This window comes from Pelobates fuscus, chromosome 11 (assembly GCF_036172605.1).
Source record: "Pelobates fuscus isolate aPelFus1 chromosome 11, aPelFus1.pri, whole genome shotgun sequence".
Lineage (NCBI taxonomy): Eukaryota > Metazoa > Chordata > Amphibia > Anura > Pelobatidae > Pelobates > Pelobates fuscus.
Genome location: NC_086327.1, coordinates 53,165,971 through 53,310,149, shown reverse-complemented (window position 1 = coordinate 53,310,149; position 144,179 = coordinate 53,165,971). Strand labels below are relative to the sequence as shown.

Here is a 144,179-nt window from a genome sequence, read left to right as displayed (position 1 = left end):
GGATGTAGCGAGTGTGTGCATACGGGTTGTAGTGTGTGTGTATAGGTGACGTAGTGTGTGTAGGGGTTGTAGAGAGGGTGTGTTTAGAGAATGTTCTATGTGTTTGCTGACAAGGAATGTAGTGTGTGTAGGTGGTGCAGTGTGTGTGTGTAGGAGATCTACTGTGTATAGGACCCAGAGTGTGTATAGGAGATTGTGTGTGTGTGTAGAGGATAACGAGTGCATATAGGGTAAGGGATCTAGCGTGTATCTGGAGCGTAATGTGTGTAGTGGTGCAGTGTGAGGGGTGCTGTAGTGTGTGTGTGTGTGTATATATAATATATATATATTTGGACGTATTGTATGTCTGAGGGGCGCAGTGTGTGTATGTATGTAAGAGGGGTGCTGTGTGTGAGGGTGTTTTTATGTGCCGTCACATTCAAGGTTTCTAATTTTCTTTGTTAACTCACTGAGGGTTATTTTATATATATATATATATATATATATATATATATATATATATATATATATATATATATATATATGTATGTATGTGTGGGAGTGTGCTGTATATGTGTGAGCGAGGGTGCTGTGTGTGTGTCTGAGGTTGCTGTGTGTGTGTCTGAGGATGCTGTGTCTGAGGGTGCTGTGTATGTCTGAGGGTGCTGTGTGTGTCTGAGGGTGCTGTGTGTGTCTGGGTGCTGTGTGTGTCTGGGTGCTGTGTGTGTCTGGGGGTGCTGTGTGTGTCTGGGGGTGCTGTGTGTGTCTGGGTGCTGTGTGTGTTTGGGTGCTGTGTGTGTGTCTGGGTGCTGTGTGTGTCTGGGTGCTGTGTGTGTTTGGGGGTGCTGTGTGTGTCTGGGGGTGCTGTGTGTGTATGGGGGTGCTGTGTGTGTTTTGGTTCTGTGTGTGTCTGGGGGTGCTGTGTGTGTGAGTGTGAATGTATATTTTATTTAAATTGAAATATATTTTTTTATTAATAATAAAAAAAAGTTATATCCCCCTCCTCCCTTCTTACCTTTAGCCTGGAAGGAGGGGGGGGTCCGTTCTGCCTGGGGGAGGGGGGATCCGTTCTGCCTGGGGGGTGTGGGGGTGCCGTGCTGCCATTCTTCCCTGGTGGTCCAGTGGTGAGAGTGAACTTTAGCCTGAAGGCTAGAGTTCACTCTCGCGAGATCTGAGCGTTGCCGCGGTAACGCTCATACCTCGCAAGAGGACCCGGCGGAGCTGCTGGATAGTGCTCCGCCGGTCCTCTCTCCTGCCTCCCTCCCTCACACACTCTGCTGCCGGCGGCCGCCTGTAACTGCCTCTGGGCCGGTGAGGGAGATCTTTGATCTCCCCACCGGCCCATGGAGGCACTATGCAGGGCCAGCGATCGGGTAGCGCGCTGGCCCTACAGGGGCTGGCAGGGGAGATCCTGTGATCTCCCCTGCCGACCTCGGCCCCACAGCCATCGCGGCCCACCGGGCATTTGCCCGGTATGCCCGATGGCCAGTCCGGGCCTGTTTCAGGCCATAGTTTCGTAATTTTTGGATGTTTCTATGCTTTAGCTGCATGCTTCTAGTTTCGGGGTATGTGGGGACAACCAGTGTCTACTAATCATTTGTAGTGCTGCTGTCAAAATGTGGTATTTCAGATATTTTGTGGTGTTGGTTGTGTATGTCGCCATTAGTTGTAGCAAGTAGTGTTCAGGGTCGAGGGGAATGTTTAGTTTAGTAGTGTCTGATATTAGCTTCTTGATTTGCGCCCAAAAGGGTGTAATCTTTGGGCATGTCCACCAAATGTGATAAACTGTGCCTGGTTATTATATGAAGAAAATTAAAAAAATTAACCTAGGGCCAAAATTTAGATATCACAAGGTAGAGAGCACAAAAAAGGGGGGTAACCCCTAAATGGTGAATATCATAGAGAATAAACAAAATAAGAAAAAAATGCAATTCTACCTGTGTATGATTTGCTGAGAAGATTATAGGCTTATAAAGTAACTTGTAATACATAAATCTAGAATAAAAATATAGAAAAGAAAAATAATATGAACAGCAGGAGTGAATGGAGACTATACTGCGAGTAAAACTCTGTGACTACTTATAAAAGCTGTAAAAGTGTATACATAATAACACTAATGCTGAAGCAATGCTGTTTTGCTACAATATAACATCAGTGTATTCCCAAGTAATAGAAGTGATACTGTATTAAATATCACTAATAGCTGTAACAAGAGGGGGGAGATAAGACGACTGCTAAACCAGTGCTGTCAATAGTTAAAAGATTTATGGATAAGTAAATTCCTACATGATAGTACAACTAACGACATGGGTTAACTCCACATACAACAATTGATAATGTTCTATGGTGCTTAACCTCAGAAAGATCAAAGATAATGGTTCAGCTGAGAGATTTCTGACAGACGGCAATTAGCCAGTTAAATATCACATACGCTGCCAGCGTATGGATAATAAATTAAAGGTTGCTGTCAAGCAGCAAAGTGTAAAATAAGGGGTTGCTGAACTGGCTCAGTTTTTTCTGCAAGATACCTAGCAGTATATTCTAGTGTAACAAGAGCTGCCTGCATTGAATGATGTTATCATATTCTTGACCACAGCGGAACACAAAGTAGTAGCTCAGCTGTGAAGGACTGCTGACAGGCAGCAGTTAACCGGTTACAAGTCACACAAGTTGCCTAAGTGCTAGCTGCATCTAAATAATAGGTCAAAGTATAAAGAGAGGGTTTACAAACAGTTGTTGAACAGGTTGCCTAGGTAGTAGAAAATATACAGACAGTGACAGAGGAAGGCGTATAGAATAAAGATTCCCCTTAATAAAATGCCTGGTCTTATCAAACTCCCCCCATAAATGCAATACAGGAAAAAGAAAGAGAAATAAAGTATGTACAGAGTACACAAAATTAGTATTAAGAGTCTCCAATATGCACTTCAAAGATGCTGGACATGAATGAACTTGATGTCGGTAATTTAGCAATTGATAAGCACAGAGTTAGGTGCCGACACCAATAATGTGTCAGTATGTGTCCATAGCCCCTGACGTGCACGTTTCGCCAGTGAAGCTCATCAGAGGGGAGTTGTGCCTGGTTGTTCCATGCATCTCCAACAGTTTCCTGATGTATGGGGGTTAATGTATTTCAATCTAGTCGGGACTAGGTGCCAGCGATATAGCACCTTCCTAGTTGTTTCGACGTGTGTTGTACAAAGCGTTAAGTGTTTGTTGGCTGAGAATATGCTTGATCACTGTTGATCTTCTAGCTGCTTGTGGAAGTCTGATTCCCAAGCCAATACGAAATTGGGTTTCATTATGTTATGCTTTTGTATGATTTCGTGGTACAGTTGCGACATGAGTCTAGTTGGTGGATTTGTTTGTAGGCATAGTTTTTCGATAAAGGCCATTTGCCACTCCTGTTTTGGTGATGTGTTTGGGGGGGGGGGGGTAATGTTTATTGAACCAAGACTGTATTTGCAGGTACTTAAACTTTAGGGCGGAGGGGATTTTATATTTTTTCTATATATGTTCAAAAGAGTCGAGTTTGGTGGTGTTTACCATGTGACTTAGGGAGGTGATATTATGGTTAGCCCATTCTTTAGCAGTGAAATTAGGAATAAGTATTGTTAGTGCTTTGAGTTTCAAGGCTGGTGACGGATATGGTGTAGGCCATGTTTTGGTTTTGTATTTATCCCACATAGGGTCAGTTTAGTGGTTGGCAGCATGTTTTTATATTTGGGTCTCCAGGCTAGTGTGGGTATATCACATTCTTCCGTGTATGTAGCTTCCATTTGTAGCCATGTTGGCGGCAGGTCTTGATGAAACACCTTAATGAAGGGGCCAAGAATTGAGGCTGAGTAGTATGTTTCAATGTGTGGGACTCCCAGACCTCCTTTTTTAAAAGGTCTATATAGGGTAGATGCTGCTACTCTTGGTATCTTGTTTTGCCATATGAAGGTGTTAAGTATGTTTTTCAGGAATGTTTTAGGGAGTTTAATAGGAAGGTTGCGGAACAGATATTGCAACTTGGGGAGTAATATCATTTTTGTTGCTGCTATGCGACCCAACCAGGAGACATATTTGCCATCCCATGATTAGATTTTTTAGTTTATTAAGTAGTTTAGTGTAATTAGCATGTAGTAACGCTTGTGAGATGGCCGTGAAGTCCACTCCAAGAGAGGTCAGGTGGTCTGAGCGCCGTTCATATTTATATGTTTTCTTTAGAGTTTGTAGAGTATGAGACTTTATGTGCATGCTCAATGCTTGTGTTTTCATTATGTTTAATTTGTAATAGGAACAGGCACTGTATTTGGCTAGTATTTCGTGTAAGTGTGGGAGAGTCGTGTCTGGGTTTTCTAATGAGAGCATGATGCCATCAGCAAACATCGTAATTTTATGTTCAGTGCCTCCTATCTGTATCCCCTTAACATTCTCATTCTGACATATATGTTGTGCCAGGTTCTAGTATCAGGATGTATAATAGCGGTGACAACGGGCACCCCTGTCGTGAACCATTCGTAATTTTAAAAGCTGATGAGGTAAACCCACTGTTTGCCACTCGGGCAGACGGAGTTGAGTACAGCGCTGATATTATAGATATGAAGTTTGATGGGAGGCCAAGACTCCGCAGTGCTTCCCAGAGGAAACCCCAGTGCACCCTGTCGAACGCTTTCTCTGCGTCTAGCGAGAGGAATACACTAGGTTTCCCCGATGCCCGCGCCACTCTCATCAGATTCATCAGCTTTCTAGTTCCGTCTGATCCCTGTTGTCCCCTTACAAGTCCCACTTGGTCTCTATGTACCACTGATGGGATTATGTCTGAGAGTCTATTCACATACATTTTTGCTAGTAGTTTTGTATCTGTATTCAATAATGAGATAGGTCTGAGGTTTTAGGGTTTGTTAGGTGGCTTCCCCGGTTTGGGTAAGGTTACGATGTGTGCCTCCAACATCTCTGATGGTATATGGCCAGTAGCTATGATTTTGTTGAAGGTTTCTTCTATGTGGGGTATCAGTACTTGTCTGAAGCATTTGTAGTAGCTATTTGTAAAGCCGTCTGGACCTGGTGATTTACCTTGCGGTAGGGAGTGTATGGCTTTCTCTATTTCTAGGCGCGAGATTGGGTTTTGAAGTATTTCTTGCTGTGTTGGGTTGAGCTTTGGTAAGTTGGCCTGTGTCAGAAATTCTTGTATTTCGTGATCCGTAGGTTGGTGAGTATTGTCGTCTGTCGCCAAATTGTAGAGTTTAGTGTAAAACTTCGCCATATTGTCATTTATGTGTTGTGGCTTTATTATTTTGGTGCCATTAGGGGAGAGTATGTGGTGTATTTTAGATTGTGCTTGGGTTTGTCTGAGTAGGGAAGCTAAAGCTTTCCCGGCTCTGTTGCCTTGAGAATATTGTTTCATTTTTAATTTTGTTAGTATATATGCAGTCTTTTGTAGTTGTAAATCGTTTAGTTCCTTTGTAGTATTGTAAATTTGTGTTTGTCTTTTAGCTGTTGGTGAAGAAAGCTGGGCTGTTGTCTGGTCCCTAAGTGTCTTAAGTAAGCCAGTGTATTTTTGTTGTGCCAATTTCTGTATGTATGCCGCTTGGCTAATGAGTAGTCCTCTTATTACTGCTTTGTGAGCAAGCCATGTATTATATAATTGTGTCGGGGTTGAGCTATTTGTTTCAAAGTCATTTTTGATTTCACTCTCCAATTTTTCTTTGAAAGTCGCGTCATGCAAAATTGTGTCATTAAGTTTCCAGGGTGCAGTTCCCCTGAATTGGAATTTGTCTTGAAGTGTGAGAGTTATGGGCGCGTGATCTGACCATATACAACCATTGCGTGGGGTATTCATGTTGTGCAAATTTGGGAATCTTGTTGTGTACTAAGTGTGTACGCACAGTACATCAATTTTTTCCTTCCTAGCTGTGTCTATTAGAATGCGTCTTTTGTGCGGGGTGTTTAAGCCACGAGCGTTAATGGTTTGTATCTTCAGTTTGTGTTAGTGGAATATGTGCTGGGTTGATAGTTTTTTGTGATTTATAATGTGGTTGATGGTGCCTTGACCGGGGAGAATAAAACTTGGAGAGGGTTGGAGTGAGATAGGTGGTGTGGGGATATGTACAAGTTCCCTGTATGAGGGAGGTGGTGCGGTTATTACGCACCGTGGGGTTTGGAAACATGTTGCCTCCAGTGGTGTGGCGTGTGAGACGATCCCCTGTGAAACCGGATTCAGATTTTGACAGAACTTTTTTTTTTTTTTTTTTATAATTTGACTCTTTAACTGAGAGTCTAACTGATTGCTAACACGTTGTTAACTTTTGAGGTTGCCCCTCACTGGCAATTTCTACTTTTAGATTTACATGTGGTAACACGCATAATTTGTGTAGAAGACTTGCTGTTTTTCCTGGTTTTTCTTAGCACTCCAGAAGGTAAAATTTATGTGTTCCCCTATTTTTGTTTATTTATTTGTTATTAATTTTTATTTATTTATTTATTTTTACCCTTGGGATGCATTTTGGCAGAGTCATGTGACAGGCCAGTGAGGGGGGGGGAAGCGGGAGCCAGGGCACCCGCTCGGGGGGCCAACACAGCGAGAACATGCGCATCTCAGTACCACACGCATCACCCTTTTCTATTACTTTGGTGTTATGTATCCCCTGGTATGCTTTGGGGGAGCTTATGTGTCAGTCATAGGTTAATTTTTAAGTACATTCTGGTTACTATCTTGCTTTATGGCTATGCTAGCTGCATTTACTTCCTCCATTGCTGAACAAAGTTCCTGTTCACAGCCCCAACCCACCGGCACAGTTTATGTCTCCCACTCTGAGCTCCGCTGAGGGCCGTAAGAGCCCACAGCGCGTCCTCCCGGCTATCCCCCCAAGAGTTGGGAACGGCCAGGAGAAGGCGCCCGGGCCCAAGTTGCCCATCCCAAAACCCCTAAGCTCAAGCCCGCACCCACCACCCCCCACGACCCCAGCACCTCTCCTGCGGCACATCATGCCAGCACACCACTCGCCAAGAGAAAAAATAAAATTGACAAATAAAAAGAAAAACAGTTCGAGCTGTTACACAGGCCCCGATGTGGCCAGGGCTCAGTTCACGCCCGTTGTTAGACTGCTGCCCCGCTATGAGTCTGTAGCATGAACCGTCACCCTGGGCCATTGTCTCTTTAAAAAACTGGCAATGTGTTTAACATAGTGAGGACGTAAAAGGACTCTATAGTCTACATATAAAAGCAAGAAAGACAGGTCCGCCAGCCTTCCTTCTTGCTTTTATATGAACTTTCAGCAAATAAAAATAATTTTCGAGGCTTTTTTATATTAAAAACTTACCTCCGTTGCAGCGCTGAGCTCCCAGCCATGCCGCGACCCTTTTTTCGTCAAAATGACGAAATCGCGGGGCTTAGACGCTTCTCTGAGAGTAGCGTCATCGTGATGTGGTGCGCATGCGCGGTTTCGCGCTGCATCAATCGCATTCTTCATAGAGCGGCATTGAATGGGACCCTATGAAGACACTCAGCGCCTCGACCGCGCATGTGCGCGGAATGTGCGTTCGCGAGCTGAGCTGTCTGACTGACAGCTCAGCTCGCTTTCTATGCCCGCCCCCCTCCTCAGCCAAAATGTGTTTGCATAGAAACTCTATATATAGTGTTTCTATGCAAACACACACGTAGTAAAAATTAAAGACATACACACACTCTCTCTCTCCATCCACTCCCATCATCCATATCCACCCACTCCCATCATCCATATCCATCCACTCCCATCATCCATGTCCATCCCCAAATCCATCCACTCCAATCATCCATCCACTCCCATCATCCAAATCCATCCACTCCCATCATCCATATCCATCCACTCCCATCATCCATATACATCCCCAAATCCATCCACTCCCATCATCCATATCCATCCACTCCCATCATCCATATCCATCCACTCCCATCATCAAAATCCATCCACCCCATCATCCATCCACTCCCATCATCCATATCCATCCCCAAATCCATCCACTCCCATCATCCATCCCTAAATCCATCCACATCCACTCACCCTCAGTCACCTACCCACACTTACTAAATAAGTTTACTTACAGTTTGAATCCTCCCCTCCTCGGTCTTCAGCCTGTCAGACCTGTCAGCTCAAGCCCCTCCCACGCAGTGCTGACACAGGATACAAAGCGCGTTCACAGTCTGAAGTATTCACCCATGTGTGAATACGTCAGACGTGAATGAAGCCTTTTTAGGGCTTCTGAACTCATTAGTTCCTCTGCTGGCCGTCTGACTGCAACTGGAGGTGTCCCAAGCTTCCAATGTAAACACTGTATTTTCTATGAAAATACAGTGCTTACAAGAAAAAGGGTGCAGGGAGCTGTAGCACTCACCTGAACAACCTCATTAACCCCTTAAGGACACAACTTCAGAAGCTTGTCTTACGCTTAATGACACAAGCTATTTTTGCATTTTCTTGCTGTATGCGGTCAACTGCAATTTGCATCTCTCTCGTTTATTGCACCGACACATATTATATACTGTTTTTTAAAGGATAGAAAGGGCTTTAATTTGATGTGACATTATATATATATATATACCGTATATACTCGAGTATAAGCCGAGTTTTTCAGCACGTTTTTTGTGCTGAAAAACCCCAACTCGGCTTATACTCGAGTCAATTGTCTGTATTATGGCAATTTGCATTGCCATAATACAGACAGGGGCTGTGGGGGCTGCAGAGAGATGTTACTTACCTTTCCTGCAGCTCCTGTCAGCTCTCTCCTCCTCCGCCGGTCCGTTCAGCTCTTCTGTCAGCTCCCAGTGTAAATCTCGCGAGAGCCGCGGCTCTCGCGAGATTTACACTGGGAGCTGACCGAGGTGCTGAACGGACCGGCAGAGGAGGAGAGAGCTGACAGGAGCTGCAGGAAAGGTAAGTAACATCTCTCTGCAGCCCCCACAGCCCCCTCCTACACAGTGCCCATCCACTGGACCACCAGGGAAGGAGAGCCCCCCTCCCTGGCCAGCTAGCAAGCAGGGAGGGGGGACAAAAAAATGTATATATCTTAATAATAATAATAAAAAAAATACAAATAATAAAATAATAATAAAATAAAAAATAATAATAAAATAAAAAAATAATAATAATAAAACATGTAATGAAACAAAAAAAATATTAAAATAATAATTAAAAAATAAAAATGCCCACCCCCCACCAAGGCTCTGCATCACACTCTGCATTACACACACACATACACACACTGCATTCATACACACACACTGCATTCATGCACACACACTGCACTCATACACACACACTGCACTCATACACACACACTGCACTCATACACACACACTGCACTCATACACACACACTGCACTCATACACACACACTGCACTCATACACACAGCATTCTCATACACACACACTGCACTCATACACACAGCATTCATACACACACTGCATTCATACACACACACTGTACTCATACACACACACTGCATTCATACACACACACTGCACTCACGCACACACACTGCATTCATGCACGCACACTGCATTCATACACACAGCATTCATACACACACACAGCATTCATACACACACACAGCATTCATACACACACACTGCACTCATACACACACACTGCACTCATACACACAGCATTTTCATACACACACACTGCATTCATATACACACACTGCATTCTCATACACACACACTGCATTCATTATATACACACACTGTAAATAAATATTCAATTAATATAATTTTTTAAGGATCTAATTTTATTTAGAAATTTACCAGCAGCTGCTGCATTTCCCACCCTAGTCTTATACTCGAGTCAATAAGTTTTCCCAGTTTTTTTGGGTAAAATTAGGGGCCTCGGCTTATATTCGGGTCGGCTTATACTCGAGTATATACGGTATATATATATATATATATATATATATATATATATATATATATATATATATATATATATATAAATAAATGCTTTTTTATTTAAAAAAAATACAGAAAAATTCAAAAAAAAAAGGAAACATTTTGTGTTTTTTGTACAGGTTTTGCAATAATAATGTGTGCCTAATTAGTGCAGGTTAAAGAAGGTAATTAAAAATAAATTCATTTAGTTCTGATTTACAGAATACATAATGTGTCTGGGATTAAGTTTTTTTTGGTAGTTACAGGTCACAAAGCACAAGGAGTAAAATAAACTTTTAATGTGGAGCAATTTTAGAATTTGGTATGTTTGTCTTGTAAGCTTAATAGCCATAAAAGAAAACAAAATTGCCGCACAAAAGTATATATTTATATAAAGTAGACATCACAGGCTATTGTCCTAAGGTTGTTTTGACACTTTCTAAGTACAAATTTCACCGCCAATCTCTGCTAAATATTGGAGTAAAATTTAGTTTTGGGGGTTTTTTGGCACACAAACTTTTAACAAAGAACTTCTCATGTGTATTTTGTAAAGTTGGTGTGTGCTATTCCTTTACAAAGTTTTATTATATGTTCAGTTACTTCTGCTGAGTACAACGGTACCCCCATTGTATGTCTTTGGCACTATTTCGTGAAGCTACAGTGCCATATAGGAGACCTGTCCGTTTCAACATTTACAGTAGAATTTTGAGAGGCAGATTTAATGGGCCTATGCTTCAATTTGGGGTATTATAGCCAGGGCCGGTGCAAGGATTTTTGCCGCCCTAGGCAAAAAACAATTTGCCGCCCCCCCATATGTCCTGCCCACCATGTGACATCACAATGCCTCGCCCATATGCTCTGCCATATGGGCCAACGCCAGTCTTCACAAAGTGTATTTTATCTGAAGACAGTGTGTTTACATTAAAAAACCTACAGGCACAGGCTATAGACACCAGAACCACTACATTATGCTGTAGTGCTTCTGGTGACTATAGTATCCATTTAATGTGAGATTAGTGCCACTAATAATATATTGGATTGCCTACTTACCAGCAGATGAGGACAAGAGGCTGATGATGGGCTCAGTCTGGCTCCACAGGTCTGGTGTAGAAGAGGCTCTCTGGAGACTGTTTTTAACAGTGCTCACAACAATTAACGAACAGGAAGCAGCTCCATTTTTTAGGGCCCCTTACACAGCTCAAGGTCTGGGCCCCCGGGGCTTGACCGTGAGTATGCCTACAATGCCCACCCATAAAAACCTACATGGCCCACCCATGAGTTCTCTCACAGGAAGTGGAGTGTATGTGTGTAGGGGATGTTTTATGTGTTATTGTAGAGGATGCAATGTGTGTGTGTTCTTATAGAATGTAGTGTATAGGGATACCAATTTGTGTAAGGCATGTAGTGTGTTTATAGGGGATGCAGTGTGTGTTTGGGTGTAAGGAATGCATTGTATGTTTCTGTGTGTGAGTGTGTGTGTAAGGGGTGCAAGGTGTGTTTCTGTGTATGTAATTGAATGCAGTGTGTGTCCCTCCTGTCCCTCCGTGTTCTCCCCTTCTGTCCCTTAGTGCTCTCTCTTGGCCCTCTGTCCTTCTGCAGTCCCCCCTTGGTGGTCTTCTCACTCCCCCTAGTGGTCCTCCATTCCTCCCCTTAGTGGTCCTCCCTCTTCCAAACCCTTTAGTGGTCCTCCCTCTCCCAAACCCCTTAGTAGACCTTCCCCTCCTCCCCCCACCCCCTTAGTGGCAATCTCCCCCCTCAGTGGTCATTACCCTCTCCCCCCCCCTTAGTGGTCCTCCCTCTCCCAAACCTCTTAGTGGTCCTTACCCACCCCCTCCCCTAATGGACTTTACACCCCCCCTCCCCTAATGGTCCTTAATGGACTTAACACCCCCCTCCCCTAAGGGTCCTTACCCCCCCCCCCCTCATGGTCCTTACCCCCCTCCCCTCCCCTCCCCTAAGGGTCCTTACCCCCCCTCCCCTAATGGTCCTTAACCCCCCTCCCCTGCCCTAATGGACTTTACACCCCCCTTCCCCTCCCCTCATGGACTTTACACCCCCCTTCCCTCCCCTCCCCTCCCCTCATGGACTTTACACCCGCCTTCCCCTAAGGGTCCTTACCCTCCCCTCCCCTAATGGACTTTACACACCACTTCCCCTCCCCTCCCCTCCCCTAATGGTCTTTACACCCCCTTTCCCCTCCCCTCATGGACTTTACACCCCCCCTCCCCTCCCCTCCCCTCCTCTCCCCTAATGGACTTTACACCCCCCTTCCCCTCCCCTCCCCTAATGGACTTTACACCCCCCTTCCCCTCCCCTCCCCTAATGGACTTTACACCCCCCTTCCCCTCCCCTCATGGACTTTACACCCCCCTTCCCCTCCCCTCATAGACTTTACACCCCCCTTCCCCTAATAAACTGTGCACCCCCTTCCCCTCCCCTCATGGACTTTACACCCCCCTTCCCCTAATAAACTGTGCACCCCCTTCCACTCATGGACTTTACACCCCCACCTCCCCCTCCCCTAATGGTTCACCCCCTCCTCTTCCTCCTCCTTCCTGCCTATGTAGCGTGGCCGGGCGGCGCGGAATGCGGGACAGGAACCTCTGTTTCCTGTACCCGGCCGCCGGCGGACTGAAGGGAAGTGCTCACTGAGTGAGCACTTCCTGTCAGTCCGCCGGTGGCCGGGTACAGGAAACAAAGGTTCCTGTCCCGCGTTCCGCGCCGCCCGGCCACGCTACATTGAGAGAAAAGGTGGGAGGGGAACAGCGCTACAGTACTGATCACAAGGGGGAAAAAAAAGCTGCACACCTGAAAGGAAGGGCTACCCTCAAACCCTTCAGAAAATGGAGAAAACAAAAAACAACAAATACAGGGTGCGCTGGATAAAATAAACGAAAACGATAACACAAAAAGGAAAGTCTCTATAGGTACAGTGTAGACCTTGAGTAAATGTTCTTCTGTTCTCGCTTTGGAATCGCAGTGGTTGGATATGAAACACAAAAGCAGAGAAGGGGGGGACCAATAGTGCAAAACCGTATGGTAGAGAGGATCACGAACAACACAGACGTAGAGAAATGCCAACTTACAATTTTTAGAGCTAAGCCCAGCTCTAGGTAAAACAGCTTACAGTGGTATTTGATACTCCCCACATGTAGGATATAACTGGGCAATTGGAGTCTCCACACGATTCTTTAAAACTTCTGAGACAGACGTCAGCATATAAAATATATAAAAGAAAAAAACCCAATGGTGCAATAACTTAGGTAGTACTGCAACAACAGACAACACAGAGGTCCTAAGAGTGCCAACTTACAATTTAGAGAGCTATAACCAGCTCTGAGTAAAACAGCATACAGTGGTATTTAAACTCCCCACGTGTAGGATATTCCTCTAGTGATGCTTGTAGTGCCGGTCTTATGAAAAATAAAATCACAAGAGAGGGCCCATAGTGTTTTCCTTATGTAAAAATGACAAAGTGATAAAAAGAAACGTACTTACAGTGTTCAGAGCAGCCACACTGCTCTATGAACCAAGCGTAGGTGGAATAATCCCCACCAGGGATTTCTTTTGCAGTACTGGATCTTGTTAAAAATGATGATAAAAAGATCAGCCAGGATAAAACAGCAGCATATAAAGTAAATGAACTAACCCAAAGTAAAAGGTAGTAACAAAATACTTTAATATAAAACAGAGTAAAAATACACAACGCGTTTCGCCAAACAGTAGGCTTTTTCCTACTGTTTGGCGAAACGCGTTGTGTATTTTTACTCTGTTTTATATTAAAGTATTTTGTTACTACCTTTTACTTTGGGTTAGTTCATTTACTTTATATGCTGCTGTTTTATCCTGGCTGATCTTTTTATCATCATTTTTAACAAGATCCAGTACTGCAAAAGAAATCCCTGGTGGGGATTATTCCACCTACGCTTGGTTCATAGAGCAGTGTGGCTGCTCTGAACACTGTAAGTACGTTTCTTTTTATCACTTTGTCATTTTTACATAAGGAAAACACTATGGGCCCTCTCTTGTGATTTTATTTTTCATAAGACCGGCACTACAAGCATCACTATAGGAATATCCTACACGTGGGGAGTTTAAATACCACTGTATGCTGTTTTACTCAGAGCTGGTTATAGCTCTCTAAATTGTAAGTTGGCACTCTTAGGACCTCTGTGTTGTCTGTTGTTGCAGTACTACCTAAGTTATTGCACCATTGGGTTTTTTTCTTTTATATATTTTATATGCTGACGTCTGTCTCAGAAGTTTTAAAGAATCGTGTGGAGACTCCAATTGCCCAGTTATATCCTACATGTGGGGAGTATCAAATACCACTGTAAGCTGTTTTACCTAGAGCTGGGCTTAGCTCTAAAAATTGTAAGTTGGCATTTCTCTACGTCTGTGTTGTTCGTGATCCTCTCTACCATACGGTTTTGCACTATTGGTCCCCCCCTTCTCTGCTTTTGTGTTTCATATCCAACCACTGCGATTCCAAAGCGAGAACAGAAGAACATTTACTCAAGGTCTACACTGTACCTATAGAGACTTTCCTTTTTGTGTTATCGTTTTCGTTTATTTTATCCAGCGCACCCTGTATTTGTTGTTTTTTGTACGCTACATTGAGAGACCGGCAGGAGGGAGCGCTCTGCGTCTCCCTCCTGCCGGTCACTCAAACCCGGCCGCCCTCCACACAGCAGTGCTGCGCCGCCTGGGGCTTGCTGAAGCGCTCAGGCGGCGCAGCATGAGGAGCCGCAGCGGGAACTCCGGGTGCAGGGATCCGGCGCCCCCTGCCCTAAGGGGCGCCGGCCCTGATTATAGCAGTTTGACTGTTCAAAAAAACCCACAAAGGCCTATCATTTGTAAAAGTAGACACTCCAGGGTATCTCATATGGTGCATATTTGTGCTTTAACATGCCCCCATTTTTTCACCAATATATGCCAAAGTAAAAAATAATTTTGGCCATTTTTTACATACGGATTACATTTTTGCTGGGCATTTTGTACATTTCATATGTGCCACTAAGTTCAAACCCCAAAAATTATGCTCAGCTAAGTCTTCTGAGTAAAACAATATGCCCAATGTATGACCTAGACACTATTTTGTGAAGTTACTGTGCTGTAAAAGAGACATAACAAGTTAAGTTTTTTAAGTGTGAATTTTCATGGAGGGTTTTGATGCGTCCGTGTCCCACTTTGGAGCACTTGAGCAGGCTACATATTACAACTACACTATAAAGGCATACCATTTCTTAAAGAACACATCCTAGGGTATTTCAAAAGGCATATTTTGAACCTTAGCGTGGGATTATTTTTACGCTAGCTTGTACCAAGTGTAGTGGTAATAAGCATTTTTTCTGCCTTTTTGACACACAAAGTGAATTTGCGCAGTATATCTTGCAAACCTTATGTGTACTACGACTGTAAACTACTTCATATGTTGCTCAGCTATGTCGTCTGAGTACAGCAATACCCCCGTATGTACCTTTGCCAGGTATATGTGGACATTGAAGGGGCACATTTGAGACACAGCCATTCCAGTTTTTTTCAAACTTTGAATTTTTACGCTGTGTCCATGTCTCATTTTAGAGTATTTTACAAGGCTATATAATCCAATTACACCATAAAGGCATACCATTTCTTAAAGAAGACATCCCAGGGTAATTCAAAAAGCATATTTTGAACCTTAGCGTGGGATCATTTTTCCGCTAGCTTGTACCAAGTGTAGTGGTAATGAGCTTTTTTAATGTATTTTTTTACATTGTAAAACCCGTTTTTAAACTTTTTATTTTTTTTTACTTATTAAATGTTTTACACTTTCTTAACTTTTTTTACACTTTTAATTTTTTTTTCTAAACTTTTCTTTTACCGTTAACCCCTAACTATCAGTAAGCAGCACTAACAGTAAATTCCCCATTTTCCCATAACTTCCACCCACCCCAGCTAGCAAAATATATAATTATAAAATATTAAATGAATTACATAAATTGAACTGAGGGTTAAAAAAATAAATAAAAGTTAATCCCCAGGGGTTAAAAAAAATTAGATCACAGTATAATACTGTGATCTGTATTTTGATCACTGTAGGCAGTGATCAACTGGCAGGGAAGGGGTTAATTTTTATTTAGACTGGGTAAAGGAGGGTGGTATTTTTTTTTTACTTAAACGTTACTAAAAAAATGTTTTCATTTTTTTTACCTTTTAAAGCTTATTTTAAAACTTTTTTTAACGTTAACCCCTAGTTAGTCTAACACCAAATTCCCCAATTCCCCACTAACTTCCACCCATCCCAGCTAGCTAAATATATAATTTTTAAATATTGAAATTAATTAATAAAATAAATTTAACCCCTGAGGGGTTAAAAAATAATCAGATAACATTAAAATGTATACCCTGCCAATTGATCACTGTAGTCCGTGATCAATTGGCAGGGAAGGGGTTAATTTTATTAAAGCAGGGGAAAGGGGGGTTGGGATTTAACTTTACTTTTTTTTTTCTTTTTTTTACACAGGGAGAAGATCAGCAGCACTGATCCGTCTCCCTGCACTTCACACAGAACCCGGAAGTGCAGGGAGGTGGAAGGTAAGTATATACAGCACATGTGCTCGCTCTGACAGCCTGTCAGAGCGAGCACCGGTGCTGGGCAGCCTGATCGGGTGCTCCCAGTCTGCCTGTAATACAGAAGCAGACCAAGGCACACTTAACCCCGCGATCGCCGCAATCTGGGGTTAACTTTAATAAATGACAGAAATTTTCCGTCAACGGTCCTTAACTGAAGGACAAGGTTGACGAAAATTTTTTGCCCACGGTCGGGAAGGGGTTAAGCTCAAGTTGTTCAGGTGACTATAGTGTCCCTTTAATATTTGTCAATCAGTCACGTAGGGGAATAATTTCAGGGAGTGTAATGTAATACAGGCCTTCCAGTTCCAATGTGCCTACTACTGTGCAGAGTGTGGTGTAATACTTGCGTGACCATCTTTGCGCTGTCTTTCATCATTTAATGGCCTCCAGGAACCTTGTGCCAGTCTATTCGGATTCTACCGTTAGATGATGTTTGCACAGGCTCCGTCTGGGGATTCAAGCCCCATGCTTGCAACTTTCGGGCTCTATCTTCCGGGGAGAGGATGACTTTGAGCGCTCCGTCTCTGGATACGAGCAATTTTGTGCCCCACCGGTATCTCATATAGTTGTTTCTGAGTGCAGTTATAATGGAGTAATGGAGAGTTGCCGCCGACAGGTCAGGGAATATCTTTATTGCTGCATATTCTTCTGGCGGTGAGGTGCTGTTCCTGCTTGCAGTGATGATGTGTTCTTTAATATGATAATAATTGGCATGCAGCAGGATATCCCTTGGTGAGGAGTCGGGGAGATGGCGTGGACGCTGTACCCGGTGCACTCTGTCTAGCAACAGCATATCTGCCGGGACATCTGGTGCATAGGCCTTGAGCAGGCCCCTCACATACTCCTGCAGGTCCGCTGTGGCTACTGATTCCGGCACTCCCCGCAGTCTTACATTGTTGCAGCGTGCCCTGTCCTCCATATCTGCTATCTTGGCTTCGGTAAGTTGAAGTTTCTCCTCCAGATTTTCCACATGATCAGCCAGATTGTTATGCGCCCCCGCCACTTCCTCCATTTTGGATTCTATGTGTGATGTTCGTTTTCCAAATTGTTGGACATCTTTGCGGAGGGAGTCCATAGAATGTTGCCAGGAACCTATTAATTTTTTAGACATGGCTTCTAGTTCCTGTGTCAGGTAGCTTTTTGTTATTGCCTCTCTTGGTTCCATTTGATGTTGTGATGCGCTATCTTCCCCGGAGCTTTCGTCACCATCTTGTTGTGTAGCTTGTGGGCCCGAGTTCGATTTTTGCGCTTTCTGTTGGAAGAAATTTAATTTATCAGCTTTCGTCGTATTCCTCTTACCTTTTTGTTGAGACATAGCTTGCAGTTAGGTATGGATGTCGTTCTGTGTGCATGGATAAGAGTGGATTTTCGGCTCATGTGCCGGAGCTAGGAATTAAGCTTCCATCTTATCCGGCGGTCAGCCACACCCCCACAGCAGATGACATTTAATGGAGATAAATGCAAAGTAATGCTATTTGGGGTAATGGATGCACAAGCAAATTATACCCTAAACAGCAATTAAGTAGGGATAGCAACACATGAGAAGGATTTGGGAATTATTATAGACAACAAACTAGGCAGCAATTTGCAACATCAATCAGTAGTTGCCTAGACCAATAAGGTATTGTCATGCATAAAAAGGGGCATTAGTTCTCAAAATGAAAATATAATTTTGCCTCTTTATGAATCAATGGTAAGATGACACCTTAACAATGCTGTGCAATTTTTTGCACCTGTTCTAAAAAAGGATATTATGGCACTAGAAAAAGTGCAGAGGTGGGCTACATAATTAATAAAAGCAATTGAACATTTTAGTCATGAAGAAAGGTTAACAAATTGAAATCTGTTTATTTTAAAAATTGGTGCCTCAGAGGGGATATGATATCATTATACAAATATATTATGGGCCAATACAAAACATTGCCTGGAAATGTATCCATAAACAGGACTATACATAGGACTTCAGGTCACACATTTAAACTGGAAGAGATTTAGACTAAAGCAAAGGAAATGTTTTTTTTTTTTTTAACAGTAAGAACAATAAAGGATGTGGAATTCTATGCCTGAAGAGGTGGTAATATCAGAGTCTGTACATTTATTTAAATATCAACTGGATAAATACTTGCAAAATAATAATATTCAAGGATATAATTTTTAATTATAGGGTAACAGCTTCTTGCAAAGTTGGAAAGCGCCTCAAACTGGGCTTTTTTGGGATCGATAGCAAAAACAGATGTAAAAAAATGCTAAAGTTGATGGATACACGTCTCGTTTCAGCCTACGTAAGTATGTATTTAATATGTTCCCTTTGTGATCCTTGTCTGCAGGTACCACGGTCCTCTTGGGCACAAAATGCACAGTCTTTTTAAGGCAACTTAATTCCAGGCACTTTATTGTTAAACCCCACCACAGATACAGCAACAAATAGGAAAAAAACAGTAACACAAATCCCTATAAACAAAAACCTAGCTTGGTCTGAGCACTTACTAACATCAAGTTCCCTATCTCTCAAGGGTTTAAACTATAACAGAACAATAATTGGTTTCACCAACCTAGTGCCTTTGTCAGATCTCTGCACTCCACCCTTCTAGAAAGAAACAAAATTATCTCTCCTTTCTGCACTACAGTGCTCTCAGCTAGCCTGCTGCTTTCCTTTCTGTGCTCCCAGTGCTCCAAGTCAGCCTTAACTGCTTTCCTTCTGCACACCCAGTGCTCCAAGCCAGCCTTAACTACTTTCCTTCTGCACTGCACCAGTGCTCAGTCTCCTTGACTCTCTCACAGCGTCTCTCCTTCCTGCTTCCAGAGAGGAAGCCAGCAATCCCCCTTTACCTGCCTAGCAGGGAAGGGTTTAATCCCACTGCTGCAGCTGATTATCTGCAGCTGAGCAGTGGGTTGGAGACAGATCAAAACTCTGGCCTGGAACTTATTTCTCCCAGTTGTATACAAACTGCGGAGTGGAGCATTGGCCCACCCTGCTCACCAAATGCTCCACCCCAGGGGCCCATAACTAAACTTTAGTTTGTGTTGTCTACAACACATACTACACATACTCCCCCTGGGGTTAAATGATATAGGCCTATCTGCCTTCACTTTATCACATATCCTCCCCCCCAGCTCAGACCCATCGGGGCGAGCGGCCTTCAAACACAAACCGTGAACATTCCTATCACCTAGGGCTGTACCAGCCCTGACTAGCTTCTCAGTTACAGGAAGCGGCCTATTGTAGATGGCGGCTCCCTTGCTCCCTTGTAGTTTAAGGAGCCCCCACCCAATAGGATAACCCAAATAGTTAGCCTCCTCTAATTCTAGATAACACTTAGCAGTGTTAGCGGTCAGACCGGCAGCCCATACATTATTCAAAACTAACTGGACCTTCATCAGGTGTCCTTCCCAGTCCACCCTGTGAATCACCGCATCATCAAGGTAGGCAGCTGCATATTCTCTATGAGGCCAAAGTATTCTATTCATCATATGCTGAAAGGGGGCCAGTGCACTATGCAACCTGAATGGCAGTACTTTATGTTGCCATAACCCCTTGGGAGTAGAAAACGCTGTCCTTCCCTTTGCTTTTTCTGTCAGGGGAACCTGCCAATACCCTATGACCAGGTCCAAGGTACTCAGATACCTGGCCTTACTTATTTGCTCTTGCGTTTGAGCTACATGTACTATAGGGCATTTAACATTTACAACCTCTGTAACAAACTCTACCTCTGCTGTGAGGTATGTGCGGGTGTCACCATGTGTACACACAATATTAATCATTTGTCTTGTATCACATATCTCTGGCTGGAGCAGAACACTTTTCATCAAAGTAACCTCACTCCCTGAACCAATTAGTGCTTGTACACAATTCCCTTCCACCATCACCACCTTTAACTGTGCTGTAACACCACCACTAGTCACCACACAAATCTTTAAGCAAGTCAATACAATCCTATGCAGAGCCCTTATTACTATGTCACATTATATTGTCTTTTCTCTCTCAGGACAGTTATACGTAATATGTCCTTGCATGTGGCAGTTGAAGCATCTGAGTTGTTTTGCAGTCTGGTCTCTAAGCCGTAATGGGACTTTTGGGTACGTTCTACCATCATAGTTAGTGTCCCAGGCTCAGTATCAGGTTTTGTCCTTTCTTTCCAGTTTCCCCACTTATCTGGTTGCTAAAGGATCTAGTCTGAGGATCAATACGGTGTGGCTCTTTAGCAGCCAAGTTCCTATCAATCATCATCATCTGCTTCCACATCCGCAGCTTCTGATTTGATAATCTCTCAATGTCTGAGTAACTTTCAAACGCAAACTTTACAAAGGCTTGGCGTGTAACTAGCCTTTTTATATCAGCTATACGTCCAATTCCTTCATGAGCTGAATTTTACAGGTGCTCAACCTCTTCAAGATCTGGTTCTGTCACCAGCTCATCCTCCACTGGAACAAGTCCCTTCGTGAAGGACTCCACAACATCCTCCATCTGTTCTGCGAATCCCTGAGAACCTTCCTTGCTCCCTACGGGTAATGCTACAGGTCTCATCTCTATAACCTCAGGGGGTTTGCCAGAGAGGCTGTCTAGAGCAACCTCCTCCTGCATGAATGCAAACTTTGATCCCAGCTCCATCCCATCATGCTCGGCCTGGCCTGGTATGGAGCGCAGTTCTTCTGCAGAAGGCTCAGACTCCCTGGTTAGCTCATCTTTCCTTTGCCTGGTGTCCTCCCAATGGATATCCTCTGCTTGCTCGGCCTTGAGTGGCCACCTCTGAGCTGTCTGGCGATCTCCCTGCTCCCTCGGAGGTGTCCAGAGATGCAGTCATGCCCTCTCGCTGGGTCCTAACAGCCCCGGTATCAAACAGCCGGTCAGGCAGTCCGAGTCCCGTCTTTAATTCCATCACTGTGTTCCCAGAATCTGGCAGCTGTTCCAGGTAGTCAGTGCGCCCAGGCATTGTAGAGGTAGTCTTTGCCAGCAGATCCAGTTCTACGGCTCCCGGACAGTCATTCAAAGTCTTTGTAGCAATACCAGGTGTCTCTGAAATATTTAATTCTGTTACGCCAATGTCACCTACTTTGTCACTTTCGCCTTGGTCGGGCTTAGGTGCGGACGTGCCTATCTTATCACCACAGCTTGGTTCTGTAACTGTCGCTCTCTCTTGGTTTAGATCAAAGCGGCTACTTTGCCTTTCTTATTTTGACTTCGTTTTAGCTTTACTTACACTTTCTGGGTGGTTTTTGCTTACCACCAACACTCGGCCTTGCATACATTTTTTTCCTCATCTTTGCAGTTTTCTTTAGGATGTTTCTGCATGCTTATCACCTTTACACGGTATATTTTTACTTGTCTCATTCTTTCTAGCACAAACCGACTTCACACCTTTACACAGTATATTTTTACTTGTCTCATTCTTTCTAGCACAAACCGACTTGACACTGCTGGCCTCAGTCATTCTTTCCCTTTTTTTTGCCTGTTTTCTAATGTCTTTCCAACATTGTCTTGAAACAAGGCCCTGGGGAGTCAGCACAGCTAAACGGACAAGGGCACATGTATGAGTGTGGGGATGGTGCTAGTAATTGACTATATGTGTTTAGGGGAGTGGTTATGGGTTTGTAGTGGGGCAGGGATCATCTTACCTCAGTGCCTTTTGGGATTCTGGCCAGCAAACATCTTCCCTCCCACCCACCCTAATTTTCTGTTTTTGTTCCGTCACAGCTAGCAGGGAGCGTGTCCTTGCCAACAGGGTTGGGGACCAGATGGAATGTCAGGAGATGGACAAGGTGGGTCTCAACCTCCCCTGCTCTGTAAGGTAAACTTTTAAGTTACCGAATAGGACGTGCCTACCGAGCAAAAAGCCGGCTGGTGGTAGAGCATTTAAGATGATGGGAATTTTTGGTTTGGACGAGGGGGAGGCGAGACACCAGTGGGTAAAGTTTTGGTGCATAGGCACCTGGTTTCGTTCGTTGGCAAGGACGGTTATTTAATTTGGAGGCTGTAGGGCAATAAGTGTAATTTATATGTTAATTATGGTATGTATATGTATATATTTATATGTTTATTTATATTTGAATTAAAGAAAAAGAATAAAGTTCGGATGAGTCCTACAGTTGTAAGTTTAATAAATGCTGTGGCCTGTTTCATCCAATATTCGTTGTTTGTCATTATTGGGGGGAGAATTGGGGTAGTCTCCTTACTCTTAGTCACACCACATTCCCCGCTACGTACATACATGCAAGATTCAGTTTCTGAGCGTGAAAATATTTTTGTTTCTGACTCTTTTTCTGAGACCTCTTTATCTGTTGTGATGCCACTTAGAGCAAGTTTGAGGCTTTCACGTGAAGCTGCAATGTGTTGATTCTCAAATAAACCCTTGTCAACTTCGGTAATCAGTTTGTTTCGTTCTCCCTTCTGATTCTTCTGACCTTTCTTACTTTGGTGCATGTCATCAATGTCACCATCACCAGGGCCGGCCTTAGGCATTTAGACGCCCTGTGCGAAAAATCTTCACAGCGCCCCCCCCCCCGTCAACCATGTATGCTCTAATGTTTGTGTTGTCTGTGTATGTGATAGTAGGTGTGATGACTGTGTGTGATATGTATGCTATGTGTGATATTTGTAATGGGTGTATTAACAGTGTGTGATATGCGTGTATTGGTTGTATGTGACACACACACACACACACACACACAGAGTCAGACAGCCATACACACACACACACAGGAAGACATCCACACACACACACACAGGCAGACAGTCATACACACACACACAGACACACAAAGGCAGACAGTCTCACAAACACACACAGACACACACAGGCAGACAGTCAGTCATACACACAGACACAGACAGTAATACACACACACACAGAGGCAGACAGCCATACACACAGAAGCAGTCATACACACAGAAGCAGTCATACACACAATCACACACACAGAGGCAGACAGTAATACACACAGACACACAGTGGCAGACAGTCATACACACACACAGACACACACATGCAGATAGTCATACACACAGAGGCAGACAGTCATACACACAGAGGCAGACAGTCATACACACAGAGGCAGACAGTAATACACACAGTGGCAGTCATATACACACACACACAGACACACACAGGCAGACAGCCAGTCATACACACAGACACAGACAGTAATACACACAGAGGCAGACAGTAATACACACAGACACACACAGTCATACACACACACACACACAGATGCAGTAATACACACACATAGGCAGCCAGTCATACACACAGACACACAGAGGCAGTAATACACACAGGCAGACAGTCATACACACAGACACACAGAGGCAGACAGTCATACACACACACACAGTCAGTAATACACACACACAGGCAGACAGTCATACACACACACACAGACAGTAATACACACACACAGGCAGACAGTCATACACACAGACACACAGAGGCAGACAGTCATACACACAGACACACAGAGGCAGACAGTCATACACACAGTCAGTAATACACACAGGCAGAGAGTCATACACACACACACAGAGACAGTAATACACACAGACACACAGAGGCAGACAGTCATACACACACACACACAGACAATAATACACACAGGCAGAGAGTCACACTCACTTGACAATCCCACAGTTACCTGTGGAGTTCATTGGGGAGGCAGTGCAGCTCCTGGTGACTGTTTGGTGGGGAAGCAGGGACTCCTTCCTGCTTCCCCTGCAGCAGTTTTCCGGCGATTTTAGCTCCGCCCCCGCCGCACGGTAAGCTCCGCCCCCGCTGCAAATTTTTATTTATTTTTTTTAAATCCCTGTGCGGCCGCACGGCGCCCCCTGCTCCATGGCGCCCTGTGCGGCCGCACAGCTCGCACACCCCTAAGGCCGGCCCTGACCATCACTACCTCTTGACAATTCCGCTTTTTCCTTTAGTTTTGCTGGTCTCATTACTACCTTTTTTTCCTTTTGCTTTTTGTTCCTTGTAGGATCCAGCTGGCTTTTCACCCTCTTCCATTTTATCACTATTTTTAGGCTCAATGTCATCCTTCTTGCCTTCTAATTCCTGTTCTCTCTCTTCTGCGTGTTTCTCAACATCACGCTTTGCTGCCTCCATGCTTTTCAGCTTGCTAAAGACTTCTTCTACTGCCATTGTTATCTTATGCAGGATGTCAGTAGCTTGGTTACAGGGTTCCTTGTCCCCATGCTCCCAGCAGGGGGCAATCTGCAAAACCTCAGTAAGGGCAGCTCTATGCTCCTGCTGAGCGTCCCTCAGGTTCTTAACCTGTACAGCCAGGAAATGGTTGGTGTCTTGTTGTACAGCAGTTGCCTGTACTAGAGCCTTCAGCAGGTACTCCATTATAGCACCAAGCAGGTAACATGTCAGGATTACACAAAGATCCAGCACAAAGAATTGTGTAACACAGAGGACTGATAGGTAACGTATACCGGACCTTAGAATGGCCGGACTAACGCACCAAAGAATAGTTAGGAATAGCCGAGGTCAAGGGAAACAGAAAGAGACACAACAATAAGGAAAAGCCAGGAGTCAGGGATGCCAGAAAACAGGGAAGTCAAAAACAATGCCAAAGTCAAATAACCAGAATCAATTACGCACTCTCGGACAACCACAAGAGAAACCACGACAGGGCACTGAGCAGGATGAGAACTGGGCCTAAATACGATGGAGCCAAGCAGCAGAGAGGACAATGAAAGGATAGTGGAAGCAATGAAACATTCCAGGGGAATGATATGGGACTTTTCTTACTCTTGTATAGACTCCGTATCAAACTGTCTGGATAAGGCGTCAGCTTTGACATTTTTAGAACCAGGTCTATAAGTAATAAGAAAATAAAAGCGAGAAAGGAACAGAGACCACCTAGCTTGTCTAGAAGACAATTGTTTAGCATCTCCTATGTAAGCCAGGTTTTTGTGATAAGTAATGATCAAAAGGGGGTCCTTGGAACCCTCTAAAATATGTTACCACTCCTTGAGAGCTAGAATAATGGCCAACAATTCCCTATTGCCAATATCATAATTGCACTTGGCAGGAGACAACTTTTTAGAGAAGTAACCACAAGGATGCAATGGAGTATCCTGGCTCTCCCACTGGGAGAGAACTGCCCCTACCCCTGTCTCTGATGCATCAACTTCCAGTATGAAAGGTTTACTGGTGTCAGGATGTATCAATATGTTGGCGGAGGCAAACCGCTGTTTGAGAGTTTCAAAGGCTTCTATAGCCTCCTTAGACCATATCGTACTGCTAACCCCCTTGTGTGTCATATTGGTGATGGGAGCTATTACTGAAGAAAATCCCTTTATAAACCTTCTGTAATGATTTGCAAAACCAATGAACCTTTGAATGGCTTTCAACCCAGTGGGTAAAGGCCATTGTAGAACAGATTCCAGCTTTTTAGGATCTATCTGAAACCCCGAGGGAGAGATATTATATCCCAAAAACTGTACTTCAGATTGGTCAAAGATGCATTTTTCTAATTTACAATAAAGTTGATTCTTTAACAAGGTCTGCAGAACTTGTCTAACGTGATCGTGGGAAGTCTGAATGTCAGGAGAATAAATAAGGATATCATCCAGATAGACCAAGACAAACGAGTAAATGTAATCCCCGAGTACATCATTTATGAAATCTTGGAAAACCACTGGAGCATTGCACAACCCGAATGGCATCACATAGTGTCCACTTCTGGTATTAAATGCAGTCTTCCACTCGTGGTTTTCCTTGATTCTCACTAAATTGTAAGCACTTCTAAGATCAAGCTTAGTAAATACTTTAGCGCCTTGGAGTCTATCAAATAATCCAGCAATAAGAGGAATGGGGTAGGTGTTTTTAATGGTGATTTTGTTCAATGCCCTGTAATCGATACATAGGCGCAACTCACCGTCCTTTTTAGATACAAAAAAGAATCCTGCCCCAGCAGGCGAGGATGATTTTCGTATGTGGCCTTTACTCAATGAATCCTTAATATATTCCTCCATTACTCTACTCTCCTGAGGTGACAGAGCATAGACTGCACCCTTAGGTGGCATAGCGCCAGGTAGTAAATTAATGGAACAGTCATAAGGTCTGTGAGGAGGTAGAGTATTTGACTGAGTTTTGCTGAATACTTCTTTAATGTCTGGGTACTGTAGAGGGATTTCTGGGTTTTGAGGTGTACGAGTGGGTAATCCAATAGTGCCCACTCTTTTCAACATTCAATATACACCTTTCATAGCAATCCTTACCCCATTCTAATATTTCCCCATTAGCCCAGTCAATATGAGGGTTATGCTTGTTAAGCCATGGAAAGCCTAATATGATTAGACAGGAAGGGGATGCAATAACCTGAAATGTAATCTCTTCCTTATGTAAGGCAACAATGGACAAATTAATGGGTAAGGTTCCGTGAGTAATCAATGGTTGTGAGAGTGGTCTCCCATCAATAGCTTCAACAGCTAGGGGTGATAGTCTCTCCTTGATAGGTGTAACGGAACCGCTGCACCCTGACCGGGTACCTTCCGCTGACGGATGCTCCTAGTGCTTTCCAAGGACTCCAAGCACTTCACCAGACACCATAACCACTGTAGACTCCCACGAACCGCCGCAGCTTGGTTGGGGTCTCGCCACGCTACCCACTCTGGACCCAAGACCAGGGTCCAGCTTCCAGTAGGTGGACCTCTCCGAATTCCAGAGAACAGGAACAGGAACAAGCTCTTAGCAGAGCTCAGTGATTATACCCTGGGGAGTATAGTGATTATAGCAATCCCCAGAGTGTAGTTCTCCAATCCCCCAAACATGAGCCGAAACTTCATGAAGGTACAAGATGATCTGAGGTGCTAGCACACCCAGTCTGCTTTTATTTCCATCTTACACATAAAAGACCGCCTACAGGGGCGGGGTAAAACAGCCAATAGCATAACGGTTGCAACCCACAAGTTCCCTCCCCTCAGATAACCAGTTAACATAATTATTACAGCCAGGGAAAATACAGTTTTTATACATGTGCTATAACTTTAAAACCATACATCCAATCTTCATAAAAATCACATATCCAGACTCAGCATACTTCAAACATAAACACTTCCAAAAATCAGCCAAATCCCCCCAGTGGATCAAAAGTTAGCTGGAGAGCCCTTTATGACCGACCGCAAGCACAATTTCCTGCCCAAAACAGTTCCATAGATTTGGGCTGTGCGGCCGGTCAATTTCATGCCGAAAAAACGACCATTTCAAACGGGACTTAGTCTCTGGAGCTGAAAAACGAAGTGTAGGAGAAGGTAAGGGTCAGCGGTGTTCGGTAAAATGTGTAGCCGATTTCAGTTCCATGAATTTGGCTACACATACCGCTGACCTCGTTCGAATGAACAAAGATGGCCGCCGCCACGTGTTCGTTTGTCGAATGGCGGCCACTTCGAATACTTCGGCACTTCGGCTGCATCCGAAGTGCCCATTTAAAGCTGCAGCACTGTTCCAAATTATTTAAAGGGACAGTCTTATAAAATCCAATCTGCTAAAAGAGTCTTTAACAGGTAATACCTTCCAGGGGCCATAGTCTTAAAGGGTATTGTTACCCAAAGTCTCAATACGTCCCCCGACAGTTCTTAAAGGGCCAGCAGTCGCACAATAAAGTACAATATGCCCAAATGATGCACCTGAAGGGCCAAATCTCCCAGGGACCATAATCACTGGGCAGGAGGCTAGCAACCAGGCTTCTCCAGTTCTCAGTGGCGAGGTTGGTTTCGTCACAATAGGTATAGTATTACCTTTAACAAACTGAACGTCGATGAAGTTTCCAGCGGCACCTGAATCCATCAGGGCTTTGCATGAAAAGTTCTTCTTTTCAAAGGCAATAGAAATATCAAGGAGAAACCTATTTTTATCCATTCCAGAGGACGTTTCCATTACACAAGATCTGTCCCCTTAAGGTGCGGTAGTTTTCCGGACGTATGGGACAATTGTTTCTCATATGTCCTTTTCTACCGCAGTATAGACATAGGCCTTCTTTTCTCCTATATTGTCTTTCTGCTTCCGACAGTCTAGTGACCCCCAACTGCATGGGTTCGGGTTCGGACTGTACAGGAAATTCAGGGACAATAGGTTTGGAGAAGTGGGATGCTAAAGGCATATTCATGTGTCTGGTCTTGTTTCTAGTAGCTTCTCTGGTTCTCAATCTATTATCAATTTGCATGACAAAAGTGATAAATTCATTAAGCTTTTTGGGCAATCTCATCTAGCATGGTTTCAGATAGTCCCTTTTTAAATGCAGAGATTAACCCACTATTAGTCCAGTCTACCTTGGAAGCTAGGGTACGATATTCTATGGCATACTCCGAGATAGACCGGTTCCCTTGTCTGATATGCATCAGGGCAGTAGAGGCGTCTTCCTCCCTGCCTAATGGTTCAAACGTAAGTTTAAATTCCGTAATAAACTCCTGGTAATTGTCTGCCACACTCCTATTACTCTCCCATAATGGATTGGCCCAAGCTAAAGCTTTACCTATTAATTGATTCATCAGGTAACCAATTTTAGCTCTGTCTGTGGGAAAAGATCCCGGTGAGGCCTCAAAATGATACTCTATTTGGTTAAGGAATCCCCGGCATTCTTAGAAATTACCATCAAAATGCAGAGGAGGAGATAGAGAGATAGTTGGTGCCTTGTATACTATAGGCAGAGGTACACAAGGCAGAGGTGAGACAGTAGGAGCAGTCGCAGGTTGCAGATGCGCTGTACGAGTAAGAAGCATACTGAAAGCCTGGGCAAATTGATCCAAGCGGTGATCATTCTCCTCTAGTTTCCTTTTACAAGCAGCTATGTGCCTACACATTCTACAGGATCTATGGCCATGTCGTAATGTCAGGATTACAGAATGATCCAGCACGTAGAATTGTGTAACATAGAGGACTGATAGGTAACATATACCGGACCTTAGAATGGCCGAACTAGCGTACCAAAGAATAGTCAGGAATAGCCGAGGTCAAGGGAAACAGAAAGAGACACAACGATAAGGAAAAGCCAGGAGTCAGGGATGCCAGAAAACAGGGAAGTCAAAAACAATGCCAAAGTCAAATAACCAGAATCCATAACGCGCTCTCGGACAACCACAAGGGAAACCACGACAGGGCACTGTGCAGGATAAGAACTGGGCCTAAATACCCCTCCTCTGCCCCAAAGGCAGTTACCAGGTTTCCATTTGCATAATTGCTGCTCAGCATTAACCCTTCTGTGGATTTGGTTGCTGCTCGGCACAAATTTTCCTGTGTGGACAGTAAATGTCATTAACCACATTTTTATAAGTGGATGAATACGTGACATAACAGTCTTAAAGGTACAGTGCTACTTGTTGCAGGTGTGCCAAAATAAAAGTCCTCAAGCAGATTACCAGATGACTGGCACACCCACAGACCCTCAATGTGCTACTGTTCCCGCACCCTCCACCATTTTGTGATCCTTGTCTGCAGGTAGCACGGTCCTCTTGGGCACAAACATGCACAGTCTTTTAAGGCAACTTAATTCCAGCCACTTTATTGTTAAACTACACCAAAGATACAGCAGCAAATGGAAAAAAACAGTAACAAATCCCTATAAACAAAAACCTAGCTCGATCTGAGCACTTACTAACATCAAGTTCCCTATCTCTCAAGGGTTTAAACTATAACAGAACAATAATTGGTTTCACCAACCTAGTGCCTTTGTCAGATCTCGGCACTCCACCCTCAGTTAGCATGTGGCTTCCATTCCTTCTAAAAAGAAACAAAAGTCCCTCTCCTTTCTGCACTCCAGTGCTCTCACCTAGCCTGCTGCTTTCCTTTCTGTACTCCCAGTGCTCCAAGCCAGCCTTAACTGCTTTCCTTCTGCACACCCAGTGCTCCAAGCCAGCCTTAACTGCTTTCTTTCTGCACTCCCAGTGCTCAGTCTCCTTGACTCTCTCACAGCGTCTCTCCTTCCTGCTTCCAGGGAGGAAGCCAGCAATCCCCCTTTACCTGCCTAGCAGGGAGGGGTTTATTCCCACATCTGCAGCTGATTATCTGCAGCTGTGCAGTGGGTTGTTGACAGATCAAATCTCTGATTTGAGGGTCAAATCGAACTGGCTTTAATGGCACACAGACATCTCTTTTTATGCAAAACTCCAGGCCCCCTCTGGACCTTATGGGATACAGGGACAATATAAACAGTTGACCAATGGCATTATAGTGTATCGTTTGAAATGGTCACCGCCCAGCTTAGAGATAATGACTCTAACGGTTATGGCAATTTAATTATCTCCAAGCGCCCAAAATCCCAAGTGTTATTATAACAGGTAAAACAGCATAAAAATACATAATTGTTACATTTCAGTAGACAACTTTTACATTCTACCATTCGTTGGATAGCCCAGATTTGAGCGCAGCAGATAGACGAATAGCGCTCAGATCTCACGAACGGTATAGCCAGTCCTTTTATACAAAAGTCCTTTTGTGTCTTTTTGTCCCGAACACGAGATGGCAGCCATGTTTTCTGTTGGTTGATTAGCGAGCGGTACCTGGCCCTAAAACCCATGGAGCGAGTAACGGTTAAACAGTTGCGCGAATACTGCTCCGTGGATGGTTGTCCCAGCCCTTCGTGAGTCGAACAAAGACCGCCCTGAAGGGGGTACTTAGCCTGCGGTTAACCGCAGCCTCAATGTTCTAATTGGGGCCACACGCCTGAGTGTAGGTGGTCCTCGTTCGGGAGTTTACGTTCGGTGAATTATTATCCGAACGAGGCCACCCTGAGGCAGTCAATTAGGCTTGTAGTTAACCGCAGACCGCAGCTTTCCAGTGGTCGTCCGTTCAGTTGTTTCAAAGGTGAAAGGGGTTAAGTGGCGGCACACGCCAAGGGCCGGGTGGTCTTTGTTCATATGCACGAAAACATAGTCCTGGCGGTTTGTGTAATGTGTCTATACAGCAATACTACCGAAAAAGGGTATACGGTAACATAAAACAAGGTAATCCAGTAATGATCTGTAGAGCGCCCGTAACAGTTATATTATCATGTTGGTTTTTGGTATGTGCTACTATCAGTAGGACTTGACAAAAGTCACATTGCATTGCTGAAATGTCATAATGTGTCTTCAGTTGGATGACAGCTGAGTACCTGAACCCATGTCCCAAGTTTACCATCCCTACAGCCTTGAGCCCCTTCTCTTTAAGACTGAACAACCTCTGTGATGAAACAAAATGTTTTAGCCAGGGTGCAGTCCCTGGTTTTGTATATGTATAGAAAGTATATACCTGTGCAGCTGTGTGTGTATCTGTGTGCGGCACTGTGTGTCTGTGTGTGGCAATGCATATGCTAACAGAGTGCTGCAGTATATATACACCCTCTCATGCAAAACACCAACACTACATTCAAATGTGAACACTGTACAAAAATACACTCTGCTTTTAACACCAACACTACACATAAACACTTGCATCCAAATGCCAACACTACACATAACCACTCCTTTGCATTCACAGACATACTCTGTGCATGCCTACATCCAAATACAGACACTACACATTAATATAACCCTGCATTCAAATACAAACACTCCTTGCATTAAAACATCAGCAATATATTCAGATACACTTCATGCACTCATGTCAACACTCCGTGAAAAGTACCCTTGTATTCAAACATAAATACTACACACAAAAAAATACCTCTGCATTCACGCAACAGATACTCCATACAAAAACACGCTTACTTTCAAACACATAGACATTGCACACAAATGCAACCATGAAAGAATGTGCAAATTGTTGACTCCCATATGGAAGAGCAGTGCTGATGTTGTAAGACAGTTGAAAAACAACATTTTTCTCCACCTCTGTTCTATCTTCTTCTGGAAAATAACTTATTGATTGCTGGTTTGGAAAAGTCTGCTCTTCAGAATTGACATAATTAAAATTAACCTTTATCTTCTCCTGGGTAACTATCCATTGGTTGCTGACTTGAATACTTTCTCTGTTTTTGACCTAAAAATAAACCTTAACATATATAAAATAATGTGATATTTCTTAATTCTAGAATACATCATTGTAAAAATTTATCATTTACACCAAGCATGTCAAATTCAAAGGCTAACAGGGGCCAAATAAATAAGGTTTAGGTTTATGTTGGCTGCAAAAAAAAACAAAAAAACTTTAGTTTTTATAGAAATGTAGGTTTACTTTGAAAAGTACAGTATAAAAAGTCACCTGACACTGGCCATCCTCATGCTCGTAGGTCTTCAAAGTTAACATAAGAGCAAATTTATTTTAAGGAGACGTGCATTTGCATATAACCAAAGTTTCCGTCCAACTACCTTGACATATTAAGAAAACTTTGGTAATGAGAAATACATTCACCATTTCAGTCCCATTACCAAAGGTTTCTTAATATGTCAAGGTAGTTGGACGGAAACTTTGGTTATGTGCCACGCGCTACAGCAGAAAGGCAGCGGGAGATTAGAGAGGCCAGGGCGTGTCTTGGTGCAGGAAAGAGGGTTTTGGGTTTTTAGAGCACTTAATTACCCAAACATAAATTGGGATAGAGTGACTAGTACTTTGGCAAGGGGAATCAGGTTTGTGACTGTGTTAAATGACACCTTTATGTCACAACTGGTACAAGCACCAACTAGAAAGGATGCTTGTCTGGATCTCGTTATAACAAACAATGTTGATCTTTTGACCAACATTCAAGTAGGGGAGCATTTGGGAAATAGTTATCACAGTATGGTAATTTTTTTAATAAACTCAAAAAAGCAAAAGCACGTGGAGTATACACAAACGTATAACTTTTACAAAGCCAATTTCAATAAGATTAGGGCAGCTCTACAACATATTGACTGGCATAAACGCCTTAGTTAAAAAAACAATGAGGATAAATGGAAACTATTCAAATACATATCAGAAAGGTACATTATCTGGAAATCTATTCATAATCAGGGCAATACATAGGACATGAGGTCACACATTTAGGCTGGAAGAAAGGAGATTTCATCTAAGCCAAAGAAAAGTAATAAGTAATAAGGATATGTAATTCTCTGCCTGAAGAGGTGGTTTTATCAGAGTCCATACAGATGTTTAACCCCTTGAGGACACATGACATGTGTGACATGTCATGATTCCCTTTTATTCCAGAAGTTTGGTCCTTAAGGGGTTAAACTGCAATTGGATAAATACTTGCAAAAACATAACATACAGAGATATAATTTCTAAATAGTGGGGTAATAGCTGCTTGATCCAAGGAGACATCTGACTGCCATTTTGGGGTCAAGAAGGATTTTTTTCCTAGTTTGTTGCAAAATTGGAAGCGCTTCAGACTAGGTATTTTTTGCCTTCTTTTGCATCAACAGCAAAAACATATGTGAGGAAGGCTGAACTTGATGGACACAAGTTTTTTTTCCAGCTATGTAACTATGTACAGCTGACCTCCCCCTAATTTAACACACTGTCTAATACACTCTAATACACTGCCCCACTCCCTTCCCCAAATCAATACACTGACCCTCCCTTCCCCAATTTAATTCACTGCCACCCACTTCCCAATTTAACACACTACACAGGAAAGTCCCCCTACGTTTAGATGAGCTGCCAGTCCTCCAGTTCCAGCCCTGCTCTTCTCTGTTTAAGCAGTCCAGACGCTCCTCTGGCATAGCGAGCAGGAGGGAAGGGGGGAGTGGCTGTCCTGCTCTGCAGACAGACAGCCACTCTGCGCACTGCAGGGCCGCCGAGCAGCCGCAGGATATGACTTCACATGCTGTATGCCCATATTCGGCAGCCGGTGTGGACTAATGCTTATTGCTCTTGCGGCCACCGGAGCACACAATTGGCCGTGACAGGGCAGACAGGAAAGATCTTTCTTGTCTTGCAGCTGGTTGTAGACACAGCACAAAGCAGCAGGACAGGTGGGCCACAAAGATATTCATTGTGGGCCGCAAGTTTGACATGCTTGATCTACACCATACAATCCTTATATTTAATCACTATCAATAAATATAGTATTTAATCAATGAATAGGACAGACGGTGTATTTTAAGTAATGTATAAGGAAAACAACACAGCACAATTGTTTAATTTTCTCACCTCTTTGCTGTAATGAAAATGTGAATAATAAATTGTTATTATCTTATATTGGCATAATAAAAACAGAAAAAAAGAGCTTGTACACATATTTTAATCAGCAATGGAGTAATAAGTAAAAACCATTATATTCATTTTAATTAACTGTATAAAAGCAATAAAAATTTGTTTTTGTATTCGTAGACATTAGAGCAAAATTATTCTGAATATGCTGAATATATTTATTTTTGTTTGAAAACAATGTTTAATGGATAGTGAATCAAAAGAGGTGCTAGAGAGATAAAGACAGACCTAAGAGATTGACGGGAGCCAGAGGAATAAAATGATAGCACTGAGGGTAAGGAATATAGGACTGCGGATGTTAAAGAATGATATTGGGTATTGGCTCTGGAAGCACCCTTAACGGGGTAGTTATCGGGGTTTGATAAGGGATAAAACTCACAGAGACAGTAATTGTAAATTAATTAGGAATTCATGTAGGAACAGACATAGGAACAGGAACTGAGTAAACTTTCAAATGGAAACTTCCCACCCACTACTCAATATTTGTATCATGTACTTCAAAACACATGATGTTACAGAAACCTATTTTCATGGCATCACAGATTATAATCTAGTTTATTTAAAATTGAGGTAGGAGCATCATCACAGAGTGCTCTGCTGCCCTATACAATACAATGGGCTCTTACAATAAAAATAAGTAGACTAACTGCATTTTTGAATGTTTGGATATTACATCAACACAAAAAAACAACAACTATATTTGTTTCTTTCATTAACTATAATACTAGTAAATATGGCACTCATTTATCTTGAAGGTATTATAGTTAACATGCAGTAGATAAATTACTTTAAACATGATGCAAAAATATCCAGAAATACTAAATACATTTAGTTTCACACATATTTTAAGCACAAAATTATTCCCTGTGTATGTCAGTTAATATAATAAATCTCATAAAACTTCAGCAATGTAATCACGGTTAAAGTAAAATTCAAATAAACTTTTCGTAAACTATTATAAGTAATTTATTGATCACATTTTACACATTATTGAACAAATGTACACTTTTTGAGCATTATTTCAGTTGCCAGTGTGAATATACAATATAATGTTTCTTCCACGTGGTCTTGTCTTTCAGCATGCTCAATGGTAAAATGAAGAAGACATCCATGGTGAATATGGTTTTGTTAATCCTTTTTAAAAATATAAACATCTCAGTAAAAACAAAAACTCTGAAATAAAATCTCATGTAAACGTCAGGTGGATGCGGGCATCTTTGTTATAACAGCACAAAGAGCTCACTGATATTCACATATACCACCCAGAATTTTAAAATATCTGAGTTATTTGCTGATGAGGTTTTGATAAAAAATATAATATTAAAACTATCTTGACTAAGAAAAACAATGTTGCTTAAAGCTAAAAATAAAATATCAACAGAATACTTTAGAAGTAACGAGGTCTTATATGTCTTGATGGACTAACCCATTGTCTGGGCACAGCAGTAGCATTCATGTTATGTACCAATTGTCCTTGTAGTCTTACAGGTGAGATGACTGCAGATGGTTTAAAGCCTGAGGCAACAGAGTTTACTGGTTCACGGACTCTGGAATCTTCATTCGGATAAGCCCTCTGTCGCATCAGTAACATTGCAGGAGTATCTTTGGACATCCACCTAGATTTGTTCTGTGTAAGTAAGTGAATAGAAAAAGTAATACTTTTAACAGAGGCCACACTACACATTGAATAGATAATACGAACATGCTGTCCAAGTTATACATTATGATTATTATAAACCTAATTTACATACACTCTGAGTTTGATATACATGCTGCATATGCACACATCAAGATATCAGACAATATTAGTGTATATTCATTATTACTCATTTATTAGTCATTAATATGATTACTAAATCATCTAGGTCACCAACATGCTCCACACCATGGCAGGGCTATGGCGATTAGTCAGTAAACAACATTTGCAACCCTAAAAAAACCTTACTTTCATCCAGTTTGGTGCAGTTGTCTATAACTATAAATCATGAGCTTTACTAATTGCTGAATTACAAAATGTTAAATAGCTGGATGGGCTGAAAAAAGAATGAACACGACTCCTCAGAATTCCCTAGCAAAGGGAGGCTCACCTCTAAGGTTTTTTCCCTATTTCATGGGTGCCTACTTTCAAGTTGAGAACTCAATACTAAGTAAACTGAACAGGTATATTGTATAAGCAGAGCAGATTGCATTAGAAAGATATGACACCCAGGCAGTAAGGATGTCACTTCATGTCTGTCATTCATTTCTCTCACTGTCAGCAGTTTAGATGCATAGTTATAAATACACTTTATTGCATATTATGTATTAATTATATTATAAACCAAGTGGCCTGGATTAGAATATACCCAGGTAGATACACACTAGACAGACATTAGTGTTATACTTATTCTTTGACTGTGTGCAGCTTGAGACTGGACTGAAGCAGCTTTATTGGGTATTACAAGTGAGTGGAGTGTGACAAACTGCCATTTGCCACTGGGCATTGGAGAGGACTGATCGCTAGCATCCTGCCCTGCGACTATGGGCCTGGGATGTATTGCCCTTTAAGAACTGCATTTGGGCATAATGGATTTTTGTAAACTGTTTCTGGCCCTTTAACTGTGTGGTACAAAGAAAGGGTTTGTACTTTTAAATTGGCACTTCGGATGTAGTCGAAGTGCCGAAGTCGTTGAAGTGCCGAAGTCGTCGAAGTGGCCGTCATTCGACAAACGAACACGTGGCGGCGGCCATTTTAACTTATTCGAATGCGGTCAGCGGTGTGTGCAGCCAAATCTATGGAACTGTTTGCGGCTACCCAATTGCACGAACACCGCTGACCCGTACCTTCTTCGACACCGCGGCTGGAGACTAAGCCCTGTTCGAAGATTCGAACGCTCGTTCGAATGGGACTTAGTCATTTTCTCGGTCAAAAGAGACTTTTTAATATTTCTGGAACCACTGAACGGATTTTCACGAATTTTGAATATGTTGTTCCACAAGTTGTGTTGTTCATAAAAAGTAAGTTTTATTCATGTACGATGTAAAATGAGAAAGTTATAAAATTGTTTAAAAATGTATAAGTTTTAGCTTGGAGATAATTGAGGAGATACAGTAAGAAACTAAATTATCTCCCAAGCAGAGGGGAGGGAATCTGTGGGATGTAACCGATATCTGATTGGTTAATGTCTAATTGCCTGTGGGCGTCTCCCTTGCAGGGGAGCACTGCATAAAAGCAGAGTACCTTGTCTCGTTATTGGAGGGAACTGCTATATCACACTGGGGATTGCTATGCTCTGCATACTCCCTTGAGCTTTACTCACTTAGCCCTTGTTCCTGATACGCTCTCCTGGAGTAGAGGACTTCCCCACACGGTCCTGGAGGACAGAGGCTGATTCCAGGGTGGACGGAAGACGGCGCGGCTCTAGTTAAGCTACGGCGGTTGTGGAGTCTGCGGTGGTTGTGGTGTCCAGTGCGGTGCTTGTGGTCCTCGGCGCAAGCTAGGAAGCGTCCATTAATGGAAGGTGTCCGTTACATGGAGGAAAGCAGACATATGGACTAAACATTGTATCCCGGGGTTTACAAGGTGAAGGTAGCGCATAGTGGGAAGAAACCGTAGGGTTACTACTGTTTGCACTGCTCATTGTAGGAGCATCCTGAGCACAGCTAAACCTGGTACTGTATGTACTAGCTGCATAAAGTCACATGTGAAAAATAAATATCTAAAAAAGAATTAGAATATTTGTATATCAAGTTATACATGTTTTTGAATCCTGGGATCTCCTCCCTTACTGTGCTCCACGCAGGTAACCATGCATAGGACTTACTTTCTCACCCATGTGGCTATTTTCCTCTGCTCACATGTAATATGCTGAACCGTGTACCTTTTTATGGAATGGGGAGCATAGCTTAGGAGGTAGGTGAAACTACAAAGATTTCAGCATGCAAAAAAATTAAATAAAACTATCTATATATTTATAGACAGATATTGTTTTATAAATATAGATATACAAATCAAATGCATCAAATGTATGTTGATGAAAGAGAGTCCCTTTAAAAGTAGCTAAACATAGTCTTAAAGGACCACTCTAGGCACCCAGACCACTCCACCTTAATGAAGTGGTCTGGGTGCCAGGTCCTTCTAGGGTTAACCCATTTTTTCATAAACATAGCAGTTTCAGAGAAACTGCTATGTTTGTGAATGGGTTAAGCCTTCCCCTATTTCCTCTTGTGGCTGTCTCATTGACAGCCGCTAGAGGCGCTTGCGTGATTCTCACTGTGAAAATCACAGTGAGAGCACGCAAGCGTCCATAGGAAAGCATTATGAATGCTTTCCTTTGTGACCGGCTGAATGCGCGCGCAGCTCTTGCCGCGCGTGCGCATTCAGCCGACGGGGAGGAGAAGAGGAGGATCGGAGGAGGAGAGCTCCCCGACCACCGCTGGAAAAAGGTACGTTTTAAACACTTTCCCCTTTCCAGAGCCGGGCGGGAGGGGGTCCCTGAGGGTGGGGGCACCCTCAGGGCACTCTAGTGCCAGGAAAACGAGTATGTTTTCCTGGCACTAGAGTGGTCCTTTAAGTTAGAGGGGCAAATTTTTAAAAATAATATCAGGAAGTATTACTTTACTGAGAGGGTAGTGGATGCATGGAATAACCTTCCAGCTGAAGTGGTAGAGGTTAACACAGTAAAGAAAGTGTGGGATAGGCATAAGTCTATCCAAGACATAAGATAAGGCCAGGGACTAATGAAAGTATCTAGAAAATCGGGCAGACTAGATGGGCCGAATATCTACTGTCACATTCTATGTTTCTAGATTACTAGAGTTTCACACTGTATGCAAAACTAAAGATTACGGGCAGATTCTTTTGAAAGAAAATGAAAGGGATCCTATAGTGTCAGGAATACAAACCCTGCTCAATGAGCTTACATGCTAGAGGGAGTGGAGTAAAGTGACACAAAAGGTAAGGATAGTATTAGACTAATGACAGTTGCAAGAGAGGAATCAGTCGGGAGCTATTAACAGTTTAATTGATACGATTTTATGAAGAAGTGGGTTTTTAATGATTTTTTTGAAGGAGTGGAGACTAAGTGAGCATCTAACAGAGGAGGGTAGTGAGTTGCACAGGAACAGTGTAGCCCTCGAAAAGTATTGAAGGCGAGCATCAGAGGTTGGAGTACGGACAGAAGATAGACTTAAGTCTTCAGCAGAGTGTAAGGGCCTAGACGGAACATACTTGTGTATTAGGGAGGATAGATAGGTGGGAGCAGCATTATGTAGAGATTTGAAAGCAAGAACTAGAATTTTAAATTGAGCCCTATATCTTACAGGAAGTCAATGAATGAATCCAGCTTCTTACTTGAATCCAGCGTCAATGTCCCTCGGTGCTTGGTCAGGCTCCGCCCACGCTCCACCCCCGCCAACGTCAGTCGATGAAGAAGACCTAATGCGCATGAGTGGCAATGGCCACGGGTGCATTAGACCTCCCCATAGGAAAGCATTTTTCAATGCTTTCCTATGGGGAAAATCTGACACCGAAGGTCTGTGAGGACATCCAGCATCAGATAATGGACCAAAAGTAGGTTTGGTTTCCGGAAACCCCTCAAGTGGCTGTCTGATAGACAGCCACTGAGGGCAGACTTAGAGCTGCAATGTAAACATTGCCGTTCTCTGGAACGGCAATGTTTTACATTGCAGCACTAAGTGCAATAGGGACACTGCACTGAGACCAGTTCAATTAGTTGAAGTGGTCTGGGTGCCTACAGTGTCTCTTTAAGTTAAATTCTTCCTCTGCTTACTGAATAGCGGTTCTTCAATTTTAGTAAGCAGAGTAAATCCAACCCTTTGAGTATAAATTAATACGAATAGTTATTGTGCTTATAACCCAATTAACAGTAGAATAATGAGGAATTCAAAGATACAGTAGTTTATATTTTAGCAAACTGCACCAGTTAAACCCATCTGTAAGTTATAAAAGTATGCTTACAAATTACCTGGACACAAAGAGCAAATATTGAAATAAGGCGGAGGAAATATTAGACAAGGGAGGAAACTGCACAGTATAGTGTATCTTGAAAGGGTGACTGTTGCTCAGTATTTTAGTCTACAATCAAAAATAGTTTCTAATATTCTTGAGTAGTAACTACATTGTTTCAATATATATCTGCTCACTTATTTTTCTAGCATTGTATTTACTATTTAAATTAGAGATACTTACAGCAAGGAACCGGTCTGTGAATTTAAGCTTGAAAATAACATTACGCTTGGATATGAAAAGCAATTATGCAAAAAGGGACACCCACTACCAACTGACATGCGGAAAACAAAACACAATAACGTGAAACTCACATGTATATTTTAAAAAGATACTCCAAGAACCATAATGTATATTCATTGCATAGTTAATAGTGCCAGGGGTTCTTTGTTTCTGTCTACTGTTTATAAAGGGAGGTATAATGCTTGTGAAAAATGGGACTGAAGTGATATAAGATGTGGAAATTAATTATTGAGAAGGGAAATGTAAAAGGTAGATATCAGCCACCCTTACCATTTGCAGGGCACTGGTCAAGAATAATTAGTGAGGCCTTGCATATACCGCACAGTCATGCACACAAAAGCATATATGTAAATATACACACATACATATATATCCGCACACAACTAGCCACTAGACCACATGCATAATTTGCCAAATGCTCCAACCTAAGTAGCAACATGCTCCTACAGAGACCTGCGTACAGGGACTAATATTAACCCCTTCAGGATGGAGTCAATAGTACACGTTCTGATCAAAACAAAATGTAAACAAAAACTGGAGTTTGCGCTATATGTCTGTTCAACCGTAATTCACCTCTTTCATATTAGGTGCACCCACACATATTATATATTATTTTGTTCAGGAGAAACATTTAATTTCCCATGAACTATTCATATATGAAACATAATTTATTTTGAATAAAATAAAAAAAGTGAGAAATTAAGATTTTTAAAATAATTTGTAGTTCCGCCTGACATTTTAGCTGTACATATCATAATCCTGTTAGCTTTTACTGCAATAAAATGCACATATTTGTATTCAGCAATGTCTCACAAGTACAACAGTACTCCCCATTAACAGGTTTTACAGTGCTTTGGAAAGTTACAGGGTAAAATATAGCACTTTTCATTTTTCAGTTTCTTCACATCGAAATTTGCCAGATTAGTAATGTTACCTTTGAGACCGTATGGTAGCCCAGGAATGAGAATTACCCCCATGATGGCATACCATTTGCAAAAGTAGACAACCCAAGGTATTGCAAGTGGAGTATGTCCAGTTTTTTTTTAGTAGCCACTTAGTCACAAACACTGGCCAAAGTTAGCGTTCATATTTGTATTTGTGTGAAAAAAGCAAAAAACTAATATTTGGCCAGTGTTTGTGACTAAGTGGCTACTAAAAAATATTGGAGATACCCAGTTGCAGTACCTTGGGTTGTCTACTTTTGCAAATGGTATGCCATCATGGGGGTAATTCTCATTGCTGGGCTACCATACGGTCTCAAAGGTAACATTACCAAACTGGCAAATGTGAAAAGAATAAAATGCAAGCCTTATATATGACTCTAACTTTCCAAAACACCATAAGACCTGTACATGGGAGGTACTGTTATACTTGGGAGACTTCACTGAACACAAACATTAGTGTTTCAAAACAGTAAAACGCATTACAACAATAATATCGTCAGTGAAAGTGCCGTTTGTGTGTGAAAAATGCAAAAAACTTAACTTTTACTAAAAATATAATCTTTGTCATACAATTTACCATTTATTTGTGTTGAGCGAAGTCTCCAGAGTAAAGCAGTATGCCCCATGTACAGGTGTTTTGGAAAGTTACAGGGTTAAATATAGTGCTTGCGAATTAAAATCTCTGCACTTTATGCCTGGGTTGTCAGGCACGTCAATCAAATTTTAATTAATAAAATCACATAACTATGTTAAAAGATTACTTAAATTACTTAAATATACACATAGAATTTTAATATATATACATACTATTTATCGGCCCCCATGTCCTCCTCGTCTCTTCCTTAACCATTTTGCTGCCTGGTATCCTTACTTCCTCTCAAGCAATATCCCATCCCTAATTCTAAGGGATTTCAACATTTCCATTAACCCACCCTTGTCCTCAGTAGCCTCAAAACTTATTTCAATCAATTCCTCCTTTGGGCTAACCTAAAATCCCGCAACTCTGGAGGAATCTGAATTCTCTTGACCACCAGCAACTCTTTGGCTGATCTCCATTCCAAACTCTCATCCATCCCATCCTTCTCCTGTCCCTCTCTGGCTATCTCCTCATATAATGCTACCCTCACCTCTACCCTAGACGCTGCAGTCCCGCTACAAGCACACTCCTCAAGGAGGGCGCACATCCAGCTGTGGTCTGCAGAGATGCTCCCATTCAGCTGGTGGAGGAAGTCTCCCACCTTGTCAGACTTTCTACACTACAAATTTGCCTTGCGCTCATACAGTGCAGCCCTCACCCTTGCTAAACAGTCCTACTTTTCTTTTCTCATTAGTTCATGCTCCCGCAATCCTAGGCATCTCTTTAATACGTTTAACTCTCTTCCTTGCCCTGCTGTGGCCACCCCTCAAACTAATCGTTCAGGTGATAGTTTTGCATGTTACTTTACTGACAAGATTAAACCGTTAAGGAATGAATTCTCATCTCTCTATCGCAACCTCACTTGGAGCATACCACCCCTACCCTCCAATACTTCCCTCCAGCTACTTGTCACGACTAGTAATGTGGTCCAGCACGCAGAAACTATGTAAACATATACATAGGTAAGAAAAGGAAAATAACAGGATAGAGCGTAAACCGGACCTTAGAATGGCCGGACTAATACGCTAGAGACAGAGAATGGTCAAAGGGAAAGCCGAGGTCAAGGAAGCCAGAAAATACTCAATACCGATAAAACAAGCCAAGTCAGGGAAACCAGAGATCAGAATAACCAGGGAAACGCCAAGGATCAGGATACCAGGAAATCAGAATCACGGAAATAGCACTCTCAGGAAATCAGGAAACTGAAACCACGACATGGCAAAGTAATGGGAAAAGCTAGGGGTTTAAATACCCCTCTCTAGGCTATGATTGGTCAGAGGGCGACCTCTGACCCCAAAACGTGCGTGTGCGTTGACGTCGTGACATCACGCACACGTTGGTATGATTTTCGGGGGCGGAGCTACTCTTAGGCGCGACCACGTGGTCGGCGCCATGTTTGATTCGGGCGTGATGCCCGGAAGAACGGAAGGAGCGGTTCCCGGCTCGCCGACGAGCAGGTAAGCTCGTGTTGTCGGCGTGGCCGTGCCGGTCGGGCACGGCCGTGAGGCTCGGCGGGCCGGTGACCGCAACAGTACCCCCCACTCGAAGACCGCGCACCGGGCGGGAAGGACCCGGCTTAAGAGGAAAGCGGTTGTGAAATGACCGGATAAGACGGGGCGCATGGACCCGGTCAGTAGGAACCCAACAACGTTCCTCGGGACCATAACCCTTCCAGTCAACGAGATAGGACAAGACACCTCTGGATAATTTGGAGTCCATGATAGAATGGACTTCGTATTCTTCTTGATCACCCACTACCAAGGGCGGAGGAGGAGTGGATAACCTGGTGTAGCGATTGCAAGTAAGGGGCTTGAGCAGAGACACATGGAAAGTATTTGCAATTCTCATATGAGCCGGAAGTGCCAAAGAATAGGTCACTGGATTAATACGTTGGGTAACTCGAAAGGGACCTATGTACCGAGGGGCAAATTTCATGGACGGGACCTTAAGCTTGATATGTTTTGTGGAGAGCCACACCCTGTCACCTGGAAGATATACAGGATTAGCGCCCCGTTTTTTGTCAGCTTGGGCCTTTGCTCGTAATGAAGCTTTCTGCAGAGCTGAATGGACGGAATCCCAGGTATCATGAATTGATTCCAAACGGGTGTTCAAGGCAGGAATTTCCGTGTCTGAGAATTCAGAAGGAAAAACAGCGGGGTGATAACCCTGATTTACAAAGAATGGACTATGATTAGAAGATTCATGAGTGGCGTTGTTCCTGGCGAACTCAGCCATGGGTAAGAGCTCACACCAGTTAGACTGATTGGCATTTATAAAGCAACGTAAATAGGCTTCTAGAGACTGATTCGCCCTCTCTGCTGCTCCATTAGTTTGAGGGTGATACGCCGACGAAAAGGAGAGTTCAATGCCTAATTGCTTACAAAAGGAACGCCAAAACCTAGAAACAAACTGGGTACCTCTGTCAGATACTATGCTTTTAGGTACACCGTGCAACCGAAAGATCTCTCTCAAGAATATTTGAACTAGATCTTGAGCAGATGGTAATTTTTTAAGGGGGGCAAAATGTGCCATCTTTGTGAACCTATCGATAACCATAAGGACTGTATTAAACCTGTTTGAACTGGGTAGATCCACAATGAAATCCATGGCTAAGTGGGTCCAAGGAGCACTGGGTATGGGCAGTGGTTGTAAGAGTCCAGGAGGCGATCTAGGAGGAACTTTAGAAACGGCACATATTTGACATGCCCCAACATATTCTTTGATATCGTTTCTAAGAGCAGGCCACCAAAACCTCCGGGAGATGGCAGAGAGGGTTTTATGGACTCCAGGATGGCCTGCTGCGAGGTTGTCATGGAACAAATCTAGTACCTTCTTTCGAAACTGAGGTGACACATACAGTTTGTCCGGAGGTTTTCCCACAGGTGCCTGAGTTTGATCTGCTATTATGGCACAGAAGAGTGGAGAAGACACTTCGGTAACTGTAGTGGCAATGAGGCATTCAGGAGGTATAATAGGATATATCACCTGTTCCGGAGCTTCATCTGTCTCAAACTGCCTAGAAAGTGCATCTGCCTTGGTGTTTTTAGTACCAGGCCTGTACGTAATTATGAAATTGAATCGGGAGAGGAACAATGACCATCTAGCCTGACGAGAGGACAGTCTCATAGCGTCCCCATTATAAGCCAAATTCTTATGATCAGTAAAGATCAAAAGTGGCTCTTTGGAACCTTCCAAGAGATGCCTCCATTCCTTAAGGGCAAGTACAATGGCCAAAAGTTCCCTATTCCCTATGTCATAATTCTTCTCTGCAGGTGTGAATTTGCGAGAGTAAAATCCACAAGGATGTAAAGGTGTATCAGGACTTTCTCTTTGAGACAGAATGGCTCCAACTCCTGTCTCTGATGCATCCACCTCTAGGATAAATGGTTTGGTTGGATCAGGATGGGTCAGGACAGGTGCTGAGGAAAATAAAGATTTTAACAGTTCAAATGCCTCTCTTGCTTCTTTGGGCCAAGATGTACAATTTGCTCCTTTTTTGGTTAAATTGGTTATAGGGGAAATCACGGAGGAAAAACCCTTCATGAATTTGCAGTAGTAATTCGCAAAACCTATAAAGCGTTGAGTGGCTTTAAGGCCCTTGGGTAATGGCCACTGTAAGACTGCCTCCAGTTTACGGGGATCCATCTGGAAACCAGACGGAGATATAACGTATCCAAGGAATTGTATCTCCGTTTGGTCAAACTGGCATTTCTCCAGTTTACAGTAAAGGCCGTTCTGTAACAGGGTTTTCAGTACAATTCTCACATGTTCGTGATGTGTCTCTAGGTCTGGGGAATAGATGAGAATGTCGTCCAAGTACACTAGAACGAACATGTGAAGGTACTCTCTTAGGACATCGTTAATAAAATCCTGGAATACCGCTGGAGCGTTACATAATCCAAACGGCATAACCAGGTATTCGTAATGTCCCATTCTGGTGTTAAATGCGGTCATCCATTCGTGACCGTCCTTAATCCTGACTAGATTGTATGCGCTTCGGAGATCGAGCTTGGTAAAGACTCGAGCTCCCCTCAATCTGTCAAACAGCTCTGATATAAGGGGAATAGGGTAGGCATTTTTTATGGTAATCCTATTCAAACCCCTATAATCGATACAAGGGCGTAGGTCTCCTTCTTTTTTAGAGACAAAGAAGAATCCAGCCCCGGCTGGTGAGGAGGACCTACGGATATGACCCTTTCTGAGAGCATCTTTAATATACTCCTCCAAACAAAGATTTTCCTGGGGGGACAAGGCATAGACTCCTCCCTTGGGAGGCATAGTCCCTGGTAATAAGTTTATGGTACAGTCATAAGGTCTATGAGGAGGTAACCCTTCTGACTGGACCTTGTTAAATACCTCTTTCAAATCCATATACTGCGGTGGAATTTGTGTGGTCAAGGGAGGTGCAACAGGAACATTAATGGTACCAATAGGTTGTGGGATTTGCTTAACCCCTTAAGGACCAAACTTCTGGAATAAAATGGAATAATGACGTGTCACACATGTCATGTGTCCTTAAGGGGTTAAAGCAAACACCTTTGCATCTCTCACCCCAACTCACAATCTCTCCTTCAATCCAATCCAAACGTGGATTGTGTTTCAGGAGCCAAGGGAAACCGAGTATTATCGGAACTGTAGGTGAAGATATGATTTGAAAGGTAATTTCTTCAGAGTGGAGAATACCCACTGAAACAGTGATTGGCAGAGTTTCGTGTGTGATGAAAGGCTGGGTAAGAGGCCTTCCATCAATGGCCTCGACTGCTATCGGTTTCTCTTTATGTCTTAAGGGCAGGAGATGTTTTGCAGAGAATTCTTTGTCTAGGAAATTCTCCGCTGCCCCAGAGTCAATCATAGCCTCACACTGAACAGTAGTGTTCTTGAAAGATAAGGTTACTTTGACAAGGAAACGGTTCTTAGTCAATTTAGGGGACATATACATCACACCTAAGGTCGGTCCCCGTACGTGCCTTAGGTGTGCAAGTTTTCCGGCCGAACCGGGCATGACGATCTTAGATGTCCCTTCTTGCCACAATACATACATAACCCCTCGTTACGTCTGTGTTGTCTCTCTGCCTCAGTGAGTTTAGCGCTACCCAATTGCATGGGTTCAGGTTCTGGAAGAGGCGTTTGGCTACTCACCACTGGGTTAGAGAAACGAGGAGCTATGGACAAATTAGAACGTCTGTTACATTGTTTGTTTTTCTCTCTCTCTCTGAGCCGGTTATCAATGTCTATCATGTAGGCAATAAACTCATTAAGATTAACCGGAAGGTCTCTAGCTGCAGTCTCATCTTGTATACTCTCAGCTAGACCTTCAGAGAAAGCAGCCACCAGACCACTATTGGTCCAATCAACCTCAGACACTAATGTCCTGAACTCTATTGCATAATCGGCTACAGAACGACTGCCTTGCTTGATTCTCATAAGGGCTTTGGCAGCGTTCTTCTCCCTGCCTTTAGGTTCAAACGTAGCCTTAAAGGCCGTAAGAAAAGTACTGTAATCACGGGCTACTGCGTCACCACTTTCCCATAAGGGGTTAGCCCAGGTCAAGGCTTTTCCAGTTAATTGGTTCATCAGATGGCCTATTTTTGATCTATCTGTTGGGAATGAACCTGGGGAGGCCTCAAAGTGGTATTCAATTTGGTTTAAAAAACCTCTGAATTCCTTAGAATCACCTCCATAGCGAGGGGGCGGTGACAAGGTTATGGACGGTGGTTTATGTGGTACGGGAACCACTACAGGTGGCGGAACCACAGGTGGTACCGGAGGGACCTCTAAATAGGCAGTCCTCTGGAGCAAGGTCTGAAATGCCTGGGCAAATTGGTCTAACCTGTGGTCCATATCCTCCACCCTACTCTCACAGGCGATCATATGCTTGCATAGTTCTGCAGGATCCATGGCCATGTCGTATTGTCACGACTAGTAATGTGGTCCAGCACGCAGAAACTATGTAAACATATACATAGGTAAGAAAAGGAAAATAACAGGATAGAGCATAAACCGGACCTTAGTATGGCCGGACTAATACGCTAGAGACAGAGAATGGTCAAAGGGAAAGCCGAGGTCAAGGAAGCCAGAAAATACTCAATACCGATAAAACAAGCCAAGTCAGGGAAACCAGAGATCAGAATAACCAGGGAAACGCCAAGGATCAGGATACCAGGAAATCAGAATCACGGAAATAGCACTCTCAGGAAATCAGGAAACTGAAACCACGACATGGCAAAGTAATGGGAAAAGCTAGGGGTTTAAATACCCCTCTCTAGGCTATGATTGGTCAGAGGGCGACCTCTGACCCCAAAACGTGCGTGTGCGTTGACGTCGTGACGTCACGCACACGTTGGTATAATTTTCGGGGGCGGAGCTACTCTTAGGCGCGACCACGTGGTCGGCGCCATGTTTGATTCGGGCGTGATGCCCGGAAGAACGGAAGGAGCGGTTCCCGGCTCGCCGACGAGCAGGTAAGCTCGTGTTGTCGGCGTGGCCGTGCCGGTCGGGCACGGCCGTGAGGCTCGGCGGGCCGGTGACCGCAACACTACTAAACCTGAGGTGGCTGCCCGTTTCCTCTTCTCACCGTTCATCCTGCCACCTGTTCAGTTGATCCAGTACCTTCCCACCTCATCAGAGCTCTCACTCCTTGTCTTGTACCCTCCTTAACACACATCCTAAACTGCTCTCTTTCATCTGGTGTTGTTCCTGCTCTCCTTAAGCATGCTGCTGTTGTACCAATCCTAAAAAAGCCATCCCTAGACCCGTCTTCCACTTCCAACTATTGTCCCATATCCCTGCTTCCTTTTTCCTCAAAGCTTTTAGAAAGACTTGTCTTTACTTGTATGACTGACTTCCTAAATTCCAACTCCATCCTCGATCTTCTTCAATCTGGCTTTCGCCCCCTCCACTCTACTGAGACTGCTCTTATTAAAGTTACAAATGACCTAATCACAGCCAAATCCAAAGACCACTACTCCATACTAATTCTTCTTAACCTCTCTGCTGCCTTTGACACAGTTGATCATGGCCATCTTCTCCTAACTCTACAATCTCTTGGTCTCTGTGACACAGCCCTCTCGTGGTTCTCCTCCTATCTCTCCCAACGCTCCTTCAGTGTCTCTTTTTCCAACAGCACCTCCTCTCCTCATCCTGTCTCAGAGTCCTTCAAGGTTCAGCTCTTGGTCCCAATTTGTTCTCTCTCTGTACTGCCTCTCTTGGCAAACTCATTAATTCATTTGGATTCCACTACCACCTGTACACTGATGACACCCAGAAATATCTCTCCTCCCCTGACCTCTCCCCTGCTGTCCTAGCAGTGTCCCCAATTGCCTTTCCTCTACCTCTGATTGGTTGTCCTCCCACTTTCTGAAGCTAAACCTCATGTCCAGGCTGTTGTTAAAACCTGTCAATACCAACTTAAAAACATTGCCCACATACGCCCCTTTCTTACGCAAGATGCTGCCATGGAGCTTGTTCACGCTCTAATAATCTCTTGCATCGATTACTGTAATTATCTCCTAATTGGTCTCCCCAGAAGCCATACTGACCCCCTTACAATCTGTGGTGAAAGCTGCTGCCAGGCTGAACTTTCTCTCCTGTCGTTCCTCTCACACCTCACCCTCTGTCGATCCTTACACTGGCTTCCTGTCCTCTACAGGTGTCAATTTAAAATACTAATACTTACCTATACAGCTCTACCCAACTCTAGCCCCTCTTACATTTCTTCACTGATTCATGGTTATGCCCCCTCTCAGTCTCTCCGCTCTGGTGACCTTCTCCTGTCTGCTGCTCGCACCTTTACTGCAAATTGACGCCTGCAAGACTTCTCACGGGCGTTTCCTTTCCTATGGAACAGCATGCCTACCCCTGTCAGACTCTCCCCTAGTCTTCAATCCTTTAAGAAGTCCCTCAAAACCCTTTTTTTAGGCATGCTTATGGCCACCAAGAATAACTTCTATCTCTCAAACCTTCCTCTCGCTCTCTCCAATAGGGCCACACTCCAATCTCACCTCCAGTTCTGCTACCTTCCCACCGTGTCCATTTGCTGTCTCTCTCAATACCCTTCCTATTGTGTTTTATACCCCACCTCCTCTAGACTGTAAGCTCGTTTGTGCAGGGTCCTCAACTACCAATAGTTGCTGTTACATTTTGTTATAGTCTCATTTAGCAAATTACCCTTTTATTGTATAGCGCTGCGGAATAGGCTGGCGCTATATAAATACCAATAATAATAATAAAAAAAACATGACTGAAGAAACAATTGTATAAAACACTTGGAAAAATGTTACTATATTGCATAGCTTCTCCAGATGCCATTTATCAAATAATTTCCATAAAAGGTATAACAATGCAAAATGGAATCGTTAGGGAACTAGATCAGGCTAGAGGGCATGGCGATTTAGAAACTGACCAACTGATGATTCTTGATTCCCAGTCTGAATAGAAATGATTTTCCAATACAGGAAACCTTTACCAATGGACTGATAACTATAAACAATTCATCCCATGTCTCTGCACTAAATTCACCCTGTATTCCAGTCCCCATTAGGATTAATTAGCTACCTAGTGAGCAACAAAATGTAGATCTTTTTTGGGGCCAAAAAATGAAATGGACTCCAATGTGGCTATTAAATGGAGAGGAACAGATATGAGGAAAAATACAAGTAGCAAAGGATGGAAAGGTGAATGGAGAGTGAAGGGAAGTGCTGCCTTCAGAAACGTTGGGGCACCAGGTCAAAATCAGGGCCCACAGGCCCCACCACCATGTGTATATAATGCATGCAAATAACAGAGAAGAGGTCCAGGCACTCCAATAGCTTTAGTCACATTTATTAGAACCCAGGGAACACTGCAACGTTTCAACCCAGAATTGTGTCTTTGTCCAGCTCCCTCTGTCTCGGCTGCAATGGCACGTGGAGGGAGATATATAGATATTCACTATACATATGTACATATATATTTATATATATATATTTGCCATATGGGGTCTGGGCCCCCTGGGTGGCTCGGGCCACTTACAGGTCTACTTCCTGTACCTACGTGATGGCAGCCTAATGAAGGGTATAGAAGAAAAGGAAAGAAAGTGAATTGTTACTTTACTAACTGATATAGAATTAAAGAAAGATTAGAATAGGATTCTTGATAAGTGACTGAAATATGCCCACAAACTGACTATTAATTATTTTATTTAGTGCAACTAAATAAAAAGAGCTGAAAATAGATTCACTTATCAGTCCTGATTGTGAAATTCCTTATATGGTAAGGACCTAAATTAATTTATGGTAGTTAACATTAACCCTCTACCAATCTCCCCTTAAAGCTATAACAACCATACCTCTAACCTTACACTTTCATTAACTTTAACCATTTAACCCTGTTCACACCAAAATATTAGGATATTTCATGCTGTGTGAATGGTGTTAAAGCGCACTATTTCAATTACAACATGGATATTAGGAGAAAGACTAATTCTATAAAGAGTGGAATGTATGGTACTAATTCGTAGGTATTTAATATATTTTATATTTCTATTTTTACAAGTTTAGTATAGAAAAAGTTCAGCCAAAGGGAGAACCAAATTACAATAGTGTCTGCCAGGTGTCAATAGGCATGTCACACAAATAAGTCCCTCAAAAAAATATATGAAAAAAATAATACATCTTTAATAGGGTAACAATAGAAACAATATGGTAAGGGGACTTGTAACAAAAATCACACACCACACAGTTAAAGTGAGTATTAGAGAGGAACTGAAATGTAGGAAATTGTACAAGTAATTATATACAATGTACAACAGCTTGATTGTCTCCTAGTCAGTGTTTACTATTACCAAGACTCCGCTGCAAACTGAATAAGTAAGAAAAAAAAATAGAATTATAAGGAAGGAGCAATTCACTAGAGTCCCCTCTAGGTTTCCCCAAAGACCAAGAAGAGTTAAATAAATGTCTCTGTGTATATCCTGATGTGAATTGGAAAACAAAAATAGCTGCTTGTGCCAGGAGCACAAGCATATTCTAAACTCCCTACTGGGATTGTCTCTAAAACAAGTCGTTGAGGAGCCAACTCGTAAAGAGGCCATACTAGATTTAGTGTTAACAAATGGAGATTTGGTATCCGATATCACTGTAGGTGAAAGTTTAGGATCCAGTGATCATCAATCAGTGTGGTTTAATATAAGAACAGTGACTGAGTCACACCACACAAAAACAAAAGGTTTAGACTTTAGAAAAAACAGACTTTTCTAAAATTAGAATATGTGTAAAGGAGTCATTATCAGACTGGAGCAATTTAAATGGCGTCCAAGAGAAATAGGATTATTTAAAAGTTGCACTACTGAAGGCAACAGAAAATTGCATTAGGCTTGTCAGTAAAAGCAAAAAAATCAAGAAACCACTGTGGTACTCCGCAGATGTGGCCAAAATAGTAAAAAACAAAAAGTTAGCATTTAGTAATTATAAAAAACCCAGAGTGAGAAAGACAGAATGATCTATAAGATTAGGCAGAAAGAGGCTAAGCAAGTTATAAGAGCTTCCAAATCACACACAGAAGAGAAAATAGCACAGTCAGTAAAAAAGGGGGACAAAACTTTTTTTAGATACATAAATGAGAAAAGAAAAGTAAAACAAGCATTAGTTAGATTAAAAACAAAAGAAGGAAGGTATGTAGAAGAGGATAAAGGTCTAGCTGACTGCCTCAATGAATATTTTTGTTCGGTATTTACAGATGAAAATGAAGGAGAGGGACCTCAGTTTAGAAAAAGGATAAATTAGTTATTTATTACACGTGAGTTTACAGAGGAAGAGGTTCTATTTCAACTGTCAAAAGTAAAGACAAATAAGTCAATGGGACCTGATGGAATACACCCAAAGCTATTAAAATAGCTTAGTGGTGTACTAGCAAAACCATTAGCAGATTTATTTAACCAATCATTGATAACAGGAGTAGTCCCAGAAGATTGGAAGTTGGCAAATGTTGTGCCCATTCACAAGAAAGGTAATAGGGAGGAGTCGGGCAACTATAGGCCAGTAAGCCTTACTTCAGTAGTGGGGAAAGTGATGGAAACCATGTTAAAGGATAGTATTGTTGAACATCTAAAAACACATGGATTTCAATATCAGAGACAACATGGGTTTACTTCAGGGAGATCATGCCAAACTAATCTTATTGATTTTTTTGATTGGGTAACTAAAATTATAGATCAGGGTGGTGCAGTAGACATTGCTTACCTAGATTTCAGTAAGGCTTTTGACACTGTTGCACATAGAAGGCTTATCAATAAACTGCAATCTTTAAGTTTGGATTCCAATATTGTTGAATGGGTGAGGCAGTGGCTCTGTGACAGGCAACAGAGGGTTGTAGTCAATGGAGTATATTCAAAGCTTGGGCTTGTCACCAGTGGGGTACCTCAGTGATCTGTACTTGGAATCATTCTCTTTAATATTTTTATTAGTGATATTGCAGAAGGTCTTGATGGTAAGGTATGTCTTTTTGCTGATGATACTAAGATATGTAACAGGGTTGATGTTCCAGGAGGGATAAGCCAAATGGCTAATGATTTAGGTAAACTAGAAAAATGGTCAGAGTTGTGGCAACTAACATTTAATGTGGATAAGTGCAAGATAATGCATCTTGGACGTAAAAACACAAGGGCAGAGTACAGAATATTTGATAGAGTCCTAACCTCAACATCTGAGGAAAGGGATTTAGGGGTGATTATTTCTGATGACTTAAAGGTAGGCAGATAATGTAATAGAGCAGCAGGAAATGCTAGCAGAATGCTTGGTTGTATAGGGAGAGGTATTAGCAGTAGAAAGAGGGAAGTGCTCATGCCATTGTACAGAACACTGGTGAGACCTCACTTGGTGTATTGTACGCAGTACTGGAGACCGTATCTTCAGAAGGATATTGATACCTTAGAGAGAGTTCAGAGAAGGGCTACTAAACTGGTTCATGGATTGCAGGATAAAACTTACCAGGAAAGGTTAAAGGATCTTAACATGTATAGCTTGGAGGTAAGACGAGACAGGGGGGATATGATAGAAACATTTAAATACATAAAGGGAATCAACACAGTAAAGGAGGAGACTATATTTAAAAGAAGAAAAACTACCACAACAAGAGGCCATAGTCTTAAATTAGAGGGACAAATGTTTAAAAATAATATCAGGAAGTATTACTTTACTGAGAGGGTAGTGGATGCATGGAATAGTCTTCCAGCTGAAGTGGTAGAGGTTAACACAGTAAAGGAGTTTAAGCATGCGTGGGATAGGCATAAGGCTAGCCTAACTATAAGATAAGGCCAGAGACTAATGAAAGTATTTAGAAAATTGGGCAGACTAGATTGGCCGAATGGTTCTTATCTGCCATCACATTCTATGTTTCTATGTTTCTATATGTTAAATCAATTAGAGCTAGTACTAAGAGACTGCCCTTCTACCAATATCCACACAGTAATGTAGGTAAACGCTCAGATCAGACAAAGTAGCTGAATAGTTGAAAAGGCACAATCAGATGTAGGCAATTAGTCAGTAATGCCACTAATAATCAAAGGATTAAGAAATCCACTGTGACCTTATGTAGCAGTATCCATAAATGAGATTCACAAATTTCACATGTATAATTAAAGTAACCATACACTGGCAGTCAGAAGGTTAAACAACCAACTCCTATATCGCTAAAGAAGTGTCCAGTTATAAAGATTCTCTGACTGAATGGTTAAAGGGACACTATAGTCACCAGAACAACTACAGCTTATTGCATTTGTTCTGGTGAGTATAACCATTCCCTTCAGGCTTTTTGCTGTTAACACTGCCTTTTCAGAGAAAATGGAGTGTTTACATTAATCCTACGGCTATGCACTGTGATTGGCTCAGACCACCACTTCTGATGATGTCAGCAGACGGGCAGAGCCAGCAGCTGCAGACTTGCATACAAGTAAGATTTTACTATATTTAGGGAGGCAAAGGGGGGGGGGGGGTGGCAGTGGGGCTAGATGGTGGTTTTAACACTATAGTGTCACAAATACAGGTTTGTGTTCCTGACCCTAAAGTGTTACTTTAAGTGCCCAAAAAGAGGCCCACGCCCTTGTAATGACCCCTGGTCCTCTCACAACCTAGCTAAAATCAGCAATGGTAAATCAAATTATAATGTACTCAAAAGAACAGTGAATAACCACAAATAATGAACTGTCCAGGGCCCCAAACAAGGCGCATCCTTCCCGTTGAAACATTATTTTTCCATAAATCCATAAATGTTTACTTAATCCCCAGCAGATCAGTTGTAAGTGGAAATGGTTCCCCCACACGTTGCTTCCAAAGTTACGTATGTGCTAGTGTTTCACATTCACTAAACTCAGAATTTTGTAGAATTAAGTTGAAATGGCAAATCGTAGACTATCTTAGACGAGTTATGACTATAGCTATGGCTTGGAGAATTTTTCTAAATCAGCTATTTGCCTCAGTTTTTCTATTCAGATTTAATTTGTAAAGATTTGGAGTTTAATGAACAGCCCTGTATATGTTATTTATTGAATAATTAAACTACTTCTATGGAAAGCAATTATTTCTGCATGTCTATGAAATTTGAATTGGATGATATTAATAGAGATTTGTAGATAAAGTGTGATGTAATAACGAAATAGAATATTTAAGGTCATAAAGAGGTTTCACAATACATGTGTAATACTTAATATAAAGTAGAAAAAATAAAAGGTTGCTACGGGTTTAGCTTAGCAGTTCTCGTAATACATAATACACAACTAAACACATTATTGTAATAAAAGCATATTGTTTTGCACATTCCACAAAATATGTTTGTATAGATGTTTTCCAAATAATGAAATTTAAGAGCTGTACTTAACAGGGGCAAATTTCACAAGAAAATAAAAAGGAACTTCGAGTGTTGCATAAGAAAACATTTAGTGTAAAGTGGTGCTTGAAAAGTTATTTAGCTTGCTGAAGTATTTTATGAGTGAAGAGTGTGTATCTTTTTTTTTTTTTAAACAAAAGTGCAGATTTCAATAGAAATAGGCACTTTGATAAATAAACCTTGTTACACCCCCTGAATGTCAATCAGACAACTTGTCCTGTTGATTCCTGTTTGTGGAACTAAACTCAAGAAGCAGGTTTTTGCCCAGGGCACCTACCTTGCAAAAACATCTCACTGAGCTACATTGGGAATTCTTTAATTGTCAGCCACCTAAAGTCCAGGCTGTGGTAGAAGGGGAGAGAACTGCAGCTTTTAAATCGCCACTGAAAACCCATCTCTACAGAATAGCCTATGGCCTCGCAGAGTAATTTATATTTCTCAAACCTGTCTATCGCTTTCTCTCAGAGTGGGACTTGTTGTAACAGAGTGGGACTTGTTGAATGGAACACTACCAACTACCAGAGTAAGTATTTTCTATAGTTCCTATATTTCCTTGTGTTAAGGGGGTTACATGACACTCGTTTTAAAGTATACAAAGCATATACACAATAACTTAGTAACTTAGATTACTGCTATCCAGTTATCGCTAGACATAAGAGAAAATAAATTATTTTAAATAAAAACCTCAGCTCCTGAGAGCCACTGTCATGCATTAGTTTAAAAAATATATTCTTATACGTTCCCACCCATGATTGCTATCCCCCATATGGCCATTCCTATTGTGTTTTTATACCCTTCCTCAGGGCCGGCCCAAGACATTAGGCTGCCTGGATCCAAGTATGAAATGCTGCCCCTTCCCCCCCAAAAACCCAACAACATATATACTTCTGCAATGGTAGTGTCTCTATGTGGGTGTGCTGGGGGTAAAGTGTGTGTCTGTGTGTCTGCATGTGTGCTGGGGATATAGTGTGTCTGTGTGTATGCTGGGGATGAAGTGTGTGCCTGTGTGCTGTGGATGTAGTATATGTCTGTGTGTGCTGGGGATGTAGCCAGGGCCGGACTGGGGATACAAAGCAGCCCTGGAAAAAAAAAATCTATGCCCGCCCCGCAGCATGCTGTGGGGAAAAAAAAGGTGAGTAAAAACACAATTTTAAACACACACAGACACACACATACACCTTGACAGACACAGACACACACATATACCATGACAGACACACACACACCCCATGACAGATACACACCATGACATACACACACCTTGACAGACACACCATGACACAGACAGACACACACACATCATGACAGACAGACACACACACAAACACACCATGACACACACACCAAGACAGACACACACACACCATGACAGACACAAACACACCATGACACAGACACACACACCCATACACTCACACTGACACATAATATAGCTATCTGTGGGCGACCGGCCAGGTTGTCGTGCAGGGCAGACAGCTGGGTGTCCTGGCGGCCGCTGGCTGTTTTGGTGGCCGCAGGTCTCATATTCCGGCCCCGGTCTCAATAAGTAGCGCGCAAGGGCGGGGGAGCAGAGCCAGCACAGCCAGCTCCCCCTGCGGCCGCTAGAACAGCCAGGAGCCAGCTCCCCCCCTGCGGCCGCCAGCACACCCAGCTCCCCCCTGCAGCCGCCAGCACAGACAGCTGTCTCTCCGGCCCCAGGTGCTGATGGCCCATCGGGAAATTTCCTGGTATCCCGGTGGGCCAGTCCGGCCGTGGATGTAGCTTGTGTCTGTGCGTGCACTGCTGCCAATACACTTACCTATACACTGTGTCTGTGTATATGCATGTGTGTCAGTGTTTGTATCTGTATGTGTGTCAGTGATTGTATCTGTTTGTCTATGAATCTGCATGTGTGGCAGTGTTTGTGTGTATATATATATCTACATGTGTATCAGTGTGTCTGTGCAACTGTATGTGTGTCAGTATGTGTATTAAAAACTGACACGCATGCAGATTCTGACACACATACAGATGTACAGACATACTGATACACCTGCAGATACACCGACATACACACAGACACATGCAGATACACAGGCATACAGATACACACACTACACACACATATACATAAACTACACATTACACACATACAGACACACACACACACACTACACATACACACAAACACACACTACACATACAAACACACACTACAAACAGTACACACATACTACACACCCAGATACCCACACTACATACAGATACACACACTACACAGATACACATACTACACACATATACACACTATACATACACATATACACACATTACACTCATACAAACAGATACACACACTACACATACAAACACACACACACAGATACACACTACACACATACAAACACACATATATTCACACTACATACAGATCCACACACTGCATAAACACACATACAAACACACAGATACACAATCACACAGATACCCACACTACATACAGAGACACACATTAAACATCCATACATACAAACACACAGATACACACACACACAAACAAACACATAGATACCCACACTACATACAGATACACACACATTACACACATACATAAAAAAGTAAGCCATCCAGCAGGTTCTTACCTTCTGCTGGCTGTGGCTGGTGGGAGTTGAGGGCCTGCTCTCCCTATCTGTCCCCATCCTCGTGGCTTCCTCCTCCTCCCGCGCGGCTGTGTGAGTGAGCTGGCAGGAAGTGATACGCTGTCACTTCCTCCCAGCTCTCTGTGCACGATCGAAGGGGCTCGGTCGTGCTGTTAAAGTGGCGCAGCGCACGACTGGGCCCCTCATTGCATATGTCCATCGGGTGGAACTAAGGGGATGGGCCATCCGATGGACCCTCACACAGGTTCCCAACCCATGTGGTACTGCTGCACTGCTGCCAAGGGTTGGGAAATTCTGTTTTAGATTATAACAGGAACGTCAAAATGCCGCCCCTGACAGAGTGAAGTGGGATTTTTAAATATGTTTTCATCTAAATCTATACATTTGGTAGCAATTCTGCTAGCACATGGTTCATCTGAATATGGTTCGATAAATATTTGGGATAGTGATTCGGACTAACAAATATAACTGAAAAAAGTTAGCAATAGAGGGAAAAAGAGGAAAAGTGGTAAAACATTTTTATTTAAATACAATATATATTAACTATATAATATTCAAATATTTATGGTGCAGAAAAATATATTTTTTTGTTAGGGGTCCTGAGAAAAGTCCCGGACGGGATCTGAAACGTCGACCTGGACTAATTTTACCACAAAAGTAATGTGAAGATCCATATGGGATAATAAAGAACTGTTTTTAACTTTTAAAGACCGTGAGTGCTACTATAATTTCCATTCTCTAAATATATATTATCTATATTTTATTCAAATATTTATGGTACATAAAAAATATTTAGGAAAACGATTAGAATAAACAAAGTTCAACTGAGAAAAAGTAACCAACAAAGGGAAAAAGAGGAGGAGCAGGTAAAAAAAAAAATCTAAATGTATTTATATATAAATTATATATACAGTATATCTAATATTGCTTCATGCCTGAAGAAGAGAGGAAAACTCTATAAAACTTAGCTTTGAAATATGTTAGTCCAATAAAAAAGGTATCCCTGCATGCTGCAATTCAGTATATCTAAATATATGTCTAGGTTATTTTTACTGCTCTTCTTTTTTTCACTTGATCTGTGAAAAAATATACATGTAGTTGCTGTCTCACATTCATGAATCAACTCTATTTTGACACTATGAGTGGAACTCTGAATCATTAATCAAACAAATATGCTTGTCCATTGTGGTAGTAGTTTGCTTGGTTATATATTCATATGGCGCATAGTAGATACGGACAAATTGCAATTCAGCCAAAACCAAATGCACACGTCTTAAAGATGGTATATACATATATATATATATATATATATATATATATATATGTAATACGCTCAGAATCTTGATACATAACATCTATGTAATAAGGGGCCCAGTCTTGTTGCTAGTTGCACACTCCAGCCTGATAATATTGTATATCCATAGTGAAAATGTGCACTCATAATACTTCAAAATAAACAAAACAACTTCAGTTCCATTACCAAAGATTTCGTAATATGTCCAGGTAACATTGCTGAAACATTAACTAAAAAGTAATGCCCGGTAATGCTCACCTTACTGAAATTGTCTGGGTGCATTGTCCCTGTCCCTTTAGCACTGCAACTGCAAATATTGTGGTTTCGAGAAACTGCAATGTCTACATTGCAGGATTAAGACAGCTTCTAGTGGCTGTCTCCCAGACGCTAGAGGTGCTTTCTGGCCTTCACAGAGTTTGACTACGTGAAACGATGCTGGACGTCCTCAACTTTGCAGCGCCTTTTAAAACCCTATAGGAAAGCAACAAGCCAATTCTTTCCGATAAGGAAGGCATAATGTGCACGCGGCACTCGCCAGCGGCTTATGTCGGCGCTGGAATCAGGTAAGTGAAAAAAATGGTAATTTAACACTTTACTTGCCATGGGGGGCAGTGGGCACAAAAGGAGGGGCACAAGAGGAAGGGCACATAGGTGTGTGTGGGGGGGGGGGGGGGGCACAAGAGGGAGCAGAAGGTTTTCCTAATACTGAGGTTTTCTTTTAACATAAAGCAGTTAATTTGTTTATTTTGAATCCTTCACAACACAAAATTATTTAGAATTTTAAGTTATCTTTTCCACCTGTATATTTGAACATTATGCTGGCATAATGCATTGTAGGGCTGGTACATATCTACCCATTTGGAGAGACAGTCCTTATTTTTGGCCCAAGTCCCTCTGTCCTAATTTTTGTGTATGTCTATCTGGGCACTACAACTACAACAAATGCACGCATAAATCAGGTTGTGTATATAAGACAGATTGTACTAATTTACATTTTAGCAACATACATTTATCTTAGTAAGTCACCTATTTCTCAGACCACACCCTTAAAATTAAAGTATCCCTCTTTGCCCATATGAAATATAGGCAGAGAGGCGGCGCCTAACTACTGAGGAGAACGGTCGCATGCCGGCTGGGCTCCGAGCTACCAAACGGGAAAAACCCACAATCACCCCAGGGTGACCACAACACCAACACAAGCCCAATGGGGAGAAAAAAAATAAAAAACTCAAGCCCGAAAAGCCCACGATGGGCATGAACATCGACGAGATGTGGCGACAGGCCCAAGGCGCCTCAAGCTCAAATATGGCGTCCTTGCACGGCGGATGCTCTGATTTCTATGCCGAGACGTCGGATGAAGACGGAGGGGAACTCACCCTGGCAAGGCATAACTCACCACCAGCCCGATCACAACACCTGCCTCCAGCCGCGGCCCCCACGCCTGTGAGCATGGAGGCCATCAGAGAACTTATGGCGGAACACCATAACAAAATCTCGGCGGATGTTGCCTCGATTAGGGACACACTACGGGGCCTAACTGGGCGACTAGGAGCCGTAGAAGACACCTCAAGCACCCACACCAGCCAAATCCAAAAGCTACAACAAGAGGTGCAGGAGCTGAAACAGCAATCTATTCAAAACAACCTAAAATTTGCGAGCTTGAAGACAAACGCCACCTAAAACACCTCAAGGTTAGGGGCATCAATGAAAACATACCTGATGCTGAGCTACCGCATGTCACTCAGCGGCTCCTCACGGCCCTACTAACTCCTAAGATAGCCAAGGCGGTAGTACTCGACGGCATATTCCGTATCCCTAAGCCCACCGAGGACCCAACCGTAGCCACAAGAGACGTCTGGAATTGCAATAAATTCTCAATTCTCTTTAGTGCAATTCCAGACTAAAGGTCTGGAATTGCACTAAAATTCTCAATCTCTCTCTCTCCTCTGGCATATTTCCATCGCTCTTCAAACATGCAACTGTAACCCCAATTCTAAAGAAACCCAACCGTGACCCTAACTCCCCGTCCAACTACCATCCTATCTCGGTACTGTCTTTTGCATCCATGATCCTTGAAAGAGTTGTGTATGCGAGATTGACAGACTTTCTCGAGTCCAATTCTCTGCTAGACCCGCTTCAGTCTTGATTCTGCGCTAATCACTCTGTTGAAACAGCTGTGACCAAAGTATCCAATGATCTACATGCTGCAAAATCTTGTGGTCACTACTCTATCCTAATTCTCCTTGACCTTTCTGCGGCTTTTGACACTGTTGATCATCAACCGCTTCTTCTCATCCTCCGCAATATTAGTCTACAAGATATTGCTCTCTATGTATGAAAAAGAAAAAAGAAAAAATACACAAAAAAATATATACACAAGTACACCTAACCAACTCAATGGTAGGAATATGCAGAGGTACTTAACTGCGTATAAGATGGATACAGCTTCCCAAGAGGTTTCCCCCAAACGAACCTCAAATACAGATATGGGTATAGACAAAAATGGGATACAGCTGAATAACTAGAAAAAAAAGAATACATAGCACATAGTGAAGTACATTAACAATAATTGGATTTAACCCACAAAGATTGCACTCACGAGATGGTGTAGGGTAATGCGCCTTTAAGCCCACAATGGGCTGAAATGGTATTTGCCTTCCACGGATAGGTTACTCTGTCTTTCACAGGAAATGGAAGAATGCCAATTGAAATGTAAAAAATTGTTTTCTTTATTCAAAAGGCAGTAAATAGCCTTGAAGAATTCAATCGGTAAAATTTAAAAATAACTGCAATCTAACGCGTTTCGTCCATACAACTTGGACTTCATCAGAGAAAATTCTGCAGTTTAAACAATCACATAAAATACAAAGCATGCATAATGCGCATGCTTTGTATTTTATGTGATTGTTTAAACTGCAGAATTTTCTCTGATGAAGTCCTAACTGCAATCTAACGCGTTTCGTCCATACAACTTGGACTTCATCAGAGAAAATTCTGCAGTTTAAACAATCACATAAAATACAAAGCATGCGCATTATGCATGCTTTGTATTTTATGTGATTGTTTAAACTGCAGAATTTTCTCTGATGAAGTCCAAGTTGTATGGACGAAACGCGTTAGATTGCAGTTATTTTTAAATTTTACCGATTGAATTCTTCAAGGCTATTTACTGCCTTTTGAATAAAGAAAACAATTTTTTACATTTCAATTGGCATTCTTCCATTTCCTGTGAAAGACAGAGTAACCTATCCGTGGAAGGCAAATACCATTTCAGCCCATTGTGGGCTTAAAGGCGCATTACCCTACACCATCTCGTGAGTGCAATCTTTGTGGGTTAAATCCAATTATTGTTAATGTACTTCACTATGTGCTATGTATTCTTTTTTTTCTAGTTATTCAGCTGTATCCCATTTTTGTCTATACCCAAGATATTGCTCTCTCCTGGTGCTCCTCCTACCTCTCCAAGCGCTCTTTCAGTGTTTCTTTCTCTGGCTCTGCCTCTTCTCCCCAACTCCTCTCTGTTGGTGTCCCCCAAGGTTCAGTCCTTGGTCCCCTACTGTTCTCTATCTATACTATCTCCCTTGGTAAACTCATTAGCTCATTTGGCTTCCAGTATCATTTCTATGTGGATGACATGCAAATCTATCTGTCCTCTCCTGATCTCTCCCTGTCCCTCTTGACGAGTGTCTCTGACTGCCTCTCTGCTATTTCTAACTGGATGGCTGCCCACTTCCTTAACCCCTTAAGGACCAAACTTCTGGAATAAAAGGGAATCATGACATGTCACACATGTCATGTGTCCTTAAGGGGTTAAACTCCTTCAAATGTTGCTACTCCTGTGTCAGTCTCCCTCCAAGTCAACAAGATGGCTCGTTGCATAGGTGACCTCTCCTTCACGCCTCATGTTCTGTCTATTGCCAAATCCTGACGCTTTCATCTCAAAAGCATTGCGCGCATCTGACCCTACTTAACGCCAGATGCGACTAAGGTGCTGGTCCATTCCACTGTCCTTTCTCGCCTTGACTACTGTAATCCACTTCTCAGTGGTTTTACATGCGCCGGTACAGTCGTTAATGAATGCGGCGGCGAGGTTTATCTTCCTGTCCGCCCGCACCTCCCACGCCTCACCCTTCTGTCAGCCTACACTGGCTTCATTTAAGATATAGGGCTCAATTTAAAATTACGGTTCTTGCTTTCAAATCTCTACATAATGCTGCTCCCACCTATCTATCCGCCCTAATACACAAGTATGACCCGTCTAGGCCCTTACACTCTGCTGAAGACTTACGTCTATCTTATGTCTGTACTCCCACATCTGATGCTCGCCTTCAAGAATTTTCGAGGGCTGCACCGTTCCTGTGGAACTCACTTCCCTCCTCCGTTAGATGCTCACCCAGTCTCCACTCCTTTAAAAAATCATTAAAAACCCTCATAAAAGTGTATCAATTAAACTGTTAATAGCTCCCGACTGACTCCTCTCTTGAAACTGTCTAATACTATCCTTACCTTTTGTGTCACTTTATCCCACTCCCTCTAGCATGTAAGCTCATTGAGTAGGGCCTTCAACCCCTCTGTTCCTGTGTGTCCAACTTGTCTGGTTACAACTACATGTTTGTTTGTCCACACTGCTGTAAAGTGCTGCGAAATTTGTTGGCGCTATATAAATAATAACATCATGATAATAATGGTGCATGAAATGTTTTTGTTTTTTTTAAAGCAGCACACCGAACTAAGTTCTCCAAGTGTATTTGTTAAAGTGAATCCATGAAGGTGAAAAACAAAGATACTGATATTACTTTTTACTGAAGTACTGTAATTATCTAACATCTGTAACCTTGAAGATTTCTTAGTCATATCAATCTCACTCACCTTGTTCTCATCCCCAGGTTCCAGTGGGTTTTGCCTTAAATTTTGGTCCCCACTGCAACCAGACAATTGGGATAGGCGACTAAGATCCCATAGGGACTTGCTGGGTCTTCCCCCTGTTGTTTTGGCAACAGACAGCCTGGAGCGCTGGACATTCTTAAGAATATCACTTAGAGCACTATGTGACTCTTGTCCACCTCGTAAGTTTGCTGTAGAGCCTTCAAAATTGCGACACGCAGCTAGGCGGTGCCGAATAGAGTAGTCAGGTACATTCACAGTTTCTTTGGCCATGCGTAAAGAATCAGGGACACCTAATATATGATTGAACCCTGGGTTTCTTCCAATATTCTTTTCCATTGCTGGGACTACAGAACGACGTTCTGCTATCTTATTAACACTCTTAGATAATGGAACCCCAATTAATGGACTGATGATTGGGGCTGGCATTTCTGCTGGTTGCATCATCCCACTTGTATTAAATTTTTCTGGGGATGAAAATCCATTTATTTCTTTAATACGTTCTTCAGGTTGGCAAATGTGATTGACAAATTCAGGCTCTTTTGGTACTGATATTGCTAGTGAAGGAATTGGTGTTCTGCTATTAATATCTTTGTGGAAATCTTTGGCAAAATCATATCTTTGCAGAGGACGGGAAGCAGCAAATAATGTTCGAAATTCATTATCAAATGAGTCAGTAATTTCTCCAGTTAAAAGTGTGATAATGTTTCTCTCCAGGCGTGAGTCACTCCATGTAAAACTAAGAGTAAAAAAAAAAGAAAAAGGTGTATTGTTAGCTTATTCTTTCTATCCTGTGTAACAATAGATATAAATACAATTTATACATGAAGTTAAATGCCATCATTATCAGTTTCCCTACAATGAATATTTCAGTCAATCTATATGGATTGTATGTGTTTTAATTTACAGGTGTTCTATGTATTTTAGCATCTCTAGTCAACTAGAAAGGATTAAAGAAACACTCAACACATCATAATATCTTGCTGTAGTGCTTATGTTGACAGGAATGCCTTGTGCTCCACCATTGTCAGTAGTTTAACCTTTTTATAATAGATTCACTTTTTACCTGGGCCCGGTACCTTCTCCCCACTTCCCCTTTTTCCTATGACGAGTCTTGGCTGAGGGCATATTCTGATCTCTCAAACCATAACCAGGCCATGCATTGCAGAGCTTTGTTCATATAGAGAGCTTCCAGCTTTCCATCGTCAGTAAAAGAGGTGGGGAGCAGTCCCTAATGGGCCCCAAGTCATAAATTAAGCCTTTGTAAAATGGTTTCACTACATACAATTGGGGAAGGACACCAGGGCTCTCCTCACACTCTTAACCACTACAGCATGTTGTATTGGTTATGGTGTTTGAATTGTTCCTTTAACCCCTTAAGGACGGCAGACGGCCTTTTTGGGGTGGCTCTAAACGCCGGGGTCGGCATAGAACATCCCTGCCGTCCTTTGTACTCACCGGGTCCCCGCCGTTCCCACGACCCCATCTGCCTGAGCTCCTTGGCAGACCCCAGGATCGCGGCCGCCATCGTGGGAACGGCAGGGACCCGGTGAGTACAAAGGACGGCAAGGACGTTCTATGCCGACCCCAGGATTTAGAGCCACCCCAAAAAGGCCGTCCGCCGTCCTTAAGGGGTTAAAGGAACAATTCAAACACCATAACCAATACAACATGCTGTAGTGGATAAGAGTGTGTTTTCAAAGTTAAAATAAAGTTTTAAAACACTTTATAAATGTAATAAAAGTACTTAGATCATATATATAAATATATATATATATATATATATATATATATATATATGTTATTATTAAAATACACTTAGTGTATGTGTATGTATGTTTAAGTGTATGTATATATACTTAGATCATATATATAATATATATATATATATAAATATGATCTAAGTATATATTATTTATTTTCAAACTGTTTTTAAACTTTATTAAACGTTTTTTTACAGGCAGCAGGGGGACTACCTGTCATCCCAGGCACTCCCCCTGCTGGCACTGTTATGGACGGCTATTCTGTCCATGTGATCGTGAGGTCCTTGCAAGGACCTTGCGATCCCATGGCCCAGGAGTGCTGGATCAGTAGCAGCGGGACTCCCTGGGATGCCTGGTAAGTCCCCCCCATCGCCATCGGGGGATCGCCAGCGAGTAGGTAAATCCACTGGACGGCATGGACGTGCTATGCCGCCCGCTGGCATTTACAGCAGAGTCCCGGTCTATGAGGAAAGTTCAGTGTCTGCATGCAGAGGGAAGAGATACTGAATGTTGTGATTCAAACTAGGCAAGACTGAAATGGGAAGCAGCTCTAGCAGCCATCTAAGGAGTGGCCAGTGAAGCTATCACTAGGGGATAGGCAACCTTCGGCTCTGCAGATGTTTTGGACTACACCTCCCATGATGCTTTGCCAGCATTATGTGTGTAAGAGCATTATGGGGGATGTAGTCCACAACATCTGGAGAGACGAAGGTTGCCTATCTCTGCACTAGGCTATAATGTAAACTGCATTTTCTCTGAAAAGAAAGTGTTTACAGCAAAAAGCCTGAAGTGAATGATTCTACTCACAAGAATAAATGCAATAAGCTGTAGTTGTTCTTGTGACTATAGTGTCCCTTTAATGGGTTAAACATTCTTCCAAAAGGATTAGATACAAATTATAGCAACATAAGGAAGTGCATTTAGCAAATGCTACAATTTTCTGGGGAATATGTTAATATTTGTATACCTTTCCATTTGTGCATTAATAATAAAAGGCAACAAGGAGTAATATAATCATCAAGAAAGTCCAACTAATGGATAAACAAGAATAATGCACGATAATGACAATGCACATAACAGAAACAAATTACCAGATCACACCTTCTCACTGCGTGTGTTGAAAACTATGTGAAGATTTGAATAATTAGCTTTATAAGGTGGGTACAACTTTAATTCAACAAAGTAACAGTTAATTATAATTTTATATGTATTAAGGCCGTTTGGCCTGTATTTGTGGGAGGGGCTTAAATTAATTCACTCCCCTATATAAGGGACACTCCTTACCTGACTCATATCGCTTGAGGTCAGCATCAGAATGATTTCCACTACTTTCCCCTTTTTTCCACACTTCCAACATGATGATCAGAGGATGTCCCTAGACACCTCAGCAACAGCAGACCTGCACATGGGGGGGAATTTCTTAACCACTTGGCATGGTAAAAGCATGTTCCTTCCAGGATTGTCTGACACTTCTCCAACCAGATGGTCAGACGCGGCGTCTACCACGGGTTTGGCAGCGATCTACCGGGAACGATTGCTTTGGAGCTGTTGGCCATGGCATCCAGGTTTGGAAATTTTTCCACAACCTCAGCCCCTTTGGGAGATCTACCCCATTGTAGCAGCTGCTGTGGCATAGGGTAAATCATGGTCAGGGTCATCAATCCGTTGTTACTCTGACAACTAGGCACATGTCATATCATCAACAATCGCCACTACTCATCCATAAGGTCATGATATTTTTGGGGAACTCACTATATATATGTATACATCCCTGCTGATAATTGTCTCATTTATATTCCAGGCATGTTCATCACACGCTTCCTACAGCCGCCCATACAGTCACGGCCACGCTTTCGTTCCAGAGACAAAATCATGGATTAGACATACTCATGCAGCATAGCATGCACTATCCCACCTAGCACTTTCGTCCCATACTTGTAGAACACATAACACAGCTTTTCACCTGGCTTAAAGAAGCTCATTGGAACACGACATAGCTCAACCTGTGTCATAACATTTCTCCTAGGGTTTGCTTCTTTTTGCCACCTTAAACTTAAACTATCTCACACACCATTAATTATATAGTTTACAGGCATTCAACAACACAGGATAACCTATGGCCAAAACTACCATAACTTCATGCTATCATACCAGACAAGAATATACTCAGAGGTTTTCAGGAATCCATTCTCCCACGTTCCTCTCAGAGATTACCAATAGCCATCCAACTTTTCATCCTTATCGGACCTATTAGATCTACAACCATTCAATTATACTACCAAGTCGGCCATTACCAGCCATGCACATTGCCTTTTATGCCTTTCTCAGGCCAGATAATTCACTACCATCACCACCACTCAGACAGATCATTGTCTTCAACGATCCCACGTACGTAAACACATATTTCATTACCTATTGGCTCTACCACATTCCGAAACGAGTCAACACGGACCAACAGTAGAGATAACATACTATCCTACCACAACAAATGGTGTTCACTTTCGGTCCTAGATTCCTACCTTCAAAATTCTTCCAGGAATTAAATACTGTAATGCATTTAAGGAAATGTCTGGTTAATTTGTATATATTTGTTGACTGTATTAAATCTTTGATTATTCATTTTTGCCCTCTTTATTTACAGGCCTACCGTATCGTCGGTCTCGGCACACCACAACCGACTTGCTCACTTTATACTATCCTACGCTTATGCTGGATCCTTACTCCATATACGGCTATTGCCCCTTACACAAGTATTAAGGCCGTTTGGCCTGTATTTGTGGGAGGGGCTTAAATTAATTCACTCCCCTATATAAGGGACACTCCTTACCTGACACATATTGCTTGAGGTCAGCATCAGAATGACCCTCCCACCCACTCCTCATTTCAACACTTTCTCTTTTCTTTCCATTTACTTTAATTTCTTACTCCTTGGTGGGCCCTCTTTATTTACAGGCCTACCGTATCGTCGGTCTCGGCACACCACAACCGACTTGCTCACTTTATACTATCCTACGCTTATGCTGGATCCTTACTCCATATACGGCTATTGCCCCTTACACAAATATATATATATATATATATAAATAGATCTATATATATATTTAACGGCATTGTAAGTGTATATATAATTAGGATGTTTAGGTGAGTGCAGCCAGTCCCTTGTTTTCCCATGTATATTTAGGAGTCTAGCCAGCTCCTTGGTTTTGCACCGCCCCCTGTCACAGGTGTCTCATCTCAGGACCCTATTTAAGCCTTGTACTGCAGAGAACTCGAGATGGAAGGATTTCCCCAAGTGAGTAGCTCATTTAGTAGACAGTTGGCAGTGAGAGTAGGACCTGCCAAAGATGGGGTACATTGACGTTTGTGGCAGGCTTATGCAATGTATGATCATATAGTGTAAATAAACCCCCATTATTTTTTGCCCAGATTAGGTGTTTTTAATAAAACTAGTCAAATCTGTCAGCATCAAAGTAGCTGTTTAGTTGATACGTGAGTGCGCTGGATTTCTATTTTTAATATATATATATATATATATATATATATATATATATATACACACACATTGTACAGCGCTACGGAATTTGTTGGCGCTATATAAATAATACAATAATAATAATATATATATATTAAAATAAACTTAGAATAATAGTTTGTGTGTGTGTATGTGCATATAAAAGTACTTAGATCATATACAAATACATATATATGATATAAGTACTTTAATTTACTTTGTTAAACTTTTTTTAACTTTACTTATTTTTAAAACTTTTTCTTACAGGCAGCAGCAGGACAGTCTGAGAGCTCAGGCAGTCCCCCTGCTGGCAATACATGAGCCGGCTATTCCGGCCATGTGATCGCAAGGACCCCGCAATCACAAGGCCTTGGAGGGCCGGATTGTGTAGAAGGGGGCTGCCTGAGCCCCCAGGCAGCCCTCCAGATCGCACCGCCGTAAGTCCCGTGGATGGTGGGGACGTTCTATGCCACCCTCCAGCGTTTAGGAACGCCCAAAAAATTACGGCATAGAAAACCCGCCATCCTTAAGGGGTTAAAAATGGTTTGAATCTACAAATCTGGTCAGTATATTTATGTATACGTCTTAGTATCTCCCATATATGCTCTGTTTGCGATTGAGCATTTGATTTAGATTATTATTTGAGGCTTATGTTGATTTTTATTGCTGATTTTTACATACAGATAATCTAAATTTAGATTTTTTGAAGGGGACATTGTGGGCACCGTAACTGCTTCACTTCTTTGAAGTGGTTATAGTGTTTAGAATGCCTTGGTGCTGCAATTAGATTCAGAATTAAACAGTTTTTAATGTTTTGAAGCTTAACAAGATTCCACAGCAGCCCATCTCAGCAACCTTCATTCAGTGGTACACGGCTCGGAAATAGTTTAACACTGAATGGAGGGACAATTCCAGGGGACTCCAGGCACTATAACTATAGTGTCCCTTTAACAATATTGCACCTATTTTGGCTAGCTGCTATATATTTTTCATAATACCTATTTTTCTCCAATTTTATATTTTATATATATATATATCCATACTTTGTATCATTAATATTGTACCATAAGCACAGAAAACATTTATATTTGTAATTTTTATCTGCAAATTCAGAATTTACAATTGTGGCAGATTGATTTACTGTATCCATGTTAATTTTAGGGCAAAATATGAGCCCAAACTAGAAGTTAGTGACACCCTGACATATCATATGCAAAATAATGCCATCTGTACTATTTCATATGGGGTGTTTTAAGTATGTTTTCATTGTCATGTCATCATCCATTTCTACCGAAATCTGCAGTGATATTTTCGTTAAATATTTTTTTCAAATACATGATGCCTTCCTGTGTAAAATCCATAGGTCTCTTGAGTCCTCCCACTTTACATATCCTAAATCTGGATACTATTGGATCCCCTGAGTATATCAACACCCCCAATCTATTCATATACCTAGATTTGTGGGAAGAAATTTGATGGGCTGATTTGCTAGGTTCATTCGGGTGAAATACTAGGTTTGAACAAAACAAAATCAACCCCCCCCCCATAATGACATATGAGGCAGCCAGCCAGTCATGTAACGGTTAATCTAATTATGCCTTCCAGCTGCAATATACTCAGAAAGTGTATTATAGCGAGTGTAGGACCACAAAGACTGCCTTCTTGGCACTGCCAACTGGATTACACCTGAGCACCCAGTGATCAGTTGTTGTTTTTTTTGTTTTTTGTTTTTTTAAATAAGCTTTATGAAAAATCTATATTAACATAAACACCACATTTTCCTTTCTTACAGCTATAACATAAACCAATAAGATGGCGGGTAACTGTTAAAATCAGATTTTTGTTTTATTTTGTTAGTTCTAGCACTTAGTACTAAATCAAAAGTATTCTCTGTTTGTTGTAATTGCAGATCTTGAAATGTGTTCACAGTGCTCATCCTTGGTCTTTTTTTGTATCTCTCCTACTGCAAGAGCAAGAGAAAGAGCAGAGTAGATGATAACATTGTCAGCAACACAATGTGGCAATTTTGTTGACGTTCTGAACCATTGCAGTAAGTTGTATGGCAGCAAGTAAAACCAAATGAGTAGTCTGACCCATAATGACTTTGCATTTCATTAGTGCCACATCTGTCTATATCAAGGCAACCTTTAACTGTGAGCAGGGCGATTCCCATTGATGATCCTATGCCAGAATAGCAAGCTTCACCTTCGTAACACATGATCTTGTTAGTGTGGCAAGTGAGGGAACTTGTTGTTTCGCATTGAAAGCAATCCAATGCCCCCACATAGCAGATAGAGCAAGCCATGAGGCCTAGTCCCAGAAGGAAAACAAACGGTTTCATTATCTTGAGGGTAATACCAGGAGGGTGAGATTGTAGTGCCTCTGCATGTGCTAGTGTCCCACAAACACTGAGAAATAACGCATATTGAACATACTGCACTTCTGTTCAGGTGTGAGTCAGTGATATTGTGACATCACGATAGAGCAATATGTCATAAAACTAATGAGTCTATGCAGTTTTTGGTATTCCTATGGTACAGAAAGAGTGATTTATTAGACAATGCTCAATATCATCAAATAGTAAATTTAAGTAGGATTTGTAAATGTTGGCACAGCGTGGATTAAATCTACAGCTGCAAAATGAAATGTGATCTCTTAATAAACATGAAACTTTAAAACAAGGGACCAAGATATGTTTTACTGACAAATTGTTTAATCTAAATCAGGAAGGCCCAAAGTATTTAATATTTCAGACATCCTTCACTGTATATATTTATTTGCATAAAATAGGAAAAATCCTTTTCTAAATGAAAAAAGAATATACATGAAATATAATGTTACCTTTACACATACAAATATAATAACACTGTTAAGCTTAGAAACTGGCAAATTATCAGAAATATATAATATTAGTGACATAAAAATATGTTCCCCAGGTGGCTGGAAGAAATGAGATTTAATCGAAGGCAAATAAAAAGGTTTTTACAGTGAGAACGTTAAGGATATGGAATTCTCTGCCTGAAGAGATGGTTTTATCATCAGAGTCCATACAGATGTTTATACAGCAATTGGATAAATACTTCCAAAAACATAACATACAGGGATATAATTTCAAATTAGTGGGGTAATAGCTGCTTGATCTAAGGAGACATCTGACTGCTATTTTGGGGTCAAGAAGGATTTTTTTCCTAGTTTGTTTCAAAATTGGAAGCACTTCATACTGGGTTTTTTGCCTTCGTTTGGATCAACACAACTGCAAAAATGTGTAAGGAATATGTAAGAAAGGTTGAACTTGATGGACCAAGTCTCTTTTCAGTTATCGAACTATGTAACCTGTTAGTCTCACTCACTCTTAGCTTACAGTACACTCGTATATAATATATCTTATGTTATATATTTGTTATGAGACCTGCGAATCTTGTCTTCAAATCTTGTTTTTCTTTTATGCTTAATATACTCTCACTTCAAAATTAAAATGTACATAAAAAATATAGATGAGAAATCGGTACTTCACATGTGCCCATAGTGTCCCAAAGCCCAAATCACTATGGTATCAAGTCCACTTCAACCCTAACTTGCTTCACAAAACTTCTTTGTATTTCACAGGGTCAGACTAAAATAAAGTGCAACCTGCCCAGTTTGTTCCTTGGAGATGGCATTCCTGAAAGTCAACTAAAAGGCACTACCAGCAAACTTTGCAATTCTAATTTGATGTGTCTGTTATGCTAGAGAGACATTGTCAGTGACTTCTTGTTGTCTTTTTGTTTGTCCCCTCTATGTATGGGTAAATAGGTAACCCAACCACTTCCCAGGCTTCTTGTTATTAATGCCCTGCCCTACCCTACATAATTCTCACCCTTTTCCATGTAAAGACAGACTGAGCATCATGGGAAATGTGCTCATTAACATCTGAGAGATTTAGCAACAGAAAATATAATGATGGTTAACTCTAGATTTTTGTACATAACATTTCTCATTAAACTGAACATTGTGGAAAAGGTAGCTTGCCAAGATAAATAAATAATTATCCCTCAAACAAAAGCTTACCTTTAAATGAAATGTGCTTGTGGATTAAAGTTACAATGAAGCTCATTGAGCCTTAAAAACAAAATTTTAGGTTGGCTGAATATCATGAGAAATGCAAATGGAGAAATCTATCTGTATCCCATACCTCCCTCTCTCCTCAATCATCAGACCCCTAATAAGGCTATAAACCAGGTTTTTAAATAATGTTATACCAGCCCTACATTCACACCTTTCACTGAACAGTTATTATCTGACATATATAATAATTAAATAAGGTTGTGAAATAAAAGGGCATTTATTCAGAAACTCTATTTCCCTTTAGATCAGGGGTGGGGAACGTCCAGCCCTTTCAGATGTTTTGGACTAAATCTCCCTTGATGCTTTGCTAACATTATGGCTGTAAGAACATTATGGGAGGTTTAGTCCAAAACATCTAGAGGGCCAAAGGTTTCCCACCTCTGCTTTAGATGTTAGCACAGATATTCATAAATATTTACACAGTTAAACAGACACATTCATCCAAACAAATATACACAGGGCAGGTGCAAGGATTTCTGCCGCCCTAGGCACTCAGACACTCACTGACAGACATACACTCATTCACTTTTAGTAGTGTGTGTGGAACTGCACTCACTCCCATAAATCTGAGCCAGGGTGCTTGCTGAACCTGAATCAAACACCAGATTTCCAAAAATGTAATAGAGTAATAGAGGTCCAGGCACTCCTTGGTTCAAGCCAGTTACTTTATTAGGAACCACAAGAGCAATGTTCCGACCCCAAAAGGTCTTTGTCATACACTCATTCACTGACACACACACACACACACTTACTGACAGACATACACACACACACAGAAACACACTCAATGACAGACATACACTCACTCAATGACACACACACACATTCACTGACACACACACACACACTCACTGACAGACATACTGTCAAGGGTGGTGGTCCTGTGACCGGGACTCAGTATGCCTGATCTTGATAGTAGGAGTCACTGTGTGGAAATGGATTATCAGGGCCTGGTGCAGGGTAACTGCACGCCCCCTGGTGTTGAGCACCAGCATTTGTGTGGCCACATACCAGGGCCCTGATGACGCTTCTGCGTATCCCACGTGCCAGATGACAATATGCAGACCTCCCAGGAACTGGATAGGGAGGCTCTGCAGCAGACATGTATCCAGTACAGAAACAAGGTAAGACTAGAATAGACACCAAACAAGAAAACAAGACAAAACAAGGAGAACCCAGAACCCAGTACATGAACTGGGAATACATGACAAAATAAAACAAGATAAGAGATACAAGGCAAAACAAGAGGACACATAACTAAGTACTATATATGTAAAACATTGGAGATTTAGACATACATAAATGGCCAAGATGTAAGCAGCCCACCACTGCGTCAAAGTACTCAAATTAAGGTAGGTTCCTATCTGCCTAGATATGCATGACTAAATAAAAAATAGTAAAACACACACAGCACTTACCTGCAAGAAAGGGGTAGAGGACTTGGAACAACTGCCTGCAGGAACCAACTGAAACAAAAGGATTAATGGAAAAGGAAAGGTTTTTGCAACATATAACAAACATATAAAGGAATTCAGGAGACTGGGAATTCCAGGAACGGAATCAAGGAATGAAGCCAGAAAACACAGCAAAAAAAGAAAACCAGACATGGAATAGAAAACCAGAAAAAAAAGAAAAACTAAACAAGAATTGTAAAAAGAGTACTGGATACCAGAAGCCAAGGTCAGACATCTCCGCAGAACATAGCAGGATGTGACACATACACTCACTGACAGACACACACAGGCAGACACTCACTGACATAAATACACTCACACACTCACTGACAGTCAAACACTCACCTCCATGGGGTCCAGTGTGGGGCAGTGGGGCCGGAATGCTGTCATATCCAGGCTCCCAGCATCACAGAGGGCGCGCAAGGGAGGAGTGAGAGGCTGCAAGAAGAGCATCTCTCGCTGCCTGCATTCCGCTCCAGGCACCGGCATGTGATGGCAGAGCAGGCACCTGTCATCAAGGTAAAAAGGTGCCTGCTCTGCCATACTGTAGCAGGGCTCCTCTGGGCGCCCCCACCTTCAGGCGTCTGGAGGAGCGTCCAGGCACTGAGGGGGGCGACTCTAGAGCTGCTCGCCCAGCACTGCAGGCTAAGACATGGAGCCCACCAGGAAATATTCCGGTGGGCACCCCCAGCATGCCGGCACCCTAGGCGAATATATACAGCAAAACAAAGACATTTATGACAAAAATAGCCAAGCTGGAATACTGCAGCTATGCTTCCAGTTCTGCTAAACTGGCCCTTTACAACAGTTCTCACTTACGGTAAGTGAAAAACCCTGTTAGAATCATGCACCCAAGACATTAACACTTACAAATACATACACTTATACTATGACATATTTAAAAATGGTTCAAAAGCTCAATCTAGAAACTACAGAACTGTGAACTTAACATCTGTGGCTGGGAAATAATGTGAAGGGATGTTATGGGACAATATCCAATAAATAATTTTGAACAACAATATCGTTAGTAGGAATCAACAGTTTTTTCAGAGAGGCAGGTCATGCAAAGCTAACCTAATTGTATTGTATGAAGAAGTTAGTAGGAATATAGATGGAAATGTCCCAGTGGATGTGACCTACTTGTATTTTATTTTTAAAGTATTTTATACAGTTCCGCACAAAAGTTTATGATTAAATCAGTAGGTTTATATGACAAATCATGTTCTTGGATAGAACTTTATCTTTAAAATAGAGTGCAGAGCATAGTAGTAAATAGAATATTTTCCAATTGGACAAAAGTGGTAAGTGGAGTGACCCAAGTTTTTGCAGAGTCCACTTTTCTTTCATTTGTTTATAAATGATTTTGCAGTAGACACTGAAAGTCATGTGTCCGTGTTTGCAGATGACACAATAATAGGTAAGAAAATACAGTATTATACCTTTTCTAGAAAATGATTTGGATACAGTGGAAAGCAGGGCAGGAGGGTAGCAGATGAGATTCAAAGTCGTGCATATTAAAAAAAGAAATCAACAAGTAACGCATATATTAAATTGGGTTGAGTAAGGGATAAAAAAATATATAAATTACTTGGGAACAATTACATATAAAAAACTAAGCAACAATATGCAATGCCAGTCTGTCATTGCAAACACTTTTATGGTGCTGGCATATATTAAAAGTGGTATTGAGTCACATGATGAAAATATAGTTTTGCCTCTTTATAAATGAATGGTAAACCCCCACCTTAAATCTGTGTTCTTTAGAACAACAACATACAAGATGTCAGCCATTGAGACTAGTACAGATGCATTTTTGCTTAAAGCAGAGGAAAAGCAGACATCCCAAGTCTCCCGGTAGTTCCGGGAGACTCCCTCGTTTTGCATGCGGCTCCCTGACACCCTCATACCATGTATAATATCCCGGAAATCACACACACACAATCTGACTTACAATGTATATCAGATTGAGTGTTGCTTACCAGGATATTATACATGATTTGTGCCCCCATCCCAGTATGCTAACAGGAGTGTAGCTGAGGGTCTGTGTCAGTGTATCTGAGTGTTTGTGTCAGTGTGTGCGTATCTGCATGTCAGTGTGTATCTGTGTTTGTGTCAGTGTGTATCTGTGTGTCAATGTGTGTATCTTTATGTATCTGAGTATATGTGTCAGTGTGTATATCTGAATATATGTGTCAGTGTGTGTATCTGAGTGTATGTATCAGTGTGCATATCTGAGTGTGTGTTTCAATGTGTGTATCTGTGTGTCAGTGTGTATCTGAGTATGTATGTGCCAGTGCGTGTATCTGTGTGTCAAGGTGTTCATACATGTTTGCGGGATGTGTGTGTCTGTGTGGGGGGAGGGTGTGTTCACGTGTGGCTTTAGACAATGAGATGGTAACTGTCATATACATGTTGTGGTTTTAATGTATGGGTGCCTGAGAGAACACTTGCTAAGATTAATCTCAAGAAAAACCCACCTGGGGTGAAAAGCTAACAGAGGTGCTTAATTCACATTAAAATTGTTCATGATCACTTTTGTATAAATATCTGCAAGGTACTGTCCCTCAAAGAAGAATTCTGTGTTGAATTTGTTGATCAGGGTTTTATTTAATGCATTAAAGGGACACTATAGTCAGCAAAACAAATGTAGCTTAATGAAGCAGTTTTAGTGTATAGATCATGCCCCTGCAGTCTCACTGCTCAATTATCTGCCATTTAGGAGTTAAATCACTTTGTTTATGCAGCCCTAGTCACACCTCCCTGCATGTGATTTACACAGCCTTCCTAAACACTTCCTGTAAAGAGAGATCTAATGTTTACATTTACTTTATTGCAAATTTGGTTTAATTTAGAATTTTGTATCTCCTGCTCTGTTAATAGCTTGACAGATCCTGCAGGACCCTCCTGTATGTAATTAAAGATCAATTTATAGAGTAGGAGATACAAGCTTTTAACCCCTTAAGGACACATGACATGTGTGACACGTCATTATCCCCTTTTATTCCAGAAGTTTGGTCCTTAAGGGGTTAAAGTAAGTTACATCTGATTAAAAATTAAACAATTTTCTTTTTCATGCAGTTGGTGTCAGTCACACCTAGGTGAGGTGTGGCTAAGGCTGCATGAACAAAAGCAAAAGTGATTTAACTCCTAAATGACAGAGAATTGAACAGTGAAACTGCAGGAGCATGATCTATACACCAAAACTGCTTCATTAAGTTACAGTTGTTTTGGTGACTATAGTGTCCCTTTAAGATCAATAGACACATTTTTGAAACGCTTTCTCTGATCTGACTTTGTAGCTTACCAGAAGTTAAAGTAAGCTAACTGAAGTAACCTTTTTTAATCAGATATAAACATACGCAGATTATTTCCCTAAAAAAAATAAAGAATGTGAAAGTAATTAAGTCAGTTGAAGACTTGCCAAAAATAAGGTATTTTTGATGACAGATTAAACATGATATGGTCACATTATGTTTCCACTTTTCTTCTAGAATAGGTATTCTTATGTACCTTAAATCACAAGATTGTTTTACTGAAGTGCCCTGATAACGGATACTGTGTACCTTTTATATCCATATATTAATTCCTAACATAACATAACATAACATACTTAATTTTACTTATAGAGCTATAATTATATACTTGCCTATATGTCCCTGTTATTACAGATTCACCATCCACCAGAAGAAATTTCTCTTTTAGAATTCCAGTTACTTGCTTTAAGTGTCGGGTGTTGAAGGTACATCCTGAAAGTATTCTTATGCGCATGTTCTATAAAACAAAAAATAATGGACCGACTATATAAATGTATCAGATTATTTTGCAAAAATGTATTTAAACATTCATAAATAATAAGAAATAATAATTTAATATCAAGTTTGAAAGACATTATGAAAAGAACATTTACATGTTTTTCATTAGTTTGTTCACTGGATCAATATGAATGCCCATGAAAACAGACTTTCATGAAAGTTAGACTGTTTAATAATATAACATCAAATATATGACAGTATCCTACATTCATATGTATGTACCTTGGGTCAGACAGTGTTTTAAAATCATCACTTAATCTCTATGGTCTTCTCGGCTTCACTCCCTGCCTAGTGCAGTGACACCATAAGACAGAAGTTGGTCTGACCCAAGGTGCATGTTTATGGCTGGAGGATCTTGTCATAGACTATAGGTAGGGATGAGTCCACTTTTTTTTTTTACATATACTTACTTTAAAAAAATCTATTTCCTTTCAATACTTGCTGAAAATGTTATATTAAAAATTGTTTAAGTGACAGTTGTCCTATAAGTTGTAGATATTTTACAGATGTGACTGCATATCTGCTTATCTATTTTTTGGAATTTAAGGCGCAGAGGAATATAAGATGCACCCATTTCAACTAAAAATGTTGATGGAAAATACAAAACAACCAGTTGAAAGTATTACCACCCTCTAGTCACAGAGGTAGGCAACCTTCAACACTCCAGATGTTGTGGACTACATCACCCATAATGCTCTTACAGCCGTAATGCTGGCAAAGCATCAAGGAAGATGTAGTCCAAAACATCTGAAATGTCAAAGGTTGCCTATCCTTGGAAGTGTATCTCATCCGCCCTTTAGTATCTCTTTGTGATACTAAAGAAACACAAGGTATCACCTTGTGTTTCTTATAGACATGTGCAATTCGTTTCGGTCCGAATATGAATTCAAATGAATTTCGGGCAATTCGGACATTTGGGTACTTCCGAATGTCCGAATTGCTGAAGTTCCGAAGTGCCGAAGTTCCGAAGATGCCGAATTTCCGAAGTGTCGAACTGCCGAAGTTCCGAAGTGCCGAAGTTGCCGAAGTCCCAAATTGCGAAAATTCAGAATTTCGGAATGCCGAACCGAACCGAAAATTTTCCCCATGCACATGCCTAGTTTCTTATACCCAGGTTGTGTTTCTATTCCCCGCATTTTATTCACCCCCACTTGTGCCTCTTAACCCTCCTTGAAACTTGCTTTCCCGCCTGTCCTTTTGTGCCTCTTTGTGCCTCCTGTTGTAGATTGGCCTTGTGCACTATGATAGAGGATCATCTTTATCCTCTTCCCAGACTGACAATACGATACTCGCTGCTCCCAGTGAGAAGCTTCCTGTCAGACTGGGTAGAGGATTAATACGATCTTCTACTGCAGTCTGTGATGCCACGCTACATATTGTGACTGCCACCCCACCAGTCACCTGGAGATACTGGCCTTGAAATATAGGATGAAGGCATTTTTGTATTTTGTAGACTTTTGGGGCAAAAAACTGTCCTGTATTCCACACAATATGGTAAATTGTGGATAGGCACCTCTGTACAGAGGGATTGTTTATAATGTATGTATGTGAGCTTGTGAATACTATATATAGGACATAAATAGTGGGTGGGTAGGTACATTTGACTGCACTGTTAAATACATTTAAGTTGCTGGGTGCAAGCAGCTAGTTATTTAACAGTTGGTAACTGTAGGTGATTCAGTGTGTAGGAGTATGTGAATAGGGGTATGATGGGTAAGATTTGACGTGGATGAGTGTGTCTCTGGGAAGGCATGTAACTGTGTGGATAAATGTGACTGGATTGGAAAATAAATTGGTGTGATTGGTATGAATATAACAGGTGTGTGGTTGTATGTTACTCCTTATTTGGGGTATTTATTTCTTGATGTGGGAAATTTGTCCATATACGTGTTTACAGCCTGATGGTATTTTGGAAATCTGCATTTTCTGTGAGAGACAGACAGACAGACAGACAGACACACAGACACACAGACACACACACACACACCTTTCAAAATAATGTTCCTTTATATTTTCAACATAGTGAGAAACAAAAGCATTGTCAGGGAACTCTTTGTATTGTAATTTTATATACAAAGACAAAGCATAATTTTGTGATTTGCCTAGACTTTCTCATTATGGTTGCCAAAGATTAGCATACTTAAAAAGAAACCTGTCATATTACAGTAAGTTTAACTTTACATTTGAAAAGGCCAGACATGCTATGCCTGGTGTTGTTTATTTACATTAAAGAAAAACATATGACTTTACTTAATTATTTATAATCTATTTGTTATATTGTTTATAATGAATCTTATATTTTCCTCAATTTCAAGTTTTCCATTAAAACAAAAACATAATTACTAAATAAATAAATACTAATTATTATTTTTCGTATTATATTATTTATCAGTCCACTAAGCTAGTTACATGTATAGTAAGGAACGGAGGAAGTTGTGCTGTACAGTACAACATCAAACAGTACAGTGTGCTAACGCAACGCATACCAGCAATGGCATAACTAGAAACCCCGGGGCCCGGTGCAAAAATTGCACTGGGGCCCCCCAGCCCTCTTGATGTGTCTCATTTTCCCACATGTCTCATTCCCTCCCCCCAGCACCTCCATGTGTCTCATTCCCCCCCAAGTGTCTCATTTCCTCCCGCCATGTGTAACATTCCCTCCCCCCAAACCCCTCCACATGTCTCATATTCCCACAAGCCCCTTAATGTGTCTCATGCCACAAAAGCCCCTCTATGTGTCTCATTCCCCCCAGGCACCGCCATGTGTCTAATTTCACCCACAAGCCACTCCAAGTGTCTTTCTCCCCCCTTCACTCTTGCCACTCCATGTCTCTCTCCCCCCTTGCAGACTCTCCATTTCTCTTCCATTTCCCCCTTCCTTCCCCTGCAGCCACTCCATTTCTCTCCATCCTTCCTTCCTGCAGTCTCTCAATGTCTCTCTCCCCCACCATTTCCCTACAGCCCCTCAATTTCTTCCCCTTGCAGCTACTCTATTTCTCCCCCACTTCCACTGCAGACCCTCCATTTCTCACCCCCTTACCCTGCAGACCCTCCATTCTCCCCCTTCCACTGCAGACCCTCTATTTCTCCCCTCTCTTCCCTTGCAGACCCTCCATTTCTCCCCCTTGCCCTGCAGAACCTCCATTCCCCCCCCCTTTCCCCTGCAGACCCTCCATTTCTCCCCCCCCCCTCTGCTGCAGACTCTCCACCCCCCTTCCCCTGCAGACTCTCAATTCCCACCCTTCCCCTGCAGACTCTCCATACCCCACTCTTCCCATGCAGACTCTCCATTCACCCCCCCACCCCCCACCCCCTTCCCCTGCAGACTCTCCAACCATTAACTTTGGACTGGAACAGCTGGGTTTGCTACAGGGACATTTTGACATATCTTGTGGGAGTGTTCATAGATCAAACCATACTGGGAAGCCATGCATGCCATAATTGAATAGTTCTTGGACAACCCCCCAATCTTTTTACCTGCCCCATCCATCTTACATCACACCTGCACAACGACTACTTGATACAAGAAATCTCTTAAGGATCCTAAATAAGGCACAACAAGTAATTTCATATATTGGAAATAGGATACACTACTACATCTCACCCACTGGTACGACAAATGGAGGAACTAAGACAACTAAAATAATTGACTGTGTCAGCACTAAGACGAACACACACATACTTAGATACTTGGAAAGAAAGACTTTCAATGACAGTTTACATTTAGACATCGACAGGTTAGGATATTCAGAGGGGGGACACATAGAAAGCGGCGTTCGCTTCAAATGGGGTCCAAAGTCACTGGGAAGGGGAGTATGCATTACTTTACGGAGTTCTGTGGCCTTCCTATCACACATTGTTCTGTAGCATACAGGCCCTCAAAATGCTTTTTGTCTATCTCCTATGATACATTCCTTAAAGAGGGCGGGGAGTTGGGCCACTGGAGGACGGTCCCACATTACGGGAAAGAGTCATTGGAATGATGCTTGCACAGACTGTATAAGATATTGAGCTGCAGCACATAGTTTATAAGGAAACTTATTGGTTATATTATTATATCATATTAATTTTTGAAGAATACTGACTGACCTACGCATCCAACCTCAATTTCTTTAAAACCACACACATGGTCCTGCATGATCAGAAATAATACTGTATATTGAGACCTGCAAGTCCTATTATGTTTACCTTACTTTACTTGACAGAATCCAAATAAAATATTATTCACAAAAAAAACAACAATGTTGTATTTAGGGTGTGAAAAATATTTCCTTAGAATTGTATGAAACTGACTGAGCCTGTTACAATGGCATTCCTCACCTATACCTTAGGTAGACCTTTAGCTCATCCAACATACTAACTTTCACAGTCATGTCACTAGTAACTAAATCTAAAAACACATCACATGTACGCAACCAAGTGTTTGACATACTGTGCAATTATATTATGAAGTAACTGCTGTGGGTGGGGTTAGTGCTGTAGTTTGAAAGCTTTACATCACCAGTAGTGTTGGTCACTAAAAATGACAAATGATTTGTCTTTTTTTGCAGAAAACATACAGTACCTCAATGAAACGGACGTTAACTGCAAGTGTTTCCACCATCTGCAGGAACGATGATAAATGATGCAGGCTTATAATTATGTAAACTGGAACCATGCGTCTTGTGGCTGCTTCGTACAAGTCAAGGAAAATATCTGAATCCGTAAAGACATCCATAACAACAGCTATAACCTGAAAATCAAAACATAACCATAATAAAATAAGATGTCAGTATATTATGTGGACCAATATAGATATTCTGTGCGCAATATTTACTTCCATCTACGGTAATTGTTTGAAGGCTGGATTTTATTTATTGGTTTGGAAATCTAAATATTGTATATGTGCTCCTCAACATTCTAGCTCTTGTAGTCCCGAAGCATAAAACTTTTGTTGACCAATAATAACTGTTAAAATATACATAAGTGAACAGTGCACATAATGTAAACCAAATGTGTACATAATAAACATGTTTTCAAATAAACAAATAACATGTATATACCATACAACTCCTTTCAAGTGTATAACTAAAAAAGAAAAATACACAGCATTATAGCGCAATATATTGTTGCATATAAACAAATAATGTCAAAAAAGTATCTCTTGTGGTATTCAACTCACATGTTCTTGAGCCTCTATGTATTGGCTCAAGTTAAACAAGATAGGTCTAAAAGAAATAACTAGAAGCAAAGAAAGTACTAGTTCTCAAAGAATATAAAAATAAATGTCTCATTCTCAGTTTTTTGGTTAGAACTAGTACAATGTAGGCAACCCATGAAGTGTACATATATAGTAAATATTAAAATATACCTTTTAATAGCAAACATTAAAAAAGTGTGTCAAAAAAGTATCAAAAAACATATAAACGGAATTAGGCGGTAAATAGCAGACCGTTTGGTTAGGTGGCAAGTAGGCTAAATAGTCTTTAATAATGTAGCAACAAAAGTGGGTATACTAGAAGGGTAGAAAGGAATCATAAATAGTAGAAACAATTGCTACAGAATATATTCTACAATCCTATAATAGGAGAACTCCCCTCTAAATAATGAAACCACCCAGGAGAAAATAAAATACAAAAAACTCCTTGCTGTTGCATAAACCACGTCCCAGACGCTAAAATGACCTCAAACAGCTATCTGTTGGAGCTTGTTTGAATTCTAGTCTGAATAGTGAACTGAAACAAGTTCATTAGAATTCTAGTCTGAATAGTGAACTTGAAACGATCGATATAGTCCACTAACTGACCTCCAAAATCCTAGGAGCAAAAGACGAAACTTCCTAATAGCTGAGTGTCCCTGCGGCTAGGCTCCCAAGCGGCTGCTATCTAAGCCTCCAAAATAAAACTAAGCTAAAGCTGTGATGGAGAGATAATATCAAAGTTCATTCTGTCTGTCCCTTATCTTGAACTCAATAGCTAGCTATAGTGTGAGCATCCCGACGCGCGTTTCGCCGTAACTCGGCTCGTCCAGGGGAACCGGGTCAAAGAAAAGTTGTAGTTTAAATATCCCGCCCTCTGCTGCAATTGGCTGGTAATTCCATCAGCCGTTACTGTTCTCCTATTATAGGATTGTAGAATATATTCTGTAGCAATTGTTTCTACTATTTATGCTTCCTTTCTACCCTTCTAGTATACCCACTTTTGTTGCTACATTATTAAAGGCTATTTAGCCTACTTGCCACCTAACCAAACGGTCTGCTATTTACAGCCTAATTCTGTTTATATGTTTTTTGATACTTTTTTAATGTTTGCTATTAAAAGGTATATTTTAATATTTACTATATATGTACACCTCATGGGTTGCCTACATGGTACTAATTCTAACCAAAAAACTGAGAATGAGACATTTCTTTTTATATTCTTTGAGAACTAGTACTTTCTTTGCTTCTAGTTATTTCTATTATCTATAGGGGTTACCCCCCAATACGTCTATGGCAACCTGACAATCTCTCCCTACTCTATTTTTTCTTTTAATTTGTTAAGATAGGTCTAAATGTCCAGACTAACCACAATCTGTTCACACTTTTCCCACAAGAAGTCGTCCTGGAACATGGAAAATGACACCACCGGAACAAGGAAAATGACACCACCAATTAAAATAAAGCAATTCACATTTATTTATAATTGGATAGAACATCTTACCATAAAGATAAATAAACTGCGCTTTGGTAGCATTCTGTAATACTATAAGCCCTTCAACCCAACGCATTTAATGTCCACGTCTTTCTCAGGTGCCTATATAGTACACAATAGTGTCTGTTTATATAGTGCCTTTAACTGCTCTTGTTTCAATTTCCAGCGCAATACTTACACCACATCCTCCTATAATCGCAATATTACCCTCATCTATGCTCATCGCCACTGGAAGTGATAGCTGCTGTTTAATGCTATCAATTCTATCATTATCATTAGGGAACTAAGTAAATAAGTACTATTGTTATGTGGGTCAAGTTACATATTCTGTTACAAATGAATGGATCTATAGAGTATATTAGAAGAATCCTTTAATACATGTAACTGAGGTGCAATTATAACAGTATAAAGTATTTTCATTAAGTGTGAAAAAAAAAACAAATTCATGAGGCCACACGAAGAACCACTGAACTATTTCTGTTACCGTCTGTAGTTTTTCCCAAAGTGCTGACATCGTTGCTGGTGGTCCGGTGGTAGCGGCGAGGAAGGAAAATTATGTACCAGAAATTGTCCCTCGTGGGCATGGTGCCAGAAGCCAATGTCACTGCTGTCTCTTTGCACATGCATGACAGTACAGCACTGAGGTCTATGGGGGATCCAAGACCGCAGACTCCTCCATAGACATAGCCAATTCTCTGCAGCTTTGACAGCTGTCGGGTATGATTCTTAGACTCCATCCTTAGTAAGGCGGAGGAGAAATATATAAATAAAGTTGTGACAAACCCTTGCCCCAGTTATTTTTCCTGCATTCGGTAGTTTGATTCTATCTTTATGAAATATTGATTTTTGGAGGGGGAGGGGAGTGACAGTGCCACTTTAAGTGAACCTGTCAAGACAAGGTTACAAGCTTCTAACCATATGGCTTGCCTCTATATACAATTAGAGGGCTACTCCAACCACTATGATCATTTAATCAAGGGCATTTTATTTGCAGCACCTGTCTACTATTTAACTTCTTAATTCCTATGGAAGCAGCAAGGGTATACTTGTTTTTTCACACATGGCTTATCCATTTTGGTTCTATTTTTGTTAAATAAATCACGACAATATATAATATGTCATTTGTTATTCATCTGAGGTTGTATTTACCTAATTTTAAGACCTGCTAAGGAACAGATTATTATTATGTCCTGATATATAAAACCATATAATTCAGTACTTCACTTCAGTGTACTTTCTTTCTCCCCATGGCTGTAAGTAATTAAAGAGGCCATGGTGGTAGGAATCTGCTCTTTTGTGCTGGGGGCTAGTTTTACTCCCGACATAGGTGACTTTGGCAGCCCAGAACACTGTTCTGGACAGCCAATGTTAATTCTGTGCATAAAATATATGTCATCACCGCACACAACACGCTAGCAACGGACATATTGAGCTTCTCCGTTGCAGGCAGTGCGTTCACAAATATACCTAAAATAGAAATATAGATGCGAAGAATTGACTTCAATTTGTTTAGCTGAGGATATTGTGGTAAAAAGTGTTTACAATTTAAAAGGGACACTGTAACTGCTTCATCTCATTGAAGTGGTTCTAGTGTTTGGAATTCCCTGGCACTATCCTTCCATTCAGTGTTAAATTGTTTATAAAGTGTATTAATGTCAAATGAGAGTCCCCAGCAGCACCTGCAGCCCATCTCCTCTGTGCTGCTTGGACTAATGAGGAAACATAAGCAATGGATATTTGTAGAATAATGCCATTCCTCAAGATTCTCTAGGGTTCTTTATGCTTACCTCTCTTATTGCTGGCCACGTGTTTTGTAATACTATGCATCACATACTATGTAACATATCATAGCTGGCAGTTCTGTATATATTGGTGGGGATAGTCAAATTAATAGCAGCTTTGTTGCTCATTCCATTAGGGTTTAATGAGCACTCTAAGGACCATCACAATTATTTATAGCTTGGTGTATATGATTCCCAAAGTGACTTGGCACTCCCCCAATCTAAGCAGATAAACTATTTTGCTAATGGTTTGACAACTTACCTAGGGCCCCTGTTACGAGTCACCTCCTCTTTTGAACAAATTAAATGACGCTCCTCCTGCTAGAAATGGTCGCTAAATGTAATGTTAATAGATAATGAACAATTAACAAATTACAAGATATGTAGAAAGTCTTATCCAAAGCCCATATGAAAAAACAAAAAAGTGATGGTCAAAAAAAAGGGAAATATAACAGAAGCCAAATGGCTACTCCTCTAATTGCTCAACTTAAATTATTCCCTATTACTCAGACTTCACACTTTAATAGTTTGGTCTATGTCTAGAATAGGATCCTGTTGTGTGAGTAAGAAGCGTCTATAGATAATAAATCTGGATAGACTTCTCTATATAGGTCGCTATAAGAGAATAGACAGAGATATGGAAACAGCAATACAATGCTTGTAAGAAAAAAACTTAATATATACTAGAGGAAAAAATTTACGTTGTGTGGGTTGATAGTATCAAATCCACATAATGTCTATGGGCAGGTAGGTTAGTTTTTTTCAAACCTCCACTATCTGTTTATTGCTTTCACTGACCTCCTCTTTTGAGAACTACCATAGGCTCTGCTAAGCTAAGCTGAACTGTGATGGGCCACATGAGCTAAGACCTGTATCTCTGGGCTGGCTCGGAGAACTGGGGGTGGCACTCCTGGCTCCACCATCACTACAGTGATCTGTACTAGTTGGTTGGATAGTTTTGTGGACTTACATATTCACAGGTCTAAGACGGATTAGGCCGGTAGTGGCGTGTGGCTCCGTGTCGGTAGTACTGGGGGTGAATTTTGTCCACTTCGAGCTTTTCAGCATTATATGGCGGTTAGGCCATCGTCGGTCTTGTTATTGGTTCACGCAGATGGGTCCCTACTTACCTGTTTTCAGTTTGCGTTGGTACTAGGCATTGGTGTATTGTGGGCAAGATCCGACTGGTTTCTTTCCTCATTCCTTTAAAATTATAGCTGCAACGCAGGCTAGCGTCTTGGGTTTTGCAGGTTCAGCTGTGCAGTGATTAGGTAGATGGTCATCCAGGAGATATCAGCTGTATGTCCGGCCTCATTTGTTATAATTTGTTTCAGGGTGTGCACCCGGTTATCTGTGGATATTTTGACACTCGTTTATATATTGGGCACGCTCCTACGGACGGAACCTGGGTATTCCAGCGGAAGGTTCGCTGGAGGGGTATTAGAGGTTTGTCCTGGAAGCAAGTTTACCCCGAGGGTTCGCTGGAGGGGTATGAGGGGTTTGTCCTGGAAGCAAGTTTACCCGGAGTGCGTTGCCCTTATCAGGTTTGTGTCACCATCCTTATACATGCGGGGGGTAATGATTTAGGTAGAGTTAGAACGGTGGATTTAGTGCAGTCTGTCAAGCAAGACTTTTGCTCTATTCTCGGAATGTACGTTGATATCGTCTGAGATTGTTCCCAGTCCATGCTGGCAGGCCTTGCCGAATGCCAAGGGCCTGGAATGGAGCAGACGCAAGTTCAATGTTACCATTTCTAGGTTTGTGCGTCAACTTGGTGGTGTGTCAGTTCGGCATGTGGAGCTGGAGGGGGACAATCGTAACTTGATGAGAACAGATGGAGTGCACCTTAATCAAATCGGTTTAGACATTTTTTATGTGCGTCTTCAAGCAGGAATAGAACAGGTGCTGTCTACGGGCAGGGGCGCGATGCCGGAAAATGGGAATAAGAGCCAGCATCACAGTGGCAGAGTCCCTGGCCAGCGCAAGTAATGCACGAGGCAAGGCTTTGGGGAGTTGCAGCCTGTTAGGGCTGATTACAGAAGGCAGGCTGTCCGAACTATGGAAAGACTCTGTTTATCTGTCTGTTGGGTAATCACCCCAACAGCTGACAGGTGGTAAAATACTGGCTGTGTTTAAAAGTTGACAATAAAGCTGTGGCCATTGCCCTTATCCAATACTCAGGTGTCATGTCATTACTGGGGGTAACGAGAAGATTATTGGGTCAGCAGTCAAGGGATCCCCTGGACTGTAAGGAAGGGGAGGCATGACTGCTGCCCTGCAGTAAGGGGTGGGATGTATGAATATACATAGTTGCTAAAAGATGGGTGGTATAAGAAGGGGTGCAGAAGGGGAGGGTACCAGTGCAGAAGGAGCAGGCTGGAACAGTTTCCCTCCCTTCCCTATGTTATGTATGGTTGTTGGTTTTCTATGGTGTTGTTTGTTTCTTTTCTCTTTTTGTCACAGCTAAGGTGGAGTTCCTGGCCAGCGCAAGTAATGCACGAGACAAAGCTTTGGGGAGTCGCAGCCTGCTAGAGCTGATGGCAGAAGGCAGGCTGTACGAACTCTGGAAAGACTCGGTTTATCCATCTGTTGGGTAGTCACCCCAACAGCTGACAGGTGGTAAAATGCTGGCTGTGTTTAAAAGTTGACAATAAAGCTGTGGCTGTTGCCCTTATCCAATATGTCATTACTGGGGGTAACATGTAGATTATTGGGTCAGCAGTCATGTAATACTATGCATCAAAAACTATGTAACATATCATAGCTGGCAGTTCTATATATTGGTGGGATGGTCAAATTAATAGCAGCTTCCATTAGGGTTTAATGAGCACTCTAAGGACCATTACAATTATTTATAGCTTGGTGTATACGATGCCCAGAGTGACTTGGCACTCCCCTAACCTAAGCAGATAAACCATTTGCTTACCTAGGGCCCCTGTCACCAGTCACCTCCTCGTTTGAGAGATAGAAGTTCCTGCATAGATCTTCCATAGGCTCTGCTAAGCTAAGCCAAACTGTGATGGGCCACGTTAGCTAAGACCTGTATCTCCGGGCTGGCTCGGAGAACTGGGGGTGGCACTCCTGGCTCCACAATCACTACAGTGATCGGTACTAATTATGGTGCTTGGAGTGTTCATTTAAATCCATATGAGGGAGTGTTTGCTTGTGAAGTTACCTTGTATGTATAGTAGTGAAAAATTATTGTTACATGAACTTTGACATGATAACCTATTTAATAAATAAAAATTATATTCTATGCCAGAAATCTGGTAACTTTCGTTTGTATGGTGAATAACACTTAGCTCATTTACATGCAGGGCCGGCGCAACCGGCCCTGATGGTAGGTGCCTGCTCTGCCAATGAATGCTGGCGGAGAAGAGGCAGGTGGCGGTAGTATGGGCGGCGTGGGAGGCTCTTTTTGCAGCTCCCCACTCGTCCCTTACGCACCCTCTGTGATGCCGGAATATGACATAATTCTGGCCCCGGCATACTAAACAGCGCACTGAAGGAGTGAGGAGCTGCCCCACACTAGACCCCAGAGAGGTAGGGAGGCTGATTGTCTGAGTCTGTGTGTTAGTGTTTGACTGTCAGTGAGTGTGTGTGTGTGTGTATCTGTCTGTCTGAGTGAGTGTTTGTCTGTGTGTATGTCTGTCAGTGAGTGTCAGTGAGTTTCTGTGTGTGTGTCAGTGAATGAGTGTATGTGTCTGTCAGTGAGTGACAGTGAGTTTCTGTGTGTGTGTCAGTGAATGAGTGTATGTGTCTGTCAGTGAGTGAATTACTTGAGGGGGCGACAAAATGGATCTTTGCCTAGGGAGGCACAATTCCTTGCACCGGCCCTGCTTACATGTATTTTCTGCTTTTATTGTAAAACCAGTTCTGGGAATTCAGAGCATTTAAATTAGAACAGAGTTCTAATTACATCCTAAACTGGGAGGTATTTTTGTTTTCAATAATCAAACCTTCATGGCAAGATTTCATATTAAGTCAATAAGTCATATGGTTACTCTCATGTCTCACGTCATTGCAATGGTACCAGATTATGTATAATGTTAGTGATAAACACAAATATAATTTATTGTCAAGTTGATTTTCTTAAGGATAGTGGGACACTTCAAGCAGCACACACACACAATCTATCTATCTATCTATCTATCTATCTATCCAAACAGTATTTGTATATTTTTTGTGTGTATATTTGACCACTAACAGTAATATACAAATAGGTAATCCATTAAGACTGAAAAAAGGCACAGTAAGGACAGTAAATATGTGTAATTCTCTGCCCAAAGATGTTGTCTTATATATTTAATAGAAAATATATATTTTTTTTAAACCAGAATATTCAGGGATATAACTGATGTGTTTGTAAACCGGTTGTTGAGCAGGATTTTTTTCCTCCTTTTTGATGCATAATTGGCAATCATTTCAACTTGTTTTTTTTACCCTTTTTTGAATCAACAGCATAAAAAAGTGTGTTTAAACTCTTGCTATGTAGCTATAGTGACAATGCATGCTCCATTATTTATTACTGGTATTTATAAAGCGCCAACAGATTCCGCAGCGCTGTACTATTAGTGGAGAACGTACAATATACACAGACAAATACAGGAGGTAGAGAGAGCTCTGCCCGTAAGCTGATATCTAGCCATTGAAGCTCTGTTATACAAAGTGCTTAGCTAGATAGCCCGTGAGCTTACAATCCTTGCATACATTTTGGTGGAAAATACTGTGCTTTAGTGTTTTGCTGCTTAAACCTGTACTAATTTGCAAAACATTATTAGCCTACACCAGTGATGGCGAACCTTTTTGAGCCCGAGTGCCCAAACCGCAATACATGCCAACTTTTTTTTCCTTAAAGTGCCAACACGGCAATTAAACCTCAATACTGAGGTTTTAGTTTAGAAAAAACAACTCGTACTGTTGTCCGAACTAATTAACAACTTTTGTTTTAAAAGAACACAACAGCAGAGAGTTCAATAATACAAATTTTAAATAGTGATACTAATAAATATAAGCTTAATTTTATCTATGTATCTATTTATATCTCCAACAAATGCAATACATACACACAGAGACTGCTGAACACATACACAGAGTCTGCTGAATATACACACACAAGACTGCTGAATACAGAGACTGTTGAATACACACACACACAGTCTGCTGAATATACATACAGACAGACTGCTGAGTACACACACACAGACTGCTGAGTACACACACACAGACTGCTGAATACATACACACAGACTGCTGAATACATACACACAGACTGCTGAATACATACACACAGTCTGCTGTGGGTGGTTAGGGGTGCTGTGGGGGGTGGGGGTGCTGTGGGGGTAGGGGTGCTGTGTGTGGAGTAGGGGAGCTGTGTGTGGGGTAGGGGAGCTGTGTGTGGGGGGTAGGGGTGCTGTGTGTGGGGGGTAGGGGTGCTGTGTGTGGGGGTAGGGGGGCTGCTGTGGGGGGTAGGGGGGCTGCTGTGGGGGGTAGGGGGACTGCTGTGGGGGGTAGGGGGGCTGCTGTGGGGGGGTAGGGCTGCTGTGGGGGGTAGGGGTACTGTGTGGGGGGTAGGGGTACTGTGTGGGGGGGTAGGGGTACTGCTGGGGGTAGAGGTACTGTGTTGGGGGGTAGGGGTACTGTGTGTGTGGGGGTAGGGGTACTCTGTGGGGGGTAGGGGTGCTGTGTGGGGGGAAGGGGTGCTGTGTGGGGGGGTAGGGGTGCTGTGTGGGGGGGTAGGGGTATTGTGTGTGTGGGGGGTAGGGGTACTCTGTGCGGGGGTAGGGGTACTCTGTGGGGGGTAGGGGTGCTGTGTGGGGGGGAAGGGGTGCTGTGTGGGGGGGTAGGGGTGCTGTGTGGGGGGGTAGGGGTATTGTGTGTGTGGGGGGTAGGGGTACTCTGTGCGGGGGTAGGGGTGCTGTGTGGGGGGGTAGGGCTAAAGGTGTTTTAATATACTTTTTATTAAATAAGTCCCCCCCTTCCTCCTTCTTACCTCTAATGAAGGAAGGGGGGGACACAGCCATCCCTGGTGGTCCGGTGGTGGCAAGCAGTCTTCTGGGTCGGGAGGCAGGGAGAGGGATCTTTGCAGCAGCTCCCCTGTCCTCCCGCGCGATGCTGTGTGGAGTGTTGCCATGGTAACGCGCGGCAACGCTCCACACAGCTTGCTCGTGGGAGGACAGGGGAGCTGCATCACAGATCCCTCCCCTGCATCCCGACCCAGAAGCAGAGTAGGCGCCTGCCGTTTCGGGCAGGCAGGTGCCTACTCTGCATTATTGGCGAACCTATGGCTGCGTGCCCACAGAAAGGGCCCGGCGTGCCACCTGTGGCACGCGTGCCATAGGTTCGCCATCACTGGCCTACACCATCATTGACAAAAATCACTGTAACGGCAGGGCTGGATTTTCATCACGAGTGTCTGTTGCCACTGACTTCTCAAATGTCAACTTCCCTCCCCCACACTCATTAAAACGATTTAAAAAAAATACACATTTTTATATGATTAAAAAAAAATTGTAAGTCAAAAAAGAATGCATACCAAAAAAAACTAAAGAAATCTCTATCAACATTTATTAAATCACTAATAAGTATACAATACTAGAACAACAGTCAGTGACACAATACAGGCTACAAATAAATAAGCAATAATACATATTTACCGCAATTCACAAGCCTAATCGGGCAGTAACACTGTGGTGGAATCTCGGTAAAAATAAATTTAGTAGGCCGAGATTACCACGTGGCATGTGTACGTGTATATGCTGACGTATTGGTCGGTTGGTTGCACGTGGCAAAGATACGATCAGTAGTGTACGGAGCATGTGCGAGAATACAGGATGTAGTATTCCCCTCCTCCATTGTGCTGGACAAGCCATGCGGTCAAGCAGGAAGTTAGTTCTTGTTCGTTTTGATTGGTTATGAGAATGTGCGGGTGGAGCTTAATATGGGAGGAGTTATGTGCCTATATAAGGAGCCTGCACTATTGTCCGGGGCTCAGAACTTGTTGTATTTTGGTGACACTAGTCCCTCTGAGTCCCGATCGGTGAACCGAATAAAGAATCTCTTCCTTCCTGAAGAAACCTGTGTCCATCTCTCTGTGCTTGGCTTCCGTCAGTTTCTCCGGTATCATTTGGTGCATTGGCCGGGAAGCTCATCGTTCAACGGTAGCTGAGAAGCAGAGGCGTGAGACGGTCTATCTTTGCCCACGTTCTCTACGGCTGCACCCCTGAACTTCTGCGTGGACCTCCCTTCGTCTCGGCGCCACTGGTCTGTTGTCCAGGAGATCATCGGCCTCTACGTAGTAAGTGCTGCGGTGTCCCCGTCGATGAGTGTGAACTCAGGTTCAGGAACGAGGAGGTAAGACGACCGCTGTTTTAGACGGCGGACCCACTAGGGGTATACCGATTGTGCGGTAGGCCCATAAGGGGTTATTTGTATACGGAATCTGCCCCCTCCAGTGGAGGGAAGGAGCGAAGGCCCACCGCTCAATTAAACGCTCTTTAGTAAGACCGTTTAATTTGGTTTAGAGTCAGGCGGGGTTCTGCGTAAATAGCCCTAGCCGGACACCGGTGTCTTGTCTAGACTAGCGTTTTAGGGTGTATATTTTGTTCGCTAGGTCGGAGGGACCGGGAGACTAAGCGGCGTCTGTGTAAATTCGGTCCGCTAGCTCTCAACCTATCTTGGCTAAGTGGGAAGGCGTGTAAATTTGGAACCCACTAGACTTTTGATAGAGTAGATAGACTAAGAGGGTTCTGTTGTAAATTCCGCCCTCTAGTTCGCTATATGTGGTGCTTGGGCAGTGTGGCTAACCAAAACGGATGTAGATAGTTTTAGGTAGTCCATCAAGGTACTGGCCAATAGATTAGTTGGGAATTGTATATGTGTTAAAGATTGTTTAGTAGCGTGTATATCTTGTTAGATAGCGTGAGCTAGCCGTCTAGCGAGAGTGTTAATAGTGTGTAGCTGTATTATAGTGCACGGTACCATAACCCTGTATATTTACTGACACTGTATATGAATACTAATACTTGTCGTCTATTGCATGTCTAACACCATAACCACTATTAATTGTACTGTGACCTTAAATTGTACTTTGACCTATGCTAACCGTACTGTACTGCTGTTTGTAAAGACGATGTTACTGGGGTATGTTATAGACGGGTAATTCATATATAGGGAATTATAGCGTCGGTGACTGTATAGTTTCGCCAAAGGGCATAGTATCTATTATTTAGTGACTGGTGTAACAGCTGTGTGTGTACGGGAATTCCTTGAGTGTTTTTATTGTGTACGTTTCACTTGGTAACTGTACCACGTGGTGCTGTTGCCGAGGGAACGGGTGTGACCGTTGATAGAGTGCGTGTATAGTATTCGTTGGAAACGACGCTCCATTGTTAAGTATGGGCGCGTCGGACACGACGATTTTGGATCCCTTAGGATGCATGTTAAAGAATTTTAAAAAGGGATTTACAAAATGTGATTTTGGGGTTAAAATGTCTTCTGTACGTTTGATTACTTTGTGTACTAGGGAATGGCCTACTTTGGTTGCCGCATGGCCGCCACGTGGCAGTTTAGATCCAAATCTGGTACAGCGTGTACACGTGGCTTTATCAGGTAGGCCTGAACTTTACGGACAGTTTCCATACATTGATTGTTGGAGGCAGGCCGTAAACGACTCGCCAAGATGGATCCGAGTATGCCACGAGGAGCAATGTCGCCTCATGGTGACCAGGACTCGTTTGTCCACTAGGGCCATGGTTACGCCCATTTTGGACACGCCCCCTGAGTCCGAAATCCTTATGCCTCCCCCTTACTCCTCCTCAGGAAGAGGAAGGGGAAGTGATACAGGAAGTTCTACACCCTTTTCCCCATTGTCCCCATCTACTTCCTCCTCTAGTTCAGAATCCGTCCCCCTCATTACTAAACCTCCCCTTCCGGTACCAACCCCCGTTAAACCCACATATCCTGATTTGGCGCCATATCAAGCTTCCGGTCAGGCTTCCTCTAGCCCGGCTCGGAATATTTTATTCACCGACCTTCCCCACAATAAAGCTTCCACATCCCCATGCCTTATTACCCCTCGACTGGAACCCCTAACCGACGCCCCTCAACGAAGCCCTGTACTAACCCGACAACTGACCGGTACCCAAAAGCCTAAACATTATCAAATGCCACTTCGTTTGGCTCCCGGCTCAGCATACCTTAATGATGAAGGTCAAATGGTATATGCTGACTCAGTCTTCGTATACGTCCCGTTCACAACTACCGATCTCTTAAATTGGAAAACTCATAATTCCTCGTACACTGACAAACCACAAGCCATGACCGACCTGTTCACCTCAATAGTCCAGACGCATAATCCTACTTGGGCTGATTGCCAGCAATTACTAATGACATTATTTAACAACGAGGAGAGGACTAGGATAAACCAAGCGGCCATTAAAGCGCTGGAAGAAGAAGCCCGTATATTAAACCAAGCTAATCCAGCAGCATGGGCCACAGCTCATTATCCTAACACTGATCCTGAATGGAATGTTAATGGCGCAGATATGGTTCATTTAAAAGCCTATAGAGACGCTATAATTGCTGGCATGAAAGCCGGAGGGAAAAAAGCTATAAATATGTCTAAGACGGCTGAGGTGTTACAGAAAAGTGATGAACCGCCCAGTGTCTTTTATGACAGATTATTGGAGGCATACCGCTTGTATACCCCCTTTAATCCGGAAGCCCCTGAGAATTCCCGAATGGTAAACTCTGCCTTTGTCAGCCAAGCCTACGGAGATATTAAGCGCAAGCTACAAAAGTTAGAAGGGTTCGTGGGAATGTCCATCACCCAACTAATGGAGGTAGCAAACAAAGTTTACATGAATAGGGAATCAGAGAATAAGAAAGAGGAAGAGCGCAAGATGAGTAAAAAGGCGGATATGCTAGCGGTAGCGATCGCAGGCGTAGACAGACGGGGACCAGATAGAGGCAATAGCAAGTGGAATAGGGAACCCCTGAGTAGGAATCAGTGCGCATACTGTAGAGAAGAAGGGCATTGGAGAAGCGAGTGTCCAAAAAGAGAGCAGTACGAGAGAGACCCACCCAGGGCAGGATATGGAAACTTTAGAGGTAGAGCGAGAGGTAGAGGAGGTCCCGGAGGGAGTAATGGTAATAACAGAGGTAGTGTTAGGGAAGACAGATATTATCCCGCAGCGCAAAGATCCCGCGATAGAGAAGACAGGGACTTTGTAGGATTGGCTGACACGGTCATGGTTGACTATTGATACCGACCGGGCTCCATCCCCCTTGGCCGAGCGGAGCCTATGGTCGAAGTATCAATAGGGGGAAAAAGGAGTGCATTCATGATTGATACTGGTGCTGAACATTCGGTGGTGACTGATCTGGTTGCTCCTCCATCTGGAAGAAGTGCTGCAAAACCGATTCTTAAAAGTCGACAATGTGCATTGGGAGGCCACGTAGTGAAACATCAATTCCTTTATATGCCTGAATGTCCAGTCCAATTGGTAGGACGTGATTTGCTATCAAAACTACAAGCGCAGATAACATTCCTACCAAATGGAACAACATCCTTAAAGTTTAATGGACCTTCAGGTATTATGACATTATCCGTGCCAAAGGAAGAAGAGTGGCGACTTTATACAGCGTTGACTAGCCAAAACCCTAAGAGTGATGAATCCTTATTCAACATACCAGGAGTTTGGGCAGAGAACAACCCACCAGGACTGGCCCGCAATATTCCACCCATTCGAATTGAACTAAAACTTGGGGTTTATCCAGTGAGCCTACGGCAATATCATATCCCGCAGAAGGCTAGTAAGAATATTCAATCTTATCTGGATAAGTTCATACGGTATGGTATCCTAAAATTCTGTACTTCCCCCTGGAACACCCCATTGCTGCCTGTTCAAAAGCCCGGTACATATGAGTATCGACCTGTGCAGGACTTGAGAGCAGTCAATGATGCGGTTGTAAGTATACACCCAGTTGTGCCCAATCCGTATAACCTGCTTGCTTTAATTCCGGGCGGGGCTACCTATTTTACAGTCTTAGACCTCAAAGATGCCTTCTTTTGCCTCCGAATTGCTGCAGAAAGCCAATGTATCTTCGCTTTCCAATGGGAAAATGCTGTAACGGGCTCGAAACGCCAGATGACTTGGACAAGACTGCCCCAAGGGTTTAAAAATTCACCTACCCTATTTGGTTCAGCTTTAAGTCAAGACTTAACTGGATTACTGGATTTCAAGTCCATCCCATCCCAGGAGAGTGTGTACTATTACAATATGTAGATGACTTGTTGATAGCCGCAGTTACAAGGGAAATATGTCAGCAAGCAACACACGATCTACTGCACATTCTCTGGAAGGCAGGATACAAGGTGTCTAGGAAGAAGGCTCAATTGTGTCAGCCAACTGTCAAATATCTGGGATTCCATATCTCTGAAGGTCAAAGAATAATGGAGCCAGAGAGAAAAGAAGCTGTGTGCCAAATACCAATACCCAAGAATAGAAGACAAGTGCGAGAGTTCTTGGGGGCAGCAGGCTTCTGTAGGATATGGATTCCCAGTTATGCGATATTGGCGAAACCTCTGTATGCAGCTATCAAGGGTACAGAACACGACCCTTTCCTATGGACCCCAGAACAGCAAAAGGCATTTTAAGATGTGAAGAAGGCTTTGATGAGTGCCCCAGCATTAGGTCTACCTGATCACACACGACCATTCTACTTATATGTACACGAGCAAAGAAGAATGGCTGTGGGAGTATTATCACAGTACTTGGGATCATGGCAAAGACCTGTTGCCTATATGTCTAAACAATTGGATGCAGTGGCCAGTGGTCTTCCACCTTGTCTAAGAGCCGTAGCTGCAGCCGCCCTGCTGGTAGCTGAAGCCGATAAACTAACTCTGGGTCAAGAACTTTATGTGCGAGTCCCACACGCAGTACAGACGTTGCTAGATTACAAAGGCAATCATTGGTTCAGTAACAGCCGTATGACTAAGTATCAAGCAATGTTGTGTGAAAACCCAAGAGTGCATTTAGAGACTGTCAATACCTTAAATCCAGCTACCCTTTTGCCGCAACCTACTGAAAGTCAACACGATTGTTTGGAGGTGATGGATGAAGTATTTTCAAGTAGACCAGATCTTCGTGACTTTCCCATCCAGAACCCTGATGTCCAATATTATACAGACGGCAGTAGTTATGTGAAAGAAGGGATTCGCTATGCAGGATATGCAGTAACAACGATAGACAAGGTGATAGAAGCTCGGCCACTGTCAAAAGGAACATCAGCACAAAAGGCAGAATTGATAGCACTAACACGAGCGTTACAATTGGCTGAAGGTTTGAGAGTGAACATCTATACAGACTCCAAGTATGCGTTTTTAACCACTCATGCCCACGGAGCTTTGTATAAAGAAAGAGGACTATTGAATTCAGAGGGCAAAGAAATCAAGTATGCAGCTGAAATACTACAACTATTGGAAGCAGTATGGGAACCAAAAGAAGTTGGTATTATACATTGTCGAGCGCATCTGAGAGGCGATGGTGATGTAACCAAAGGAAATCGGATGGCAGATAATGCAGCTAAGCGTGCCGCTGAATCAGGAAGACAGGAATATGTGGAACATATAGCTGCTCTTATGCCGACTCCACTGTCTCAATGGACTCCAGTTTATAGAGCTCAAGAAGAAGAGTGGTTAAAGACTGAACCTGGAAAGTACCTGGAGAACAAATGGTATCAGTTAGAAGATGGGAGAATAGTTATTCCAGCATCACTAGCGGTAGAAATTGTCATAAATTATCACAACGGGACACATTCTGGAAGAGATAGTACAGAAGAATCTCTCAGAAAACATTTCTACATACCAAGATTGTCCAACTTAACTCAAGCCATTGTACGAAGATGTGTAACATGTGCTAAAAATAATGCAAGGCAAGGACCAGTAAAACCACCAGGAGTTCAGTATATGGGGGGACTCCCTATGTCCGATCTACAAATTGACTATACAGTTATGCCTAAATCTGGTGGACATCGCTACCTACTAGTAGTTGTGTGCACCTATTCAGGCTGGGTAGAAGCATGTCCTACTCGTACAGAGAAAGCAGGAGAAGTTGTGCGATTCCTGCTACGAGAAATAATACCCTGATTTGGACTACCCTGTTCTATAGGATCGGATAATGGTCCATCCTTTGTTCATCAGTGCCTACAACAACTGACTCATATGCTTGGTATTAAGTGGAGACTTCATACGGCATATAGACCTCAGAGTTCTGGTAAAGTAGAAAGAATGAATAGAACTATTAAGAATCAGTTGGCAAAAATGTGTCAGGAAACCCAACTTAAGTGGAATGTGCTTTTGCCTATAGCTCTGTTGCGTATTCGAAGTACACCTACCAGAAGGATGGGTCTCTCTCCTTTTGAAATCATGTATGGGCGTCCACCTCCCGTACTTGGTAACTTAAAGGGGGATTTGAGTCAGTTGGGAGAAGGAATTACCCGGCAGCAGGTTGTAGAGTTGGGTAAAACTATAAAGGAGGTACAGAAATGGGTACAAGATAGATTACCTGTGAATATTTATCCCCCTGTTCATAGTTACCATCCAGGAGACCAAGTGTGGATTAAAGAGTGGAATAATATACTGTTAGGACCTAAGTGGAGGGGTCCTTATGTTGTTCTTTTGTCTACCCCTACAGCAATAAAAGTGGCCGAAGTGACTCCGTGGATTCATCACTCCAGGGTTAAACCAGCAGCAGTAGATTCTTGGCAAGTTACACCAGATCCAGAGAATCCCTGCAAGATCCGGTTAAAGCGCACGACTCAGTCGGAGTGACGAGGAAACCTTGTGGATTACAATTATTGTTGTTTCAGAGATTGGTAAGTGAGTGTTTTGACGGCCATAATAACGCCTGTCCGCTCACCAACATATTATTAAAAGTCAGGAAAGTCTTGAAGGGACCCCTGTGAAGACGAGCAGAACTCCATTCCCTGCAGCCCTTACAACCTGGAAGCCGAGGTGCCATCGCACAGACGAAGACTGAGGATGCAGCCGACGAAAGAAGTGTTGATAATAATGTTTATTTATATGTCTTTTTTGCATTAAGACTACTAGAACAGGTAATCATATTTCTCAGACCCTAATTTGGCATTCGCAATATGAATGTAAAGGTGATGTGTCTAGGTGTAGATACCTAAATATAGAATATAGTGTATGCCATTTAGGAGTAGGAGAACCTAAGTGCTTCAATCTGGAGTATCAACCCCGTACAATTTGGTTGACCCTCAGGAATGGAGATCCTCAGGGGACCCTAATAAATAAAACTGAGTTGGAAACCGTTCATTCTTCGGGTGTTCTGCTATTTGATGCATGTAAAGCGATATCAAGTGGTCGAAAGCCGTGGAATGTATGTGGGGATCTTAGGTGGGAGAGAACGTATGGGTCTAATGATAAATATATTTGTCCCAGTAGTAAAAACAAGTATGTAAGTCCAAGATGCCCAGATAGGGAATATAATTTTTGCCCATATTGGTCTTGTGTGGGGTGGGCAACTTGGGGACAGACAGCAGACCAGGATATGATTGTTACTAAGTTGCCTACCAAACCATACTGTAAGTCTATGGAATGCAATCCAGTCCATATTCTTATAAATAATCCTGACCAATTCTTAGATAGATATGGTAACTTATTTGGATTTCAAATATATGGGATGGGTTTAGACCCTGGGACAATATTGTTTATAGTAATAGAGACCGATACTGTAACATCCCAAACTCATCAGGTATTCCATTCTTTTTATGAAAAGATGTGTGTAGATAATAAGATCCCCCATAACGCTAAGAACCTGTTCATAGATTTAGCTGAGAGTATTGCTGGTAGTCTTAATGTAACCAACTGCTATGTGTGTGGAGGTACTAACATGGGAGACCAATGGCCTTGGGAAGCAAAGGAGGTAATGTCCAGTTCTGAGGCAGTTGAACAATTAATATCTACACAAGCCGATTATCAGATGAGTGTTAGAGGTAAATCTGAGTGGAGATTGAAAACCTACATCATAGGTTATGTTTGCATAGCAAGGAAAGGAATAATGTGTAATACTTCTGTAGGAGAACTAACTTGTCTAGGGCAAAAAGCTTATGATGATGATACAAAGAATACAACTTGGTGGTCGGCTTCAAATGTCTCAGAACCACCCAACCCGTTTGCAAGATATGCCAATTTAAAGGACGTATGGTTTGACTTATCCATCACATCTAGTTGGAAAGCCCCAGCAAATTTGTACTGGATCTGTGGTAAGAAGGCCTATTCGGAGTTGCCACAGGACTGGGAAGGGGCATGTGTGTTAGGTATGCTCAAGCCATCCTTCTTCTTGTTACCTATTGAAACAGGTGAGACTTTGGGAGTTAAAGTGTATGATGTGAATCATAGGAAAAAAAGAGGACCCATAGAGATAGGCGCCAGGGAAGATGATGAATGGCCTCCCCAGCGTATTATAGACTATTATGGCAGAGGATGGTACTTGGGCAGAGGATGGTACTTTCGGGTATAGGACCCCAATATATATGCTCAACCGCATTCTAAGGTTACAGGCGGTGGTTGAGATAATTACTAATGAGACCTCACAAGCGCTCAATCTTCTAGCGAAGCATAATACCAGGATGAGGACAGCAGTTTACCAAAATAGATTAGCCTTGGATTACCTATTGGCAGTAGAGGGAGGTGTATGTAGGAAGTTTAACCTGAGCAATTGCTGTCTTCAAATAGATGACGATGGGTAAGCAATAGCTGAGCTTACTAGCCATATGGTTAAACTAGCGCATGTGCCTACTCAGGTATGGAAAGGGTATAATCCAAGTAGTTGGTTTGGTAACTGGTATGAGCAGTTTGGAGGGCTTAAGGCATTGGTAGGTGGAGTCATGCTGATTTTAATGTTGTGTCTACTCCTGCCATGTCTTATTCCTTTAGTAGTTAGGTCTGTGCAGAGCATGATAGAAAATATAGCAGAGAGAAAGGCTGCAGCACAGATAATGGCCATATATAAATATGAGGCTCTAAATCAGGGAGAACCAATGCAGGAAGAGGAGTGTTGAGGGATTCACATCATAGAAAAGTCTGGTCTGGTTCATGGTAACCTGAGGTGTATGCAAACCAAGGTTAAGTGATGCCTCAAGTAATTGTGAAATATCAGAGGCATCAAAGGGGGGAATGTGGTGGAATCTCGGTAAAAATAAATTTAGTAGGCCGAGATTACCAAGTGGCATGTGTACGTGCATATGCTGACGTATCGGTCGGTTGGTTGCACGTGGCAAAGATACGATCAGTAGTGTACGGAGCATATGCGAGAATACAGGATGTAGTATTCCCCTCCTCCATTGTGCTGGACAAGCCATGCGGTCAAGCAGGAAGTTAGTTCTTGTTCGTTTTGATTGGTTATGAGAATGTGCGGGTGGAGCTTAATATGGGAGGAGTTATGTGCCTATATAAGGAGCCTGCACTATTGTCCGGGGCTCAGAACTTGTTGTATTTTGGTGACACTAGTCCCTCTGAGTCCCGATCGGTGAACCGAATAAAGAATCTCTTCCTTCCTGAAGAAACCTGTGTCCATCTCTCTGTGCTTGGCTTCCGTCAGTTTCTCCGGTATCAACACGAATCAAATAAACAACCCCCCCCCCCCCCCAATGTTTCAGCTCCTCCTGGTAGCCTTTATCAAGGGTGTCCATATCAAACAATTACCAAGGAACCCTTTATATAGCTGATGGCCATCAGTAATAATGTGAAAGTCGGAGACCGGAAGTGACATCATCACCTCCAACCCCGGTTTCAATCACATAATTCCAGACATAAATGTACAAGACATCCCACAGTATAAATATCCTGTCTAAACCCATAGATAATCCCAAGTGAACTCCTCCATAAATTGTCCATACACAATAAATGATTGAAAATAAATAAGTGAGTGAAATCTGTACCAATCTGTGTTTGTGCAGTGTGTAGCTGAGCTGTGTTTGTGTTTCTATCATTTCAGGCTCAAACCAGTCCTTTCCCTTCTCCTGGCCAGTTATCTCCTACCTGCAGATCTCTGTGTTCAGTCTAAGGGGGTGGGGCCATGCACAGATCTTTGTGTTCAATCTAAGGAGTCAGAGCCATACACAGAATTCTGTGTTATCTCTGAGATGTCCATGCACAGATCAGACTGCTCAGTCTTAAAGTGGCACTGACAAACTTACCTATCTCCTAGTGTTTCCTTGTCTCCTCCTTTCTCAGAATCTGTTCTTCATTTCTTTATTATTTATAACATTCTCTGACCCAAGGAGGGGTCTTAGTCAGCTTGATTTCCTGTGCCAAGGAGGAGGGTGAATATTGTGGGAAAACTTTCTTTGACACAGGAAATGGAACTGACTTAAAGGGACACTCTAGGCACCCAGACCACTTCTGCTCATTGGAGTGGTCTGGGTGCCAACTCCCACTACACTTAACCCTGCAAGTGTAATTATTGCAGTTTTTTATAAACTGCAATAATTACATTGCAGGGTTAACTCCACCTCTAGTGGCTGTCTATTAGACAGCCCCTAGAGGTCACTTCCTGGGTTCTAGCACAGGAGCGTCGCTGGACGTCCTCCCGCTGTGTGAGGACCTCCAGCGTCGCTCAAAACCCCATAGGAAAGCATTAAATGCGCATGCGCCGGAGATCAGTCTCGCCCACCGGCCGACGCAATGAAGAGGAGGAGCGTCGCGGAGGCGGAGACAGCGACGAGGGACACCGCCGCTGCCTCAGGTAAGTGACTGAAGGGGTTTTCCCCCCTTCAGTAACCGGGGATTGGGGGGTGGGAGGGAGAGGGACCCTCCAGTGCCAGGAAAACGGATCGTTTTCCTGGCACTGGAGTTTCCCTTTAAGATTTTCTAGATGTAATTATTTGTATTGTTTTGTATAATGTTATACTTGTTATTTAAGGCTTTAAATGTTATTCAAGGATGCCAGATTGTTTTGACTTCATTTTTAATGTGATTATTTGTCTCTATATATGAATTTTGACCGAAATTACTTATACATTGAACTGGTATACCTTTTAGTAATACTAATTAGTGACTGTATATATAACATTAACACTCCATGGATCGGTTAACTGCTAAAAACAGGTTATGGTTGCTGCTATTTATCTTTATGTTTAAATGTTTTCAGTAAACTAAGCATGACATTGTCTTGATTAACTTCAGAAAAGCAACTTTGAAGAAAGTTTATTTATTTATTTGAGGCTAAGTATTTAAAATATCTCTATGCAAAGTGTTTTTAAAGGAACACTATAGTCACCTAAATTACTTTAGCTAAATAAAGCAGTTTTAGTGTATAGATCATTCCCCTGCAATTTCACTGCTCAAATCACTCAGTCATTTAGGAGTTAAATCACTTTGTTTCTGTTTATGCAGCCCTAGCAACACCTCCCCTGGCTATGATTGACAGAGCCTGCATGAAAAAAAAAACTGGTTTCACTTTCAAACAGATGTAATGTACCTTAAATAATTGTATCTCAATCTCTAAATTGAACTTTAATCACATATAGGAGGCTCTTGCAGGGTCTAGCAAGCTATTAACATAGCAGGGGATAAGAAAATCTTAATTAAACAGAACTTGCAATAAAGAAAGCCTAAATAGGGCTCTCTTTACAGGAAGTGTTTATGGAAGGCTGTGCAAGTCACATGCAGGGAGGTGTGACAAAGGGATTTAACTCCTAAATGGCAGAGGATTGAGCAGTGAAGCTGCAGGGGCATGTTCTATACACCAAAACTGCTTCATTAAGCTAAAGTTGTTCAGGTGAATATAGTGTCCCTTTAATGTACTTTAGCAAGCTGTAGTGCTTTATGTGTTCACAGCGTTTCATGAACAAATTATGCAAAAAAGTTTCATTTGTCTTTTTTTTCATTTGTAATTTTTGTTTACTTTTTTAATATAGTTTATATTTGAAATTTACAGTTTCATTAGAAATTGGCACTTTTATAAATCCTGGCCAAATGCCAGGAAGGTCTTCTTCTGCTCTGCGAAGCTAATGTTAGTAGCCTGGGCAAGAGCACTCCTGCCTTCACTACTTCTCAATGTTGTACAAGTTGTACTGCAGCTCATTAAGAAACAATAGAGAGCAAGCTCAGAGCTCCAACACTTTAAGTCTGTGCTGAATGATGGAAACGGCTTGCAAATGTTGCAGACAGCAGATCCAGCAGATCTTCAGCGTTTGAAAACTGTTTTATCACATACACCCAAAAGAAAACAAGCACAAAAACACATGCATGTTTTTTTTTTGTTTTTTTAAGTTTATATACTAAATCGTGTAAACACATTATTATTTACTAGTAACATCCTTTAGAGAAGAACCTGGATGTCCCCTTTGAAGGGACACCCAAGGCTGGGAGCTACTGTTATCAACTAATTGACTACCGCTTACCCAGGAGAGTAAAATAAAAATCTTCAGGTTAGGGTGTGTGACCTGAGTTGTAATAATTTAGTTTGAGCAGGACACTGTCAGCTGCCAGGATATGGGTCATACTTTGCTGACAATACTTTGTATAGTGTTTCTGTTTAATGTTCTTGGCAAAGGCTGGTCTTGGTTGTTTCCCTGTAGTCTCATGCATCATCCAAACAAAAGTATGCAACTAAAAACAGCCTAGAGGGACTCTTAATGTTTACACAACCTCCTCCTAACACTAAGTTGATTTTGGACTCGACTGCATCTTTAAATTGTGTTTTCCAAATATTTTCTATTGTAATGCTGTGTATCTATCAGTGGAAACACAAACATAGTCTTTGATCTGGGTGGAGCTAAATCCCAATTATCTCACAAAATGAAGAATCCAAAAAGTTCCCTAGTGTTTTCCCTGCTACGAACATTATTGAGGTATTTGGCTCAATCAAATATCAGAAAGAGATGTGCATAAGATCGAGTTACTACTGATGACTGAGCGGGGTACTGGGCATCTTCATTCAAAATATGCAAACATACTTTTCAAGTTAATTAAATATTCCAATGATAATGTGTTAGCAAGCTTGCTATCACAAGTTGATACATTTGTAAAAATAAAACGAATCATGCACATTGCCACCCTTATGTGAGATTTTTTTTAAAAGCAACTGTGACATCAGAGAAAAGTTGTTTTAATCAAAAAATGTAAAACACAATTATGCTGTTTAACAGGTTTAAAGTGGGGTCAGTGAGACAGAGAAATTAATTTAGCATTGCAACTACCAACCTTGAAACAAACATTTTCCGTGCAGTTTTTTTTGTTCATTATATATTTTGAATGCTAGGAATACTTGCATGTATGCAGCCAGTGTACCTATCTATTTTTTACAGAATGCATTTTAATGTGTCAAGTGGTGGTAAAGTAATAGATTTACTGTAGATTTGACATGGAACAGACAGATTACATTTATTTACAATTCAGCTAAATCTGCTGGATTTTCCAATTTAATTTGTAGTACCTAATGAGATTCGGATTGCCTTTAAGAGAAGTCTTACCAAATCATGTCAATTCACTTAGTGGCATAAATAGTAATATTGCTGCTAACATCAGCAATATTACTAAATAGCTCAGCTTGGGGTAAAGATCTATTTTCTTAGCAGCTATTCACCGCAATAGGAAAAGAGCTGTTGTCAGCCTATGTATAATGCCTGTGCTAAACTTAAAAAAATAATAATAATAATAAACAGGGGGCGTGACTTAGCGTTTAAGCCGACTGGACGCATATATGTGAAGCTACTGAGTTCTGTGTCACAAGGAGCCATAAATAATCGAGGCAAACAGAGATTCTCGAGGCACTGGCTGTGGTACACTCCTTACTATGTCCCAGAGACAAAAAAGTAAGGCGAATAAGGCGGACCGAGCGTCCTTTTCCTTGGCAAAAGCCTCCGCATTGAAAGCTTGCAAGGGCCTATCTCCCTCCCAAGATGGCAGCGAGATGTGCTTGAGAGAGCCTTCAGAGAGCCTTCCCCTTCCCCCCAGCCTATCCAAGTTTAAATGTGGAATAGGGTCCCCTTACTGCCTCTGCCATGCGGGGAATGATGGCTGAATTTGCCACACAAATCCAATCCTTCATTGCTGGCCAAATGCAATCCCTGGCTGTAGATCTCCGCAAGGAGATAGATGACATAGACCACCGGGTTTCCCACATGGAGAAGAAGCTGCTGTGGAATTTGTGGAAACCCATAACAGCTGACAAGTTACACAAAATGTATGTTTTACTTGAGATACATAAGCTTAAGCTTGCAGACCCGGAGGACAATCTCCCAAAAGCGTGATGAACTCAGAGCTCCATAATTACCTATTGGTAACTACCTTCTCCAGGTGCTGACTACAGGAATCCATCTGGACCAGTTAATTGTTGACAGAGTCCCTCGCCTACGATGCCCAAAACATCAGCACCATGTGATGTAGTTACCTGTGTACATTTCTTCCACGTTAAAGAGACGCTTTCCAGAGCATGCAGAAGATCTTCCAGTTCCTTAAAAGGGCATTAAAGTTTTTGACAATGTCTCAGCTGCCCTACCCTGCAATTTCACAAATCATTGGCTCCACTCACTTCTACTCTTTGGGCACATACAATTCTCTACCGCTGGGGGTGGCAGCAACTGGAAGCAACTGATCCAACACCAAGGTATAATCCATTCGGTGGCGACCATAGCAACTACATAAACTCCAGACCCCCAACCTTCAGGTCTGGCACAAATACCTTTCCATGACACGCTTTGATTCATGCGGTATGAGCATTGTTCAAATTACATTATTGGAAATCTAGCACCCAACACCCTCCTACCTGGTTTGATACCTGTGTTTCCCTGTTCCCTGATCCCACCTGTCACAATGACTTTACCAATGCACAAAAGCCAGTAAACCTTTAGAACACACAGTATGGTTAGTGGGACTATCCTTTTGTATGGGATACACACTCTGAGATACTTACCTGCAGTATTCTATGTAAAAACTCCACTCTGAAAACTGTGACACTGAATGTAAAGGGACTTAATTCTCCTGGTAAACGGAGGTTACTCCTCCATGACTTGAGAAAAGACCGAATAGACATTGCATGTATTCAGGAAACACATTTCTGCAAGCCACACATCCTGAACATTTATACTAAATACTTCCTAACCCAGTTCCACGCTCTCTCAGAGACCAAAACTAAGGGAGTGTCCATCTTCATGAATAAAGATGTAGCTTTCACTCTGCAGCGCAAATATATTGACCCTCAAGGTTGATATACAATAATCTTAGACCTTTTCAATAACGTACAGTATAGTCTTGTTTCAGCTTACTTCCCTAACAACGACTCATGTGATATCCTGCAATCCCTACTACATAAAGTTGACAAAATATGACAGGGAGGATTCATACTTTTTGATTTTAATTTTATTCTATCACTGACAATGGACACATCTGCTATACACACAGGGTTCGAGAAAAGGAGCCTACTTGCTTCATGTAAGCAACTAGATAAACTGATCACTTTCCATGGTTTTTACAAAGGATGGAGAACTCTCCACCCGAGTGAAAGGGACTACACATTCCACTCCCGAGTACATAATGCTTGCTTTCTTTGTAGATAACATTGCACTGGAACAACTATCAGACTAAACCATATGTGAGATTACCTGGTCCGACCACAACCTTGTTGTGTTAACCCTACATGACACATTACAATTTCGGGGATGAGGCACCTGGCACCTTAATGAAACGCTACTATCTGATAACAAGTTTGCAACATATATAGAAAGCTAATTAGATTCTTATTTTGTTCACAACGCAAAAGCCGATTTATCTGATTTTACGGTATGGTCAGCCTATAAGGCAGTAGTTAGAGGTTTGTTTCTTAAACAGGCCTCGTCCATAAAGCATAAACACCAGAAAGACCTGCTTGAGTGTCACAAGCAATTGGCGTTGGTCTCCCCTCAGAATAAGACCCATCCCTCCCTAGAACTGCTCACCAAATTGAAGTCTCTACATTAACAACTTACAGCACTATAGGCGGTTAAAACAAACTGCTATCTCCATAAACTGCGCACCGCCTATCACACTTCTGACAGGGCCAACAAAACATTAGCGATTAGATTGCGAGCTAAGCTTGCTACCACTAGAATTGCACACATAATAGGAGAAGGACACAAATGCATAGGTCCCCAAGAGATAAGTCAAGAGTTTGCTAAATTTTACTCCTCACTGTATAATTTACAATCCGATGCAAATACCCACACCCCCACATCCCAAGAGATTGACAACTTTCTTAGCCCTATCTCTCTCCCACAACTCACTACGGACCAGATCACTGAACTTCTTTGTCCATTAACCCAACAAGAAATTTTAGACACTATTAAAGGATTATCTTCACACAAATCCTTGGGAGCGGGTGGTCTTTCTACCCTATACTACAAAAGATTTGCTTCCACCCTTGCCCCCTATCTACTTAAAGTTTATTAGTAGGCATCCACAATGGGTCTCCTCCATCCTGATATGCTTTTAGCCACGATAGTGACCATTCCCAAACCTGACAAATCCCCAGACATCTGTAAAATGTTTCGCCCCATCTCACTATTGAATACAGATGCCAAGATCTACGCCAAAATCTTGGCTACAACACTGGGACGTCTATTACCACACCTAGTAAACAATGACCATATAGAATTTGTCCTGGGCAGATAAGGCATTGATAATACACGTACATTGACATTGGTGCTTAGGAAACTCAGGGACACTGACAGAGGTGGCATCCTACTGGTCTTAGATGCTGAAAAAGCTTTTGACCATCTCGGTTGACCCTTCCTCAAGCGAGTGTTGGGATGCTATGGTTTCCTTCCCCAGAGTATTCAGCAGATCTTCGCGCTGTATTCCTATCCTGTAGCACAGGTGTTGCAGGTGGGATTCCTATCCTCAACATTCTAAATCTCCAACGGAACTAGGCAGGGCTGTCCCCTTTTACCGTTACTCTATGTATTAGCGATGGAACCCCTCCTGCAGACTATCCGAAATCAACCCGCCATACATGTAGTGCAGTTTGGGGACGCACAGATCAAGATTAGATGACATGCTCTTATACATTACTAACCCCCAGGAATCTCTAACCAGTTTACAGGATGTTACTACAAGCCCCTCTAAAGAAAGGTGGTCTAGCGCTTCCTAATATGCATTTATACTATAACGCAGCCACATTAGCAAATGCTATACTTCACAGACCTAAACAATACCCACCTGCCATACAGTGGACTTCCCCCCACATGCAACTATTTTTCAGAATTTGGGATAAACATAGCAAACTATGTAGCTCACCCAACCTCTCTTGACGACTCCCATCACAGCCCTACCATATTGCATCCCTACGTTCAACACAACTTCTTGGTATGAAGCGGGAGCCAACCTTCCACCACCTCTTCCATTTGGAGTCTCTTTTAGACTACCCCACACTGACTAACAAATACTATCTCTCTGCCTCATCCCGTTGCTCATACCTCCAACTTAGGTCCTTCCTCAACCACGCTCAAAGACACAGTAGCCATCCGACTGTCTTCACCGCACACATTACTGCATGGGAACAAATGTATATAAATATGAAAATGCCACCACTGTGTAAACTAATCTCCATGTGCTACAAAGCGATACTAGACTATACTGCTTTCTCGTCAAACTGCTCCAATAACTGGCAACAAGAATTCCAGTGCACAATATCCCCTAAGCAATGGGATGACATGATCGCTGCCCCAACGGGCCTCTTAAAATCATCAACACACCTAGAACAACACCGTAAATTACTCTACAGGTACTTAGTATCATCAAGATTGCAGAAGATCTTCACACACACCTCATCTGAATGTAGGCATTGCCAGAGTTTGATGGGCACTATGTGCCATGTCTGGTGGCACTGTACACCCCCAGCACTTCTGGAAAGATGTACATGACCTAATCTCAGAAGTGACGTCCTATACGTTACCTTACATGCCACTAACTTACCTATTGCTTGACCTCCCCGATCACATACCTAAATTTGAAAGAAAGTTTATACTACATATACTTTCCACCGCACACCTCTTGATAACTAGAGCATGGAAGTCCCCCTTGCTTCCACAGAGACCTGCTTTAATAGCAGAACAAGAGAGACAACACACAACTCCATTCACCCCTTCCAAGATGTTTAAGGAGGCATGGGAACTTTGGAACACATGGAAATTGGGAACTAGGACACTTACTGTCCATACCCTGTAATGCTTATGTGGAAGTGTTATTTGTTACCTCAGCTTGCTGATCGTTAAGCCTACATGTTGACCATACTTCTGCTACTACATACTAATAAATACGTACATTCTGATGCCTCAATAACAAGATTCTGTTCTTGTGTTGCATAAGAGGCAATGTGTAATATGTGACATGTATCCACCCCTCCCCACATCCTATTCTTCCTTCTATATCCTTCCCCGTTTCCTTTTTTATAACCAATAAAATATCAATGGTCGTAAAAAAAATGAATAAATAAATAGATGCTTAAGGAGGCATGGGAACTTTGGAATACATGGAGATTGGGAACTAGGACACTTACTGTCCATACCCTGCAATGCTTATGTGGAAGTGCTATTTGTTACCTCAGCTTGCTGATCGTGAATCCTACATGTTGACCATACTTCTGCTACTACATACCAATACGTATATAAAATAAACACGCACATTCTGATGCCTCAATCACAAGGTTCTGTTCTTGTGTTGCATAAGAGGCAATGTGTAATATGTGACATGTATTCCTCCCTTCCCCACATCCTATTCTTCCTTCTATATCCTTCCCCGTTTCCTTTTTATAACCATTAAAATATCAATGGTCGGAAAAAATGAATAAATAAATAGATGCTGGGGTGAGATACACAGCAACAGTGCCCTGCTCTCCCTCGTGGCACTGAAAAGGAAAAACAAATATGTTAACCCGTTTAATGCTCAAGGAAGGCCAGGAGATGCCCAGCCATCTCTCCTTCATTACACGCTGGGATCTCAAAGACCCCAACACATATTTGGTTAGAAATTGTATTTTGCTTTTCAGTGAAACAGTGGACAGCAGTTCTGAGTAGCAAGCCTAGCTAGCCTAGTCCAAAAAAGGGCCTTTTCAGCCCATGAAACCATGCCATTTAGAGAATAGCAAATAGCGTTACAGTTTGTATGGTTTCCTATGGAGCGCTTTAAGCAGAACGTTTTACTAATTGGCATTGTTGTTGCTCTAATTAATTAAATGCATTTGTTGTGACTTTGCTGAAACTGTAAAAGACAGCTTCAGTGTCTTGTGAAGTGTCCTGAAAAATGGTTGGAGATGCACCATAAAAATTATTTTAAGAAAGGGGGACACATTTTTATGTTTATGTGAACAATTTTTTAGAGCGTTTATTTTGTATTGCTTGTCTTGTATACAACAAATGCTTTAAATGGTACTAATGTACTATTTATCGGATGATATCCTGAATCTTCAAGGTGGAACAGTGAAGGTCTGTGATGAGTCCTTTAAGCAGCGCATTATTTAACATAGTGTGGTTTAATGTGTTTTAACTATTCTGTATAGATCACCAACACATTCAGCAGTACAATGGATGTGATGCTTATCTTAATAATGTGTATGTGTACAACAATACTACCAAGGTGAGTCTTACAAATAGGGTTCATTGGTCATCTACAATGATAACATTAACAAATTCAAGAAATCCTAGTGAATTTTATGAGATTTCATCATTTATTAGGTCAAACTAGTCTAGCTTCTGGACATATACAAGGGATAGAGTAGAGGAAATAATATTGTCTGTTGTATGTATGTGTATTGGTATCAGAGTGTCATCATCTGGAGAGTATTTTATCAGTGTCCAGAGACAACAAAATTGGCAGCAGAAAGACCATCAGAGGGCAAGGGAAAATGTGACATGAAAAGACAGTTTTGACTGGATAGAGGAAGGACACTGAAATGAAGTGCATATCAACATTTTCCAAAGCTTATAGTTAGTATGTGAATGGACTACTAGGACTTAAGAAAGTCTGAAGTTCTTGTACTACCATCTTTCTTGGGCATTGTTCTGAATAAAAGTTATTCTTTGGCAAAATAACTGAGTTGTTGTGTTCCTGTACCTGGTGTAACCTGAAGAAGTGGTTTAAGTGGCCAGGAATTGATATTTGTATAGAACCATTGGTTGCAGTATTTGTGAGTATGTTGAGAAGGATACAGAAATTTCAAGCAAAACACATAGTAGCAGCTGATACAAAGAGTAACAGTTAGGTCATCAAGAGAGAAAATATGTATCTATCTGGAATTGGCATCCGAGAACACAACTCTAATACGCTGGTTCTGGCAATGAGAATCGAACTATATATAATATAATCTATAGTATATAAAATGTATTATTTGTTACACCATAATATGTGGGTAACTGACAAGGATGTTTCCAATACAGGTCAAAATAACTAAACTGGTCAAAATCTCAAATTTAGCTTGATGAGATCAGATGAGAAAAGTACATACATTTCTGAAGCATTATTCACTTTGGACAGCCGGTGTTAGCGAATAATAACAGTACCAACTAAGAGGTGAAAGAAGGTAGAATTGGTAATTGGTGACACAACCTACCATTACTGTACATCCCAATACAAAAAAAGTAATCCCTTCAATGTGTAAATGTCTGTACATATTACTGAGAAAAATAAACAAGAAGAGCACTATACCTTTGTTGCATTCTGTATAGTCCTTCGAACCATCACCTTGATATGAGGAGCATTGTTGGTAGGAGGATGGGTATAAACCTCTGCTCGTGTTATCCCCTTCCAAGAGCCCCCTTCAGGCCAACCCAGATCAAGCATAGGTGTTGGTATATCAGATTTACCTGGCCAATAACTAATACTCAAGTCATCGTCAAGTTCGGATTCATCATCTAACTCTACTTTACCTATTTGAGAAATGGTAGCAGAGCTCTCAATCAAAGCAATTTCCTCTTTAGACAAAAACTGACGAATCCCTTCATGTTTGATAGAGTTTTGGAAGGCTTGTGCTCCTGAAGACAACAGAGTTTCTAAGGCAGTCCTTTGTTTTTCGGAGTAAAAAAAATCAGGGTTTCCCTCAGTTATTTCCACATATTCCTTGTCTTCATCCAAGCATTCTAGCTGAGAATTTGCCATGTTTGAAACTATTTATCAAACGTTTATGTTGGTTACCAAACAAAAAAAATAAAATAACCACAGATTTTGTCAGAAGTATATTAGAGACTTTCAACCTGCGAAGAGAAGATCTCACTGTGCATGGTGATATCAAGTGATTGCTAGAAGAAATAAGAAATATATGTTAGAATTTGGGGAAAAAATGCCTTTTATTTCAGTATAATTAAATATATTTTCTGGGGGTGTGAATTGTTTAAATCAGTCCAGAAATCTATTTATATAATAATCTGAGTGATATCATAGATTGTGCTCAAACATTGGGCACGTTTCTTGAGGGTATGGTAAAACACTTACAGGGTTATTCATTAAAATGAGAATTCAAAGCTAATTTTAAATTTAAGGTCAAAATAGCAGAACAGGAACGATTCTCTAAGTCTACTTCTACTTCAGCTACATTGGCCTTAAATTTGAAATTGACTTTGAAGTCTCACAATGGATAATACTGTAATCAAGAGTGCTGTATTCAATTATATAAAAATGACATTTTAAAAATGGGCAGGGTGTGAGGGTGACTGTCAGGGTGACAGTGGGGGGGGGCAGGGTGTGAGGGTGACAGTGACAGGGTGACAACCGCAGGGTGTGATGTTGACGGTTTCAGGGAGACAGTGGGGTGACAGGGTGTGAGAGTGACAGTGACAGGCTGACGGTGTGGGGGGTGGGCAGGGTGTGAGGGTGACAGTGTGACAATGGGGGGCAGGGTGTGAGGGTGACAGTGGGGGGTAGGGTATGAGGGTGACATTGTGGGGGGCATGGTGAGGAGGGCGACAGGCTGTGGAGAGTTGTTTACATATCTTTTTATTTCAGTGCAGTATTCCCTGGTGGTCCAGTGACTTGCTCTCCGGCCTGCAGCTCCACTGGGTGTGAGCTTCAGACCAAGTTCTCGCGAGCTCTAAATAGAGTTGCCATGGTAACCCACAGCAACGCTCTGGGAGCTTGCAAGCCTTCCATCACATGGTCTGCAGCTCTGCACTCGGCGGAGCTGCAGACCGGACGGTCTCCCCAGCAGACTGATGGAGGAGCCCGGTGGCATACAGGGCAAGCTGCCAGGCCCCCTCCTGGTATCTGCCTCATGTTTTAGAGAGCCACCTCTGCTTCATATATATGCTGCCACCAGGCACGGAAGAGAGAAACTGCACCCTCCATCCCCAGCAACAACTTGGTCCAACCAGGGGGGAGTGTATCCAGGCTGTTTCCCTGCAGGACACTGGACGTACAAATGGGCACTTGTGGCATGAGGCCACCTGGACAACTACGCCTTTTGGGAAAGGCCACCAGACTATCACAGACCCAGACCGATTGGAGGTCTGGGGTCTGGATAGTCTTCCCGGGAGGGGGAAGATGTGTGCCAAACTCCCCTCTCCAAGTGAGTTTGCCACAAGTTCCTGGAGGAGCCTGTTTGCCAGCCTCCTGCCCACAGACTATGGACCCTGTGAAATATAATGTAAAAGTCTCTGTTCGTGCAAATGGGATTATATGGTTCAGTTACCGAACAACCACACAAAACAGAGACCACCCAAGAGCTTGTTAACACCTATGAACAACTTGGAACGTTTCTCACCGCAGTGTTCTAATTGTTCATCTGGGTAGCCAAAATTCCTATGGACAACCACGATGTGGCGGCCATCTTGTTGGCATGAATGCAGGCAGCGCTTTATGGGCATTAATCTCATAGAATTAAAATTGGACACAGAGAAACTCCCGAACACCGCTGGACTTCCACCATCGCCTGCGTTCCGTTCTAGACAAATTAGAAGGGCACTGTTTGGTGAAATCATTTGTCTGGATGAGGGGAACAAGCTCCAGGGTAAGACTATTGACTCTGTTCGGTAGTTTGTTCATTTTGGGCATGGGACCATGCCTGCAGTCCGTTAAATAAATGACATCCAGGAAATTCCTGAACCTCTGAACTGATCTGGGTGATTTTTGGATATGTTGGTCACCCAGATCAGGGCTATCAGAAGATGTAACTTTTATGTATTTTTAGGGTATGTTTTTTCTGTGCTTGGAGATAATTGGATTAGATTAGTACACTTCCTGATCCAATTATCTCCCAGGTACAGAGGAGGGATTATCTGATTTTGTTTGGGAGTGTCCTGGACCTGAGAGCCAATGTAATTGTGTATTTGTTTTTACTGTTGTTTACTCTCATGTCCAGGGGGATTGCCCCTTGCATGGGGACATGTATATAAGGCCAGTTGTGGCTGCCATTAAAGCATTCCAGCTTGTACTCCCAAAACTGTGCATCGTCCTGTTATTGGAGAGAAGAAAGATTTAACCCCTGTGTCCTTTTCCAGTGTGGAGGATTCCACGGGGAAAGTCCTTGTAAGGACTAGAGCTCCCAGGACTGAGTGTCTTCCAGTGCCTGGGGATGTCTAGAGCGAATTCCCCATTCAGCTCCTGGAGAGAGCGGTTCCAGGGCCCCAGTCAAGCCACGGTGACTGTGGGCTGAAGTGCTGTGGGTTGTCCCCTGTGCCAGCTAGGAAGTGGTCCTTGGTGGAGGTACCCACCTTGGGTACAGGGAGCTCTGTTACAATGTAACTTTAGAGGAACATTATAGGGTCAGGAACACAAATGTGTATTCCTGGCCCTATAATGTTAAAAACACTATTTTACCCTTTGTCCCCTCTTTGACCCCCTTAAATAGATTAAATACTTACCTCATTTCCAGTGCCACGTGGGTACATATAAGACAACATAGGCCTGATAGTTATAAGATAAGGTAAAATGCATCTCTTCAGGGATCCAAAATGCATCTCTTTTGGGACCCTAAAGGGTTCTACTTTAGGCATAGACATAAATTATTATTTTATTAATCTGCCAATTTTTTTTTTTGTAAATATGTTTTTTATTGACGAAAATGCAGATGTGTATAATGGTACGCTCCCCCTATCTTTTTCTCTCCCTCCCCCCTCCCCCCCCCTCCCTTTTATTTATCTCCTTTTCTCTTTCTTCATAGATGTCAGTATCGTGCGTTCCTTGTTCGGGTTTGTATTTTGGATATATGTTCGCTGGGCCATCTTCCTGGCAATTCGCTAGGCGTCTCCTATGTCCTGCGGTCTCCCTACCAACGTTTCTGTCATCAAATATTATGTGTCTGCTATTGCTTCCCTCTTGTCATTGTTCGGTTAGGTTAGGTTGTAGTGGTCGCGTGTGTGGTTTTTCCTGGTTGTAGTGTGTTTGCCCATGTGGGTTCCTTGCTCGGGAAGGTAGTTGGAACCATTTGTTTGTTCGATCTAGTGTTGGTGTGGTTGAGTCCTGGTGTTATGTCCCGTATCGATCGGTGTATGTCAGTGGGTATCTGTACCTTTAGTTATATATGTGGTGCTGGCGTATCGTGGGCCCATGTCAGTTGTGGTGTCCCAAGTTTCTCCGTTTGAGTTGTTGCTTTGTGTCTTCCTTTGTCTGAGGCGGTTCTCTACAATTCTGGGTGAATTCCCCTTTTGAGTACCATCTAACCTCACGTGTCACCTCCTAAGCTCCAGTGTTATCGCAAATTTCGCTAGTTTCCAGCTTCACAGTGTTATCAAGGGTGTCGTCCCTACTTGTGTCTTGCTCTGGATCGTGTTTGTGTTTGTGTGTCGTCTCTGGTTGGTCCGGTGAGGGGGGAGGGAAAGGGGGGGGAAGAGGGGGGGACGGGCATGGCCGGCCGGGGGGGGGTTCGTGAATCTAAGGTGTGCAGGTCGCCCTCATGGCGCGCCCGGGTCCCCCGTCTCCGCTCTTCTGTGTGGACATTATTGTGTGTCTGCCTGCATCTCGTCTCCTACACTATATATAATAGCCATGGCCTCCAGAGTTCCGTGTGTCGTTCTCCTCTGCCCAGTAGATCCGCTATCTTGGCTTCTGCAGTGCGTATTTCTTCCACTTTGTGCTTCCATTGTTCTGTTGTGGGTGGTTCTTCTTTCTTCCAATGCAGTGGGATCAAGGATTTCGCTGCGTTCAGCAGGTGCCTCATGATCGATTTTTTTTATAGGTAGAGGGCGGTTGCTCCGTATGATGTAATAGGGATGCTTCCATTGTCAAGTGTGGGGGGTCGTCTAGTATTTCTTGTATTTCATGTTCTATGCTCCTCCAGTATGGCTAAATTTTCGTGCAGTCCCACCAGATGTGCCGTATGGAGCCGGGGCCTTCGTTGCATCTCCAGCAAGTGTTCGGGATAGTCCGGATGTATCGGCTGAGTAAGGATGATGTGCGATACCAGTGTGTTAGCAGCTTATAGTTTACCTCTTGGAAATGGGAGCTCGAGGAGCTCTTGTGTTGTAGTATCAAGATTTTTTCCCATTGGTCACCCGTGAAGGATTTGGCTGTCCATTCTTCCCATTGGCGCTTGTACAGGTTGTTTTTTACTCTATGCCCTGTGATAAGGGTTTGGTATATCGCCGAGACTCTCCCGTCTGCCTCTGGTGTTTGCGAGCACAACTTCTCATACCATGTAAGGTCTCTGTGGATTTTAGCCCTGTGTGGCAGGTTATGGTAGAAGTGTTTCAACTGGGTGTAATGGAACTGGTGTAGGAGCGTGGTCGGTCTTAGCGGTTTCACTCCCGTATTGTTAAGCACATCGTGTATGGGTATGTATCCATTCTGGTTGTCTATCAGCCAGGCGGACGGTGCGAGACCATCGCCCAGGTGTGGGTTATGGGTTATGGGGATTAGCGGGCTCGGCTTGGGAGAGATAATCTGTCAATTTTTATTTAATTCCGGATACAGACTCATCATTATCACAGACGAAATGTAAAAAGAGTTTCACAGGATATAACACCATTTGTCATACATTGTACAAATATATCTTACAGACAGTATCACAAAATAAACTTGTGTCTTGACATACAATTCAGCTTTATCTGGTACTTTTTAAACAGTGGGTCTAATAAATACCTTACCAAACTGAGGTGCAGTGAGGTGCTAAAGGAGAAGGGGAGGGGTTGTACAGTGCTATGTTTCAAGAGCAGTGCCCGTAGGCCCTTATATAGGTGATATGATATATAGTCAGATGAGTAGGGAAGAGGGGGGGAGCTGTATCAGAGCCCATTCAGCAGGAGAGTTTTACTGATGTGCATCTTTTACGTTATGTGTCTAGGTCATGTTCATCTTGCTCTGGATGTTGGTTTCCCATATTGTCTGAGCTTCCAATTTATGAGCAATTGTGCCATATTGAGTTTTAAGCATATTTTCATATGTCCAGTTTAGGGATATTTGGTCATGTAAACTCTGCAAAGTTGGTGGGGTTATTTTTTTTCCCAGAGGGGGGCAATGAGAGTATCATAACTTTATGTCTACCTGATTGGTTTGCGTTTTTCACACTCCCACCAAACATGTATCATATTTCCTATCGCTTCATTGCTTCTCCAACATTTGTTGGTCGTATGGGGCCATATATTATACTTGCATACTTGCAAAAACATAGTATTCAATTATATCATTTTTCAACTGTAGGGTTATAGCTTCTTGATCCAAGGATAAATCTTACTGCTTACTGTCATGTGGGATTTCCCCCCCCCCCCTAGTTTGTGGCAAAATTGGAAGTACTTGAAACTGGTTTTTTTTTGCCTTCGTTTGGATCAACAGCAAAAAAACAAATGTGAGGAAGGCTGAACTTGATGGACACATATCTCTTTTCAGCCTATGTAACTATGTGTACTAGCTACCATGTACCACCTGTACAGTAGATTTTGTTGTGTTTCTAAGTAAGTGGCGCAAGAGGTGAGACCTTTTTGGGTTGTGTATGTTTTTTCCCACTCATTTACCTCAAATGTCTGAACTAGTCAGTGATTTTTAAATTACGTCTCCTTTTTCTAACTATTGGTTTAACCACTTATAATTTGCATTGTGTGGTGGTTGGTGTCTCCTTTTTCTTTTTAACAGTGTTTGATTATTGTTGTGTTTGTATTGTTATTATCATTATAATTGCCTTATTAATTTCTAATATTCATTTCATAAATAGTGCAGCTAAGCTGTCCTCTCTAGACTACTTGATATAGAAGTTGGAAAACCTCTATATTTGTATCTACTTCCCTGACTTATGTATACATTGTATTGATGCATTGGATATTATAAGGGAATATACTAAAGTGAGAATTCAAAGTGATTTTCTAATTTTAAGATAAAATACCTAAACGTAAAGCATAGCTAGTTAAGAGTTTTTTTCCCCAATTGGGCTACTTTGGCCTTAGTTTTTAAATTCACTTTGAATTCTCACTTTAACCTATTTAACCCCTTAAGGACTGAGCCAATTGTACAAGTTGTGATTAAATCAAAACGTAAACAAAACCTTGAATCTGCGCTATATGTCCAGGCGTACCCACACTTATCATATATAATTTTGTTCAGGAGAAACAGGACTTTCATGTCACATCAAATATTTTTTTAGTTCTGCATGGCATTTTAACTGTGAATGTCACAATACCGTTAGCTGTTACTGCAATAAAGTACACATATTTGTATTCAGCGATGTCTCACGGGTAAAACAGTACCCCGAATGTACAAGTTTTATGGTGTTTTGGAAAGTTACAGGGTTCAATATTGTACATTAAATTTTTCAGTTTATACACATTGAGATTTGCCAGACTGGTTATGTTGCCTTTGAGAACAAATGGTAGCCCAGGAATGAAAAGACCCCAGGATCGCGACCGCCGTTGGGGGAACGGCGGGGACCCGGTAAGTACAAAGGACGGCGGGGACGTTCTATGCTGCCCGCCAGCGTTTAGGCCCACCCCAAAAAAGGACGGCATAGAACATCCGCCACCCCTAACCCCTTAACCGCATTTTGGGGCCCTAAATGCCGGCGGGAGGCATAGCATGACTTCAAACTGGGGTTTTTTTTTTTGTTTTTTTTCTCTTTTGGATCAACAGCAAAAAACAGGTGTGAGGAAGGCTGAACTTGATGGACGCAAGTCTCTTTTCAGCTATCTAACTATGTAACTATGTAACTATGTAATATATATATATATATACAGGGAGTGCAGAATTATTAGGCAAATGAGTATTTTGACCACATCATCCTCTTTATGCATGTTGTCTTACTCCAAGCTGTATAGGCTCGAAAGCCTACTACCAATTAAGCATATTAGGTTATGTGCATCTCTGTAATGAGAAGGGGTGTGGTCTAATGACATCAACACCCTATATCAGGTGTGCATAATTATTAGGCAACTTCCTTTCCTTTGGCAAAATGGGTCAAAAGAAGGACTTGACAGGCTCAGAGAAGTCAAAAATAGTGAGATATCTTGCAGAGGGATGCAGCACTCTTAAAATTGCAAAGCTTCTGAAGCGTGATCATCGAACAATCAAGCGTTTCATTCAAAATAGTCAACAGGGTCGCAAGAAGCGTGTGGAAAAACCAAGGCGCAAAATAACTGCCCATGAACTGAGAAAAGTCAAGCGTGCAGCTGCCAAGATGCCACTTGCCACCAGTTTGCCCATATTTCAGAGCTGCAACATCACTGGAGTGCCCAAAAGCACAAGGTGTGCAATACTCAGAGACATGGCCAAGGTAAGAAAGGCTGAAAGACGACCACCACTGAACAAGACACACAAGCTGAAACGTCAAGACTGGGCCAAGAAATATATCAAGACTGATTTTTCTAAGGTTTTATGGACTGATGAAATGAGAGTGAGTCTTGATGGGCCAGATGGATGGGCCCGTGGCTGGATTGGTAAAGGGCAGAGAGCTCCAGTCCGACTCAGACGCCAGCAAGGTGGTGGTGGAGTACTGGTTTGGGCTGGTATCATCAAAGATGAGCTTGTGGGGCCTTTTTGGGTTGAGGATGGAGTCAAGCTCAACTCCCAGTCCTACTGCCAGTTTCTGGAAGACACCTTCTTCAAGCAGTGGTACAGGAAGAAGTCTGCATCCTTCAAGAAAAACATGATTTTCATGCAGGACAATGCTCCATCACACGCGTCCAAGTACTCCACAGCGTGGCTGGCAAGAAAGGGTATAAAAGAAGAAAATCTAATGACATGGCCTCCTTGTTCACCTGATCTGAACCCCATTGAGAACCTGTGTTCCATCATCAAATGTGAGATTTACAAGGAGGGAAAACAGTACACCTCTCGTAACAGTGTCTGGGAGGCTGTGGTTGCTTCTGCACGCAATGTTGATGGTGAACAGATCAAAACACTGACAGAATCCATGGATGGCAGGCTTTTGAGTGTCCTTGCAAAGAAAGGTGGCTATATTGGTCACTGATTTGTTTTTGTTTTGTTTTTGAATGTCAGAAATGTATATTTGTGAATGTTGAGATGTTATATTGGTTTCACTGGTAAAAATAAATAATTGAAATGGGTATATATTTGTTTTTTGTTAAGTTGCCTAATAATTATGCACAGTAATAGTCACCTGCACACACAGATATCCCCCTAAAATAGCTAAAACTAAAAACAAACTAAAAACTACTTCCAAAAATATTCAGCTTTGATATTAATGAGTTTTTTGGGTTCATTGAGAACATGGTTGTTGTTCAATAATAAAATTAATCCTCAAAAATACAACTTGCCTAATAATTCTGCACTCCCTGTACACTTTTACACTTTTTTTACACTTTTACATACACTTACACTGTCCAAGTGTATTTTAATATTAATATATGTACATATGTATATATAATTACCGTATATACTCGAGTATAAGCCGACCCGAATATAAGCCGAGGCCCCTAATTTTACCCCCAAAAACTGGGAAAACTTATTGACTCGAGTATAAGACTAGGGTGGAAAATGCAGCAGCTACTGGTAAATTTCTAAATAAAATTAGATCCTAAAAAAATTATATTAATTTAATATTTATTTACAGTGTGTGTATATAATGAATGCAGTGTGTGTGTGTGTATGAATGCAGTGTGTATATGAATGCTGTGTGTGTATGCAGTGTGTGTATGAATGCAGTGTGTATATAATGAATGGAGTGCAGTGCGTGTATATGAGTGCAGTGCGTGTATGAGTGCAGTGTGTGTATAATGAATGCAGTGCAGTGTGTGTATGAGTGCAGTGTGTATGCAGTGTGTATATAATGAATGCAGTGCAGTGTGTGTATATGAGTGCAGTGTGTGAGTGCAGTGTGTATATAATGAATGCAGTGTGTATGTATGAATGCAGTGTGTGTATGAATGCAGAGTGTATATAATGAATGGAGTGCAGTGTGTGTATATGAGTGCAGTGTGTGTATATGAGTGCAGTGTGTGTATATGAGTGCAGTGTGTGTGTATGAGTGCAGTGTGTATATAATGAATGCAGTGCAGTGTGTGTATATGAATATGTATATTTTATTATTATTATTTTTTTTATTTATTTTTTCGTCCCCCCTCCCTGCTTGTTAGCTGGCCAGGGAGGGGGGCTCTCACTCCCTGGTGGTCCAGTGGATGGGCTGTAGGAAGGGGGCTGTCAGGAAGCTGTAACTTACCTTCACCGCAGCTCCTGTCAGCTCCCTTCTCTCTCCTCCGTCCGTGCAGCTCCCAGGTCAGCTTCCTCTGCAACTCTCTGCAACCCGTGGCAACGCTCTGACCCTGCGGCTCTCGCGAGAGTTGCAGAGGAAGCTGACCTGGGAGCTGCACGGACGGAGGAGAGAGAAGGGAGCTGACAGGAGCTGCGGTGAAGGTAAGTTACAGCTTCCTGACAGCCCCCGGTCCTTGTCTGTATTATGGCAGTGTAAATTGCCATAATACAGACAACTGACTCGAGTATAAGACGAGTGAGTGTTTTTCAGCACAAAAAATGTGCTGAAAAACTCGTCTTATACTCGAGTATATACGGTATATATATATTATTATTATTATTATGTTATTATTTATTTAGCGCCAACAAATTCCGCAGCGCTTTACAGTGGGTGGACGAACAAACGTGTAGTTGTAACCAGACAAGTTGGACACACAGAAACAGAGGGGTTGAGGCCCTGCTCAATGAGCTTACATGCTAGAGGGAGTGGGCTAAAGTGAAAAAAAAAAAAAAAAAACATTTCTCAATAAAATAAAATGTTAGACAAAGGTGGTAAGTGGAGTATCTCAAGTATCTGTTCTTGTTCTCTTCTTGTAAATATGTTTATGAGTTATCTTGCAAAGGAGTTGAAAGCCACATGTCAGTGTTTGCAGATGGAAATAAATTAGGTAAGCTAATACAATGTGAGCAGGATATTCCTTTATTGCAGAGGCATTTGACAAATTATAAAACTATACAGTGAAGTGGCAGACGAGATTTAAAGTAGATAAATGCAAAGTTATGGATTTTGGAGTTAGGAATGCACACACACACACACACACACACACATATATATATATTTATTTCTTTAGGGAAACAATAAATAAAAAGGAATTGGTGATAGTTATAGACAACAATCTAGGCAACATTGCTACCGCCAGTAAGCTTTTGACGTGTATAAAATGGGGTATAAATTCACATACCAAAAACATAATATAGCTTTTTTATAAATAAATGGCAACAGCCCACCTTAAGTATGTCTTGCAGTTTGGGGCCTTTGTTTACAAAAGGATGTTACAACGTTAGGAAAATTGAAGATGCACTCTACAAAATTAAAGGGGAATTGAAGATTTAGTGATGAAATAAGTTTAGAACAATTGAACTGGTTTACTTTAGAAAAAAAGATAGCTTACAGGGGATATGATGTCATTATACAAATATATGCTGGGCTTTTACAAACACCTCTCTGATAGCCTTTTCATTATTGGGACTACATAAATGACAAAAGGTCACCCATTTAGACTTCATGAAATAAAAGTTTGCAGAGGAAAGATTCTTTATAGCGAGAACAATAGAAAGCGGAATTCTCAGCCTTAATAATTTGCTTTAAAATGAAAGTATCCGCTCCCACCAGCCTGTCTAGGTGCACTGGATCCGGGGAAGGCCAAGCCCCATATCAAGTATGTCAACCTCAAAAACCCAGTCGGGTTGAAACATTGATGCTTGCTTGCTCCAATAAAACAGATTTTTGGCTATAACCTTGAGTGCCTGGACCACTACTTTATTTAATAAATTTGTTTTGTCAGCTGCTACTATATATATGCTTTTTTGGAAAATAAAATATTCAAGTATATAATAGTTAATACTTGGTGTAACAGCTTGCTGATCTAGTGAGGAATCTGACTTTGTATTCAAGAAATAGTTTTTTTTCCAATTTGTGACAAAATTTAATGGCCTCAATGGAACCGGTTTAGGAGCTAGTATTATTTTTATGAAATGTAAGTGTGCCTGTTTGTGTGTGCCTATGTGTGCCTGTGTGTGTATGCTTTTGTGTGCCTATCTGTTTCTTTTTCTATTTCTGCGCTGATCTGTGGTTTTGTGTCTATCTGTATCTGTGAGTGTCTGCCTGTCTCTGTGTTTTTTGTGTTCACCTGTTTGTTACTGTATCTATCTGTGCTTGTGTGTTCCAATTTGTACTTATCTGCTTATCTGTCCGTCTGTGTGTGTTTGTGCATCTATAAGTAACTATGAGTGTGTCAAGAGACATTTTAAAGGGTGGAGTTAAGTGGGGGACACAATAATTATTTAACCCTTAAGTGTTTTTGACCCTAGCAACATCTCTGGCAAATTAACTGAGCTTGTTTACAGGTACATGTTAATAAAAGAATAGAATTATATATGTGAATATATATATATATATATATATATATGTGACATATAGACATATATTATGTATATAATATATGTCTATATATCATATATTTATAATGTCATACTAAGTGTATTTTTGTATTAATATATACATATAGTAATATAAAAATACACTTATAATTAAATTACACGTTTATATATATATATAATATATATAATAACTATATATATTGTGTGTGTGTGTATATATATATATATATATATATATTATAAAATACAAATAATAAGTAATTTAAATTCCATAAAAACCTGTAAAAATAATAATAAATTTTTAAAAAAAGTTATATATCTATATGAAATGTTATTCTAACTGTATTTTGATATTAATATATATATATATCTCAAAATACACTTAGAATGAAATTGTGTATATATATATCTATGTATATATAAATAAATAAAAATAATTACATAAATAATTATATAAATATACACGTAGACTTCAAATATATAAATATGCATATATATTTAAATTCTACGTGAGTATTTATGTAAAATTTTTACATAATTAAGTAATTTTATTGATTGCAATTTGAAGTCCAGAGCATTTAATTTGCTAGCACTGTATTTTACCCTGTAACTTTCTATGACACCCTAAAACCTGTACATGGGGGGTACTGTTCTACTCGGGAGACTTCGCTGAACACAAATATTATTGATTCAAAACAGTAAAACATATCACCGTGATGATATTGTCAGTGAAAGTGACTTTTTTTGCATTTTTCACACACAAACAGAACTTTTACTGATGATATAATTGTTGTGATACGTTTTCCTGTTTTGAAACACTGATATTTGTGTTCAGCAAAGTCTCCCGAGTATAACAGTACCCCCCATGTACAGGTTTTATAGCGTTTTTGAAAGTTTACCCCCATGATGGCATACCATTTTCAAAAGAAGACAACCCAAGGTATTGCAAATTGGGTATGTCCAGTCTTTTTTAGTAGCCACTTAGTCACAAGCACTGGCCAAAATTAGCGTTCACTTTAGTTTTTAACTTTTTTCACACACAAACAAATATGAACGCTAACTTTGGCCAGTGTTTGCGACTAAGTGGCTACTAAAAAAGACTGGACATGCCCCATATTGAATACCCTGGGTTGTCTACTTTAAAAAAAAATATGTACATGTGGGGTGTTATTCAGACATTTAAGACAGATAAAAGTGTTACAATGTCACTATTGAGAAATGTTTGTATGTTTTGAAACCGCAATATCCTACTTGTACCTATAGCCCTATAACTTGCAAACAAGCATGTAAACACTGGGTATTTTTATATTTAGGACAACATTTTGAATCTATTTTGCAGTTTATTTCATTCGCTTTTCAAATAAAAGTAAAAAAAAATTACTTTTTTCAATTTTTCATCATATTTTTTTTTTTTTAATTTAAATGAAATTACATGAGATTATATAAATAATGGTATGTAAAGAAAGCCCTTTTTGACCTGAAAAAAACGATATATAATTTGTATAGGAACAGTCAATGAGAGAGCGGAAAATTACAGCTAAACACAAACACCACAAAAGAAAAGAGGCCTGGTCGCAAATGTACAACATCGCAAAAACAGTCCAGTCCTTAAGGGGTTAAACAAACCTGGTAAACCTGTCTCAAAAGACAACATAGACCCAGCAAACCAATCTGGCAACTGAATTGGGCAAGCCCTATAGTGACTCTATATCTTTTCAAACCACCATAAAACCTGTACATGGGGGATATTCGTGAGACTTCGCTGAACACAAATATGAGTGTTTACAACAGAAAAACATATCACGATGATGAAATCACCAGTAAAAGTGCAGTTTTTGTGTAAAAATAACGCAAAAAACAAATATGAACGCTAACTTTGGCAAGCGTTTGTGGCTAAGTGGCTACTACAAAAGACTGGACCCCATTTTGAATACCGTGGGTTATCTACTTTTACAAATGGTATGCCATGATGGGGTTAATTTTCATTCCTGGGCTCCTGTGTGTAGGGGGGGTAGCGGTGCTGTGTGTAGGGGGAGTAGGGGTGCTGTGTGTAGGGGGAGTAGGGGTGCTGTGTGTAGGGGGGTAGTGGTGCTGTGTGTAGGGGGGTAGTGGTGCTGTGTGTAGGGGGGGTAGGGGTGCTGTGTGTAGGGGGGGTAGGGGTGCTGTGTGTGGGGTGCTGTGTGTGGGGGGTAGGGGTGCTGTGTGGGGGGGGTAGGGGTGCTGTGTGTAGGGGGGTAGGGGTGCTGTGTGTGGGGTGCTGTGTGTGGGGGGTAGGGGTGCTGTGTGGGGGGGTAGGGGTGCTGTGTGTGGGTGTGTAGGGGTGCTGTGTGTAGGGGGGTAGGGGTGCTGTGTGTAGGGGGGTAGGGGTGCTCTGTGTAGGGGGGTAGGGGTGCTGTGTGTGGGGGGAGGAGTTGAAGATGCATTACATTTAAAAAAAAAAATGTTTTTAAACATATTAAATACTTATTAAATCAGTATGGCTGTGCCCCCCCCCCCCTTCCCTTCTTCTTACCTTTGGTGAAGGGGGGGGGGGGGGACACAGCCATCCCTGGTGGTCCGGTGGTGGTAAGTATACAGGACAGGATGGCAGGTCCTGCAGCTCTCCTTTTCTATCCTTCCTAAATAATGTGTAACCATTTAGGCTAACTGCCCAGTCATGTGTCTTATTCCACTATGTTTCCAATATGCCAATAATGTAATATTTCTCAGTGTATGCTAGTGCCTCTAGTTTCCTCATTTTGTTATTTAAGCTCATTACATTAGTAAGCATACATTTAATATTATCATGAGTCACTTGTACTTTATGTGAATTTGTATTACTGTTATTATTACATACATGTTGTGCAGAGGTGAAACCCCTCTCCTTTCTGTCCAATCTTTGTAACTTTTGTAAATGTCAGTGTCTCTCCCCCCTACCACTGGTTTAAAATCTCCTCCAGCTTTCTAGCCATTCTGTCCCACAGTACAGCAGAACCTCATTCTTTTAGGTGCAATCTATCAAGACTATAGAGATTGTACCCAAGTGGAAAATCAGCCTAGTGCTCTAAAATGCCAAAACATTCATTCCTACACCATGACTATAGCTGCAAATTAATCTCCCATTGCCTTTCTGCTGTAGCCAGGTGACACAGGTAATATCTCTGATATGATGATTGTTCTAATAACAGGCAGTAGCTCTGCCCTACTGATTGCTTGGTAAGTGGGAGAAGAGGAAGGGTTATGTCAGGATCCTGGCGATGTGTATGTAGCTTCTTAAATGCCAGCCAAATGTAAAAATAATTTCAATGTGTGGAAATAGTGAGCACCTACATTAATTACAGTTACACTGCGCATCTACACTGTACAAGGCATCGCATACTTAAAGAGTACAAACCTCTCCCTCCACCCCTTCTTGCAAGAATATGGCCCTGGGGTTTGAAAGATGTAGATTGTGTTGTAGATGTGATTTTAAGTGTCTCTGTACAGTTTCAGATGACAAAATGGAGTTGTGAACTGTGTGTTCCTATCAAAGTGTGTTTCTCTGCAGAGTGGAAAACAGTGCTGGGAAAAATGAAAACAAGCAAGGCTTGTAATGGAAATCAAAAGTTAATTGTAGTATAGAATAAAAAAAAACAACCACGTGACACCCAGAATGATAAGATAAACATTGACTTAGCATATCAAATGAAACATATACAATGTTTCTTTTAGTGTAAAAACATACCTTAAACATTATTGTATGGCTGTGATATCTACGGTATATTAGAAAATAATTTCTTCAGTGCCACCCAACATATTTCCCTCTTTTATTAAGTAAGCAAACGTTGCTCAGACAAGGAATTAGGTTTAACTTGAACGCAGATTACTTAGCGGACATATCAATGCAATACTAATGTCTAAATCCAGTAGATTTAGAGGTGCTACTCATAAAAAACAGAAAGACTGAAGCATGGAAAACTTATGTACTACACTGACTGTAGCCCAATGGAACTTGAGCAGCATAAGTGGAATAGGACCTTGACAGGGGTTGGAGGCGGGCTTAGGGGGAGAGATAGGGCTGTGCTTTTGAAGTTTGATTTGGGGAGCTGCCTAACATAAATAGGCTGACCATTTTAGCTCCTGTCACCATTAACTTCCCTACCAGTTCGAGTTGGTTCCTCCCTCCCTCCCTTGGGTTGAGTTCTCTTTATCCCTGCTTTGTCACAGAGGCGGGGTTAGTTAGGGGGTATATACAGGCATACATAGTCACGGGGGGAACCACAGAGGAATTAAGGACGTTTTGGCTGAGTGGTTCCAGTTGGTCGGTTATAATATTGGTTCTAATGTTGGTGTTAAGTTGGGGGTTCGAGCCCGGCGGTGGCTCGGAACCTTGGTGGGGTAGGGGTATCCGGCTATACCCCTACCAGGATGCAATACATGTTATGGAATTTGGATAGGGTTCGGGTATCCGGTTATATCCTTACCGGGGGGCAATACATTGGTATGGAACTTGGGTGGGGTCTGCAGCAAAGTATAAAATGTGTGATATAACCATTTGTTTATTAAGGTGCTGCTACAAATCCACAGTGAGATCAATCACTAAATTACACCAAATTTACCAAAATATAAAACACAACAGTGGATAGCGTCAAGACCATCAATTTTGCATGATTTTCTACTAATACACTCTTTACTTGTATGTGTTTTTCACATGGTATTTTCAAACTAAGGTTAGTGTGATAATGTTGGAGTTAGGGTTAGGGCCAAGGTTAGCATTATAGTGTAGGATATTGATACTCTAGAAAGAGTTCAGAAAAGGGCTACTAAACTGGTTCATGGATTGCAGAATAAAACTTACCAGGAAAGGTTAAAGGACTTAACATGTATAGCTTGGAGGAAAGACGAGACAGGGGGAATTTGATAGAAACAGTTAAATACATAAAGGGATTCAACACAGTAGAGGAGGAGACTATATTTAAACATATTTAAACTACCACAACAAGAGGACATAGTCTTAAATTAGAGGGGCAAAGGTTTAAAAATAATATCAGGAAGTATTACTTTACTTAGAGGGTAGTGGATGCATGGAATAGCCTTCCAGCTGAAGTGGTGGAGGTTAACACAGTGAGGGAGTTTAAGCATGCGTGGGATAGGCATAAGGCCTTAAAGGACCACTCTAGGCACCCAGACCACTTCAGCTTAATGAAGTGGTCTGGGTGCCAGGTCCAGCTAGGGTTAACCCATTTTTTTTTTTTATAAACATAGCAGTTTCAGAGAAACTGCTATGTTTATAAATGGGTTAATCCAGCCCTCAAAGCCTCTAGTGGCTGTCTCATTGACAACCGCTAGAGGCGCTTGCGTGATTCTCACTGTGAAAATCACAGTGAGATCACGCAAGCGTCCATAGGAAAGCATTGATAATGCTTTCCTATGAGACCGGCTGAATGCGCGCGCAGCTCTTGCCGCGCGTGCGCATTCAGCCGAATGGGAGGAGAGGAGCAGGATCGGAGGAGAAGAGCTCCCTGCCCGGCGCTGGAGAAAGGTAAGTTTTAACCCCTTTCCTCTCCCCAGAGCCCGGCGGGAGGGGGTCCCTGAGGGTGGGGGCACCCTCAGGGCACTATAGTGCCAGGAAAACGAGTATGTTTTCCTGGCACGATAGTGGTCCTTTAAGATAAGGCCAGGGGCTAATTCAAGTATTTTGAAATATTGGGCAGACGAGATGGGCCGAATGGTTTTTATCTGCCGTCACATTCTATGTTTCTATGTTTCTATAGTAGTGTAGATGTTAAGATGTTTACTATTAGGGAAGCACTGTATTATGCATGTACCGAAGCTGTCCAAGAATAGTAGGAGTTACAGACACAGGTAGTAGTCTCTGTATAGAGGATGAATAATGGTGAACTATGTGCTAGGTACAGGGTTAGGTTTTTGGATAAGATTAATGTTAGAGTTAATATTAGGGTTAGGTGTTGTGTGATAGGGTAATGAAAGGGTTAAAGGCAAATGTTTGAATTTGGGTAGAAGTGGGACATACATGTCCCTATGTTATCTGAGATTATTGGAGATTAATTCATGTTACAGTCCCAGCTATTTAATCTTGGGAGTGACCTGGTTTAAAATGGTGGCACATTCCACTCGATAGTGTAACTTTCACTAATCTTGTGGTTACTGGGATATTTATTCCCCATTCTGCCAGAGGTTATGACACCTTAAATAATGTGAACTACACATTACTTTCCATCTTTAAGTGGATCATTTTTTTTTTTTTTGGATCATTTTAATGGATGATGTCACTACCCATGGAGTAATGTATTCTAAAACCTGATCTGCGTGAATAGATACTGTTAAAATTAAATGCCTGTTTATATATAGGTAAACAATGAAATTGTAATATTTGGTGGGTAAGAAGTAATGTATAGAGTACATGTATAGATATGCTATGGCATTTATAGTTATACTTTTAATTACTGTAGGTTTCCTTTCTGTTAAAGGATCACTATAGGCACCCAGACCACTTCAGCTCAATGAAGTGGTCTGGGTGCCAGGTCCATCTAGGGTTAACCCTGCAGCTGTAAACATAGCAGTTTAAGAGAAACTGCTATGTTTACAATAGGGTTAATCCAGCCTCTAGTGGCTGTCTCATTGACGACTGCTAAAGGCGCTTCCGCACTTCTCTCTGTGAAAATCACAGTGAGAAGACGCTGACCTCCATAGGAAAGCATTGAGAAATGCTTTCCTATGGACTGATTGAATGCGCGAGCGGCTCTTGCCGCGCATGCCCATTCAAAGCTGACGTCGGGAGAGAGAGGAGATTTCTCCAGCGCCGAGGGAGCCCGGCGCTGGAGAAAGGTAAGAGTTTAACCCCTTCCTCCCTCTTCAGCCCGGTGAGAGTGGGACCCTGAGGGTGGGGGGGGGACCTAAAACCCTATAGTGCCAGGAAAACGAGTTTGTTTTCTTGGCACCATAGTGATCCTTTAACATGCTTTTTAGTTGTATCTCCTGTAAGGATTGTCAGACAATATATAAGTGTATCAAAACAGTGATGAGAGGTGGGGAATTACACTTGTTTTGTTTCTAATTCTTTTTCTTTTTGAATATGCAGCTTTAATTTAAATTTAGGGCACAATCCTGTAATTTAATAAGAGGTTTTGACAACTGTGGTGTCATGCTGGATAATATTATCAGCAGTAGTTGACATCTACTGCTGATAACAAAAAGACCATGGATTGCAGCCAATGTGCTCCACCCACTTTGGCCCTAATGTAGCAGATTCCAAGGGTCTTTATTAAAAAATGCATCATAGCAATTTACATTTTTTTCAGTGCTTTTTGTGTTCAGTGCTTTTTGTGGAAAAACAAAAGAGATCCAGGTTAAAAAGAAGTTGTTCTGGGGCCCTTAATTTCTGATGATAGCCAAGTTGAACGTGTTCTGCTAAACATGCGCTAAATGTGATTGTAACGTGAAGTGGCTACTGCAACATTTGAGCATTACATACTAGTAGCCACCCATTGTTAAAGAGGAACAGCCACTTCCAGAGAAGTGATAGTTCCTTGTTCCTTCATGAAAGTAAACATGTTTTCAGCATTTACTAGGGTGAATAAATCAGCAGAGGTAAGTAAACATTTCTCTCCTGCTGCACTTCAGCACTGTGATGGCTTCCTTCTCCCATAATGCCTTGGGCATGTGCATTCATGCTCGAACATCTAACTGAAAAATACTGAATGTGTGCATTTGCCATTTTCTTCAACAGCGCTGCACACATGCATGCGCACACCTTGTGAATGGTGCTGCGGGAGTTAATGGCTAATTTACATACTTTGCCAAGCTTTGTCTGACAATATATGTAAAATAAAATAAAATAAAACAATTAATTTAAAAGACAATGTAATACATCACTTTAAGTTAGCTATCACATTGTGTAAAATTTCCTCTTCAGGGGGATTCCTAAACAGTTTCCATTATTTATGTGTAAACATTGTAGCATACATATATTTTAATATAGTCAAATGGGTCTAATTTTATTACCACTTATCCCATATGTTTTACCTTGCACCTTAAGTGCGAAAGAGAGAACGAGAGATAGAGAGAGAAAACGAAAGAGACAAAAAGAAAAAGAGAGAAATATAGATTGAAATGTGATTATATACATTATTCTGTCAAACATCTAGATTGTAAACAGGGCCCTCTTCATATCTTAATCTCCTTGTCAAAATATATAACTATATAATTGTACAGTACTTCAGAATATGTCATTTAATTACAAATATCTAGAAAGTATACTTCCTCGATCCTCGGTACAGTTTTTATGCTATATTTTCTGGGTGTACCATAAAATGAACTACTCTCCTTTCGTTTTTACGCAGTGAAGCTTAGACTTGATTTTTTTATTGGCGTATTTAAAAGGGTGGGAATGGTTAGATAGATAATGTGAAGCTTTTCAATGCCATCAACTATTAAATAATATATAACGAACGAGCGGCTGTTTGTACAAATAATACTCTTACTGCTGTAAGCTGTCAGCCTGCTGTCATTCCCAAAGGAAGGTAACCAGGACGCTCATTGTTTTGTATAAATCATTAACGCATGGTGGCAAAGGGAGGATATAGACAAAGCTAGGAGATTAATAGACATAACTGCCAGTAACTGAAAATGTCATGTGATTACCTCAATGCAAAACCTAAAGAGGTATATTTTTGATATATATTTATTCATGCAATATTTTACCAAGCAATACGTTGAGATTTCTCTTATATTTACGTACGTCCTGGAGTATAAATTGTATACACATACATTTTGAGGGTCATTTCGCAAATACACAGAGCTGTATTTGGTCAAACTATAATCAGGGTTATTTACTAAAGTGAGAATTTAAAGTGAGTTTTACTTTCAAGGCCAGAGTAGCCATACTGAAAGCATAGCTGACTCAGAGAATTATTCCCGTTTGGCTATTTTGACCTTAAATTTGAAATTCCTTTTGAATTACTTCCGTAGGTTCAGATTTTATTGTTAAATCAGCATAAATCATATAGGATGCATGAGTATTCACTTTCATAATGTTATCCTGTGGGTGATTTTAAATAAAAGATGCACTGTATTAAAGAAAAGGATGACTGAAACGTGTTGCTAATAGGCTTTTTAAAACAGTATTATGATAAAAGCAGTATATGATAAAACGTTATACATACATATGTATGTATAAATTCTTAGTATACCTCACGAGATGTTCTCTTCATTGTTTTTGAGTCTGTTCCCAGAGCTTCCACGTCCAGCTCTTGTAAATCAAAAAAAGTTTCTCGCAGTTTCTTGCAGCGATGATGTCCTTTGGGTTCTTTTCAGTCTGCGGCAGTTTTCTGTGCTTTTATCATTTTTCTTTGATTTATGCATTGAAGAAATTCCCACCTACAAGTCTTCCAAGTTTTTAAGGCTTATGTTTCTGATGACAGAGCTCATAATATCCAACTCCTCTTTACCAAATGCATGAAATGTTAATAACCAGCCTGGGTGCTATTCTCTCACTAAGAAAGCAAGTGAAAAAAGGTTAGCAGGGCTGTTCCCAGTGTGTGGCTTTCTTTTACTTCTCTCCACCTGCTGTATTATCCTTTCCTTTGTTCTTCCTGACATAATGCCAGACACTGAAGACACACCAGCAGGTCATGCAGTGTGTATACCTCTGGCAACCAGGAAGTACTCTCACCTTAGCAGATCATTTGAATAATGTGAAAGCTGAGATGCGAAATCAGAAAGAAAAAAAAAACAGAAATATGTGGAAGGGCTTCACCTTGTTAAACATTCATACATTTTTTTTTATTATTATTATTATTAGTAGTATTATTTGTTGTTGTTGTTGTTGTTATTATTGTATAAGCAAGAACTCATGGATAGTGGAATAAAAAACAATACTATTTTTTTTTTTTCTGTTTTCTGTTTTCTGGTTTCTGTCTATGTAATTGTTGTAGTATGTATATATACTGAAATAAAAATAAATGAAAAAAAAAAACACAATACTAATAATTTCAGATTTTTGATTAATTTAGTTAGAAATCATTCTAAAATGCAAATGCCCCAAATAGTTCTGGGGCATTTGCATCAAATCGATCGAAACTAGAGTGCAGATTCAGTTGTTATCTGCAGCCAGATCACTGTTTGCACATGATTTATACTTGTCATTAGGAGTTTTCATTATAATCTATTTTTAAAAAAGCGATCTGGACTAAAACTATCAATGTACTGCAGCGAATAGGCTCAGGTAAAGTCAGGTGACAAATTGTGATTTATTCACTAAATATTACATAATACTGAACTGAAAATGTAGGCATAAATAACAAAGCTCTGAGGCTAGCTGGATTTGAGATTTTTTGTAAATCAGAACTTTTTAAAGTGGATTTAGATTTTTGCCCAACCCAGTAACTTAAAGTTCCATTTTTACTAATATTCTCAGTATTGTTATTTTAACTTAGAAGACTAGTTGAACAAGGCATGTAAATTACATTAAAGCGAATCTATAGTGCCAGAAAAAAAAAGTTGTTTTACTGGCACTATTTATTTATTTTACTTATTACTGGCATTTATAAAGCACCAACATATTCCGCAGCGCTGTACAATTGGAAAAGACAGCACAATAAGGACAGACCGAAACAACAGGTAGAGGGCCCTGCCTGTGAGCTTACAATCTAAAGGTTAAACTGGGGAGATGAGACAAGAGGTAGCAGAGAACCTTGTATGTGATGGCAGAGTGAATTAACAGTATAATTACAGCAATTGATAGTTAAACGGGACCTCTCTCTGGTTAACCTGACCGGTTACCTCCCGTTAGTTCGCTTCTTTCAGCCGATCAGGAACTCTTGCATAGTTAGGAGACTTAGCTCTATGCGCTTCCAGGGAACAGCCCTGGAAGCTCTTGATCATACCAAGACTTTTCCCCGTTGCATCCCCTGCAAGCTGGAACAGCAGACACAGAGGTTTAAATCTTCCTTCCCTCCAATAACAGGACGACACACAGTTTTGGAGGTTTAAAACACTGGACTCTGCCAGACTGACACTCTCCATTCCACACAATACACTTCACCTTAGTCCCAGGCATGAGGGGGCAGGGTTCCAGATAGCCATCTCTCACCTTGGGATATACCAAACAGTACACAGGGATACATTAAACCATATTACATTCAGGGGTGTTACACTTTGGGTCTCGGCGCCCCTGGAAGGGAAGGGGTTACAGGGTTAAAACCTACATTGCTAGATAGCCCCGGGTCCCATCTGGGAAATTAGCCCCAAAATGAGTTCCATGGCGTTGCTTGGTTTAGTCCGGCAAATTCAAACTTTGCACCTAAACCAAGCAACAACCAATCAGCTGAAAGGGCGCAAACCAAATTGCGCCAATCAGCATTCAGGGGAGGAAGGAGTTTCGCCGCCCAATCCACAGAAAGGGCGCAAAACTCGGCTGCGCCAATCAGCGCCCAGGGACGAGAGGGGTTTTGCCGCCCAATCAGAAGAAAGGGCACGAAACCCCATTTGAACAAGCGCTCCTTCTCTGATTGGTCACCCGCTCCCTGCAGTGACCAATCAGCGCTTACTCGTGCCGAGCAATCAGGAGAATGGCGCGAACCCAGTTTGAATATGCGCTCCTTCTCCCATTGGTCGAAATGGACTTCCATGCTGCCAGCGGGACTCTGCGGCCGTGAGACCGACTCACAGCTCCAGAGATTCCCTGCTGGTGCGCGTCCCTCTCTCCGGTGGATACTCCCACACAGTTATCCGTCGGAGAGAGTGTCCTCTTGGTTAGCTACAAGCCTAGCCTCATAGCTGCAAGGTAGGGGGGATGGGAAACAGTGATTATAGCTCCGTTGGGGAGCGGGTAGGACGGTCCCCGACATGGGGACCGAAGACATGATGCACTGGCCGGTTCTGGATACAAATGCTGCTCCCTTGTGATGTTCGGCTATACGAAACAGAGGCCACCCAGGAGAAGCACTAGCCGCTTGTTCCCTTGTGGTCTGCGGTTTTCACACCTCGTTAGCGAGGTGTGAACATTCTAACCACACATCCTAAACTGAGTACTGGGGTGGACCGGCGCACGGGGCTCCATGCACCGGAGCGCTCCCGCGTGACTGAAAATTTAAATACAAGGGGAAACACATATTTAACATGGAAAAATCATAACAATACACATTGGGGACACAAAATACAAACCCAAACATCTGAATACTTAGTGGGTATGGCACTTAGTGGCGGTGTCCCGCCACAGATAGCATGTCAAAGGAATAAGGAGGTGATTGGCTGTGGTTGCAAACAGCTGGAAGAGCATGCTATACAGTTAGAAGCAACCAGGGTGAGTGGGTAGAGCCGAGTAAAATTAAAGGGCCTTGTTGCAGGGATGGATGATGAATTTACAGCCAGGAGTGGCAAGCGGGCGGAAGGTGGAATGGAGACAATGTAGCAATGGTAGCAGAAGGGGTTATAACCTGGCTAGGACTCCGCCTCTAGTGGAAGACAGCCTGGGTAGTATTTTTTGTATTTTTGCAATAACTGCAATACTTACTATTGCAGGGTTAAGGAACCAGGGAATATGCACCCAGACCACTTTAATGAGCTGAAGTGGTCTGGGTACCTATAGTGTCTCTTTAAAAAAATACCCGAGCACACATGTTCTCGTGTGGCATTTTTGTGCAGACTCTTAGCATGCACAAATGTACTCAGAGTATAATGCTCAGTAATATTGCCCTAAATATTGAAGTACTACAGAGGTAGTGTATGTTTTTTTACTTACCTCCTCAGCACTTTTTGCCCCAGTAAATGCCTCCATAGATGCCACAGTTTCTTTTTTAATCCGCTATTCTGTTTTTATTTTACTGCAATTTGCATTTAGTCAATAAACCCCAATCATGTTAAATTAGTTTCTTTCCCAACGTCACTGATTGCTTACATTTTACACTTCTGGCAAGTGTTTTATTTTATATTAACTTTTTATAAGCAGCAATATTTAGCTTAGTTTTTTCTGGCAACAGTTCATAGCATAACCTCCTAATATAGCATGTTGACTTTCCTTATTATCTAGTAAGGATTTACTAGTACCAACTTTATTTGTAATAATGCCTGTAATTGTGAAAACATATATAGAAACACAATTTTTTTTATAAAGGAACACATCTGCTTTCGTATGTTGATAAGCATAAACTTTTTAAGTTTGAATGGACATATATTGTTTTGTGGACCCAGGACATACTTGAAAACGAAAGAAATCTCAATGTATCTTTCTTGGTAAAATATTTTATAAATAAATAATAATATTCACAGAGGTTTGTCTGAAGCCCAATGTAATTAAAAATTTGCAATGTGTGTAACTTTATGTAGGAATGAAGTATAGAGTTTTTGCGTACTGTCATGATACCTAATAAACCATAAATCACTAATTATTATCAAATGAAGGTCCACACAGTGGAATAACTTGATTTTCCTGAACTTTAGGGAGCAGTAAATGGCAACATGTTAAGTAGGTTCTTACATGTAGAGCATACGTTTACTTGAGTCGCAAAACTTGAAAAATGGTATTTGCTCTTTAGGGTCAATGTAGTTTCTGTTAGATAGAAGGAATATATTTTTACACTGTTTTATTTTTGTAAATAATATATATTGTATTCCATAAGCCCAGCCCAACATTTCTGGTTTGTTCCAGTAATACTGCTGGCATCACAAACAACTCTGAAAGGTAAGATTTGGGAATTGATTATAGTATTAAAAATGAGGAAGAAAAAATTAAAAAACAACCAAAGTGCTGAAAGAATTTATGAGAAGGAAAGAAGGAAGCTCAGAGTAAAAAAAAATGGTGAAAGAAAAAAAAAAAAGCAGAGGAGGATGGGAGTACAAAATGATGGTAAGTAAAGGAACACTACAAACACGATACCTGAACTGCCAGTAGTTATGGTGCTAGGAGTCTACTGGCAGCACCCAAAGGCAAGGAGTCAAACTGCTGCAAAAAGATATTGGCATCACTCCTCGCCTCCTCTACAGCTCAGTGAGATCCTGAAGATCCTGAGATCCTGAAGTATTAACTGAGAGTGTTACCTGATTGCTTTTAGCCCTGCATTGTAAAAAAAGTGCTTTAGGCTTTTTACTGAACAGTGGTAGAGGTAGGGAGCGGTGCCAGTCAGACCCCAGGTAAGGATTCATACCATCAAAACATTCCCATCTTACAGGACACTCCAAGCACCATAACCACTACAGTTCACTGTAGAGTTTATGTTGCTAGGAGTGCCCTGGTCCCCCTCTTTTAGTAAGGAGACACATTGTTTAGAACATTTTTATTTTTGTGCCTAAGGGGAATCTGTTCGTCCATTACCAGTTTTGCTATTTGATCACCTGGCATTTCAGAGTTATGGAATTCAGTAGAACCACAGATCGCCCAAAGGAATTGCCCAGTGGAATTACAATTTGTTCGAAACTAAATGCACAAGTGTATTCATATCCTTATTTATAACAAGGACATTAAAGGAACACTATAGTCACCTAAATTACTTTAACTAAATAAAGCAGTTTTAGTGTATAGATCATTCCCCTGCAACTTCACTGCTCAATTCACTGTCATTTAGTAGTTAAATCACTTTGTTTCTGTTAATGCAGCCCTAGCCACACCTCCCCCGGCCAAGACTGACAGAGCCTGCATGAAATAAAAACTGGTTTAACTTTCAAACAGATGTAATTTAGCTTAAATAATTGTATCTCGATCTCTAAATTGAACTTTAATCACATATAGGAGGCTCTTGGAGGGTCTAGCAAGCTATTAACATAGCAGGGGATATGAAAATCTTAATTAAACAGAACTTGCAATAAAGAAAGCCTAAATAGGGCTCTCTTTACAGGAAGTGTTTATGGAAGGCTGTGCAAGTCACATGCAGGGAGGTGTGACTAGGGTTCATAAACAAAGGGATTTAACTCCTAAATGGCAGAGGATTGAGCAGTGAGGCTGCAGGGGCATATTCTATACACCAAAACTGCTTCATTAAGCTAAAATTGTTCAGGTGACTATAGTGTCCCTTTAATACAAATTCTTTATTTAATCTCCCTGGCTATAATGTTTTAAAGGGACACTATAGTCACCAGAACAACTATAGTTTAATGTAGTTGTTTTGGTGTCTGCAGCCTGTCCCTGCAGGCTTTTTAATGTAACCACTGCTTTAACGGATCCCCTATAGTCCGACTGAGTATATCTGTTGTAAATCTCCCGAGTCCCAAGTGAAATAGTGATTATAACTCAGAGCTACCCAAACACCAGCCTAGACTTGATGAAGGGTACAAATGAACGGATTTATTATGGCCAGATGGCCCACTTATATACGCAGACTTCCAGCATGGGATCTCAGGCAACGACAAAGCAAAACACGACCAAAACACTCCCACAACACGCCCCAGAGTCTCTGTGTCTGGGAGATAATTTAGTGTACTTTGCTTAAACTAATTATCTCCCAGGCACTAGAGTTATAAAGTATAAAATATAAAATATTAAAAATACATATAACACCTATAGGAAGCATCACAAATATTATATCCCTGGATAGCCTGGATCTGAGCACCCAAGTTGCAAAAATAGCTCTCCCACTAACACAGACGAATCATCACCGGGGTAAAGTTTTGACCGACCACACACGTGGCCTGTGCCCAAATCAGTAAGGTATGTCATTTTCGGGAGTTGTAAACTGAACAAAAAGATGAACGGTTCCCCTGGCTCAAAGGTATTGATTGTTCGCTTTGTTCATGTGAACAATACTATCGAACAGCGGTCTATTGGCTTATTGTGGGAAGAAGGTGACGTTTGTATGAAATCACCAGTGTTCGCGAGGTTGGGCATCCGATTTATAGTCCCAGACACTCGATGACCAGGTCCCACTGCCTGTGTTCATGCAACAAGATGGTCGCTGTTTTCCAGCACACGTGTTAATCGGTTTTACGAACAGCGCCCACACAGAGAGAGCACTTGAGTTTGTGGTTTCTTTGATGTTTAATGAGTAAGGGGGTGGTCGGTGTTTGGTAGATAGTAGCTCCCGAATGGGGAAAAACATGAATAGGGTTCGGGATCATAAGTAAGGGTAATGTCTTGAACACAGGGAAAATAGTGAGTTTTGTAACATCACTACCCCCAGTTCCATGGAATGGCATACCTGAACGGATTGGCTTGGGGATGTCCAGACAAGAGGTTATTTTTCCAGTTCGGTATGTCGGGACAATCTATCTGCATTGGCATTCTGCTTTCCTGGCCTGTA

The 144,179-nt window shown here is 41.7% G+C and overlaps 1 protein-coding gene across 1 annotated transcript; it reads right to left on the bottom strand.

Moving 5' to 3' along the window:
• Nucleotides 1-35,148: 35,148 nt before the first annotated feature.
• On the bottom strand, nucleotides 35,149-137,586 carry FAM83E (family with sequence similarity 83 member E). Its single transcript, XM_063436815.1, has 6 exons — nucleotides 137,142-137,586; nucleotides 115,900-116,489; nucleotides 84,303-84,470; nucleotides 79,573-79,697; nucleotides 65,080-65,833; nucleotides 35,149-36,216 (listed from the first exon to the last, which is right to left on the bottom strand). Exons 2-6 carry the CDS (start codon nucleotides 116,347-116,349, stop codon nucleotides 35,977-35,979), a joined length of 1,737 nt encoding a protein of 578 aa, XP_063292885.1. The 5' UTR covers nucleotides 116,350-116,489; nucleotides 137,142-137,586; the 3' UTR covers nucleotides 35,149-35,976.
• Nucleotides 137,587-144,179: the final 6,593 nt, after the last annotated feature.

What these genes read in the sequence shown, in the direction of transcription:
- FAM83E (XM_063436815.1), bottom strand. Translation starts at nt 116,349, where the DNA reads ATGGCAAATTCTCAGCTAGAATGCTTGGATGAAGACAAGGAATATGTG. An exon ending in TTAACGTCCGTTTCATTGAG is followed by an intron (nt 79,698 to 84,302) that starts GTACTGTATGTT and finishes TTTGTTTTATAG; the next exon opens with AACATGCGCATAAGAATACT. An exon ending in GTAATAACAGGGACATATAG is followed by an intron (nt 65,834 to 79,572) that starts GCAAGTATATAA and finishes TTTTACTCTTAG; the next exon opens with TTTTACATGGAGTGACTCAC.